Here is a 123754-nt window from a genome sequence, read left to right on the forward strand (position 1 = left end):
GCGCACAGCTGCAGTGCTGTGCGCTACCTTGGTGAAGACAGGATGTCTTCTGCCGCCGATTTTCCGGACCTCTTCTTGCTTCTGGCTCTGTAAGGGGGCCGGCGGCGCGGCTCTGGGACCGAGCTCCGAGGCTGGGCCTGTGTTCGGTCCCTCTGGAGCTAATGGTGTCCAGTAGCCTAAGAAGCCCAATCCACTCTGCACGCAGGTGAGTTCGCTTCTTCTCCCCTTAGTCCCTCGATGCAGTGAGCCTGTTGCCAGCAGGTCTCACTGAAAATAAAAAACCTAAAACTAAACTTTCACTAAGAAGCTCAGGAGAGCCCCTAGTGTGCACCCTTCTCGGCCGGGCACAAAAATCTAACTGAGGCTTGGAGGATTGTCATAGGGGGAGGAGCCAGTGCACACCAGGTAGTCCTAAAGCTTTACTTTTGTGCCCAGTCTCCAGCGGAGCCGCTAATCCCCATGGTCCTTACGGAGTTCCCAGCATCCACTAGGACGTCAGAGAAACACTGATAGAGTACATTATATTTATGAATTAATTGCTTCCAGATTCTGCAGCAGCATCATCAGCACCACCAGTGTTACTCACAGTCACTTCACACTGACTGCTGCACAACACATCACTTAATTTCCGGGCCGCCCGCCACCTGGTGAAGAGACATGGGAGATGAAGGACCAGCAGTGCCACGTTGAGCGGAAGTATTGTGAATTAGTTACCCACACACTCCTTGTGACACCTGCTCCCCGTCTGCCCTCCCACCCGCCGCCTGCCGTCCGGAACCCGCACTGACAAGTAAGTCTCAGCAGAATGTGTCTGCCAGCAGCTCCCAGTCCCTCCTAGAGGAACACTGCCAGTGGTGTGGCGGCCGCGGCACACTAGGACTGAGAGACCGCAGCAGGAGGAAAGCACAGGTGGGCGGGAGGAGAGCATGGGCGGACATCACCATGTCACATTGCAAGGTGACGCCAGTCCCCCCAGTGAGGCCGCCGACGAATGCACTCAGCATAGTATTAGCAGCAGGCAGAGGGGGGTCGGGTGCAGCGGTGGTGGGAGGTACGGAAATGAGCTGCAGGCTAGGCTCCACCGATCACACACTCAGCGATCACTGTGCTACAGCAAGCGTGGCGTGCAGCGGTGCTGGACATGAGGGAGTGCCTGTGCGCACCAGGCACCCCCTGTACGCACGCCTATGCGCTACCACCACCCATATGCCACACTACATCACTATGCTACAGCCCTCCCATATGCTGCACTTCATAATTACACTATACCCCCCATACAACATACTACATCACCACACTACACTACTCACAATAAAATTAAAACATCCCAGTTCCTCATTCTTAATGAGCTCACGTGAGTTCTCTCCCCAACGGAGCTCCAGACCAAGTAACAATGAAGACACCAGCAGCGTGTAGGGGGCAGGCCTGGTCCACTTGTCAGGAGAGAGCAGTCACAGGAGGGTAAGAAGGGGGCGGGGCCTAGTCCTACAGACGGGAGAGAGCACAGACAGGAGAGAGCAAGGTACAGGGGTAGAAGGGGACGGAGCCTATTCTTACAGGCTTTCAAAATTCGACTTTAAAATTCGACATTTGACAAATTCGACTTTTCTGCAATGGTACAAATGCGGCAATTCGACAAAAGTATATTCAATTGAAGTTTGTAAATTCGACAACAGTGCTTTTAAACAGTAAATTCGTCATTTTCAATCCGCCACACTTTGCTGGCGGAATCTAATAAAAAAAATTTAAAAACATGTTTTTTTTTGCAGTTTTTTTTTTTTGGTAATAGCATATCTATTTATATTAGAAGGGATTAGGTACTTGGTTTGTCTTTTTTGGAGGCACAAGTATTATTTATATATTTTTTAAAATATTATTTATTTTTTAAATGGAATGTGAAAAACCCGAAAAAAAAATTGCGTGGGTCCCCCCTCCAAAGCATAACCAGCCTCGGGCTCTTCGAGCCGGTCCTGGTTCTAAAAATCTGGGGGGAAAACGGACAGGGGATCCCCCGTATTTTTAAAACCAGCACCGGGCTCTGTGCCTGGTGCTGGTGCAAAAAATACGGGGAACAAAAAGAGTAGGGGTCCCCCGTATTTTTTACACCAGCATCGGGCTCCACTAGCTGGACAGATAATGCCACAGCCGGGGGTCACTTTTATACAGTGCCCTGCGGCCGTGGCATTAAATATCCAACTAGTCACCCCTGGCCGGGGTACCCTTGGGGAGTGGGGACCCCCAGCCACCCAAGGGCCAGGGGTGAAGCCCGAGGCTGTCCCCCCCATCCAAGGGCTGCGGATGGGAGGCTGATAGCCTTGAGAAAATTTAAATAATATTGTTTTTTCTAGTAGTACTACAAGTCCCAGCAAGCCTCCCCCGCAAGCTGGTACTTGGAGAACCACAAGTACCAGCATGCAGGAGAAAAACGGGCCCGCTGGTACCTGTAGTTCTACTGGGGAAAAAATACCCAAATAAAAACAGGACACAGACACCGTAAAAATATAACTTTATTTCCCACCTGCCGACACACCCATACTTACCTATGTTGACATGAAGCAGTCGGTCCTCTTCTCCAAGTAGAATCCACGGGTACCTGAAAATAAAAGATAATTATACTCACCTGATCCAGGTTCCAGATTAAATCCACATACTTGGCAAAACAACAAACCGAACACCCGGACCAGACGGACTGAAAGGGGTCCCATGTTTACACATGGGATCCCTTTCCACGAATGCAGACATCCGAATCTCGCGAGAATCCGACAGCGGGATGATGACGTTCGTGCGCGCTCGGGCTAGCCGAGCACGGCGGGAAGGTTCGAACCTGCCTCGGACCCGTGTAAAATGGGTGAAGTTCGGGGGGTTCGGATTCCGACGAACCGAACCCACTCATCACTAGTATGTACGTGAGTGTCAGGTGCCGTGCCCGTACATATGTGTCAGTGCCGTGCGTGTACGTACGTGTGTGTCAAGTGTCGTGCGTGTACGTGTGTGTGTGTGTCAGGTGGCGCGTACCTACATGTGTGTATGTCAGGTGCTGTGCATGTGTGTACGTACAGGCGTGTGTCAGGTGCCGCGCGTGTACGTACGTGTGTGTGTGTGCCAGGAGCCGCGCGTGTACATGCGTGTGGGTGTCAGGAGCCGTGCGTATACGTACATACGTGTAAGTGTCAGGTGCCGTGCGTATACGTACATACGTGTGTGTGTCAGGAGCCGCGCGTGTTCGTACATGTGTGTGTGTGTGTGTCAGGAGCCACGCGTGTGTGTGTGTGTGTGTCAGGAGCCGCGCGTGTTCGTACATGTGTGTCAGGTGCCGCACGTGTATGTGTGTGTGTGTGTGTTAAATTCCGCGTGTGTACGCACGTATGTGTGTGCCTGGAGCCGCGCGTGTACATACATGTGTGTGTGTGTCAGGTGCTGTACGTGTATGTGTGTGTCTCAGGTGCTGCACGTGTATATGCGTGTATCTCAGGTGCTGCATTTGTATGCGTCAGCTGCCACGTGGGTGTCAGGTGTTGAGCGTGTATGTGTTTGTGTCGCATCTGTATGTGTGTGACTGTCAGGTGCTGCACGTGTATGTGTGTGTCAGGTGCTGCATGTATATATGTGTGTGTTAGGTGCTGTTCATGTATGTGGGAGTGGCAGGTGCTACATGTGTATATATGTGTGAGTGGCAGGTGCTGCGTGTGTATACGAGTGTGTGTGAGGTGCTGCGAGTGTATGTGTGTGTTAGGTGCTCTGAGTGTATATGATTGTGTGTCAGGTGCTGTGCGTGTGTGCGTTAAATGCCACATGTATGTATGTATGTGTGTCAGGTGCTGCGTGTGTGTGTGGGTGTGTCAGGTGCTGCATGTCTGTGTGTGTGGGTGTGTCAGGTGCTGCATGTGTGTGTGTGTGTCTGTCAGGTGCTGCATGTGTGTGTCAGGTGCTGCATGTCTGCGTGTGTGTCAGGCGCTGCATGTCTGTGTCAGGTGCTGCGTGTGTGTGTGTGTGTGTCAGGTGCTGTGTGTGTGTGTGTGTCAGGTGCTGCGTATGTGTGTGTGTGTCAGGTGCTGCGTGTCTGTGTCAGGTGCTGCGTGTCTGCGTGTGTGTGTCAGGTGCTGCGTGTCTGCGTGTGTGTGTCAGGTGCTGCGTGTCTGCGTGTGTGTGTCAGGTGCTGCGTGTCTGCGTGTGTGTGTCAGGTGCTGCGTGTGTGTGTGTGTGTGTCAGGTGCTGCGTGTCTGCGTGTGTGTGTCAGGCGCTGCATGTCTGTGTGTCAGGTGCTGCGTGTGTGTGTGTCAGGTGCTGTGTGTGTGTGTCAGGTGCTGCGTGCCGTGTGCGTGTGTCAGGTGCGTGAGTGTGCGTGTGTCAGGTGCGTGAGTGTGTGTGTGTCAGGTGCGTGAGTGTGTGTGTGTGTGTCAGGTGCGTGAGTGTGTGTGTCAGGTGCGTGAGTGTGTGTGTGTCAGGCGTTGCGTGTCTGTGTGTGTCAGGCGCTGCGTGTCTGTGTGTGTAAGGCGCTGCGTGTGAGTGTGTGCGTGTGTGTCAGGTCCGTGTGAGTGTCAGGTGCTGCGTCTGTGTGTGTGTGTCAGGTGCTGCGTGTGTGCGTGTGTGTCAGGCGCTGCGTGTGCGTGTGTCAGGCGCTGCAGGGAGGGCGGGGGGGACGGACAGCAGGGAGGGCGGGGGGGGGACGGACACACAGTAGGGAGGGCGGGGGGAGAACGGACACACAGCAGAGAGGAGGAGGGGGGGTGGCCGGACACAGCGGGAGGAGGGGGGGTGGCCGGACACAGCGGGAGGAGGGGGTGGCCGGACACAGTGGGAGGAGGGGGGGTGGCCGGACACAGCGGGAGGAGGGGGGGTGGCCGGACACAGCGGGAGGGGGGGGTGGCCGGACACAGCGGGAGGGGGGGTGGACGGACACAGCGAGAGGGGGGGGTGGCCGGACACAGCGGGAGGGGGGGGGGCCGGACACAGCGGGAGGAGGGGAGGGTGGCCGGACACAGCGGGAGGAGGGGAGGGTGGCCGGACACAGCGGGAGGAGGGGAGGGTGGCCGGACACACAGCAGGGAGGGCGCGGGGGGGAACACACTGCAGGGAGGAGGGGGGGGGACACACAGCAGGGAGGGCAAGGGGGGGGCGACGGACACACAGCAGGGGGGGGGGAGGGAGACGGACACACAGCAGGGAGGGCAAGAGGGGGAGGGGGGGGTGACTGGTGACCATAGAGACCTTGATAAATACCGCATACTGCAGGGAGGGAGGGCCGGACACAGCGGGAGGAGGAGGAGGGAGGAGTGGCCTGACACAGCTGCCCGAGGCGCCTCCTACTGCCAGCCGCACCACTGACGCGGGGAGGAGACGCAGGCAGCCACCAGGGAAGGTCCGGCGGGCGGCCGGGCACACAGCGGGCGAGCGGGCGGGCGAGCGAGCGGGCGGGCGGGCGGGAGGGGAGGGTGGCCGGGCGGGCGGGAGGGGAGGGTGGCCGGACACGCGGGGGAGAAGTGGAAGCTGGGTACACAGCGGTGGGCTGCCTGACAGAACTCACCCAGTGCTACGATCTCCTCCCGCTTCATGGACCTCAATGAACTCACACGCCGGGAACCGCTGGCTGTCCTCCTGCAGCTCCACGTGACTCCTTCCCGCTCTGTCTCCTCGTGCCCAACTGCCAGAGCTACTCTCTGTACACCCCCTGCTGGCGGTCACTGCGCAGGCGCAACAAATTGAAATGCCCTATCTCTATAATGGGGCATATTTCTCTTAATTAAAAAAACCCTATAACTTTCTGAAAAACCACAACCCCAAAAGGCACTACACTGGGGCATACTCTATCTAGTAAAACAAACCCCAAGTCTTAATTCGTCCTCTATCCTGAGTTATGCCTTCCCAAAAAAATCTTCATTCACTCTATGGGAAAACGTTGTCAAAAAGCCACAGAGGGAGTGGCAGAAAAAAACTGACAGTTGGAAATTTAGCTTACTCCCAATTCCTCATTTTTTATTATTTTGCCCTGAAATTTGTCCTGCAGCAGCGGGTGACGATTCTACGCGTCCATGCCAAATTTCAGCTCAGTACGTCCAATCAGTTTTGAGGTGTAGCCCCTCAAACACCATGCCCCCATCTCAGAAGTTCCCTATGGGAGAATTCCGTTTGTTCGATTCAGCCTTAATATAAGGGCACGACCGTGCCCTTATAATTGACAGTATTGTTTTCTTTCAAAAATCCACTTAATTTTCTTTACCCGATTATTAAAATGGTAATTGACAAAAACAAACTACATTGTCACCAGAAGAGCAATACAAAATGTACAAGTGATATATTAAAATCATCTTTCCAGCTTGAATTTCAATGATGCATTGGGGCAACGATTTTGTGAGAAACATCTTCACCCTTAAATAAAGATTTTCTTAATTCCTTACCTGTGTGCTAATTAGATATCACCTTGTTTTCACATTAAACAGACTTCCACATGAGAAAACAGCAAAGATGCAGTGGCGTTAATGTTTCCTGGTGTCAACCTGTATTATTTCCGTAGATATTGAAATGAGGATGCATCTTGCTGCCTTTCCAATGAAGCAAGTTTAATTTAGTAATAGGTGAAAAACCATCCCTACAAAGATGTTAATCAGATACTTGGCTTTGTGGACACTTTTCAGAGAACAAATTAGTTAGCATAAAAATAAAGCCAGAAAATGAAGAGCTGTTTAATCACTCAATTGGATTTTTCTGCCAGCATATTTCTTTTTCTCTGCAACCCACTGCTAAATTGTGCTTCCTAGCTGTTTTTATAAAATCACTGAATCAAATCTAACTCTGATTACATCAGAGAAGGCCAGGTACCCTACACCATAACAGGGGGTTTGAAATTTTGACTTGTCTACTTAAAGATCACCAAAATCTGATAACAAGGTCAATTAAGTCCCTGGGTGGAATTGAACCACCAACCTTTTGGTTAATAGCCTTACACACTAACTGATTGCGCCACAGCGACACTTTGCAAAAGTAGTTACTGACAAAGGCTAATAAGCATTCATCTAGAACGATTCCTAGAAACATTTTAAAAAGTCAATAATGTGGAGAGTTTTTGTAAGATGTTTCTTCCATCAACCAATGAAGAAACACATTGGTACTTTCCCATGATGAGTGAGTGCTTCAGGATCTCTTGCACTTACATGTGCAGCAGAGTACTGTAATGGAAGCATGCTGGGTCCATAACCCAGAGGTAGGCAGATTGAAACTATCCTCTGCTATATGCATTTTTTTTTGTTAATTAAAGTAATCCAAAACTGGGATTGATATTTTTGCTCTTTTATTTTTAATTAAAGTACAATAACTTTTACCATTTTAATTTGTTTTAATAGTATATTGACAGTATTGTTTTCTTTCAAAAATCCAATTAATTTTCTTTACCCGATTATTAAAATGGTAATTGACAAAAGCAAACTACATTGTCACCAGAAGAGCAATACAAAATGTACAAGTGATATATTAAAATCATCTTTCCAGCTTGAATTTCAATGATGCATTGGGGCAACGATTTTGTGAGAAACATCTTCACCCTTAAATAAAGATTTTCTTAATTCCTTACCTGTGTGCTAATTAGATATCTCCTTGATTTCACATTAAACAGACTTCCACATGAGAAAGCAGCAAGGATGCAGTGGCGTTGATGTTTCCTGGTGTCAACCTGTATTATTTCAGTAGATATTGAAATGAGGATGCATCTTGCTGCCTTTCCAATTAAGCAAGTTTAATTTAGTAATAGGTGAAAAACCATCCCTACAAAGATGTTAATCAGATACTTGGCTTTGTGGACACTTTTCAGAGAACAAATTTGTTAGCATAAAAATAAAGCCAGAAAATGAAGAGCTGTTTAATCACTCAATTGGATTTTTTTGCCAGCATATTTCTTTTTCTCTGCAACCCACTGCTAAATTGTGCTTCCTAGCTGTTTTTATAAAATCACTGAATCAAATCTAACTCTGATTACATCAGAGAAGGCCAGGTACCCTACACCATAACAGGGGTTTTTGAAATTTTGACTTGTCTACTTAAAGATCAACAAAATCTGATAACAAGGTCAATTACGTCCCTGGGTGGGATTGAACCACCAACCTTTTGGTTAATTGCCGTACACACTAACTGATTGCGCCACAGCGATACTTTTCAAAAGTACATACTGACAAAGGCTAATAAGCATTCATCTAGAACGTTTCCTATAAAAACTTTAAATAGTCAATAATCTGGAGAGTTTTTGTAAGATGTTTCTTCCATCAACCAATGAAGAAACACATTGGTACTTTCCCATGATGAGTGAGTGCTTCAGGATCTCTTGCACTTACATGTGCAGCAGTGTACTGTAATGGAAGCATGCTGGGTCCATAACCCAGAGGTAGGCAGATTGAAACTATCCTCTGCTATATGCATTTTTTTTGTTAATTAAAGTAATCCAAAACTGGGATTGACATTTTTGCTCTTTTATTTTTACTTAAAGTACAATAACTTTTACCATTTTAATTTGTTTTAATAGTATATTGACAGTATTGTTTTCTTTCAAAAATCCAATTAATTTTCTTTACCCGATTATTAAAATGGTAATTGACAAAAACAAACTACATTGTCACCAGAAGAGCAATACAAAATGTACAAGTGATATATTAAAATCATCTTTCCAGCTTGAATTTCAATGATGCATTGGGGCAACGATTTTGTGAGAAACATCTTCACCCTTAAATAAAGATTTTCTTAATTCCTTACCTGTGTGCTAATTAGATATCACCTTGTTTTCACATTAAACAGACTTCCACATGAGAAAACAGCAAAGATGCAGTGGCGTTAATGTTTCCTGGTGTCAACCTGTATTATTTCCGTAGATATTGAAATGAGGATGCATCTTGCTGCCTTTCCAATGAAGCAAGTTTAATTTAGTAATAGGTGAAAAACCATCCCTACAAAGATGTTAATCAGATACTTGGCTTTGTGGACACTTTTCAGAGAACAAATTTGTTATCATAAAAATAAAGCCAGAAAATGAAGAGCTGTTTAATCACTCAATTGGATTTTTCTGCCAGCATTTTTCTTTTTCTCTGCAACCCACTGCTAAATTGTGCTTCCTAGCTGTTTTTTTATAAAATCACTTAATCAAATCTTACTCTGATTACATCAGAGAAGGCCAGGTACCCTACACCATAAGAGGGGGTTTGCAATTTTGACTTGTCTACTTAAATATCACCAAAATCTGATCACAAGGTCAATTACGTCCCTGGGTGGGATTAAACCACCAACCTTTTGATTAATAGCTGAACACACTAACCGATTGCGCCACAGAGACACTTTGCAAAAAGTACATACTGACAAAGACTAATAAGCATTCATCTAGAACGTTTCCTAGAAAAACTTTAAAAAGTCAATAATCTGGAGAGTTTTTGTAAGATGTTTCTTCCAGCAACCAATGAAGAAACACATTGGTACTTTCGCATGATGAGTGAGTGCTTCAGGATCTCTTGCACTTACATGTGTAGCAGAGTACTGCACTGGAAGCATGCTGGGCCCATAACCCAGAGGTAGGCAGATTGAAACTATCCTTTGCTATATGCATTTTTTTTTGTTCATTAAAGTAATCCAAAACTGGGATTGATATTTTAGCTTTTAGTTTTACTTAAAGTACAATAACTTTTACCATTTTAATTTGTTTTAATAGTATATTGACAGTATTGTTTTCTTTCAAAAATCCAATTAATTTTCTTTACCCGATTATTAAAATGGTAATTGACAAAAACAAACTACATTGTCACCAGAAGAGCAATACAAAATGTACAAGTGATATATTAAAATCATCTTTCCAGCTTGAATTTCAATGACGCATTGGGGCAACGATTTTGTGAGAAACATCTTCACCCTTAAATAAAGATTTTCTTAATTCCTTACCTGTGTGCTAATTAGATATCACCTTGTTTTCACATTAAACAGACTTCCATATGAGAAAACAGCAAAGATGCAGTGGCTTGGATTTTTGAAAGAAAACAATACTGTCAATATACTATTAAAACAAATTAAAATGGTAAAAGTTATTGTACTTTAAGTAAAAATAAAAGCTAAAATATCAATCCCAGTTTTGGATTACTTTAATGAACAAAAAAATAATGCATATAGCAAAGGATAGTTTCAATCTGCCTACCTCTGGGTTATGGGCCCAGCATGCTTCCATTGCAGTACTCTGCTGCACATGTAAGTGCAAGAGATCCTGAAGCACTCACTCATCATGCGAAAGTACCAATGTGTTTCTTCATTGGTTGCTGGAAGAAACATCTTACAAAAACTCTCCAGATTATTGACTTTTTAAAGTTTTTCTAGGAAACGTTCTAGATGAATGCTTATTAGTCTTTGTCAGTATGTACTTTTTGCAAAGTGTCTCTGTGGCGCAATCGGTTAGTGTGTTCAGCTATTTATCAAAAGGTTGGTGGTTCAATCCCACCCAGGGACGTAATTGACCTTGTGATCAGATTTTGGTGATATTTAAGTAGACAAGTCAAAATTGCAAACCCCCTCTTATGGTGTAGGGTACCTGGCCTTCTCTGATGTAATCAGAGTTAGATTTGATTAAGTGATTTTATAAAAAAAAACAGCTAGGAAGCACAATTTAGCAGTGGGTTGCAGAGAAAAAGAAAAATGCTGGCAGAAAAATCCAATTGAGTGATTAAACAGCTCTTCATTTTCTGGCTTTATTTTTATGATAACAAATTTGTTATCTGAAAAGTGTCCACAAAGCCAAGTATCTGATTAACATCTTTGTAGGGATGGTTTTTCACCTATTACTAAATTAAACTTGCTTCATTGGAAAGGCAGCAAGATGCATCCTCATTTCAATATCTACGGAAATAATACAGGTTGACACCAGGAAACATTAACGCCACTGCATCTTTGCTGTTTTCTCATGTGGAAGTCTGTTTAATGTGAAAACAAGGTGATATCTAATTAGCACACAGGTAAGGAATTAAGAAAATCTTTATTTAAGGGTGAAGATGTTTCTCACAAAATCGTTGCCCCAATGCATCATTGAAATTCAAGCTGGAAAGATGATTTTAATATATCACTTGTACATTTTGTATTGCTCTTCTGGTGACAATGTAGTTTGTTTTTGTCAATTACCATTTTAATAATCGGGTAAAGAAAATTAATTGGATTTTTGAAAGAAAACAATACTGTCAATATACTATTAAAACAAATTAAAATGGTAAAAGTTATTGTACTTTAAGTAAAAATAAAAGAGCAAAAATATCAATCCCAGTTTTGGATTACTTTAATTAACAAAAAAAAAATGCATATAGCAGAGGATAGTTTCAATCTGCCTACCTCTGGGTTATGGATTATGGACCCAGCACTTCCATTACAGTACTCTGCTGCACATGTAAGTGCAAAAGATCCTGAAGCACTCACTCATCATGGGAAAGTACCAATGTGTTTCTTCATTGGTTGATGGAAGAAACATCTTACAAAAACTCTCCACATTATTGACTTTTTAAAATGTTTCTAGGAATCGTTCTAGATGAATGCTTATTAGCCTTTGTCAGTATGGACTTTTGCAAAGTGTTGCTGTGGCGCAATCAGTTAGTGTGTAAGGCTATTAACCAAAAGGTTGGTGGTTCAATCCCACCCAGGGACTTAATTGACCTTGTTATCAGATTTTGGTGATCTTTAAGTAGACAAGTCAAAATTTCAAACCCCCTGTTATGGTGTAGGGTACCTGGCCTTCTCTGATGTAATCAGAGTTAGATTTGATTCAGTGAATTTATAAAAACAGCTAGGAAGCACAATTTAGCAGTGGGTTGCAGAGAAAAAGAAATATGCTGGCAGAAAAATCCAATTGAGTGATTAAACAGCTCTTCATTTTCTGGCTTTATTTTATGCTAACAAATTTGTGCTCTGAAAAGTGTCCACAAAGCCAAGTATCTGATTAACACCTTTGTAGGGATGGTTTTTCACCTATTATTAAATTAAACTTGCTTCATTGGAAAGGCAGCAAGTGATGTCATCCAAGCAGTGGGTCAAAGTTGGCTTCAAACCTCGTCTGCTTATGAAAAGAGAAAAGGGGTATGCAGGGCATGGCGGCCTTTTGCGGTGCTTGGATGACCCCTAGTTCGCATTAAATAATGCAGTCGAGTTTCCCACATTTGGGGAAATCACAGGGGTCAGCATACCCAGAATGCAATGAATGAACCGCTCCCTGGGAGAACAGTCTTCATGACCATGGTATCTCCTATGCAAAATAAGTATGATTTGGGATAGGGCTGGGGAGGGCCTCTGCTCAGGCACATCTCTGTCAAGTAAAGGAGATTCAACTGAGGCAGCACAAGGGAACTCTCATCTGGGGACAACAACTGCAGGGAGAACACATATTTTCAGATGAACATGGGAGGGCAGAAGGCTGCCTAATACTGAAGCACCCCCAAACAACAAACCAAATGCAACAACTAGTGCAAGCATTCCTGGGGGAAGGCCTGCAGCAGATGGATTTGCATATGGCGATGTCATCCAAGCAGTGGGTCAAAGTTGGCTTCAACCCTCGTCTGCATATGAAAAGAGAAAAGGGGCGTGCAGGGCATGGCGGCCTTTTGCGGCACTTGGATGACCCCTAGTTCACATTTCTTGCAGCAGCTGGGCACTGTAACAGCTCCAGAGCTGCTCTGTATGGCAAGTAAAAGGGTGTGGGCCCTGCAGCACTACCTGTAGTTCGCATTGTGCGAGACCCCTAGTTCGCATTAAACACCCCCACCCTCCTTCGGTGTGGGGCTCATGTTGGCCATGCCCCAGCCCCTGAAGCATTCACGCTGATTTCTTGCAGCAGCTGGGCACTGTAACAGCTCAAGAGCTGCTCTGTAAGGCAAGTAAAAGGGTGTGGGCCCTGCAGCACTACCTGTAGTTTGCATTGTGCTTTGGAAGGCACAAAGTAAGCAGACGGGAGGAGAAGTCAGGATAGTGCACAAGGGTATAGACGGGAGGGGCTCAAGAAAAAAGAAGTGGAAACAGACAGCAAACTAGGCTTCCAATGCACAATGCAAACTACAGGTAGTGCTGCAGGGCCCACACCCTATTACTTGCCTTACAGAGCAGCTCTGGAGCTGTTTAATCACTCAATTGGATTTTTCTGCCAGCATAATTTTTCTCTTACGTCCTAGAGGATGCTGGGGACTCCGTAAGGACCATGGGGGATAGACGGGCTCCGCAGGAGACATGGGCACTTTAAGAAAGACTTTAGATCTGGGTGTGCACTGGCTCCTCCCTCTATGCCCCTCCTCCAGACCTCAGTTTACTACTGTGCCCAGAGGAGACTGGGTGCTTTTCAGGGAGCTCTCCTGAGTTTCCTGACAGAAAGTATATTTGTTAGATTTTTTTATTTTCAGGGATCCTGCTGGCAACAGACTCTCTGCATCGAGGGGCGGAGGGGAGAGATGCACACCTACTTCTGTGAGTTGATAGGCTCTGCTTCTTAGGCTACTGTACAGCATTAGCTCCAGAGGGATCGGTACGCAGGTCTCACCCTCGCCGTCCGTCCCAGCGCCGCGCCGCCGTCCCCCTCGCAGAGCCGGAAGATAGAAGCCGGGTGAGTATGAGAAGAAAAGAAGACTTCAGAGGCGGCGGAAGACTTCATGATCTTCACTGAGGTAACGCACAGCAGTAAAGCTGTGCTCCATTGCTCCCATACACCTCTCACACGGCAGTCAGTGTAAGGGTGAAGGGCGCAGGGGGGACGCCCTGGGCAGCAATATAGACCTCTCTTTGGCAAATTAAATATATATGCAGCTAGGCACTGTATATATATATATAAGAGCCCCCGCCATTTTTTTACTATATTTGAGCGGGACAGAAGCCCGTCGCTGAGGGGGTGGGGCTTCTCCCTCAGCACTCACCAGCGCCATTTTCTCCACGGCACCGCTGAGGGGAAGCTCCACGGACTCTCCCCTGCTTATACCACGGTAGAAAGAGGGTCTTAAAGAAGAGGGGGGCACATAATTAGGCGCATATATATATGGAAATACAGCGCTACTGGGTAAACATAAAATTATTGTGTTTTTTTCCTGGGTCATATAGCGCTGGGGTGTGTGCTGGCATACTCTCTCTCTCTGTCTCTCCAAAGGGCCTTGTTGGGGAACTGTCCTCAGATAAGAGGATTCCCTGAGTGTATGGTGTGTCGGTACACGTGTGTCGACATGTCTGAGGTAGAAGGCTCTCCTAGAGAGGAGCAGGAGCAAATTAATGTGGTGTCTCCATCGACAACGCCGACACCTGACTGGATGGATATGTGGAATGTTTTAAGTGCTAATGTAAACTTATTACACAAGAGATTAGACAAAGCTGAAGCTAGGGAACAGTCAGGGAGTCAACCCATGCCTGTCCCTATGTCGCAGGGACCTTCGGGTCTCAAAAGCGCCCACTATCCCAAATAGTTGACACAGATACCGACACGGATTCTGACTCCAGTGTCGACTACTATGATGCAAAGTTACAGCGAAAATTGGCTAAATGTATTCGATATATGATTATTGCACTAAAAGATGTTTTGCACATCACAGAGTCCCCTGTCCCTGACACGAGGGTACACATGTATAAGGGAAAGAAACCTGAGATAACCTTTCCCCCCTCACATGAGTTGAACGAATTATGTGAAAAAGCTTGGGAATCTCCAGACAAAAAGCTGCAGATTCCCAAAAGGATTCTTATGGCGTATCCTTTCCCGCCAATGGACAGGATACGGTGGGAATCCTCCCCTAGGGTGGATAAAGCATTGACACGCTTATCCAAAAAGGTAGCGCTGCCATCCCAGGATACGGCTACCATCAGGGACCCTGCTGACCGCAAGCAGGAGGTTACCCTAAAGTCCATTTACACACATTCTGGTACCTTACTCAGACCGGCAATTGCGTCGGCCGGGGTTGTAGCGCGGTGGCAGCATGGACAGATACCTTATCAGCAGAGATTGAGACCCTAGATAAGGATGCTATGTTATTGACCATAGGGCATATAAAAGATGCTGTCCTATATATGAGAGATGCTCAAAGTGACATTAGTCTACTGGGTTCTAGAATAAACGCTATGTCGATTTCTGCTAGATGAGTCCTATGGACCCGGCAATGGACAGGTGATGCCGACTCAAAAAGGCATATGGAGGTTTTACCTTACAGGGGTGAGGAATTGTTTGGGGAAGGTCTCTCGGACCTAGTCTCCACAGCTACAGCTGGTAAATCAAATTTTTTGCCTTATATTCCCTCACAGCCTAAGAAAGCACCACATTATCAAATGCAGTCCTTTCGATCACAGAGAAACAAGAAAGTACGAGGTGCGTCGTTTCTTGCCAGAGGTAAGGGCAGAGGGAAGAAGCTGCACAACACAGCTAGTTCCCAGGAACAGAAGTCCTCCCCGGCCTCTACAAAATCCACTGCATGACGCTGGGGCTCCGCTAAAGGAGTCCGCCCAGTTGGGGGCACGTCTTCGAGTTTTCAGCCACATCTGGGTTCATTCGCAGGTGGATCCCTAGGCAATAGAAATTGTTTCTCAGGGTTACAAGCTGAAATTCGAAGAGGTGCCTCCTCGCCGGTTTTTCAAATCGGCCCTACCATCTTCTCCCCAGGAAAGGGAGATAGTGTTAAATGCAATTCACAAATTGTATCTTCAACAGGTGGTGGTCAAGGTTCCCCTGCTTCAACAAGGAAAGGGAAATTATTCGACCCTGTTTGTAGTCCCAAAACCGGACGGTTTGGTCAGACCCATATTAAATTTAAAATCCCTGAACCTATACTTGAAAAGGTTCAAGTTCAAGATGGAATCGCTAAGAGCGGTCATCGCCAGCCTAGAAGGGGGGGATTTTATGATATCTCTGGACATAAAGGATGCATACCTTCATGTACTCATTTATCCACCTCATCAGGCGTACCTAAGATTTGCGGTACAGTATTGTCATTACCAATTTCAGACGTTGCCGTTTGGTCTCTCCAGAATTTTCTCCAAGAATTTTCACCAAGGTAATGACGGAAATTATGGTGCTCCTGCGAAAGCAAGGTGTCACAATTATCCCGTACTTGAACGATCTCCTCATAAAAGCGAGATCAAGAGAGCAGTTGCTGAACAGCGTATAACTTTCACTGAAGGTGTTACAGCAACACGGCTGGATTCTCAATATCCCGAAGTCGCAGTTGGTTCCTACGACTCGTCTGACTTTGCTTGGGCATTATTCTGGATACGGACCAGAAAAGGGTTTATCTTCCGATAGAAAAGGCCCAGGAACTCATGACTCTGGTCAGGAACCTATTGAAACCAAAACAGGTGTCAGTGCATCACTGCACTCGAGTCCTGGGAATGATGGTGGCATCATACGAGGCCATTCCCTTCGGCAGGTTCTATGTGAGGATCTTGCAATGGGACCTACTGGACAAGTGGTCCGGGTCACATCTACAGATTCATCAGTTGATCACCCTGTCCCCCAGGGCCAGGGTATCTCTCCTGTGGTGGCTGCAGAGTGCTCACCTTCTAGAGGGCCGCAGGTTCGGCATTCAGGACTGGATCCTGGTGACCACGAACGCGAGCCTCCGAGGTTGGGGAGCAGCCACACAGGGAAGAAATTTCCAAGGTCTTTGGTCAAGTCAGGAGACTTGTCTTCACATCAACATCCTGGAGCTAAGGGCCATATACAACGCCCTATGTCAAGCGGAGACCTTACTTCGCGACCAACCAGTTCTGATCCAGTCAGACAACGTCACCGCAGTAGTTCATGTAAACCGCCAAGGCGGCACAAGGAGCAGAGTGGCGATGGCGGAAGCCACCAGAATTCTTCGCTGGGCGGAGAATCATGTAAGCGCACTGTCAGCAGTGTTCATTCCGGGAGTGGACAACTGGGAAGCAGACTTCCTCAGCAGACACAACCTACATCCAGGAGAGTGGGGACTCCATCAGGAAGTCTTCGCACAGATTGCAAGTCGGTGGGGACTGTTCCAGATAGACATGATGGCGTCCCGCCTCAACAAAAAGCTACAGAGGTATTGCACCAGGTCAAGAGACCCTCAGGCAGTAGCTGTAGACGCCCTAGTGACACCGTGGGTGTTCCGGTCGGTCTATGTATTTCCTCCTCTACCTCTCATACCCAAGGTGTTGATAATAGTAAGAAAAAGAGGAGTAAGAACAATTCTCATTGTTTCAGATTGGCCGCGAAGGACCTGGTATCCAGATCTGCAGGAAATGCTCACAGAAGATCCGTGGCCACTTCCTCTAAGACAGGACCTGTTGCAACAGGGGCCCTGTCTGTTCCAAGACTTACCGCGGCTGCGTTTGACGGCATGGCGGTTGAACGCCGGATCCTAGCGGAAAAGGGTATTCCAGATGAGGTCATTCCTACGCTAATAAAGGCTAGGAAGGACGTGACATCTAAACATTATCACTGTATATGGCGAAAATATGTTTCTTGGTGTGAGGCCAGGAATGCTCATACGGAAGAATTCCACCTGGGCCACTTCCTTCACTTCCTACAAACTGGAGTGAATTTGGGCCTAAAATTAGGCTCTATTAAGGTTCAGATTTTGGCCTTATCCATTTTCTTTCAAAAGGAATTGGCCTCTCTTCCTGAAGTAAGTACAAACTTTTGTGAAGGGAGTACTGCATATTCAGCCTCCTTTTGTACCTCCGGTGGTCCCTTGGGACCTTAACGTGGTGTTAAGGTTATGGTTTGAACCACTTAAAATGGTGGAGTTTAAATATCTCACTTGGAAGGTGGTCATGTTATTAGCCTTGGCTTCCGCTAGGCGAGTGTCGGAATTAGCAGCTTTATCACATAAAATCCCCTATCTGGTTTTCCATATGGATAGAGCGGAATTGCAGACCCGTCCTCAATTCCTGCTAAAAGTGGACTCATCCTTTCATATGAACCAACCTATCGTGATGCCTGTGGCTACGCGTGACTTGGAGGATTCCGAGTCCCTTGATGTGGTCAGGGCTTTGAAAATTTACGTGGCCAGAACGGCTAGAGTCAGAAAAACAGAAGCACTGTTTGTCCTGTATGCAGCCAACAAGATTGGCACCCCTGCTTCAAAGCAGACTATTGCTCTCTGGATCTGTAACACGATTCAGCAGGCGCATTCTATGGCGGGATTGCCGTTGCCTAATTCAGTCAAGGCCCATTCCACTAGGAAGGTGGGCTCTTCTTGGGCAGCTGCCCGAGGGGTCTCGGCACTACAGCTGTGCCGAGCTGCTACTTGGTCGGGTTCAAACACCTTTGCAAAGTTCTATAAGTTTGATACCCTGGCTGAGGAGGACCTCCTGTTTGCTCAATCGGTGCTGCAGAGTCATCCGCAGGAGCCCGTTTGGGAGCTTTGGTATAATCCCCATGGTCCTTACGGAGTCCCCAGCATCCTCTAGGACGTAAGAGAAAATAAGATTTTAAACCTACCGGTAAATCTTTTTCTCGTAGTCCGTAGAGGATGCTGGGTGCCCGTCCCAAGTGCGGACTACTTCTGCAAGACTTGTATATAGTTATTGCTTACATAAGGGTTATATGTTAGTTTTCATCGGTCTTGGACTGATGCTATGTTGTTTTCATACTGTTAACTGGGTAGTATATCACAAGTTATACGGTGTGATTGGTGTGGCTGGTATGAATCTTGACCTTGGATTAACAAAAATCCTTTCCTCGTACTGTCCGTCTCCTCTGGGCACAGTTTCTCTAACTGAGGTATGGAGGAGGGGCATAGAGGGAGGAGCCAGTGCACACCCAGATCTAAAGTCTTTCTTAAAGTGCCCATGTCTGCTGCGGAGCCCGTCTATCCCCCATGGTCCTTACGGAGTCCCCATCATCCTCTACGGACTACGAGAAAAATTTTTTACCGGTAGGTTTAAAATGTTATTTTTTTCTCTGCAACCCACTGCTAAATTGTGCTTCCTAGCTGTTTTTTATAAAATCACTTAATTAAATCTAACTCTGATTATGTCAGAGAAGGCCAGGTACCCTACACCATAAGAGGGGGTTTGAAATTTTGACTTGTCTACTTAAAGATCACCAAAATCTGATCACAAGGTCAATTACATCCCTGGGTGGGATTGAACCACCAACCTTTTGGTTAATAGCCCATGTAAGTGAAAGAGATCCTGAAGCACTCACTCATCATGGGAAAGTACCAATGTGTTTCTTACAAAAATTCTCCAGATTATTGACTTTTTAAAGTTTTTCTAGGAAACGTTCTAGATGAATGCTTATTAGCCTTTGTCAGTATCTACTTTTGCAAGGTGTCTATGTGGCGCAATCGGTTAGCATGTTTGGCTTTTAACCAAAAGGTTGGTGGTTCAATCCCACCCAGGGATGTATTTGACCTTGTAATCAGATTTTGGTGATCTTTAAGTAGACAAGTCAAAATTTCAAACCCCCTCTTATGGTGTAGGGTACCTGGCCTTCTCTGATGTAATCAGAGTTAGATTTGATTAAGTGATTTTATAAAAAACAGCTAGGAAGCACAATTTAGCAGTGGGTTGCAGAGAAAAAAAATTATGCTGGCAGAAAAGTCCAATTGAGTGATTAAACAGCTCTTCATTTTCTGATTTTATGTTTATGCTAACAAATTTGCTCTCTGAAAAGTGTCCACAAAGCCAAGTCTCTGATTAACACCTTTGTAGGAATGGTTTTTCACCTATTACTGAATTAAACTTGCTTCATTGGAAAGGCAGCAAGATGCATCCTCATTTCAATGTCTACTGAAATAATACAGGTTGACACCAGGAAACATAAACGTCACTGCATCCTTGCTGCTTCCTCATGGGGAAGTCTGTTTAATGTGAAAACAAGGTGATATCTAATCAGCACACAGGTAAGGAATTAAGAAAATCTTTCTTTATGGGTGAAGATGTTTCTCAAAAAATTGTTGCACCAAAGCATCATTGAAATTCAAGTGGAAAGATGATTTTAATATATCACTTGTACATTTTGTACTGCTCTTCTGGTGACAATGTAGTTTGTTTTTGTCAATTACCATTTTAATAATAGGGTAAAGAAAATTAAGTGGATTTTTGAAAGAAAACAATACTGTCAATATACTATTAAAACAAATTAAAATGGTAAAAGTTATTGTACTTTAAGTAAAAATAAAAGAGCCAAAATATCAATCCCAGTTTTGGATTACTTTAATTAACAAAAAACAATGCATATAGCAGAAGATAGTTTCAATCTGCCTACCTCTGGGTTATGGGCCCAGCATGCTTCCGTTGCAGTACTCTGCTGCTTATGTAAGTGCAAGAGATCCTGAAGCACTCACTCATCATGGGAAAGTAGCAATGTGTTTCTTACAAAAACTCTCCAGATTATTGACTTTTTAAAGTTTTTCTAGGAAACGTTCTAGATTGATGCTTATTAGCCTTTGTCAGAATAAACTTTTACGAGGTGTCTCTGTGGTGCAATCGGTTAGCATGTTTGGCTATTAACCAAAAGGTTGGTGGTTCAATCCCACCCAGGGATGTAATTGACCTTGTGATCAGATTTTGGTGATCTTTAAGTAGACAAGTCAAAATTTCAAACCCCCTCTTATGATGTAGGGTACCTGGCCTTCTCTGATGTAATCAGAGTTAGATTTGATTAAGTGATTTTATAAAAAACAGCTAGGAAGCACAATTTAGCAGTGGGTTGCAGAGAAAAAAAAATTATGCTGGCAGAAAAGTCCAATTGAGTGATTAAACAGCTCTTAATTTTCTGACTTTATTTTTATGCTAACAAATTTGCTCTCTGAAAAGTGTCCACAAAGCCAAGTCTCTGATTAACACCTTTGTAGGAATGTTTTTTCACCTATTACTGAATTAAACTTGCTACATTGGAAAGGCAGCAAGATGCATCCTCATTTCAATGTCTACTGAAATAATACAGGTTGACACCAGGAAACATAAACGTTACTGCATCCTTGCTGCTTTCTCATGTGGAAGTCTGTTTAATGTGAAAACAAGGTAATATCTAATCAGCACACAGGTAAGGAATTAAGAAAATCTTTCTTTATGGGTGAAGATGTTTCTCACAAAATTGTTGTCCCAATGCATCATTGAAATTCAAGATGGAAGATGATTTTAATATATCACTTGTACATTTTGCATTGCTCTTCTGGTGACAATGTAGTTTGTTTTTGTCAATTACCATTTCAGTAATAGGGTAAAGAAAATTAAGTGCATTTTTTAAAGAAAACAATGCTGTCAATATACTATTAAAACAAATTAAAATGATAAAAGTTATTGTACTTTAAGTAAAAATAAAAGAGCCAAAATATCAATCCCAGTTTTTGATTACTTTAATTATAAAAAAAAAATGCACATAGCAGAGGATAGTTTCGATCAATCGACCTCTGGGTTATGGGCCTAGCATCCTTCCATTGCACTACTCTGCTGCTCATGGAAGTCCGAGAGATCCTGAAGACTAAATTGATTAAAGGCCTAAAAGTACTGGACTATAAGGAAAGACTTACTAGGCTGAATATGTATACACTAGAAAAGAGGTGCCTAAGAGGAGATATTATTAATATCTTCAAATATGTAAAGATACATAACAAAGAGTTATCAGAGGAATTATTTATTAAAAGAACACGTGGTCACTCGCTGCGACTGGAGGAAAGTTCAGAACGCAATGGAGGAAAGGGTTCTTAACTGTTAGGGCAATCAGGATGTGGAATTCCCTGCCAGGGAAGGTGGTAATGGCGGACTCTGTAATTGGATTTAAAAAAGGAATGGATACATTTCTGAATGAAAAAGCTATCCAAGGTTATAATACTTAAAATATCAACAAGGTTAATCCGGGGGTAACATGAGTTATAGTAGCTAACTAGTCATAAAACATTATTCAGCAAGTATGTAGAATCATCACAACTTAAAACAGGTTGAACACGATGGGCAATTTGCCTCTATTCAACCTCAAAAACTATGTTACTATATGTTACTATATTACTGTAGTATACAGAACACCACAATGCAATGAGCAGTGATAGTGAGCACTGATGAGGATACAAGAACTGACACTGAGCAGCAAGATGCAGCACTGGACTATTAGTTATGTACTGTAGTATGCTGAGCACCACAATGCAGCACAAGACAATGAGCAGTGATACTGAGCACTGATGAGGATACTACTGAGAACTGACACTGAGCAGGAGAGACACACTACTAGTATTACTGAGCAGCAATAAGTAACCACTGATACTGAGCACTGATATTGAGATTTCCACTGAGAGAACATAGCCACGTCCTCTCCGCTCTCTCTTCAATGCACGAGTAAAAATGGCGGCAACGCGCAGCTCTATATATAATATCCGAATCTCGCGAGAATCCGACAGCGGGATGATGACATTTTCCCTTGTTCAGGTTTTCCGAGTCAGGCGGGAACAACCGAGCCTGCCTCAGACCAGTGTAAACAACGTGGAGTTCGTGGGGAATTCGGTTCTCGGAGAACCGAACCCGCTCCTCTCTACCTTATACCCATCAATTTTTTTTATTTTCAATCTAAGCCCCTGCAGTTTTCTGTAAGCATCTGCTTCGCTATCATGATCAACAAGTCACAAGGGCAAACACTCAGGGCTTGAGGCATAGATCTTTGGACCAGCTGCTACAAGCATGGCAGAGGTGTCACTATCACTGGTGACACCCAGAGAGGTGGCGAGGGAGATTGTAATGCAGTGCGTGCAAATAAGCAGCGCAATGGTAAAAAGGAGGCATGATTTCATAGGTAGGGGCGTGGCCTGGTGGCCTGAATCTACATTTTGTTGCTCCGGGTGTCCCGGGGGTTGGGGGCTGCACCCGGGGACTAGTGTGTAAGCGGTGCTGGCTCCTGCACAGTGACAGGGCATGGCCACCCAGTATGACACCTCCCTTCTTGACCATGCTGTAATTGCAGTCGCACTGCAGTTCAGCGTGATCATAAACAATGGTGTAGCCTCCTGCTGGTGCAGACTGTATGTGCGCGCAGGAAGCCGCCACCATTTTTGTGATCACAGCGGCTGAATGTGATGTCATACAGCCGCTGTGACCACGCCCCCTGTGTCTCCTCCATTGCAGACCCCATTTTGAAGCCTTGCCCCCGCACTGCTCCATCCCTGACTTGGAAATGGAGTGTTGCTGACCCCACTCTCCCCCCCTGCCCCGATTGACAGGCAGAGGCGATCGCATGCAGGCACATGCATATGCTCTTAGCAATTTTTGCAGTTGGATCGCTTATTGTGATTGCAATCCAACCTGAATCAGGCCCTATTACCTATCACAATGCGCTGCGGGCAGTACAAAATTGGGTTAATATAGGAGAAAAACCCCCAGACCTGTGCTCCTTAACTGTACCTGGTGGCTAGTGGAGCGGCTGCCCAGTAATCAGTGTCCACCCCAGTGCGCACACGGCCCACCCCCTACGGCCACGCTCCCCTTTATCAGCGGCCTCGTGATCCGGAAGGGCGGTGTGTGTGTGTGACTGACCTTAGGAAGAAACCGGAGCCTCCGCTGCAGTGACCCAGCAACCAGGGCACGGGAGTATACAGCGCCGCTGGGAGTGATGAAGCTGCAGTAAAGATGTCTATTAGACCTAGCCTGCTGCAGCCCTTGTAGATTATCATAAAACAAGTTCTTCTTTTCTTGTCAAAATTAATAGCTAAGAATAGGCTGCCTGAGGCAGGCCCCTGTTAAGTGGCCTGCTACTGAAGGCACCAACTACAAACTGAGCTCCCTGTTCATGGAAGCGGGGTTATAGAGGAGGATGCGCTGAGCATCTTGGGAACAGTCAAAAGCTTTGAGCCGGTTGGTGCCTCAGATCAAGATCCTACTCTACACCCCAATGTGAATCCTTGTGGAGTCCAGTGTACCCCACAGAAGAAATTAATGTGTCACACCCATTGGCAGCAACCTAAGAATAGCTGCTGACGGGCACAATTGAGAAAGGAAGGGGGGGGGGGCATTTGAATCCAGCACATAGATGCAATTCAAATATGTAATTTGTACCTTCCTATTTTAAAATATAATGGATGAACCTCACCCTGTGAGAACAATCTTCATGATCAAGAGATCTAATATGTAAAATAAGTATGAGTTGGGATAGGGCTGGGGAGGGTGGCAGCTCGGGCAGCCCCTCCCCCGTCAAGTTAAGGAGATTCAACTGAGGAAGCACAAGGGAACTCTCGTCTGGGGACAACAACTGCAGGGAGACCACATCTTTTCAGATGAACATGGGAGGGCGGAAGGCTGCCTAATACTTAAGCACCATCAAATATCAAACCATATCCAACAACTAGTACAAGCATTCCTGGGGGAAGGTCTGCAGCAGACGGATTTGCATACGGTGATGTCATCCAAGCAGTGGGCCAAAGTTGGCTGGAACCCTCATCTGCATATAAAAAGAGAAAAGGGGCATGCAGGGCATGGCGGCCTTTTGCAGTGCTTGGATGACCCCTAGTTCGCATTAAACACCCCCACCCTCCTTTGGTGTGGGGCTCATGTTGGCCATGCCCCATCCCCTGAAGCATTCATGCTGATTTCTTGCAACAGCTGGGCACTGTAACAGCTCCAGAGCTGCTCTGTAAGGCAAGTAAAAGGGTGTGGGCCCTGCAGCACCACCTGTAGTTCGCATTGTGCGTTGGAAGGCACAAAGTAAGCAGACGGGAGGAGAAGTCAGGATAGTACACAAGGGCATCCTTTTTTCTTAGTCCATAGAGGATGCTGGGGTCACATTAAGAACCATGGGGTATAGACGGGATCCGCAAGAGACATGGGCACTTTAAGACTTTCAAAGGGTGTGAACTGGCTCCTCCCTCTTTGCCCCTCCTCCAGAATCCAGTTATAGGAACTGTGCCCAGGGAGACGGACATTTCGAGGAAAGGATTTATTGTTAAACTAAGGTGAGCATCTTACCAGCTCACACCTTAAGCATGCCGCAGAACGTGGCATTCAACAGAACACAAGCCAACGGCATGAACAATTGCAGCAAAAAGCTGACCAGAACCGTAACACAACATGTGTATAACCACAAGTAATAACTGCAGACACAGTATGGACTGGGACGGGTGCCCAGCATCCTCTACGTACTAAGAGAAAAGGATTTACCGGTAGGTATTAAAATCCTATTTTCTCATACGACCTAGAGGATGCTGGGGTCACATTAAGAACCATGGGGTTATACCAAAGCTCTTGAACGGGTGGGAGAGTGCGTACGACTCTGCAGCACCGAATGACCCAACTTGAGGTTATCATCAGCCAAGGTATCAAACTTGTAAAACTTAGCAAAAGTGTTTACTAAATAGCTGCTCTACAAAGTTGCAATGCCGAGACTCCCCGACCAGCTGCCCAGGATGAACCCACCTTTCTAGTAGAATGGGTCTTCACCTAATTCAGTAACGGCAATCCTGCCGTGGAATGAGCATGCTGAATCTTACCACAGATCCAGCGCATAATGGTCTGCATGGAAGCAGGACACCCAATCCTGTTGGGAGCATACAGGACAAACAGAGCCTCTGTTTTCCTAATCTGAACCGTTCTGGTGACATAAATTTTCAAAGTTCTGACCACAGCCAGAGACTTTGACTCAACGAAGGTGTCAGTGGCCAAAGACACCATGTGGAAAGATGAACCACCTTTGGCAGAAATTGTTGACGTGTCCTCAATTCTGCTCTATCTTCATGAAAGATCAAATAAAGGCTCTTGTGATACTGCATGGTTTGTACTGTTTTCCATGTGCTCCCAGATCTTTCAAGCAAGTAGCATGGTCAAGAAAGTTCTGTTTGAAAAGAAACAAACATTTACTGTCATTGTTATGCAAATAAACTTACATTAAAGCTAACAAGAAAGCACACTCGTTCTGTCTTTAAACTGATAAAAGAAACCCCAATAATATGGGGCATGCAAAAATTGAGATAAAACTCAGTTTTGCTCCTCTCCACGGAAATCTTTAATAAAAGGCGAAATATTTGTTAGTTCTGAAGAGAAACCAGAGCATGACCAAGATTCCACCTGTCGCCTGAGTGCCATGCCAGCAGTTCTCATTCAGCTCAAAGTGAGCACCCAATTTGAATGAAAGAAAGCAGATTTCTCACCAGGCTTCCCCTTGCTATAAACATGGTTTGTACTCTTTTCCATGTGCTCCCAGATCTTTCAAACAATTAGTGTGGTCAAGAAAGTTCTGTTTGAAAAGAAACAAACATTTACTGTCATTTCTATGCAAATGAGCTTACATTAAAGCACACTCGTTCTATCTTTAAACCGATAAAATAAAACCCCAATAAGATGGGGCATGCAAAAATTGAGATAAAACTCAGTTTTGCTCCTCTCCACGGAAATCTTTAGTAAAAGGCGAAAGATTTGTTCGTTCTGAAGAGAAACCAGAGCATGACCAAGATTCTACCTGTCGCCTGAGTGCCATGCCAGCAGTCCTCATTCAGCTCAAAGTGAGCACCCAATTTGAAAGAAAGAAAGCAGATTTCTCACCAGGCTTCCCCTTGCTATAAACATGGTTTGTACTCTTTTCCATGTGCTCCCAGATCTTTCAAGCAATTAGTATAGTCAAGAAAGTTCTGTTTGAAAAGAAACAAACATTTACTGTCATTTCTATGCAAATGAGCTTACATTAAAGCACACTCGTTCTATCTTTAAACTGATAAAAGAAACCCCAATAAGATGGGGCATGCAAAAATTGAGATAAAACTCAGTTTTGCTCCTCTCCACGGAAATCTTTAATAAAAGGCGATAGATTTGTTCGTTCTGAAGAGAAACCAGAGCATGACTAAGATTCCACCTGTCGCCTGAGTGCCATGCCAGCAGTCCTCATTCAGCTCAAAATGAGCACCCAATTTGAAAGAAAGAAAGCAGATTTCTCACCAGACTTCCCCTTGCTATAAGCATGGTTTGTACTCTTTTCCATGTGCTCCCAGATCTTTCAAGCAATTAGTATGGTCAAGAAAGTTCTGCTTGAAAAGAAACAGACATTTATTGTCATTGTTATGCAAATAAACTTACATTAAAGCTAACAAGAAAGCACACTCGTTCTGTCTTTAATCTGATAAAAGAAACCCCAATAATATGGGGCATGCAAAAATTGAGATAAAGCTCAGTTTTGCTCCTCTCCACAGAAATCTTTAGTAAAAGGCGAAAGATTTGTTCGTTCTGAAGAGAAACCAGAGCATGACCAAGATTCCACCTGTCGCCTGAGTGCCGTGCCAGCAGTCCTCATTCAGATCAAAGTGAGCGCCCAATTTGAAAGAAAGCAGATTTCTCACCTGTCTTCTCCTTGCTATAAGCATGGTTTGTACTGTATTCCATGTGCTCCCAGATCTTTCAATCAAGTAGCATGGTCAAGAAAGTTCTGTTTGAAAAGAAACAAACATTTACTGTCATTTCTATGCAAATGAGCTTACATTAAAGCACACTCATTCTATCTTTAAACCGATAAAAGAAACCCCAAAAAGATGGGGCATGCAAAAATTGAGATAAAACTCGGTTTTGCTCCTCTCCACGGAAATCTTTAGTAAAAGGCGAAAGATTTGTTCGTTCTGAAGAGAAACCAGAGCATGACCAAGATTTTTATCTGAAAATATGTGTTCTCCCTGCAGTTGTTGTCCCCAGATGAGAGTTCCTTTGTGCTGACTCAGTTGAATCTCCTTTACTTGACAGGGGGATGCTCGAGCAGCGACCCTCCCCAGCTCTAGCCCAACTCCTACTTACCTGCCAGGTGAGATACTATGATCATGAAGGTGCTTCTCCCAGGGCAAGGCTCACCCATTGCACTCTGGGTGTGCTGCTTCTGCGATTTCCCCAAATGTGGGAAACTTGACTGCATAATTTGTGTTTCCCCTGGTCGGCTCTCGTATAATTCAGATCTCTTTGTCTCAGGTCTCTCTCCAGCCTAGTTTGCTGTCTGTTTCCACTTCTCTTTTCTTGAGCCGCTCCCTTCTATGCCCTTGCGCACTATCCTGACTTCTCCCGTCTGCTTACTTCGTGCCTTCCAACGCACAATGCAAACTACAGGTAGTGCTGCAGGGCCCACACCCTTTTACTTGCCTTACAGAGCGTCTCTGGAGCAGTTACAGTGCCCAGCTGCTGCAAGAAATCAGCTTGAATGCTTCAGGGGCTGGGGCATAGCCAACATGAGCCCCACACCGAAGGAGGGTGGAGGTGTGTAATGCGAACTAGGGGTCATCCAAGCGCCGCAAAAGGCCGCCATGCCCTGCACGCCCCTTGTCTCTTTTCATATGCAGACGAGGGTTGAAGCCAACTTTGACCCACTGTTTGGATGACATCACCATATGCAAATCCATCTGCTGCAGGCCTTCCCCCAGGAATGCTTGCACTAGTTGTTGCATTTGGTTTGTTGTTTGGGGGTGCTTCAGTATTAGGCAGCCTTCTGCCCTCCCATGTTCATCTGAAAATATGTGTTCTCCCTGCAGTTGTTGTCCCCAGATGAGAGTTCCCTTGTGCTGCCTCAGTTGAATCTCCTTTACTTGACAGAGATGTGCCTGAGCAGCGGCCCTCCCCAGCCCTATCCCAAATCATACTTATTTTGCATAGGCGATACCATGGTCATGAAGATTGTTCTCCCAGTGTGAGGTTCATTCATTGCATTCTGGGTATACTGACCCCTGTGATTTCCCCAAATGTGGGAAACTCGACTGCATTATTTGTGGTAGTGGGGGACTGTGTTTGTGCTTTCCTCTGGTCAGCTCTGGTAAAAATCAGATTTCTTTATGTCAGATCTTCCTCTAGCCTTGTTCTTCTTTCGAGAGTTCCCTTGTGCTGCCTCAGTTGGATCTCTTTCACTTGACAGGGGGGTACCCGAGCAGCGACCCTCCCCAGCTCTAGCCCAACTCCTACTTACCTGCCAGGTGAGATACTATGATCATGAAGGTGCTTCTCCCAGGGCAAGGCTCACCCATTGCACTCTGGTTGTGCTGCCCCTGCGATTTCCCCAAATGTGGGAAACTTGACTGCATAATTTGTGTTTCCCTTGGTCGGCTCTCGTATAATTCAGATCTCTTTGTCTCAGGTCTCTCTCCAGCCTAGTTTGCTGTCTGTTTCCACTTCTCTTTTCTTGAGCCGCTCCCTTCTATGCCCTTGCGCACTATCCTGACTTCTCCCGTCTGCTTACTTCGTGCCTTCCAACGCACAATGCAAACTACAGGTAGTGCTGCAGGGCCCACACCCTTTTACTTGCCGTACAGAGCAGCTCTGGAGCAGTTACAGTGCCCAGCTGCTGCAAGAAATCAGCTTGAATGCTTCAGGGGCTGGGGCATAGCCAACATGAGCCCCACACCGAAGGAGGGTGGAGGTGTGTAATGCGAACTAGGGGTCAGCCAAGCGCCGCAAAAGGCCGCCATGCCCTGCACGCCCCTTTTCTCTTTTCATATGCAGACGAGGGTTGAAGCCAACTTTGACCCACTGCTTGAATGGCATCACCATATGCAAATCCATCTGCTGCAGGCCTTCCCCCAGGAATGCTTGCACTAGTTGTTGCATTTGGTTTGTTGTTTGGGGGTGCTTCAGTATTAGGCAGCCTTCTGCCCTCCCATGTTCATCTGAAAATATGTGTTCTCCCTGCAGTTGTTGTCCCCAGATGAGAGTTCCCTTGTGCTGCCTCAGTTGAATCTCCTTTACTTGACAGAGATGCGCCTGAGCAGCGGCCCTCCCCAGCCCTATCCCAAATCATACTTATTTTGCATAGGAGAGACCATGGTCTTGAAGATTGTTCTCCCAGGGTGAGGTTCATTCATTGCATTCTGGGTATGCTGACCCCTGTGATTTCCCCAAATGTGGGAAACTCAACTGCATTATTTGTGGTAGTGGGGGACTGTGTTTGTGCTTTCCTCTGGTCAGCTCTGGTAAAAGTCAGATTTATTTGTTTCAGATCTTCCTCTAGCCTTGTTCTTCTTTCGAGAGTTCCCTTGTGCTGCCTCAGTTGGATCTCCTTCACTTGACAGGGGTGTGCCCGAGCAGCGACCCTCCCCAGCTCTAGCCCAACTTCTACTTACCTGCCAGGTGAGATACTATAATCATGAAGGTGCTTCTCCCAGGGCAAGGCTCACCCATTGCACTCTGGATGTGCTGCCCCTGCGATTTCCCCAAATGTGGGAAACTTGACTGCATAATTTGTGTTTCCCCTGGTCGGCTCTCGTATAATTCAGATCTCTTTGTCTCAGGTCTCTCTCCAGCCTAGTTTGCTGTCTGTTTCCACTTCTCTTTTCTTAAGCCGCTCCATTCTATGGCCTTGCGCACTATCCTTACTTCTCCCGTCTGCTTACTTTGTGCCTTCCAATACACAATGCAAACTACAGGTAGTGCTGCAGGGCCCACACCCTTTTACTTGCCGTACAGAGCAGCTCTGGAGCTGTTACAGTGCCCAGCTACTGCAAGAAATCAGCTTGAATGCTTCAGGGGCTGGGGCATAGCCAACATGAGCCCCACACCGAAGGAGAATGGAGGTGTTTAATGCGAACTAGGGGTCATCCAAGCGCCGCAAAAGGCCGCCATGCCCTGCACGCCCCTTTTCTCTTTTCATATGCAGACGAGGGTTGAAGCCAACTTTGACCCACTGCTTGGATGACATCACCATATGCAAATCCATCTGCTGCAGGCCTTCCCCCAGGAATGCTTGCACTAGTTGTTGCATTTGGTTTGTTGTTTGGGGGTGCTTCAGTATTAGGCAGCCTTCTGCCCTCCCATGTTCATCTGAAAATATGTGTTCTCCCTGCAGTTGTTGTCCCCAGATGAGAGTTCCCTTATGCTGCCTCAGTTGAATCTCCTTTACTTGACAGAGATGTGCCTGAGCAGCGGCCCTCCCCAGCCCTATCCCAAATCATACTTATTTTGCATAGGAAATACCATGGTCATGAAGATTATTCTCCCAGTGTGAGGTTCATTCATTGCATTCTGGGTATGCTGACCCCTGTGATTTCCCCAAATGTGGGAAACTCGACAGCATTATTTGTGGTAGTGGGGGACTGTGTTTGTGTTTTCCTCTGGTCAGCTCTGGTAAAAGTCAGATTTCTTTGTCTCAGATCTTCCTCTAGCCTTGTTCTTCTTTCGAGAATTCCCTTGTGCTGCCTCAGTTGGATCTCCTTCACTTGACAGGGGGGTACCCGAGCAGCGACCCTCCCCAGTTCTAGCCCAACTCCTACTTACCTGCCAGGTGAGATACTATGATCACGTAGGTGCTTCTCCCAGGGCAAGGCTCACCCATTGCACTCTGGGTGTGCTGCTCCTGCGATTTCCCCAAATGTGGGAAACTTGACTGCATAATTTGTGTTTCCCCTGGTCGGCTCTCGTATAATTCAGATCTCTTTGTCTCAGGTCTCTCTCCAGCCTAGTTTGCTGTCTGTTTCCACTTCTCTTTTCTTAAGCCGCTCCATTCTATGGCCTTGCGCACTATCCTTACTTCTCCCGTCTGCTTACTTTGTGCCTTCCAATGCACAATGCAAACTACAGGTAGTGCTGCAGGGCCCACACCCTTTTACTTGCCGTACAGAGCAGCTCTGGAGCTGTTACAGTGCCCAGCTACTGCAAGAAATCAGCTTGAATGCTTCAGGGGCTGGGGCATAGCCAACATGAGCCCCACACCGAAGGAGGGTGGAGGTGTTTAATGCGAACTAGGGGTCATCCAAGCGCCGCAAAAGGCCGCCATGCCCTGCACGCCCCTTTTCTCTTTTCATATGCAGACAAGGGTTGAAGCCAACTTTGACCCACTGCTTGGATGACATCACCATATGCAAATCCATCTGCTGCAGGCCTTCCCCCAGGAATGCTTGCACTAGTTGTTGCATTTGGTTTGTTGTTTGGGGGTGCTTCAGTATTAGGCAGCCTTCTGCCCTCCCATGTTCATCTGAAAATATGTGTTCTCCCTGCAGTTGTTGTCCCCAGTGAGAGTTCCCTTATGCTGCCTCAGTTGAATCTCCTTTAATTGACAGAGATGTGCCTGAGCAGCGGCCCTCCCCAGCCCTATCCCAAATCATACTTATTTTGCATAGGAGATACCATGGTCATGAAGATTATTCTCCCAGTGTGAGGTTCATTCATTGCATTCTGGGTATGCTGACCCCTGTGATTTCCCCAAATGTGGGAAACTCGACAGCATTATTTGTGGTAGTGGGGGACTGTGTTTGTGTTTTCCTCTGGTCAGCTCTGGTAAAAGTCAGATTTCTTTGTCTCAGATCTTCCTCTAGCCTTGTTCTTCTTTCGAGAATTCCCTTGTGCTGCCTCAGTTGGATCTCCTTCACTTGACAGGGGGGTACCCGAGCAGCGACCCTCCCCAGTTCTAGCCCAACTCCTACTTACCTGCCAGGTGAGATACTATGATCACGTAGGTGCTTCTCCCAGGGCAAGGCTCACCCATTGCACTCTGGGTGTGCTGCTCCTGCGATTTCCCCAAATGTGGGAAACTTGACTGCATAATTTGTGTTTCCCCTGGTCGGCTCTCGTATACTTCAGATCTCTTTGTCTCAGGTCTCTCTCCAGCCTAGTTTGCTGTCTGTTTCCACTTCTCTTTTCTTAAGTGCCTTCCAATGCACAATGCAAACTACAGATAGTGCTGCAGGGCCCACACCCTTTTACTTGCCGTACAGAGCAGCTCTGGAGCTGTTACAGTGCCAAGCTGCTGCAAGAAATCAGCTTGAATGCTTCAGGGGCTGGGGCATAGCCAACATGAGCCCCACACCGAAGGAGGGTGGGGGTGTTTAATGCGAAATAAGGGTCATCCAACGCCGCAAAAGGCCGCCATGCCCTGCATACCCCTTTTCTCTTTTCATATGCAGATGAGGGTTCCAGCCAACTTTGGCCCACTGCTTGGATGACATCACCGTATGCAAATCCGTCTTCTGCAGAACTTCCCCCAGGAATGCTTGTACTAGTTGTTGCATTTGGTTTGTTGTTTGGGGGTGCTTCAGTATTAGGCAGCCTTCTGCCCTCCCATGTTCATCTGAAAATATGTGTTCTCCCTGCAGTTGTTGTCCCCAGATGGGAGTTCCCTTGTGCTGCCTCAGTTGAATCTCCTTTACTTGACAGAGATGTGCCTGAGCAGCGGCCCTCCCCAGCCCTATCCCAAATCATACTTATTTTGCATAGGAGATACCATGGTCATGAAGATTGTTCTCCGAGGGTGAGGTTCATTCATTGCATTTTGGGTATGCTGACCCCTGTGATTTCCCCAAATGTGGGAAACTCGACTGCATTATTTGTGGTAGTGGGGGACTGTGTTTGTGCTTTCCTCTGGTCAGCTCTGGTAAAAGTCAGATTTCTTTGTCTCAGATTTTCCTCTAGCCTTGTTCTTCTTTCGAGAGTTCCCTTGTGCTGCCTCAGTTGGATCTCCTTCACTTGACAGGGGGGTACCCGAGCAGCAACCCTCCCCAGCTCTAGCCCAACTCCTACTTACCTGCCAGGTGAGATACTATGATCACGTAGGTGCTTCTCCCAGGGCAAGGCTCACCCATTGCACTCTGGGTGTGCTGCTCCTGCGATTTCCCCAAATGTGGGACACTTGACTGCATAATTTGTGTTTCCCCTGGTCGGCTCTCATATAATTTAGATCTCTTTGTCTCAGGTCCCTCTCCAGCCTAGTTTGCTGCCTGTTTCCACTTCTCTTTTCTTGAGCCGCTCCCTTCTATGCCCTTGTGCACTATCCTGACTTCCCCGTCTGCTTACTTTGTGCCTTCCAACGCACAATGCAAAATACAGGTAGTGCTGCAGGGCCCACACCCTTTTACTTGCTTTACAGAGCAGCTCTGGAGCTGTTACAGTGCCCAGCTGCTGCAAGAAATCAGCTTGAATGCTTCAGGGGCTTTGGCATAGCCAACATGAGCCCCACACCGAAGGAGGGTGGAGGTGTTTAATGCGAACTAGGGGTCATCCAAGCGCCGCAAAAGGCCGCCATGCCCTGCACACCCCTTTTTTATTTTCATATGCAGACGAGGGTTGAAGCCAACTTTGACCCACTGCTTGGATGACATCACCATATGCAAATCCATCTGCTGCAGGCCTTCCCCCAGGAATGCTTGCACTAGTAGTTGCATTTGGTTTGTTTTTTGGGGGTGCTTCAGTATTAGGCAGCCTTCTGCCCTCCCATGTTCATCTGAAAATATGTGTTCTCCCTGCAGTTGTTGTCCCCAGATGAGAGTTACATTTCTGAATGAAAAAGCTATCCAAGGTTATAATACTTAAAATATCAACATGGTTAATCCGGGGGTAACATGAGTTATAGTAGCTAACTAGTCATAAAACATTATTCAGCAAGTATGTAGAATCATCACAACTTAAAACAGGTTGAACACGATGGGCAATTTGCCTCTATTCAACCTCAAAAACTATGTTACTATATGTTACTATATTACTATGTTACTGTAGTATACAGAACACCACAATGTAATGAGCAGTGATAGTGAGCACTGATGAGGATACTAAAACTGACACTGAGCAGCAAGATGCAGCACTGGACTATTAGTAATGTACTGTAGTATGCTGAGCACCACAATGCAGCACAAGACAATGAGCAGTGATACTGAGCACTGATGAGGATACTACTGAGAACTGACACTGAGCAGGAGAGACACACTACTAGTATTACTGAGCAGCAATAAGTAACCACTGATACTGAGCACTGATATGGAGATTTCCACTGAGAGAACATAGCCACGTCCTCTCCGCTCTCTCTTCAATGCACGAGTAAAAATGGCGGCAACGCGCAGCTCTTTATATGGAATCCGAATCTCGCGAGAATCCGACAGCGGGATGATGACATTTTCCCTTGTTCAGGTTTTCCGAGTCAGGCGGGAACAACCGAGCCTGCCTCGGACCAGTGTAAACCACGTGGAGTTCGTCGGGAATTCGGTTCTCGGAGAACCGAACCCGCTCCTCTATATATACTATATTACTATGTTACTGTAGTATACAGAACACCACAATGCAATGAGCAGTGATAGTGAGCACTGATGAGGATACTAGAACTGACACTGAGCAGCAAGATGCAGCACTGGACTATTAGTAATGTACTGTAGTATGCTGAGCACCACAATGCAGCACAAGACAATGAGCAGTGATACTGAGCACTGATGAGGATACTACTGAGAACTGACACTGAGCAGGAGAGACACACTACTAGTATTACTGAGCAGCAATAAGTAACCACTGATACTGAGCACTGATATTGAGATTTCCACTGAGAGAACATAGCCACGTCCTCTCCGCTCTCTCTTCAATGCACGAGTAAAAATGGCAGCAACGCGCAGCTCTTTATATGGAATCCGAATCTCGCGAGAATCCGACAGCGGGATGATGACATTTTCCCTTGTTCAGGTTTTCCGAGTCAGGCGGGAACAACCGAGCCTGCCTCGGACCAGTGTTAACCACGTGGAGTTCGTGGGGAATTCGGTTCTCGGAGAACCGAACCCGCTCCTCTCTACCTTATACCCATCAATTTTTTTATTTTCAGTCTAAGCCCCTGCAGTTTTCTGTAAGCATCTGCTTCGCTATGATGATCAACAAGTCACAAGGGCAAACACTCAGGGCTTGAGGCGTAGATCTTAGGACCAGCTGCTACAAGCATGGCAGAGGTGTCACTATCACTGGTGAGACCCAGAGAGGTGGCGAGGGAGATTGTAATGCAGTGCGTGCAGATAAACAGCGCAATGGTAAAAAGGAGGCATGGTTTCATAGGTAGGGGCGTGGCCTGGTGGCCTGAATCTACATTTTGTTGCTCCGGGAGTCCCGGGGGTTGGGGGCTGCACCCGGGGACTAGTGTGTGAGCGGTGCTGGCTCCTGCACAGTGACAGGGCATGGCCACCCAGCATGACGCCTCCCTTCTTGACCATGCTGTAATTGCAGTCGCACTGCAGTTCAGCGTGATCATAAAAAATGGTGTAGGCTCCTGCTGGTGCAGACTGTAGAGAAAAGCTGCTGTGACCACGCCCCCTGTGTCTCCTCCGTTGCAGACCCCATTTTGAAGCCTTGCCCCCGGACTAAGAGAAAAGAATGCCCTTGCGCACTATCCTGACTTCTCCTCCCGTCTGCTTAATTTGTGCCTTCCAACGCACAATGCGAACAACAGGTGGTGCTGCAGGGCCCACACTCTTTTACTTGCCTTACAGAACAGCTCTGGAGCTGTTACAGTGCCCAGCTGCTGCAAGAAATCAGCTTGAATGCTTCAGGGGATGGGGCATGGCCAACATGAGCCCCACACCAAAGGAGGGTGGGGGTGTTTAATGCGAACTAGGGGTCATCCAAGCACTGCAAAAGGCCGCCATGCCCTGCATGCCCCTTTTCTCTTTTCATATGCAGATGAGGGTTCCAGTCAACTTTGGCCCACTGCTTGGATAACATCACCATATGCAAATCTGTCTGCTGCAGACCTTCCCCCAAGAGTGCTTGTACTAGTTGTTGCATATGGTTTGATATTTGATGGTGCTTCAGTATTAGGCAGCCTTCCGCCCTCCCATGTTCATCTGAAAAGATGTGGTCTCCCTGCAGTTGTTGTCCCCAGATGAGAGTTCCCTTGTGCTGCCTCAGTTGAATCTCCTTTACTTGACAGAGATGTGCCTGAGCAGCGGCCCTCACCAGCCCTATCCCAAATCATACTTATTTTGCATAGGAGATACCATGGTCATGAAGATTGTTCTCCCAGGGTGAGGTTCATTCATTGCATTCTGGGTATGCTGACCCCTGTGATTTTCCCAAATGTGGGAAACTCGACTGCATTATTTGTGGTAGTGGGGGACTGTGTTTGTGCTTTCCTCTGGTCAGCTCTGGTAAAAGTCAGATTTCTTTGTCTCAGATCTTCCTCTAGCCTTGTTCTTCTTTCGAGAGTTCCCTGGTGCTGCCTCAGTTGGATCTCCTTCACTTCACAGGGGGGAACCCGAGCAGCGACCCTCCCCAGCTCTAGCCCAACTCCTACTTACCTGCCAGGTGAGATACTATGATCATGAAGGTGTTTCTCCCAGGGCAAGGCTCACCCATTGCACTCTGGGTGTGCTGCCCCTGCGATTTCCCCAAATGTGGGAAACTTGACTGCATAATTTGTGTTTCCCCTGGTCGGCTCTCGTATAATTCAGATCTCTTTGTCTCAGGTCTCTCTCCAGCCTAGTTTGCTGTCTGTTTCCACTTCTCTTTTCTTCAGCCGCTCCCTTCTATACCCTTGTGCACTATCCTGACTTCTCCTCCAGTCTGCTTACTTTGTGCCTTCCAATGCACAATGCAAACTACAGGAAGTGCTGCAGGGCCCACACCCTTTTACTTGCCTTACAGAGCAGCTCTGGAGCTGTTACAGTGCCCAGCTGCTGCAAGAAATCAGCTTCAATGCTTCAGGGGATGGGGCATGGCCAACATGAGCCCCACACCAAAGGAGGGTGGAGGTGTTTAATGCGAACTAGGGGTCATCCAAGCACCGCAAAAGGCCGCCATGCCCTGCACGCCCATTTTCTCTTTTCATATGCAGATGAGGGTTGAAGCCAACTTTGACCCACTGCTTGGATGACATCACCGTATGCAAATCCGTCTTCTGCAGAACTTCCCCCAGGAATGCTTGCACTAGTTGTTGCATTTGGTTTGTTGTTTGGGGGTGCTTCAGTATTAGGCAGCCTTCTGCCCTCCCATGTTCATCTGAAAATATGTGTTCTCCCTGCAGTTGTTGTCCCCAGATGAGAGTTCCCTTGTGCTGCCTCAGTTGAATCTCCTTTACTTGACAGAGATGTGCATGAGCAGCGGCCCTCCCCAGCCCTATTCCAAATCATACTTATTTTGCATAGGAGATACCATGGTCATGAAGATTGTTCACCCAGGGTGAGGTTCATTCATTGCATTTTGGGTATGCTGACCCCTGTGATTTCCCCAAATGTGGGAAACTTGACTGCATTATTTGTGGTAGTGGGGGACTGTGTTTGTGCTTTCCTCTGGTCAGCTCTGGTAAAAGTCAGATTTCTTTGTCTCAGATTTTCCTCTAGCCTTGTTCTTCTTTCGAGAGTTCCCTTGTGCTGCCTCAGTTGGATCTCCTTCACTTTACAGGGGGGTACCCGAGCAGCGACCCTCCCCAGCTCTAGCCCAACTCCTACTTACCTGCCAGGTGAGATACTATGATCATGAAGGTGCTTCTCCCAGGGAAAGGCTCACCCATTGCACTCTGGGTGTGCTGCCCCTGCGATTTCCCCAAATGTGGGAAACTTGACTGCATAATTTGTGTTTCCCTTGGTCGGCTCTCGTATAATTCAGATCTCTTTGTCTCAGGTCTCTCTCCAGCCTAGTTTGCTGTCTGTTTCCACTTCTCTTTTCTTCAGCCGCTCCCTTCTATACCCTTGTGCACTATCCTGACTTCTCCTCCCGTCTGCTTACTTTGTGCCTTCCAATGCACAATGCAAACTACAGGTAGTGCTTCAGGGCCCACACCCTTTTACTTGCCTTACAGAGCAGCTCTGGAGCTGTTACAGTGCCCAGCTGCTGCAAGAAATCAGCTTGAATGCTTCAGGGGATCGGGCATGGCCAACATGAGCCCCACACCAAAGGAGGGTGGGGGTGTTTAATGCGAACTAGGGGTCATCCAAGCACTGCAAAAGGCCGCCATGCCCTGCATGCCCCTTTTCTCTTTTCATATGCAGATGAGGGTTCCAGTCAACTTTGGCCCACTGCTTGGATAACATCACCATATGCAAATCCGTCTGCTGCAGACCTTCCCCCAGGAGTGCTTGTACTAGTTGTTGCATATGGTTTGATATTTGATGGTGCTTCAGTATTAGGCAGCCTTCCGCCCTCCCATGTTCATCTGAAAAGATGTGGTCTCCCTGCAGTTGTTGTCCCCAGATGAGAGTTCCCTTGTGCTGCCTCAGTTGAATCTCCTTTGCTTGACAGAGATGTGCCTGAGCAGCGGCCCTCACCAGCCCTATCCCAAATCATACTTATTTTGCATAGGAGATACCATGGTCATGAAGATTGTTCTCCCAGGGTGAGGTTCATTCATTGCATTCTGGGTATGCTGACCCCTGTGATTTTCCCAAATGTGGGAAACTCGACTGCATTATTTGTGGTAGTGGGGGACTGTGTTTGTGCTTTCCTCTGGTCAGCTCTGGTAAAAGTCAGATTTCTTTGTCTCAGATCTTCCTCTAGCCTTGTTCTTCTTTCGAGAGTTCCCTGGTGCTGCCTCAGTTGGATCTCCTTCACTTCACAGGGGGGAACCCGAGCAGCGACCCTCCCCAGCTCTAGCCCAACTCCTACTTACCTGCCAGGTGAGATACTATGATCATGAAGGTGCTTCTCCCAGGGCAAGGCTCACCCATTGCACTCTGGGTGTGCTGCCCCTGCGATTTCCCCAAATGTGGGAAACTTGACTGCATAATTTGTGTTTCCCCTGGTCGGCTCTCGTATAATTCAGATCTCTTTGTCTCAGGTCTCTCTCCAGCCTAGTTTGCTGTCTGTTTCCACTTCTCTTTTCTTCAGCCGCTCCCTTCTATACCCTTGTGCACTATCCTGACTTCTCCTCCCGTCTGCTTACTTTGTGCCTTCCAATGCAAAATGCGAACTACAGGTAGTGCTGCAGGGCCCACACCCTTTTACTTGCCTTACAGAGCAGCTCTGGAGCTGTTACAGTGCCCAGCTGCTGCAAGAAATCAGCTTGAATGCTTCAGGGGCTGGGGCATAGCCAACATGAGCCCCACACCAAAGGAGGGTGGAGGTGTTTAATGCAAACTAGGGGTCAGCCAAGCGCCGCAAAAGGCCACCATGCCCTGCACGCCCCTTTTCTCTTTTCATATGCAGACGAGGGTTGAAGCCAACTTTGACCCACTGCTTGGATGACATCACCATATGCAAATCCATCTGCGGCAGGCCTTCCCCCAGGAATGCTTGCACTAGCTGTTGCATTTGGTTTGTTGTTTGGGGGTGCTTCAGTATTAGGCAGCCTTCTGCCCTCCCATGTTCATCTGAAAATATATGTTCTCCCTGCAGTTGTTGTCCCAAGATGAGAGTTCCCTTGTGCTGCCTCAGTTGAATCTCCTTTACTTGACAGAGATGTGCATGAGCAGCGGCCCTCCCCAGCCCTATTCCAAATCATACTTATTTTGCATAGGAGATACCATGGTCATGAAGATTTTTCTCCCAGGGTGAGGTTCATTCATTGCATTTTGGGTATGCTGACCCCTGTGATTTCCCCAAATGTCGGAAACTTGACTGCATTATTTGTGGTAGTGGGAGACTGTGTTTGTGCTTTCCTCTGGTCAGCTCTGGTAAAAGTCAGATTTCTTTGTCTCAGATTTTCCTTTAGCCTTGTTCTTCTTTCGAGAGTTCCCTTGTGCTGCCTCAGTTGGATCTCCTTCACTTTACAGGGGGGTACCCGAGCAGCGACCCTCCCCAGCTCTAGCCCAACTCCTACTTACCTGCCAGGTGAGATACTATGATCATGAAGGTGCTTCTCCCAGGGCAAGGCTCACCCATTGTACTCTGGGTGTGATGCTCCTGCGATTTCCCCAAATGTGGGAATCTTGACTGCATAATTTGTGTTTCCCCTGGTCGGCTCACGTATAATTCAGATCTCTTTGTCTCAGGTCTCTCTCCAGCCTAGTTTTCTGTCTGTTTCCACTTCTCTTTTCTTCAGCCGCTCCCTTCTATACCCTTGTGCACTATCCTGACTTCTCCTCCCATCTGCTTACTTTGTGCCTTCCAATGCACAATGCAAACTACAGGTAGTGCTGCAGGGCCCACACCCTTTTACTTGCCTTACAGAGCAGCTCTGGAGCTGTTACAGTGCCCAGCTGCTGCAAGAAATCAGCTTGAATGCTTCAGGGGCTGGGGCATAGCCAACATGAGCCCCACACCGAAGGAGGGTGGAGGTGTTTAATGCGAACTAGGGGTCATCCAAGCACCGCAAAAGGCCGCCATGCCCTGCACGCCCCTTTTCTCTTTTCATATGCAGATGAGGGTTGAAGCCAACTTTGACCCACTGCTTGGATGACATCACCGTATGCAAATCCATCTTCTGCAGAACTTCCCCCAGGAATGCTTGTACTAGTTGTTGCATTTGGTTTGTTGTTTGGGGGTGCTTCAGTATTAGGCAGCCTTCTGCCCTCCCATGTTCATCTGAAAATATGTGTTCTCCCTGCAGTTGTTGTCCCCAGATGAGAGTTCCCTTGTGCTGCCTCAGTTGAATCTCCTTTACTTGACAGAGATGTGCATGAGCAGCGGCCCTTCCCAGCCCTATTCCAAATCATACTTATTTTGCATAGGAGATACCATGGTCATGAAGATTGTTCTCCCAGGGTGAGGTTCATTCATTGCATTTTGGGTATGCTGACCTCTGTGATTTCCCCAAATGTGGGAAACTTGACTGCATTATTTGTGGTAGTGGGGGACTGTGTTTGTGCTTTCCTCTGGTCAGCTCTGGTAAAAGTCAGATTTCTTTGTCTCAGATTTTCCTCTAGCCTTGTTCTTCTTTCGAGAGTTCCCTTGTGCTGCCTCAGTTGGATCTCCTTCACTTTACAGGGGGGTACCCGAGCAGCGACCCTCCCGAGCTCTAGCCCAACTCCTACTTACCTGCCAGGTGAGATACTATGATCATGAAGGTGCTTCTCCCAGGGCAAGGCTCACCCATTGCACTCTGGGTGTGCTGCTCCTGCGATTTCCCCAAATGTGGGAAACTTGACTGCATAATTTGTGTTTCCCCTGGTCGGCTCTCGTATAATTCAGATCTCTTTGTCTCAGGTCTCTCTCCAGCCTAGTTTGCTGTCTGTTTCCACTTCTCTTTTCTTGAGCCGCTCCCTTCTATGCCCTTGCGCACTATCCTGACTTCTCCTCCTGTCTGCTTACTTTGTGCCTTCCAACGCACAATGCGAACTACAGGTAGTGCTGCAGGGCCCACACCCTTTTACTTGCCTTACAGAGCAGCTCTGGAGCTGTTACAGTGCCCAGCTGCTGCAAGAATTCAGCTTGAATGCTTCAGGGGCTGGGGCATAGCCAACATGAGCCCCACACCAAAGGAGGGTGGAGGTGTTTAATGCAAACTAGGGGTCAGCCAAGCGCCGCAAAAGGCCACCATGCCCTGCACGCCCCTTTTCTCTTTTCATATGCAGACGAGGGTTGAAGCCAACTTTGACCAACTGCTTGGATGACATCACCATATGCAAATCCATCTGCGGCAGGCCTTCCCCCAGGAATGCTTGCACTAGTTGTTGCATTTGGTTTGTTGTTTGGGGGTGCTTCAGTATTAGGCAGCCTTCTGCCCTCCCATGTTCATCTGAAAATTTATGTTCTCCCTGCAGTTGTTGTCCCAAGATGAGAGTTCCCTTGTGCTGCCTCAGTTGAATCTCCTTTACTTGACAGAGATGTGCATGAGCAGCGGCCCTCCCCAGCCCTCTTCCAAATCATACTTATTTTGCATAGGAGATACCATGGTCATGAAGATTTTTCTCCCAGGGTGAGGTTCATTCATTGCATTTTGGGTATGCTGACCCCTGTGATTTCCCCAAATGTGGGAAACTCGACTGCATTATTTGTGGTAGTGGGAGGCTGTGTTTGTGATTTCTTCTGGTCAGCTCTAGTAAAAGTCAGATTTCTTTGTTTCAGATTTTCCTTTAGCCTTGTTCTTCTTTCGAGAGTTCCCTTGTGCTGCCTCAGTTGGATCTCCTTCACTTTACAGGGGGGTACCCGAGCAGCGACCCTCCCCAGCTCTAGCCCAACTCCTACTTACCTGCCAGGTGAGATACTATGATCATGAAGGTGCTTCTCCCAGGGCAAGGCTCACCCATTGTACTCTGGGTGTGCTGCTCCTGCGATTTCCCCAAATGTGGGAAACTTGACTGCATAATTTGTGTTTCCCCTGGTCGGCTCTCGTATAATTCAGATCTCTTTGTCTCAGGTCTCTCTCCAGCCTAGTTTGCTGTCTGTTTCCACTTCTCTTTTCTTCAGCCGCTCCCTTCTATACCCTTGTGCACTATCCTGACTTCTCCTCCAGTCTGCTTACTTTGTGCCTTCCAATGCACAATGCAAACTACAGGAAGTGCTGCAGGGCCCACACCCTTTTACTTGCCTTACAGAGCAGCTCTGGAGCTGTTACAGTGCCCAGCTGCTGCAAGAAATCAGCTTGAATGCTTCAGGGGATGGGGCATGGCCAACATGAGCCCCACACCAAAGGAGGGTGGAGGTGTTTAATGCGAACTAGGGGTCATCCAAGCACCGCAAAAGGCCGCCATGCCCTGCACGCCCATTTTCTCTTTTCATATGCAGATGAGGGTTGAAGCCAACTTTGACCCACTGCTTGGATGACATCACCGTATGCAAATCCGTCTTCTGCAGAACTTCCCCCAGGAATGCTTGCACTAGTTGTTGCATTTGGTTTGTTGTTTGGGGGTGCTTCAGTATTAGGCAGCCTTCTGCCCTCCCATGTTCATCTGAAAATATGTGTTCTCCCTGCAGTTGTTGTCCCCAGATGAGAGTTCCCTTGTGCTGCCTCAGTTGAATCTCCTTTACTTGACAGAGATGTGCATGAGCAGCGGCCCTCCCCAGCCCTATTCCAAATCATACTTATTTTGCATAGGAGATACCATGGTCATGAAGATTGTTCTCCCAGGGTGAGGTTCATTCATTGCATTTTGGGTATGCTGACCCCTGTGATTTCCCCAAATGTGGGAAACTTGACTGCATTATTTGTGGTAGTGGGGGACTGTGTTTGTGCTTTCCTCTGGTCAGCTCTGGTAAAAGTCAGATTTCTTTGTCTCAGATTTTCCTCTAGCCTTGTTCTTCTTTCGAGAGTTCCCTTGTGCTGCCTCAGTTGGATCTCCTTCACTTTACAGGGGGGTACCCGAGCAGCGACCCTCCCCAGCTCTAGCCCAACTCCTACTTACCTGCCAGGTGAGATACTATGATCATGAAGGTGCTTCTCCCAGGGAAAGGCTCACCCATTGCACTCTGGGTGTGCTGCCCCTGCGATTTCCCCAAATGTGGGAAACTTGACTGCATAATTTGTGTTTCCCTTGGTCGGCTCTCGTATAATTCAGATCTCTTTGTCTCAGGTCTCTCTCCAGCCTAGTTTGCTGTCTGTTTCCACTTCTCTTTTCTTCAGCCGCTCCCTTCTATACCCTTGTGCACTATCCTGACTTCTCCTCCCGTCTGCTTACTTTGTGCCTTCCAATGCACAATGCAAACTACAGGTAGTGCTTCAGGGCCCACACCCTTTTACTTGCCTTACAGAGCAGCTCTGGAGCTGTTACAGTGCCCAGCTGCTGCAAGAAATCAGCTTGAATGCTTCAGGGGATGGGGCATGGCCAACATGAGCCCCACACCAAAGGAGGGTGGGGGTGTTTAATGCGAACTAGGGGTCATCCAAGCACTGCAAAAGGCCGCCATGCCCTGCATGCCCCTTTTCTTTTTTCATATGCAGATGAGGGTTCCAGTCAACTTTGGCCCACTGCTTGGATAACATCACCATATGCAAATCCGTCTGCTGCAGACCTTCCCCCAGGAGTGCTTGTACTAGTTGTTGCATATGGTTTGATATTTGATGGTGCTTCAGTATTAGGCAGCCTTCCGCCCTCCCATGTTCATCTGAAAAGATGTGGTCTCCCTGCAGTTGTTGTCCCCAGATGAGAGTTCCCTTGTGCTGCCTCAGTTGAATCTCCTTTGCTTGACAGAGATGTGCCTGAGCAGCGGCCCTCACCAGCCCTATCCCAAATCATACTTATTTTGCATAGGAGATACCATGGTCATGAAGATTGTTCTCCCAGGGTGAGGTTCATTCATTGCATTCTGGGTATGCTGACCCCTGTGATTTTCCCAAATGTGGGAAACTCGACTGCATTATTTGTGGTAGTGGGGGACTGTGTTTGTGCTTTCCTCTGGTCAGCTCTGGTAAAAGTCAGATTTCTTTGTCTCAGATCTTCCTCTAGCCTTGTTCTTCTTTCGAGAGTTCCCTGGTGCTGCCTCAGTTGGATCTCCTTCACTTCACAGGGGGGAACCCGAGCAGCGACCCTCCCCAGCTCTAGCCCAACTCCTACTTACCTGCCAGGTGAGATACTATGATCATGAAGGTGCTTCTCCCAGGGCAAGGCTCACCCATTGCACTCTGGGTGTGCTGCCCCTGCGATTTCCCCAAATGTGGGAAACTTGACTGCATAATTTGTGTTTCCCCTGGTCGGCTCTCGTATAATTCAGATCTCTTTGTCTCAGGTCTCTCTCCAGCCTAGTTTGCTGTCTGTTTCCACTTCTCTTTTCTTCAGCCGCTCCCTTCTATACCCTTGTGCACTATCCTGACTTCTCCTCCCCTCTGCTTACTTTGTGCCTTCCAATGCACAATGCGAGCTACAGGTAGTGCTGCAGGGCCCACACCCTTTTACTTGCCTTACAGAGCAGCTCTGGAGCTGTTACAGTGCCCAGCTGCTGCAAGAAATCAGCTTGAATGCTTCAGGGGCTGGGGCATAGCCAACATGAGCCCCACACCAAAGGAGGGTGGAGGTGTTTAATGCAAACTAGGGGTCAGCCAAGCGCCGCAAAAGGCCACCATGCCCTGCACGCCCCTTTTCTCTTTTCATATGCAGACGAGGGTTGAAGCCAACTTTGACCCACTGCTTGGATGACATCACCATATGCAAATCCATCTGCGGCAGGCCTTCCCCCAGGAATGCTTGCACTAGTTGTTGCATTTGGTTTGTTGTTTGGGGGTGCTTCAGTATTAGGCAGCCTTCTGCCCTCCCATGTTCATCTGAAAATATATGTTCTCCCTGCAGTTGTTGTCCCAAGATGAGAGTTCCCTTGTGCTGCCTCAGTTGAATCTCCTTTACTTGACAGAGATGTGCATGAGCAGCGGCCCTCCCCAGCCCTATTCCAAATCATACTTATTTTGCATAGGAGATACCATGGTCATGAAGATTTTTCTCCCAGGGTGAGGTTCATTCATTGCATTTTGGGTATGCTGACCCCTGTGATTTCCCCAAATGTCGGAAACTTGACTGCATTATTTGTGGTAGTGGGAGACTGTGTTTGTGCTTTCCTCTGGTCAGCTCTGGTAAAAGTCAGATTTCTTTGTCTCAGATTTTCCTTTAGCCTTGTTCTTCTTTCGAGAGTTCCCTTGTGCTGCCTCAGTTGGATCTCCTTCACTTTACAGGGGGGTACCCGAGCAGCGACCCTCCCCAGCTCTAGCCCAACTCCTACTTACCTGCCAGGTGAGATACTATGATCATGAAGGTGCTTCTCCCAGGGCAAGGCTCACCCATTGTACTCTGGGTGTGATGCTCCTGCGATTTCCCCAAATGTGGGAATCTTGACTGCATAATTTGTGTTTCCCCTGGTCGGCTCACGTATAATTCAGATCTCTTTGTCTCAGGTCTCTCTCCAGCCTAGTTTTCTGTCTGTTTCCACTTCTCTTTTCTTCAGCCGCTCCCTTCTATACCCTTGTGCACTATCCTGACTTCTCCTCCCATCTGCTTACTTTGTGCCTTCCAATGCACAATGCAAACTACAGGTAGTGCTGCAGGGCCCACACCCTTTTACTTGCCTTACAGAGCAGCTCTGGAGCTGTTACAGTGCCCAGCTGCTGCAAGAAATCAGCTTGAATGCTTCAGGGGCTGGGGCATAGCCAACATGAGCCCCACACCGAAGGAGGGTGGAGGTGTTTAATGCGAACTAGGGGTCATCCAAGCACCGCAAAAGGCCGCCATGCCCTGCACGCCCCTTTTCTCTTTTCATATGCAGATGAGGGTTGAAGCCAACTTTGACCCACTGCTTGGATGACATCACCGTATGCAAATCCATCTTCTGCAGAACTTCCCCAAGGAATGCTTGCACTAGTTGTTGCATTTGGTTTGTTGTTTGGGGGTGCTTCAGTATTAGGCAGCCTTCTGCCCTCCCATGTTCATCTGAAAATATGTGTTCTCCCTGCAGTTGTTGTCCCCAGATGAGAGTTCCCTTGTGCTGCCTCAGTTGAATCTCCTTTACTTGACAGAGATGTGCATGAGCAGCGGCCCTTCCCAGCCCTATTCCAAATCATACTTATTTTGCATAGGAGATACCATGGTCATGAAGATTGTTCTCCCAGGGTGAGGTTCATTCATTGCATTTTGGGTATGCTGACCTCTGTGATTTCCCCAAATGTGGGAAACTTGACTGCATTATTTGTGGTAGTGGGGGACTGTGTTTGTGCTTTCCTCTGGTCAGCTCTGGTAAAAGTCAGATTTCTTTGTCTTAGATTTTCCTCTAGCCTTGTTCTTCTTTCGAGAGTTCCCTTGTGCTGCCTCAGTTGGATCTCCTTCACTTTACAGGGGGGTACCCGAGCAGCGACCCTCCCCAGCTCTAGCCCAACTCCTACTTACCTGCCAGGTGAGATACTATGATCATGAAGGTGCTTCTCCCAGGGCAAGGCTCACCCATTGCACTCTGGGTGTGCTGCTCCTGCGATTTCCCCAAATGTGGGAAACTTGACTGCATAATTTGTGTTTCCCCTGGTCGGCTCTCGTATAATTCAGATCTCTTTGTCTCAGGTCTCTCTCCAGCCTAGTTTGCTGTCTGTTTCCACTTCTCTTTTCTTGAGCCGCTCCCTTCTATGCCCTTGCGCACTATCCTGACTTCTCCTCCTGTCTGCTTACTTTGTGCCTTCCAACGCACAATGCGAACTACAGGTAGTGCTGCAGGGCCCACACCCTTTTACTTGCCTTACAGAGCAGCTCTGGAGCTGTTACAGTGCCCAGCTGCTGCAAGAATTCAGCTTGAATGCTTCAGGGGCTGGGGCATAGCCAACATGAGCCCCACACCAAAGGAGGGTGGAGGTGTTTAATGCAAACTAGGGGTCAGCCAAGCGCCGCAAAAGGCCACCATGCCCTGCACGCCCCTTTTCTCTTTTCATATGCAGACGAGGGTTGAAGCCAACTTTGACCAACTGCTTGGATGACATCACCATATGCAAATCCATCTGCGGCAGGCCTTCCCCCAGGAATGCTTGCACTAGTTGTTGCATTTGGTTTGTTGTTTGGGGGTGCTTCAGTATTAGGCAGCCTTCTGCCCTCCCATGTTCATCTGAAAATATATGTTCTCCCTGCAGTTGTTGTCCCAAGATGAGAGTTCCCTTGTGCTGCCTCAGTTGAATCTCCTTTACTTGACAGAGATGTGCATGAGCAGCGGCCCTCCCCAGCCCTCTTCCAAATCATACTTATTTTGCATAGGAGATACCATGGTCATGAAGATTTTTCTCCCAGGGTGAGGTTCATTCATTGCATTTTGGGTATGCTGACCCCTGTGATTTCCCCAAATGTGGGAAACTCGACTGCATTATTTGTGGTAGTGGGAGGCTGTGTTTGTGATTTCTTCTGGTCAGCTCTAGTAAAAGTCAGATTTCTTTGTTTCAGATTTTCCTTTAGCCTTGTTCTTCTTTCGAGAGTTCCCTTGTGCTGCCTCAGTTGGATCTCCTTCACTTAACAGGGGGGTGTCCAAGCAGCGACCCTCCCTAGCTCTAGCCCAACTCCTACTTACCTGCCAGGTGAGATACTATGATCATGAAGGTGCTTCTCCCAGGGCAAGGCTCACCCATTGCACTCTGGGTGTGCTGCCCCTGCGATTTCCCTAAATGTGGGAAACTTGACTGCATAATTTGTGTTTCCCCTGGTCGGCTCTCGTATAATTCAGATCTCTTTGTCTCAGATCTCTCTCCAGCCTAGTTTGCTGTCTGTTTCCACTTCTCTTTTCTTCAGCCGCTCCCTTCTATACCCTTGTGCACTATCCTGACTTCTCCTCCCGTCTGCTTACTTTGTGCCTTCCAATGCACAATGCAAACTACAGGTAGTGCTGCAGGGCCCACACCCTTTTACTTGCCTTACAGAGCGTCTCTGGAGCTGTTACAGTGCCCAGCTGCTGCAAGAAATCTGCTTGAATGCTTCAGGGGATGGGACATGGCCAACATGAGCCCCACACCAAAGGAGGGTGGAGCAGAAGGCTGCCTAATACTGAAGCACCCCCAAACAACAAACCAAATGCAACAACTAGTGCAAGCATTCCTGGGGGAAGGCCTGCCGCAGATGGATTTGCATATGGTGATGTCATCCAAGCAGTGGGTCAAAGTTGGCTTCAACCCTCGTCTGCATATGAAAAGAGAAAAGGGGCGTGCAGGGCATGGCGGCCTTTTGCGGTGCTTGGATGACCCCTAGTTCGCATTAAACACCTCCACCCTCTTTTGGTGTGGGGCTCATGTTGGCCATGCCCCATCCCCTGAAGCATTCAAGCAGATTTCTTGCACTGTAACAGCTCCAGAGCTGCTCTGTAAGGCAAGTAAAAGGGTGTGGGCCCTGCAGCACTACCTGTAGTTTGCATTGTGCATTGGAAGGCACAAAGTAAGCAGACGGGAGGAGAAGTCAGGATAGTGCACAAGGTTATAGAAGGGAGCGGCTGAAGAAAAGAGAAGTGGAAACAGACAGCAAACTAGGCTGGAGAGAGACCTGAGACAAAGAGATCTGAATTATACGAGAGCCGACCAGGGGAAACACAAATTATGCAGTCAAGTTTCCCACATTTGGGGAAATCGCAGGGGCAGCACACCCAGAGTGCAATGGGTGAGCCTTGCCCTGGGAGAAGCATCATCATGATCATAGTATCTCACCTGGCAGGTAAGTAGGAGTTGGGCTAGAGCTGGGGAGGGTCTCTGCTCGGGCACCCCCCTGTCAAGTGAAGGAGATCCAACTGAGGAAGCACAAGGGAACTCTCAAAAGAAGAACAAGGCTAGAGGAAGATCTGAAACAAAGAAATCTGACTTTTACCAGAGCTGACCAGAGGAAAACACAAACACAGTCCCCCACTACCACAAATAAAGCAGTCGAGTTTCCCACATTTGGGGAAATCACAGGGGTCAGCATACCCAGAATGCAATGAATGAACCTCACCCTGGGAGAATAATCTTCATGACCATGGTATGTCCTATGCAAAATAAGTATGATTTGGGATAGAGCTGGGGTGGGCCGCTGCTCAGGCACATCTCTGTCAAGTTAAGGAGATTCAACTGAGGCAGCACAAGGGAACTCTCATCTGGGGACAACAACTGCAGGGAGAACACATATTTTCAGATGAACATGGGAGGGCAGAAGGCTGCCTAATACTGAAGCACCCCCAAACAACAAACCAAATGCAACAACTAGTGCAAGCATTCCTGGGGGAAGTTCTGCAGAAGACGGATTTGCATACGGTGATGTCATCCAAGCAGTGGGTCAAAGTTGGCTTCAACCCTCATCTGCATATGAAAAGAGAAAAGGGGCGTGCAGGGCATGGCGGCTTTTTGCGGTGCTTGGATGACCCCTAGTTCGCATTAAACACCTCCACCTTCCTTTGGTGTGGGGCTCATGTTGGCCATGCCCCATCCCCTGAAGCATTCAAGCTGATTTCTTGCAGCAGCTGGGCACTGTAACAGCTCCAGAGCTGCTCTGTAAGGCAAGTAAAAGGGTGTGGGCCCTGCAGCACTACCTGTAGTTTGCATTGTGCATTGGAAGGCACAAAGTAAGCAGACGGGAGGAGAAGTCAGGATAGTGCACAAGGGTATAGAAGGGAGCGGCTGAAGAAAAGAGAAGTGGAAACAGACAGCAAACTAGGCTGGAGAGAGACCTGAGACAAAGAGATCTGAATTATACGAGAGCCGACCAGGGGAAACACAAATTATGCAGTCAAGTTTCCCACATTTGGGGAAATCGCAGGAGCAGCACACCCAGAGTACAATGGGTGAGCCTTGCCCTGGGAGAAGCACCTTCATGATCATAGTATCTCACCTGGCAGGTAAGTAGGAGTTGGGCTAGAGCTGGGGAGGGTCGCTGCTCGGGTACCCCCCTGTAAAGTGAAGGAGATCCAACTGAGGCAGCACAAGGGAACTCTCGAAAGAAGAACAAGGCTAAAGGAAAATCTGAGACAAAGAAATCTGACTTTTACCAGAGCTGACCAGAGGAAAGCACAAACACAGTCTCCCACTACCACAAATAATGCAGTCAAGTTTCCCACATTTGGGGAAATCACAGGGGTCAGCATACCCAAAATGCAATGAATGAACCTCACCCTGGGAGAAAAATCTTCATGACCATGGTATCTCCTATGCAAAATAAGTATGATTTGGAATAGGGCTGGGGAGGGCCGCTGCTCATGCACATCTCTGTCAAGTAAAGGAGATTCAACTGAGGCAGCACAAGGGAACTCTCATCTTGGGACAACAACTGCAGGGAGAACACATATTTTCAGATGAACATGGGAGGGCAGAAGGCTGCCTAATACTGAAGCACCCCCAAACAACAAACCAAATGCAACAACTAGTGCAAGCATTCCTGGGGGAAGTTCTGCAGAAGACGGATTTGCATACGGTGATGTCATCCAAGCAGTGGGTCAAAGTTGGCTTCAACCCTCATCTGCATATGAAAAGAGAAAAGGGGCGTGCAGGGCATGGCGGCCTTTTGCGGTGCTTGGATGACCCCTAGTTCGCATTAAACACCTCCACCCTCCTTTGGTGTGGGGCTCATGTTGGCCATGCCCCATCCCCTGAAGCATTCAAGCTGATTTCTTGCAGCAGCTGGGCACTGTAACAGCTCCAGAGCTGCTCTGTAAGGCAAGTAAAAGGGTGTGGGCCCTGCAGCACTACCTGTAGTTTGCATTGTGCATTGGAAGGCACAAAGTAAGCAGACGGGAGGAGAAGTCAGGATAGTGCACAAGGGTATAGAAGGGAGTGGCTGAAGAAAAGAGAAGTGGAAACAGACAGCAAACTAGGCTGGAGAGAGACCTGAGACAAAGAGATCTGAATTATACGAGAGCCGACCAGGGGAAACACAAATTATGCAGTCAAGTTTCCCACATTTGGGGAAATCGCAGGAGCAGCACACCCAGAGTACAATGGGTGAGCCTTGCCCTGGGAGAAGCACCTTCATGATCATAGTATCTCACCTGGCAGGTAAGTAGGAGTTGGGCTAGAGCTGGGGAGGGTCGCTGCTCGGGTACCCCCCTGTAAAGTGAAGGAGATCCAACTGAGGCAGCACAAGGGAACTCTCGAAAGAAGAACAAGGCTAAAGGAAAATCTGAGACAAAGAAATCTGACTTTTACCAGAGCTGACCAGAGGAAAGCACAAACACAGTCTCCCACTACCACAAATAATGCAGTCAAGTTTCCCACATTTGGGGAAATCACAGGGGTCAGCATACCCAAAATGCAATGAATGAACCTCACCCTGGGAGAAAAATCTTCATGACCATGGTATCTCCTATGCAAAATAAGTATGATTTGGAATAGGGCTGGGGAGGGCCGCTGCTCATGCACATCTCTGTCAAGTAAAGGAGATTCAACTGAGGCAGCACAAGGGAACTCTCATCTTGGGACAACAACTGCAGGGAGAACACATATTTTCAGATGAACATGGGAGGGCAGAAGGCTGCCTAATACTGAAGCACCTCCAAACAACAAACCAAATGCAACAACTAGTGCAAGCATTCCTGGGGGAAGGCCTGCCGCAGATGGATTTGCATATGGTGATGTCATCCAAGCAGTGGGTCAAAGTTGGCTTCAACCCTCGTCTGCATATGAAAACAGAAAAGGGGCGTGCAGGGCATGGTGGCCTTTTGCGGCGCTTGTCTGACCCCTAGTTTGCATTAAACACCTCCACCCTCCTTCGGTGTGGGGCTCATGTTGGCTATGCCCCAGCCCCTGAAGCATTCAAGCTGATTTCTTGCAGCAGCTGGGCACTGTAACAGCTCCAGAGCTGCTCTGTAAGGCAAGTAAAAGGGTGTGGGCCCTGCAGCACTACCTGTAGTTTGCATTGTGCATTGGAAGGCACAAAGTAAGCAGACGGGAGGAGAAGTCAGGATAGTGCACAAGGGTATAGAAGGGAGCGGCTGAAGAAAAGAGAAGTGGAAACAGACAGCAAACTAGGCTGGAGAGAGACCTGAGACAAAGAGATCTGAATTATACGAGAGCCGACCAGGGGAAACACAAATTATGCAGTCAAGTTTCCCACATTTGGGGAAATCGCAGGAGCAGCACACCCAGAGTACAATGGGTGAGCCTTGCCCTGGGAGAAGCACCTTCATGATCATAGTATCTCACCTGGCAGGTAAGTAGGAGTTGGGCTAGAGCTGGGGAGGGTCGCTGCTCGGGTACCCCCCTGTAAAGTGAAGGAGATCCAACTGAGGCAGCACAAGGGAACTCTCGAAAGAAGAACAAGGCTAAAGGAAAATCTGAGACAAAGAAATCTGACTTTTACCAGAGCTGACCAGAGGAAAGCACAAACACAGTCTCCCACTACCACAAATAATGCAGTCAAGTTTCCCACATTTGGGGAAATCACAGGGGTCAGCATACCCAAAATGCAATGAATGAACCTCACCCTGGGAGAAAAATCTTCATGACCATGGTATCTCCTATGCAAAATAAGTATGATTTGGAATAGGGCTGGGGAGGGCCGCTGCTCATGCACATCTCTGTCAAGTAAAGGAGATTCAACTGAGGCAGCACAAGGGAACTCTCATCTTGGGACAACAACTGCAGGGAGAACACATATTTTCAGATGAACATGGGAGGGCAGAAGGCTGCCTAATACTGAAGCACCTCCAAACAACAAACCAAATGCAACAACTAGTGCAAGCATTCCTGGGGGAAGGCCTGCCGCAGATGGATTTGCATATGGTGATGTCATCCAAGCAGTGGGTCAAAGTTGGCTTCAACCCTCATCTGCATATGAAAAGAGAAAAGGGGCGTGCAGGGCATGGCGGCCTTTTGCGGTGCTTGGATGACCCCTAGTTCGCATTAAACACCTCCACCCTCCTTTGGTGTGGGGCTCATGTTGGCCATGCCCCATCCCCTGAAGCATTCAAGCTGATTTCTTGCAGCAGCTGGGCACTGTAACAGCTCCAGAGCTGCTCTGTAAGGCAAGTAAAAGGGTGTGGGCCCTGCAGCACTACCTGTAGTTTGCATTGTGCATTGGAAGGCACAAAGTAAGCAGACGGGAGGAGAAGTCAGGATAGTGCACAAGGGTATAGAAGGGAGCGGCTGAAGAAAAGAGAAGTGGAAACAGACAGCAAACTAGGCTGGAGAGAGACCTGAGACAAAGAGATCTGAATTATACGAGAGCCGACCAGGGGAAACACAAATTATGCAGTCAAGTTTCCCACATTTGGGGAAATCGCAGGGGCAGCACACCCAGAGTGCAATGGGTGAGCCTTGCCCTGGGAGAAGCACCTTCATGATCATAGTATCTCACCTGGCAGGTAAGTAGGAGTTGGGCTAGAGCTGGGGAAAGTCGCTGTTCGGGCACCCCCCTGTCAAGTGAAAGAGATCCAACTGAGGCAGCACAAGGGAACTCTCGAAAGAAGAACAAGGCTAGAGGAAGATCTGAGACAAAGAAATCTGACTTTTTCCAGAGCTGACCAGAGGAAAGCACAAACACTGTCCCCACTACCACAAATAATGCAGTCGAGTTTCCCACATTTGGGGAAATCACAGGGGTCAGCATACCCAAAATGCAATGAATGAACCTCACCCTGGGAGAACAATCTTCATGACCATGGTATCTCCTATGCAAAATAAGTATGATTTGGGATAGGGCTGGGGAGGGCCGCTGCTCATGCACATCTCTGTCAAGTAAAGGAGATTCAACTGAGGCAGCACAAGGAAACTCTCATCTGGGGACAACAACTGCAGGGAGAACACATATTTTCAGATGAACATGGGAGGGCAGAAGGCTGCCTAATACTGAAGCACCCCCAAACAACAAACCAAATGCAACAACTAGTACAAGCATTCCTGGGGGAAGTTCTGCAGAAGACGGAATTGCATACGGTGATGTCATCCAAGCAGTGGGCCAAAGTTGGCTGGAACCCTCATCTGCATATGAAAAGAGAAAAGGGGTATGCAGGGCATGGCGGCCTTTTGCGGCGCTTGGATGACCCTTAGTTCGCATTAAACACCTCCACCCTCCTTCGGTGTGGGGCTCATGTTGGCCATGCCCCATCCCCTGAAGCATTCAAGCTGATTTCTTGCAGCAGCTTGGCACTGTAACAGCTCCAGAGCTGTTCAGTAAGGCAAGTAAAAGGGTGTGGGCCCTGCAGCACTACCTGTAGTTTGCATTGCGCATTGGAAGGCACAAAGTAAGCAGACAGGAGGAGAAGTCAGGATAGTGCACAAGGGTATAAAAGGGAGCGGCTCAAGAAAAGAGAAGTTGAAACAGACAGCAAACTAGGCTGGAGAGAGACCTGAGACAAAGAGATCTGAATTATACGAGACCTGACCAGGGGAAACACAAATTATGCAGTCAAGTTTCCCACATTTGGGGAAATCGCAGGGGCAGCACACCCAGAGTGCAATGGGTGAGCCTTGCCCTGGGAGAAGCACCTTCATGATCATAGTATCTCACCTGGCAGGTAAGTAGGAGTTGGGCTAGAGCTGGGGAGGGTCGCTGCTCGGGCACCCCCCTGTCAAGTGAAGGAGATCCAACTGAGGCAGCACAAGGAAACTCTCGAAAGAAGAACAAGGCTAGAGGAAGATCTGAAACAAAGAAATTTGACTTTTACCAGAGCTGACCAGAGGAAAACACAAACACAGTCCCCCACTACCAACAAATAAAGCAGTCGCGTTTCCCACATTTGGGGAAATCACAGGGGTCAGCATACCCAGAATGCAATGAATGAACCTCACCCTGGGAGAGTAATCTTCATGACCATGGTATCTCCTATGCAAAATAAGTATGATTTGGGATAGGGCTGGGGAGGGCCGCTGCTCATGCACATCTCTGTCAAGTAAAGGAGATTCAACTGAGGCAGCACAAGGGAACTCTCATCTGGGGACAACAACTGCAGGGAGAACACATATTTTCAGATGAACATGGGAGGGCAGAAGGCTGCCTAATACTGAAGCACCCCCAAACAACAAACCAAATGCAACAACTAGTGCAAGCATTCCTGGGGGAAGTTCTGCAGAAGACGGATTTGCATACGGTGATGTCATCCAAGCAGTGGGTCAAAGTTGGCTTCAACCCTCATCTGCATATGAAAAGAGAAAAGGGGCGTGCAGGGCATGGCGGCCTTTTGCGGTGCTTGGATGACCCTAGTTCGCATTAAACACCCCCACCCTCCTTTGGTGTGGGGCTCATGTTGGCCATGCCCCATCCCCTGAAGCATTCAAGCTGATTTATTGCAGCAGCTGGGCACTGTAACAGCTCCAGAGCTGCTATGAACGGCAAGTAAAAGAGTGTGGGCCCTGCAGCACTACCTGTAGTTTGCATTGTGCATTGGAAGGCACAAAGTAAGCAGACGGGAGAAGTCAGGATAGTGCGCAAGGGCATAGAAGGGAGCGGCTCAAGAAAAGAGAAGTTGAAACAGACAGCAAACTAGGCTGGAGAGAGACCTGAGACAAAGAGATCTGAATTATACGAGAGCCGACCAGGGGAAACACAAATTATGCAGTCAAGTTTCCCACATTTGGGGAAATCGCAGGAGCAGCACACCCAGAGTGCAATGGGTGAGCCTTGCCCTGGGAGAAGCACCTTCCTGATTATAGTATCTCACCTGGCAGGTAAGTAGGAGTTGGGCTAGAGCTTGGGAGGGTCGCTGCTCGGGCACCCCCCTGTCAAGTGAAGGAGATCCAACTGAGGCAGCACAAGGAAACTCTCGAAAGAAGAACAAGGCTAGAGGAAGATCTGAGACAAAGAAATCTGACTTTTACCAGAGCTGACCAGAGGAAAGCACAAACACAGTCCCCCACTACCACAAATAATGCAGTCGAGTTTCCCAAATTTGGGAAAATCACAGGGGTCAGCATACCCAGAATGCAATGAATGAACCTCACCCTGGGAGAACAATCTTCATGACCATGGTATCTCCTATGCAAAATAAGTATGATTTGGGATAGGGCTGGGGAGGGCCGCTGCTCAGGCACATCTCTGTCAAGTAAAGGAGATTCAACTGAGGCAGCACAAGGGAACTCTCATCTGGGGACAACAACTGCAGGGAGAACACATATTTTCAGATGAACATGGGAGGGCAGAAGGCTGCCTAATACTGAAGCACCCCCAAACAACAAACCAAATGCAACAACTAGTGCAAGCATTCCTGGGGGAAGGCCTGCAGCAGATGGATTTGCATACGGTGATGTCATCCAAGTAGTGGGTCAAAGTTGGCTTCAACCCTCGTCTGCATATGAAAAGAGAAAAGGGGCGTGCAGGGCATGGCGGCCTTTTGCGGCGCTTGGATGACCCCTAGTTCGCATTAAACACCTCCACCCTCCTTCGGTGTGGGGCTCATGTTGGCTATGCCCCAGCCCCTGAAGCATTCAAGCTGATTTCTTGCAGCAGCTGGGCACTGTAACAGCTCCAGAGCTGCTCTGTACGGCAAGTAAAAGGGTGTGGGCCCTGCAGCACTACCTGTAGTTTGCATTGTGCATTGGAAGGCACAAAGTAAGCAGACAGGAGGAGAAGTCAGGATAGTGCACAAGGGTATAAAAGGGAGGGGCTCATGAAAAAAGAAGTGGAAACAGACAGCAAACTAGGCTGGAGAGAGACCTGAGACAAAGAGATCTGAATTATACGAGAGCCGACCAGGGGAAACACAAATTATGCAGTCAAGCTTCCCACATTTGGGGAAATCAGAGTGCAATGGGTGAGCCTTGCCCTGGGAGAAGCACCTTCATGATCATAGTATCTCACCTGGCAGGTAAGTAGGAGTTGGGCTAGAGCTGGGGAGGGTCGCTGCTCGGGCACCCCCCTGTCAAGTGAAAGAGATCCAACTGAGGCAGCACAAGGGAACTCTCGAAAGAAGAACAAGGCTAGAGGAAGATCTGAGACAAATAAATCTGACTTTTACCAGAGCTGACCAGAGGAAAGCACAAACACAGTCCCCCACTACCACAAATAATGCAGTCGAGTTTCCCACATTTGGGGAAATCACAGGGGTCAGCATACCCAGAATACAATGAATGAACCTCACCCTGGGAGAACAATCTTCATGACCATGGTATCTCCTATGCAAAATAAGTATGATTTGGGATAGGGCTGGGGAGGGCCGCTGCTCAGGCACATCTCTGTCAAGTAAAGGAGATTCAACTGAGGCAGCACAAGGGAACTCTCATCTGGGGACAACAACTGCAGGGAGAACACATATTTTCAGATGAACATGGGAGGGCAGAAGGCTGCCTAATACTGAAGCACCCCCAAACAACAAACCAAATGCAACAACTAGTGCAAGCATTCCTGGGGGAAGGCCTGCAGCAGATGGATTTGCATACGGTGATGTCATCCAAGCAGTGGGTCAAAGTTGGCTTCAACCCTCGTCTGCATATGAAAAGAGAAAAGGGGCGTGCAGGGCATGGCGGCCTTTTGCGGCGCTTGGATGACCCCTAGTTCACATTAAACACCTCCACCCTCCTTCGGTGTGGGGCTCATGTTGGCTATGCCCCAGCCCCTGAAGCATTCAAGCTGATTTCTTGCAGCAGCTGGGCACTGTAACAGCTCCAGAGCTGCTCTGTACGGCAAGTAAAAGGGTGTGGGCCCTGCAGCACTACCTGTAGTTTGCATTGTGCATTGGAAGGCACAAAGTAAGCAGACAGGAGGAGAAGTCAGGATAGTGCACAAGGGTATAAAAGGGAGGGGCTCATGAAAAAAGAAGTGGAAACAGACAGCAAACTAGGCTGGAGAGAGACCTGAGACAAAGAGATCTGAATTATACGAGAGCTGACCAGGGGAAACACAAATTATGCAGTCAAGCTTCCCACATTTGGGGAAATCGCAGGGGCACCACACCCAGAGTGCAATGGGTGAGCCTTGCCCTGGGAGAAGCACCTTCATGATCAAAGTGTCTCACCTGGCAGGTAAGTAGGAGTTGGGCTAGAGCTGGGGAGGGTCGCTGCTCTGGCACCCCCCTGTCAAGTGAAAGAGATCCAACTGAGGCAGCACAAGGGAACTCTCGAAAGAAGAACAAGGCTAGAGGAAGATCTGAGACAAATAAATCTGACTTTTACCAGAGCTGTCCAGAGGAAAGCACAAACACAGTCCCCCACTACCACAAATAATGCAGTCGTGTTTCCCACATTTGGGGAAATCACAGGGGTCAGCATACCCAGAATGCAATGAATGAACCTCACCCTGGGAGAACAATCTTCATGACCATGGTATCGCCTATGCAAAATAAGTATGATTTGGGATAGGGCTGGGGAGGGCCGCTGCTCAGGCACATCTCTGTCAAGTAAAGGAGATTCAACTGAGGCAGCACAAGGGAACTCTCATCTGGGGACAACAACTGCAGGGAGAACACATATTTCCAGATAAACATGGGAGGGCAGAAGGCTGCCTAATACTGAAGCACCCCCAAACAACAAACCAAATGCAACAACTAGTACAAGCATTCCTGGGGGAAGGCCAGCAGCAGATGGATTTGCATATGGTGATGTCATCCAAGCAGTGGGTCAAAGTTGGCTTCAACCCTCGTCTGCATATGAAAAGAGAAAAGGGGCGTGCAGGGCATGGCGGCCTTTTGCGGCGCTTGGATGACCCCTAGTTCGCATTAAACACCTCCACCCTCCTTCGGTGTGGGGCTCATGTTGGCTATGCCCCAGCCCCTGAAGCATTCAAGCTGATTTCTTGCAGCAGCTGGGCACTGTAACAGCTCCAGAGCTGCTCTGAACGGCAAGTAAAAGGGTGTGGGCCCTGCAGCACTACCTGTAGTTTGCATTGTGCATTGGAAGGCACAAAGTAAGCAGACGGGAGAAGTCAGGATAGTGCGCAAGGGCATAGAAGGGAGCGGCTCAAGAAAAGAGAAGTTGAAACAGACAGCAAACTAGGCTGGAGAGAGACCTGAGACAAAGAGATCTGAATTATATGAGAGCCGACCAGGGGAAACACAAATTATGCAGTCAAGTTTCCCACATTTGGGGAAATCGCAGGAGCAGCACACCCAGAGTGCAATGGGTGAGCCTTGCCCTGGGAGAAGCACCTACATGATCATAGTATCTCACCTGCCAGGTAAGTAGAAGTTGGGCTAGAGCTGGGGAGGGTCGCTGCTCGGGTACCCCCCTGTCAAGTGAAGGAGATCCAACTGAGGCAGCACAAGGGAACTCTCGAAAGAAGAACAAGGCTAGAGGAAGATCTGAGACAAATAAATCTGACTTTTACCAGAGCTGACCAGAGGAAAGCACAAACACAGTTCCCCACTACCACAAATAATGCAGTCGAGTTTCCCACATTTGGGGAAATCACAGGGGTCAGCATACCCAGAATGCAATGAATGAGCCTCACCCTGGGAGAACAATCTTCATGACCATGGTATCTCCTATGCAAAATAAGTATGATTTGGGATAGGGCTGGGGAGGGCCGCTGCTCAGGCACATCTCTGTCAAGTAAAGGAGATTCAACTGAGGCAGCACAAGGGAACTCTCATCTGGGGACAACAACTGCAGGGAGAACACAAATTTTCAGATGAACATGGGAGGGCAGAAGGCTGCCTAATAATGAAGCACCCCCAAACAACAAACCAAATGCAACAACTAGTGCAAGCATTCCTGGGGGAAGGCCTGCAGCAGATGGATTTGCATACGGTGATGTCATCCAAGCAGTGGGTCAAAGTTGGCTTCAACCCTCGTCTGCATATGAAAAGAGAAAAGGGGCGTGCAGGGCATGGCGGCCTTTTGCGGCGCTTGGATGACCCCTAGTTCGCATTAAACACCTCCACCCTCCTTCGGTGTGGGGCTCATGTTGGCTATGCCCCAGCCCCTGAAGCATTCAAGCTGATTTCTTGCAGCAGCTGGGCACTGTAACAGCTCCAGAGCTGCTCTGTACGGCAAGTAAAAGGGTGTGGGCCCTGCAGCACTACCTGTAGTTTGCATTGTGCATTGGAAGGCACAAAGTAAGCAGGCAAGGTCCAGAGAACAGTTAGAGGTCGGAGTAGCACTATCTCAAGTAGTACTACGACAGCACGGATGGATTCTAAATATTCCAAAATCGCAGCTGATTCCGACGACACGTCTGCTGTTCCTAGGGATGATTCTGGACACAGTACAGAAAAAGGTGTTTCTCCCGGAGGAGAAAGCCAAGGAGTTATCCGACATAGTCAGGAACCTCCTAAGACCAGGCCAAGTGTCAGTACATCAATGCACAATGGTCCTGGGAAAGATGGTGGCTTCTTACGAAGCGATTCCATTCGGCAGATTCCACGCAAGAACTTTTCAGTGGGATCTGCTGGACAAATGGTCCGGATCGCATCTTCAAATGCATCAGCGGATAACCCTGTCTCCAAGGACAAGGGTGTCTCTCCTGTGGTGGTTACAGAGTGCTCATCTCCTAGAGGGCCGCAGATTCGGCATTCAGGATTGGGTCCTGGTGACCACGGATGCCAGCCTGAGAGGCTGGGGAGCAGTCACACAGGGAAGAAATTTCCAGGGCTTGTGGTCAAGCATGGAAACGTCACTTCACATAAATATCCTGGAACTAAGGGCCATTTACAATGCCCTAAGTCAGGCAAGACCTCTGCTTCAGGGTCAGCCGGTGTTGATCCAGTCGGACAACATCACGGCAGTCGCCCACGTAAACAGACAGGGCGGCACAAGAAGCAGGAGGGCAATGATGGAAGTGGCAAGGATTCTTCGCTGGGCGGAGAATCATGTGATAGCACTGTCAGCAGTGTTCATTCCGGGAGTGGACAACTGGGAAGCAGACTTCCTCAGCAGACACGATCTTCACCCGGGGGAGTGGGGACTTCACCCAGAAGTCTTCCACATGATTGTGAACCGTTGGGAAAAACCAAAGGGTGGACATGATGGCGTCCCGCCTCAACAAAAAACTGGACAGATATTGCGCCAGGTCAAGGGACCCTCAGGCAATAGCTGTGGACTCTCTGGTAACACCGTGGGTGTACCAGTCAGTGTATGTGTTCCCTCCTCTTCCTCTCATACCAAAAGTACTGAGAATCATAAGAAGGAGAGGAGTAAAGACTATACTCGTGGCTCCGGATTGGCCAAGAAGGACTTGGTACCCGGAAATTCAAGAGATGCTCACGGAAGACCCGTGGCCTCTACCTCTAAGAAAGGACCTGCTCCAGCAGGGACCATGTCTGTTCCAAGACTTACCGCGGCTGCGTTTGACGGCATGGCGGTTGAACGCCGGATCCTGAAGGAAAAAGGCATTCCGGATGAAGTCATCCCTACCCTGATCAAAGCCAGGAAGGATGTAACCATACAACATTATCACCGTATTTGGCGTAAATATGTTGCGTGGTGCGAGGCCAGGAAGGCCCCTACAGAGGAATTTCAACTGGGTCGTTTCCCGCATTTCCTGCAAACAGGACTGTCTATGGGCTTCAAATTAGGGTCCATTAAGGTTCAAATTTCGGCCCTGTCAATATTCTTCCAAAAAGAACTGGCTTCTGTTCCTGAAGTTCAGACGTTTGTCAAGGGAGTACTGCATATACAGCCTCCTTTTGTGCCTCCAGTGGCACCTTGGGATCTCAATGTAGTTTTGGGATTCCTAAAATCACATTGGTTTGAACCACTCACCACTGTGGACTTAAAATATCTCACATGGAAAGTGGTAATGCTGTTAGCCCTGGCTTCAGCCAGGCGTGTCTCAGAATTGACCAAAACAAAAAACTGCAACAAACGAGTGCCTAATCATCAAAATAAAAAGTGAAAACCAATACGTGTTTCATAGAATTAAATAATCACAATTTTATGTTCCTGATAGTCTGCGCTTGCCGGAATACTATGTGTAGTATTGTGGTGATAGCATAGAAAAAGAACAAACGGCTGCGCTGAATATCAGGAACGAAACATGATGTACAGAGAGCCAACGTAAAAAATAACAATGTTTATTAATAAAACATATAAAAAGATTAATTGTCAAATAACCGGTGAAAAATATATACAAATATATATAAGAACAGTCACTAGACGTGAACTAGTGGTATATTGTAATGACTCAGCTTATTGGGGTGAAAAGTTCCGTGATTCACTTGTTAGATAGTTGATAAATACCAGGTGTGTTGGTAGGATCCTAATGAATAAAAAAGTCCCTCAGTTGAAATTGATATTCAATACCTTTCCAAAATGGGCTGGTAAGAGCCGAGCGTCCTCGGCTTCAATGTCCTGCAATGCCCATATACGCTGTGCAGCGGAAAGGAATGGATCGTCTCTCTCACAACCCGGTCGTGGCGGCGTGTGCGCTGAAGCCGCTGATGTCGGATGCTGTAGAAGGAGGGTGCAGCGGGGACCAAGGAACACCTGGAAGATTTCACCTGAGCTGAGTGTGGATAGGGGCGGGTCCTGACGCGTTTCGTCACGTTCACGTGACTTTCTCAAAGGTAGAATGTTCTTATATATATTTATATATATTTTTCACCGGTTATTTGACAATTAATCTTTTTATATGTTTTATTAATAAACATTGTTATTTTTTACGTTGGCTCTCTGTACATCGTGTCTCAGAATTGGCGGCTTTATCCTATAAAAGCCCTTACCTAATTTTTCATATGTGGTGCCTGCGGCTACTAGGGACTTGGAGGATTCCAAGTTGCTGGACGTAGTCAGGGCCCTGAAAATATATGTTTCCAGGACGGCTGGAGTCAGAAAATCTGATTCGCTGTTTATCCTGTATGCACCCAGCAAGCTGGGTGCTCCTGCTTCTAAGCAGACGATTGCTCGTTGGATTTGTAGTACAATTCAGCTTGCACATTCTGTGGCAGGCCTGCCACAGCCAAAATCTGTAAAAGCCCATTCCACACGGAAAGTGGGCTCATCTTGGGCGGCTGCCCGAGGGGTCTCGGCTTTACAACTTTGCCGAGCAGCTACTTGGTCAGGGGAAAACATGTTTGCTAAATTCTACAAATTTGATACCCTGGCTGAGGAGGACCTGGAGTTCTCTCATTCGGTGCTGCAGAGTCATCCGCACTCTCCCACCCGGTTGGGAGCTTTGGTATAATCCCCATGGTCCTTTCGGAGTCCCCAGCATCCACTAGGACGTTAGAGAAAATAAGAATTTACTTACCGATAATTCTATTTCTCATAGTCTGTAGTGGATGCTGGGCGCCCATCCCAAGTGCGGATTGTCTGCATTACTTGTACATAGTTATTGTTACAAAAATCGGGTTATTGTTGTTGTGAGCCATCTTTTCAGAGGCTCCTTCTGTTATCATGCTGTTAACTGGGTTCAGATCACAAGTTGTACGGTGTGATTGGTGTGGCTGGTATGAGTCTTACCCGGGATTCAAAATCCTTCCTTATTGTGTACGCTCGTCCGGGCACAGTATCCTAACTGAGGCTTGGAGGAGGGTCATAGGGGGAGGAGCCAGTGCACACCAGCTAGTCCTAAAGCTTTTACTTTGTGCCCAGTCTCCTGCGGAGCCGCTATTCCCCATGGTCCTTTCGGAGTCCCCAGCATCCACTACGGACTATGAGAAATAGAATTATCGGTAAGTAAATTCTTATTTTCTGGACTGTGTCCAGGATCATCCTTAGGAATAGAAGACGTGTCGTCGGAATCAGCTGCGATTTTGGAATATTAAGAATCCAACCGTGCTGCCGCAACACTACCTGAGATAGTGCTACCCCGACTACCAACTGTTCCCTGGATCTTGCCCTTATCCGGAGATCGTCCAAGTAAGGGATAATTAAAACTCCCTTCCTTCGAAGGAGTATCATCATTTCGGCCATTACTTTGGTAAAGACCCGGGGTGCCGTGGACAAACCAAACGGCAGCGTCTGAAACTGATAGTGACAGTTCTGTACCACAAACCTGAGGTACCCTTGGTGAGAAGGGTAATTTGGGACATGGAGATAAGCATCCTTGATGTCCAGAGACACCATATAATCCCCTTCTTCCCGGTTTGCCATCACCGCTCTGAGTGACTCCATCTTGAATTTGAACCTTTGTATGTAAGTGTTCAAGGATTTCAGATTTAAATTAGGTCTCACCGAGCCGTCCGGCTTCGGTACCACAAACAGCGTGGAATAATACCCCTTTCCCTGTTGTAGGAGGGGTACCTTGATTATCACCTGCTGGGAATACAGCTTGTGAATGGCTTCCCATACCGCCTCCCTGTCGGAGGGAGACGTCGGTAAAGCAGACTTTAGGAAAACGGCGAAGGGGAGACGTCTCAAATTCCAATTTGTACCCCTGAGATACCACCTGAAGGATCCAGGGGTCCACCTGTGAGTGAGCCCACTGCACGCTGAAATTTATGAGACGGGCCCCCACCGTTTCTGTTCCTGGGAACTGGCTGTTTGCTGCAGCCTTTTTCCTCTCCCTCTGCCACGGGGCAGAAATGAGGAGCCTTTTGCCCGCTTGCCCTTATGGGGCCCAAAGGACTGCGCCTGATAATACGGCGTCTTCTTATGTTGAGAGGCTACCTGGGGTAAAAATGTGGATTTCCCAGCCGTTGCCGTGGCCACCAGGTCTGTTAGACCTACCCCAAATAACTCCTCCCTTTTATAAGGCGATACTTCCATATGCCTTTTGGAATCAGCATCACCTGACCACTGTCTTGTCCATAACCCTCTTCTGGCAGAAATGGACAGCGCACTTACTCTTGATGCCAGTCGGCAAATATCCCTCTGTGCACAACGCATATATAGAAAGCATCTTTTAAATGCTCTATAGTCAGTAATATACTGTCCCTATCTAGGGTATCAATATTGTCAGTCAGGGAATCCGACCAAGCCACCCCAGCACTGCACATCCAGGCTGAGGCGATTGCTGGTCGCAGTATCACACCCGTGTGAGTGTATATACATTTTAGGATATTTTACTGCTTTCTGTCAGCAGGTTCCTTAAGGGCGGCCGTATCCGGGGACGGTAGTGCCACCTGTTTAGACAAGCGTGTGAGCGCTTTATTCACCCTAGGGGGTGTTTCCCAATGTGCCCTATCCTCTGGCGGGAAGGGGTATGATGCTAATAACTTTTTAGGAATTAACAGTTTTTATCGGGGGAAACCCACGCATCATCACACACTTCATTTAATTCCTCAGATGCAGGAAAAACTACAGGCAGTTTTTTCTCACCCAACATAATACCCTTTTTAGTGGTACTGGTATTATCAGAAATGTGTAAAAACATTTTCCATAGCCTCAATCATGTAACGTGTGGCCCTACTGGAAGTCACATTCGTCTCTTAATCGTCGACACTGGAATCAGTATCCGTGTCGGCGTCTGTATCTGCCATCTGCGGTAACGGGCGTTTTAGAGCCCCTGATGGCTTTTGAGACACCTGGACAGGCACAGGCTGAGTAGCCGGCTGTCTCATGTCATCAATCTTTTGTAAAGAGCTGACACTGTCACGTAATTCCTTCCATAAGCTCAGCCACTCAGGTGTCGACTCCCTAGGGGGTGACAACTCCATTACAGGCAATTGCTCCGCCTCCACACCATTTTCCTCCTCATACATGTCGACACAATCGTACCGACACACAGCACACACACAGGGAATGCTCTGATAGAGGACAGGACCCCACTAGCCCTTTGGGGAGACAGAGGGAGAGTATGCCAGCACACACCAGAGCGCTATATATATATATATATATATACAGGGATAACCTTATATAAGTGTTTTTCCCCTTATAGCTGCTGTATTGTTATACTACGCCTAATTAGTGCCCCCCTCTCTTTTTTAACCCCTTTCTGTAGTGTAGTAACTGCAGGGGAGAGCCAGGGAGTTTCCCTCCAACGGCGCTGTGAGAGAAAATGGCGCCAGTGTGCTGAGGAGATAGGCTCCGCCCCCTTCTCGGCGGCCTTTTCTCACGTTTTTCTGTGGAATCTGCCAGGGGTTAAAATTCATCCATATAGCCCTGGGGGCTATATGTGATGTATTTTCGCCAGCCAAGGTGTTTCTATTGCTGCTCAGGGCGCCCCCCCCTAGCGCCCTGCACCCTCAGTGACCGAAGTGTGAAGTGTGCTGAGGAGCAATGGCGCACAGCTGCAGTGCTGTGCGCTACCTTGGTGAAGACAGGATGTCTTCTGCCGCCGATTTTCCGGACCTCTTCTTGCTTCTGGCTCTGTAAGGGGGCCGGCGGCGCGGCTCTGGGACCGAGCTCCGAGGCTGGGCCTGTGTTCGGTCCCTCTGGAGCTAATGGTGTCCAGTAGCCTAAGAAGCCCAATCCACTCTGCACGCAGGTGAGTTCGCTTCTTCTCCCCTTAGTCCCTCGATGCAGTGAGCCTGTTGCCAGCAGGTCTCACTGAAAATAAAAAACCTAAAACAAAACTTTCACTAAGAAGCTCAGGAGAGCCCCTAGTGTGCACCCTTCTCGGCCGGGCACAAAAATCTAACTGAGGCTTGGAGGATTGTCATAGGGGGAGGAGCCAGTGCACACCAGGTAGTCCTAAAGCTTTACTTTTGTGCCCAGTATCCTGCGGAGCCGCTAATCCCCATGGTCCTTACGGAGTTCCCAGCATCCACTAGGACGTCAGAGAAACACTGATAGAGTACATTATATTTATGAATTAATTGCTTCCAGATTCTGCAGCAGCATCATCAGCACCACCAGTGTTACTCACAGTCACTTCACACTGACTGCTGCACAACACATCACTTAATTTCCGGGCCGCCCGCCACCTGGTGAAGAGACATGGGAGATGAAGGACCAGCAGTGCCACGTTGAGCGGAAGTATTGTTAATTAGTTACCCACACACTCCTTGTGACACCTGCTCCCCGTCTGCCCTCCCACCCGCCGCCTGCCGTCCGGAACCCGCACTGACAAGTAAGTCTCAGCAGAATGTGTCTGCCAGCAGCTCCCAGTCCCTCCTAGAGGAACACTGCCAGTGGTGTGGCGGCCGCGGCACACTAGGACTGAGAGACCGCAGCAGGAGGAAAGCACAGGTGGGCGGGAGGAGAGCATGGGCGGACATCACCACGTCACATTGCAAGGTGACGCCAGTCCCCCCAGTGAGGCCGCCGACGAATGCACTCAGCATAGTATTAGCAGCAGGCAGAGGGGGGTCGGGTGCAGCGGTGGTGGGAGGTACGGAAATGAGCTGCAGGCTAGGCTCCACCGATCACACACTCAGCGATCACTGTGCTACTCAAGCGTGGCGTGCAGCGGTGCTGGACATTAGGGAGTGCCTGTGCGCACCAGGCACCCCCTGTACGCACGCCTATGCGCTACCACCCCCCATATGCCACACTACATCACTATGCTACAGCCCTCCCATATGCTGCACTTCATAATTACACTATACCCCCCATACAACATACTACATCACCACACTACACTACTCACAATAAAATTAAAACATCCCAGTTCCTCATTCTTAATGAGCTCACGTGAGTTCTCTCCCCAACGGAGCTCCAGACCAAGTAACAATGAAGACACCAGCAGCGTGTAGGGGGCAGGCCTGGTCCACTTGTCAGGAGAGAGCAGTCACAGGAGGGTAAGAAGGGGGCGGGGCCTAGTCCTACAGACGGGAGAGAGCACAGACAGGAGAGAGCAAGGTACAGGGGTAGAAGGGGACGGAGCCTATTCTTACAGGCTTTCAAAATTCGACTTTAAAATTCGACATTTGACAAATTCGACTTTTCTGCAATGGTACAAATGCGGCAATTCGACAAAAGTATATTCAATTGAAGTTTGTAAATTCGACAACAGTGCTTTTAAACAGTAAATTCGTCATTTTCAATCCGCCACACTTTGCTGGCGGAATCTAATAAAAAAAATTTAAAAACATGTTTTTTTTTATGCAGTTTTTTTTTTTTGGTAATAGCATATCTATTTATATTAGAAGGGATTAGGTACTTGGTTTGTCTTTTTTGGAGGCACAAGTATTATTTATATATTTTTTAAAATATTATTTATTTTTTAAATGGAATGTGAAAAACCCGAAAAAAAAATTGCGTGGGTCCCCCCTCCAAAGCATAACCAGCCTCGGGCTCTTCGAGCCGGTCCTGGTTCTAAAAATCCGGGGGAAAAACGGACAGGGGATCCCCCGTATTTTTAAAACCAGCACCGGGCTCTGCGCCTGGTGCTGGTGCAAAAAATACGGGGGACAAAAAGAGTAGGGGTCCCCCGTATTTTTTACACCAGCATCGGGCTCCACTAGCTGGACAGATAATGCCACAGCCGGGGGTCACTTTTATACAGTGCCCTGCGGCCGTGGCATTAAATATCCAACTAGTCACCCCTGGCCGGGGTACCCTGGGGGAGTGGGGACCCCTTCAATCAAGGGGTCCCCCCCCCAGCCACCTAAGGGCCAGGGGTGAAGCCCGAGGCTGTCCCCCCCATCCAAGGGCTGCGGATGGGAGGCTGATAGCCTTGAGAAAATTTAAAGAATATTGTTTTTTCTAGTAGTACTACAAGTCCCAGCAAGCCTCCCCCGCAAGCTGGTACTTGGAGAACCACAAGTACCAGCATGCAGGAGAAAAACGGGCCCGCTGGTACCTGTAGTTCTACTGGGGGAAAAATACCCAAATAAAAACAGGACACAGACACCGTGAAAGTATAACTTTATTTCCCACCTGCCGACACACACATACTTACCTATGTTGACATGAAGCAGTCGGTCCTCTTCTCCAAGTAGAATCCACGGGTACCTGAAAATAAAAGATAATTATACTCACCTGATCCAGGTTCCAGATTAAATCCACGTACTTGGCAAAACAACAAACCGAACACCCGGACCAGACGGACTGAAAGGGGTCCCATGTTTACACATGGGATCCCTTTCCACGAATGCAGACATCCGAATCTCGCGAGAATCCGACAGCGGGATGATGACGTTCGTGCGCGCTCGGGCTAGCCGAGCAAGGCGGGAAGGTTCGAACCTGCCTCGGACCCGTGTAAAATGGGTGAAGTTCGGGGGGTTCGGATTCCGACGAACCGAACCCACTCATCACTAGTATGTACGTGATTGTCAGGTGCCGTGCGCGTACATACGTGTCAGTGCCGTGCGTGTACGTACGTGTGTGTCAAGTGTCGTGCGTGTACGTGTGTGTGTGTGTGTGTGTGTGTCAGGTGGCGCGTACCTACATGTGTGTATGTCAGGTGCTGTGCATGTGTGTACGTACAGGCGTGTGTCAGGTGCCGCGCGTGTACGTACGTGTGTGTGTGTGTGTGTGTGCCAGGAGCCGCGCGTGTACATGCGTGTGGGTGTCAGGAGCCGTGCGTATACGTACATACGTGTAGGTGTCAGGTGCCGTGCGTATACGTATATACGTGTGTGTGTCAGGAGCCGAGCGTGTTCGTACATGTGTGTGTGTGTGTGTGTGTGTCAGGAGCCACGCGTGTGTGTGTGTCAGGAGCCACGCGTGTTCGTACATGTGTGTCAGGTGCCGCACGTGTAAGTGTGTGTGTGTTTTAAATTCCGCGTGTGTACGTACGTATGTGTGTGCCTGGAGCCGCGCGTGTACATACATGTGTGTGTGTGTCAGGTGCTGTACGTGTATGTGTGTGTCTCAGGTGCTGCACGTGTATATGTGTGTATCTCAGGTGCTGCATTTGTATGTGTCAGCTGCCACGTGGGTGTCAGGTGTTGAGCGTGTATGTGTTTGTGTCGCATCTGTATGTGTGTGACTGTCAGGTGCTGCACGTGTATGTGTGTGTCAGGTGCTGCATGTATATATGTGTGTGTTAGGTGCTGTTCATGTATGTGGGAGTGGCAGGTGCTACATGTGTATATATGTGTGAGTGGCAGGTGCTGCGTGTGTATACGAGTGTGTGTGAGGTGCTGCGAGTGTATGTGTGTGTTAGGTGCTCTGAGTGTATATGATTGTGTGTCAGGTGCTGTGCGTGTGTGCGTTAAATGCCACATGTATGTATGTGTGTCAGGTGCTGCGTGTGTGTGTGGGTGTGTCAGGTGCTGCATGTCTGTGTGTGTGGGTGTGTCAGGTGCTGCATGTGTGTGTGTGTGTGTGTGTGTCTGTCAGGTGCTGCATGTGTGTGTCAGGTGCTGCATGTCTGCGTGTGTGTGTCAGGCGCTGCATGTCTGTGTCAGGTGCTGCGTGTGTGTGTGTCAGGTGCTGTGTGTGTGTGTCAGGTGCTGCGTATGTGTGTGTGTGTGTGTCAGGTGCTGCGTGTCTGTGTCAGGTGCTGCGTGTCTGCGTGTGTGTGTCAGGTGCTGCGTGTCTGCGTGTGTGTGTCAGGTGCTGCATGTCTGCGTGTGTGTGTCAGGTGCTGCGTGTGTGTGTGTGTGTGTGTCAGGTGCTGCGTGTCTGCGTGTGTGTGTCAGGTGCTGCGTGTCTGCGTGTGTGTGTCAGGCGCTGCATGTCTGTGTGTCAGGTGCTGCGTGTGTGTGTGTGTGTCAGGTGCTGTGTGTGTGTCAGGTGCTGCGTGCCGTGTGCGTGTGTCAGGTGCGTGAGTGTGCGTGTGTCAGGTGCGTGAGTGTGTGTGTGTCAGGTGCGTGAGTGTGTGTGTGTGTGTCAGGTGCGTGAGTGTGTGTGTCAGGTGCGTGAGTGTGTGTGTGTCAGGCGCTGCGTGTCTGTGTGTGTCAGGCGCTGCGTGTCTGTGTGTGTCAGGCGCTGCGTGTGAGTGTGTGCGTGTGTGTCAGGTCCGTGTGAGTGTCCGGTGCTGCGTCTGTGTGTGTGTGTCAGGTGCTGCGTGTGTGCGTGTGTGTCAGGCGCTGTGTGTGCGTGTGTCAGGCGCTGCAGGGAGGGCGGGGGGGGGACGGACACACAGCAGGGAGGGCGGGGGGAGAACGGACACACAGCAGAGAGGAGGAGGGGGGGTGGACGGACACAGCGGGAGGAGGGGGGGTGGCCGGACACAGCGGGAGGAGGGGGGGGTGGCCGGACACAGCGGGAGGAGGGGGGGTGGCCGGACACAGCGGGAGGGGGGGGTGGACGGACACAGCGGGAGGGGGGGGTGGACGGACACAGCGGGAGGGGGGGTGGCCGGACACAGCGGGAGGGGGGGGTGGCCGGACACAGCGGAAGGAGGGGAGGGTGGCCGGACACAGCGGGAGGAGGGGAGGGTGGCCGGACACAGCGGGAGGGGGGGGGTGGCCAGACACAGCGGGAGTGGGGGGGGTGGCCGGTCACAGCGGGAGGGGGGGGTGGCCGGACACAGCGGGAGGTAGGGGGTGGACGGACACAGCGAGAGGGGGGGGTGGCCGGACACAGCGGGAGGGGGGGTGGCCGGACACAGCGGGAGGAGGGGAGGGTGGCCGGACACAGCGGGAGGAGGGGAGGGTGGCCGGACACACAGCAGGGAGGGCGCGGGGGGGAACACACTGCAGGGAGGAGGGGGGGACACACAGCAGGGAGGGCAAGGGGGGGGGCGACGGACACACAGCAGGGGGGGGAGACGGACACACAGCAGGGAGGGCGAGAGGGGGAAGGGGGGGTGACTGGTGACCATAGAGACCTTGATAAATACCGCATACTGCAGGGAGGGAGGGCCGGACACAGCGGGAGGAGGAGGAGGGAGGAGTGGCCGGACACAGCTGCCCGAGACGCCTCCTACTGCCAGCCGCACCACAGACGCGGGGAGGAGATGCAGGCAGCCACCAGGGAAGGTCCGGCGGGCGGCCGGGCACACAGCGGGCAAGCGGGCGGGCGAGCGGGCGAGCGGGCGGGCGGGCGGGAGGGGAGGGTGGCCGGGCGGGCGAGAGGGGAGGGTGGCCGGACACGCGGGGGAGAAGTGGAAGCTGGGTACACAGCGGTGGGCTGCCTGACAGAACTCACCCAGTGCTACGCAGCTCCGGCGATCTCCTCCCGCTTCATGGACCTCAATGAACTCACACGCCGGGAACCGCTGGCTGTCCTCCTGCAGCTCCACGTGACTCCTTCCCGCTCTGTCTCCTCGTGCCCAACTGCCAGAGCTACTCTCTGTACACCCCCTGCTGGCGGTCACTGCGCAGGCGCAATAAATTGAAATGCCCTATCTCTATAATGGGGCATATTTCTCTTAATTAAAAAAACCCTATAACTTTCTGAAAAACCACAACCCCAAAAGGCACTACACTGGGGCATACTCTATCTAGTAAAACAAACCCCAAGTCTTAATTCGTCCTCTATATTGAGTTATGCCTTCCCAAAAAAATCTTCATTCACTCTATAGGAAAACGTTGTCAAAAAGCCACAGAGGGAGTGGCAGAAAAAAACTGACAGTTGGAACTTTAGCTTACTCCCAATTCCTCATTTTTTATTATTTTGCCCTGAAATTTGGCCTGCAGCAGCGGGTGACGATTCTACGCGTCCATGCCAAATTTCAGCTCAGTACGTCCTATCAGTTTTGAGGTGTAGCCCCTCAAACACCATGCCCCCATCTCAGAAGTTCCCTATGGGAGAATTCCGTTTGTTCGATTCAGCCTTAATATAAGGGCACGACCGTGCCCTTATAATTGACAGTATTGTTTTCTTTCAAAAATCCACTTAATTTTCTTTACCCGATTATTAAAATGGTAATTGACAAAAAACAAACTACATTGTCACCAGAAGAGCAATACAAAATGTACAAGTGATATATTAAAATCATCTTTCCAGCTTGAATTTCAATGATGCATTGGGGCAACGATTTTGTGAGAAACATCTTCACCCTTAAATAAAGATTTTCTTAATTCCTTACCTGTGTGCTAATTAGATATCACCTTGTTTTCACATTAAACAGACTTCCACATGAGAAAACAGCAAAGATGCAGTGGCGTTAATGTTTCCTGGTGTCAACCTGTATTATTTCCGTAGACATTGAAATGAGGATGCATCTTGCTGCCTTTCCAATGAAGCAAGTTTAATTTAGTAATAGGTGAAAAACCATCCCTACAAAGATGTTAATCAGATACTTGGCTTTGTGGACACTTTTCAGAGAACAAATTTGTTATCATAAAAATAAAGCCAGAAAATGAAGAGCTGTTTAATCACTCAATTGGATTTTTCTGCCAGCATATTTCTTTTTCTCTGCAACCCACTGCTAAATTGTGCTTCCTAGCTGTTTTTATAAAATCACTGAATCAAATCTAACTCTGATTACATCAGAGAAGGCCAGGTACCCTACACCATAACAGGGGTTTTCGAAATTTTGACTTGTCTACTTAAAGATCAAAAAAATCTGATAACAAGGTCAATTACATCCCTGGGTGGGATTGAACCACCAACCTTTTGGTTAATAGCCGTACACACTAAGTGATTGCGCCACAGCGACACTTTGCAAAAGTACATACTGACAAAGGCTAATAAGCATTCATCTAGAACGTTTCCTATAAAAACTTTAAATAGTCAATAATCTGGAGAGTTTTTGTAAGATGTTTCTTCCATCAACCAATGAAGAAACACATTGGTACTTTCCCATGATGAGTGAGTGCTTCAGGATCTCTTGCACTTACATGTGCAGCAGAGTACTGTAATGGAAGCATGCTGGGTCCATAACCCAGAGGTAGGCAGATTGAAACTATCCTCTGCTATATGCATTTTTTTTTGTTAATTCAAGTAATCCAAAACTGGGATTGATATTTTTGCTCTTTTATTTTTACTTAAAGTACAATAACTTTTACCATTTTAATTTGTTTTAATAGTATATTGACAGTATTGTTTTCTTTCAAAAATCCAATTAATTTTCTTTACCCGATTATTAAAATGGTAATTGACAAAAACAAACTACATTGTCACCAGAAGAGCAATACAAAATGTACAAGTGATATATTAAAATCATCTTTCCAGCTTAAATTTCAATGATGCATTGGGGCAACGATTTTGTGAGAAACATCTTCACCCTTAAATAAAGATTTTCTTAATTCCTTACCTGTGTGCTAATTAGATATCACCTTGTTTTCACATTAAACAGACTTCCACATGAGAAAACAGCAAAGATGCAGTGGCGTTAATGTTTCCTGGTGTCAACCTGTATTATTTCCGTAGATATTGAAATGAGGATGCATCTTGCTGCCTTTCCAATGAAGCAAGTTTAATTTAGTAATAGGTGAAAAACCATCCCTACAAAGATGTTAATCAGATACTTGGCTTTGTGGACACTTTTCAGAGAACAAATTTGTTATCATAAAAATAAAGCCAGAAAATGAAGAGCTGTTTAATCACTCAATTGGATTTTTCTGCCAGCATTTTTCTTTTTCTCTGCAACCCACTGCTAAATTGTGCTTCCTAGCTGTTTTTTTTATAAAATCACTTAATCAAATCTAACTCTGATTACATCAGAGAAGGCCAGGTACCCTACACCATAAGAGGGGGTTTGCAGTTTTGACTTGTCTACTTAAATATCACCAAAATCTGATCACAAGGTCAATTACGTCCCTGGGTGGGATTGAACCACCAACCTTTTGATTAATAGCTGAACACACTAACCGATTGCGCCACAGAGACACTTTGCAAAAAGTATATACTGACAAAGACTAATAAGCATTCATCTAGAACGTTTCCTAGAAAAACTTTAAAAAGTCAATAATCTGGAGAGTGTTTGTAAGATGTTTCTTCCAGCAACCAATGAAGAAACACATTGGTACTTTCGCATGATGAGTGAGTGCTTCAGGATCTCTTGCACTTACATGTGCAGCAGAGTACTGCAATGGAAGCATGCTGGGTCCATAACCCAGAGGTAGGCAGATTGAAACTATCCTTTGCTATATGCATTTTTTTTTTGTTCATTAAAGTAATCCAAAACTGGGATTGATATTTTAGCTTTTATTTTTACTTAAAGTACAATAACTTTTACCATTTTAATTTGTTTTAATAGTATATTGACAGTATTGTTTTCTTTCAAAAATCCACTTAATTTTCTTTACCCTATTATTAAAATGGTAATTGACAAAAACAAACTACATTGTCACCAGAAGAGCAATACAAAATGTACAAGTGATATATTAAAATCATCTTTCCAGCTTAAATTTCAATGATGCATTGGGGCAACGATTTTGTGAGAAACATCTTCACCCTTAAATAAAGATTTTCTTAATTCCTTACCTGTGTGCTAATTAGATATCACCTTGTTTTCACATTAAACAGACTTCCACATGAGAAAGCAGCAAGGATGCAGTGGCGTTAATGTTTCCTGGTGTCAACCTGTATTATTTCAGTAGATATTGAAATGAGGATGCATCTTGCTGCCTTTCCAATGAAGCAAGTTTAATTTAGTAATAGGTGAAAAACCATCCCTACAAATATGTTAATCAGATACTTGGCTTTGTGGACACTTTTCAGAGAACAAATTAGTTAGCATAAAAATAAAGCCAGAAAATGAAGAGCTGTTTAATCACTCAATTGGATTTTTCTGCCAGCATATTTCTTTTTCTCTGCAACCCACTGCTAAATTGTGCTTCCTAGCTGTTTTTATAAAATCACTGAATCAAATCTAACTCTGATTACATCAGAGAAGGCCAGGTACCCTACACCATAACAGGGGGTTTGAAATTTTGACTTGTCTACTTAAAGATCACCAAAATCTGATAACAATGTCAATTAAGTCCCTGGGTGGGATTGAACCACCAACCTTTTGGTTAATAGCCTTACACACTAACTGATTGCGCCACAGTGACACTTTGCAAAAGTACATACTGACAAAGGCTAATAAGCATTCATCTAGAACGATTCCTAGAAACATTTTAAAAAGTCAATAATGTGGAGAGTTTTTGTATGATGTTTCTTCCATCAACCAATGAAGAAACACATTGGTACTTTCCCATGATGAGTGAGTGCTTCAGGATCTCTTGCACTTACATGTGCAGCAGAGTACTGTAATGGAAGCATGCTGGGTCCATAACCCAGAGGTAGGCAGATTGAAACTATCCTCTGCTATATGCATTTTTTTTTTGTTAATTAAAGTAATCCAAAACTGGGATTGATATTTTTGCTCTTTTATTTTTACTTAAAGTACAATAACTTTTACCATTTTAATTTGTTTTAATAGTATATTGACAGTATTGTTTTCTTTCAAAAATCCAATTAATTTTCTTTACCCGATTATTAAAATGGTAATTGACAAAAGCAAACTACATTGTCACCAGAAGAGCAATACAAAATGTACAAGTGATATATTAAAATCATCTTTCCAGCTTGAATTTCAATGATGCATTGGGGCAACGATTTTGTGAGAAACATCTTCACCCTTAAATAAAGATTTTCTTAATTCCTTACCTGTGTGCTAATTAGATATCACCTTGTTTTCACATTAAACAGACTTCCACATGAGAAAGCAGCAAGGATGCAGTGGCGTTAATGTTTCCTGGTGTCAACCTGTATTATTTCAGTAGATATTGAAATGAGGATGCATCTTGCTGCCTTTCCAATGAAGCAAGTTTAATTTAGTAATAGGTGAAAAACCATCCCTACAAAGATGTTAATCAGATACTTGGCTTTGTGGACACTTTTCAGAGAACAAATTTGTTAGCATAAAAATAAAGCCAGAAAATGAAGAGCTGTTTAATCAGTCAATTGGATTTTTTTGCCAGCATATTTCTTTTTCTCTGCAACCCACTGCTAAATTGTGCTTCCTAGCTGTTTTTATAAAATCACTGAATCAAATCTAACTCTGATTACATCAGAGAAGGCCAGGTACCCTACACCATAACAGGGGTTTTCGAAATTTTGACTTGTCTACTTAAATATCACCAAAATCTGATCACAAGGTCAATTACGTCCCTGGGTGGGATTGAACCACCAACCTTTTGATTAATAGCTGAACACACTAACCGATTGCGCCACAGAGACACTTTGCAAAAAGTACATACTGACAAAGACTAATAAGCATTCATCTAGAACGTTTCCTAGAAAAACTTTAAATAGTCAATAATCTGGAGAGTTTTTGTAAGATGTTTCTTCCATCAACCAATGAAGAAACACATTGGTACTTTCCCATGATGAGTGAGTGCTTCAGGATCTCTTGCACTTACATGTGCAGCAGAGTACTGTAATGGAAGCATGCTGGGTCCATAACCCAGAGGTAGGCAGATTGAAACTATCCTCTGCTATATGCATTTTTTTTTGTTAATTAAAGTAATCCAAAACTGGGATTGATATTTTTGCTCTTTTATTTTTACTTAAAGTACAATAACTTTTACCATTTTAATTTGTTTTAATAGTATATTGACAGTATTGTTTTCTTTCAAAAATCCAATTAATTTTCTTTACCCGATTATTAAAATGGTAATTGACAAAAACAAACTACATTGTCACCAGAAGAGCAATACAAAATGTACAAGTGATATATTAAAATCATCTTTCCAGCTTGAATTTCAATGATGCATTGGGGCAACGATTTTGTGAGAAACATCTTCACCCTTAAATAAAGATTTTCTTAATTCCTTACCTGTGTGCTAATTAGATATCACCTTGTTTTCACATTAAACAGACTTCCACATGAGAAAGCAGCAAGGATGCAGTGGCGTTAATGTTTCCTGGTGTCAACCTGTATTATTTCAGTAGATATTGAAATGAGGATGCATCTTGCTGCCTTTCCAATGAAGCAAGTTTAATTTAGTAATAGGTGAAAAACCATCCCTACAAATATGTTAATCAGATACTTGGCTTTGTGGACACTTTTCAGAGAACAAATTAGTTAGCATAAAAATAAAGCCAGAAAATGAAGAGCTGTTTAATCACTCAATTGGATTTTTCTGCCAGCATATTTCTTTTTCTCTGCAACCCACTGCTAAATTGTGCTTCCTAGCTGTTTTTATAAAATCACTGAATCAAATCTAACTCTGATTACATCAGAGAAGGCCAGGTACCCTACACCATAACAGGGGGTTTGAAATTTTGACTTGTCTACTTAAAGATCACCAAAATCTGATAACAAGGTCAATTAAGTCCCTGGGTGGGATTGAACCACCAACCTTTTGGTTAATAGCCTTACACACTAACTGATTGCGCCACAGCGACACTTTGCAAAAGTACATACTGACAAAGGCTAATAAGCATTCATCTAGAACGATTCCTAGAAACATTTTAAAAAGTCAATAATGTGGAGAGTTTTTGTATGATGTTTCTTCCATCAACCAATGAAGAAACACATTGGTACTTTCCCATGATGAGTGAGTGCTTCAGGATCTCTTGCACTTACATGTGCAGCAGAGTACTGTAATGGAAGCATGCTGGGTCCATAACCCAGAGGTAGGCAGATTGAAACTATCCTCTGCTATATGCATTTTTTTTTGTTAATTAATGTAATCCAAAACTGGGATTGATATTTTTGCTCTTTTATTTTTACTTAAAGTACAATAACTTTTACCATTTTAATTTGTTTTAATAGTATATTGACAGTATTGTTTTCTTTCAAAAATCCAATTAATTTTCTTTACCCGATTATTAAAATGGTAATTGACAAAAGCAAACTACATTGTCACCAGAAGAGCAATACAAAATGTACAAGTGATATATTAAAATCATCTTTCCAGCTTGAATTTCAATGATGCATTGGGGCAACGATTTTGTGAGAAACATCTTCACCCTTAAATAAAGATTTTCTTAATTCCTTACCTGTGTGCTAATTAGATATCACCTTGTTTTCACATTAAACAGACTTCCACATGAGAAAGCAGCAAGGATGCAGTGGCGTTAATGTTTCCTGGTGTCAACCTGTATTATTTCAGTAGATATTGAAATGAGGATGCATCTTGCTGCCTTTCCAATGAAGCAAGTTTAATTTAGTAATAGGTGAAAAACCATCCCTACAAAGATGTTAATCAGATACTTGGCTTTGTGGACACTTTTCAGAGAACAAATTAGTTAGCATAAAAATAAAGCCAGAAAATGAAGAGCTGTTTAATCACTCAATTGGATTTTTCTGCCAGCATATTTCTTTTTCTCTGCAACCCACTGCTAAATTGTGCTTCCTAGCTGTTTTTATAAAATTACTGAATCAAATCTAACTCTGATTACATCAGAGAAGGCCAGGTACCCTACACCATAACAGGGGGTTTGAAATTTTGACTTGTCTACTTAAAGATCACCAAAATCTGATAACAAGGTCAATTAAGTCCCTGGGTGGGATTGAACCACCAACCTTTTGGTTAATAACCTTACACACTAACTGATTGCGCCACAGCGACACTTTGCAAAAGTACATACTGACAAAGGCTAATAAGCATTCATCTAGAACGATTCCTAGAAACATTTTAAAAAGTCAATAATGTGGAGAGTTTTTGTAAGATGTTTCTTCCATCAACCAATGAAGAAACACATTGGTACTTTCCCATGATGAGTGAGTGCTTCAGGATCTCTTGCACTTACATGTGCAGCAGAGTACTGTAATGGAAGCATGCTGGGTCCATAACCCAGAGGTAGGCAGATTGAAACTATCCTCTGCTATATGCATTTTTTTTTGTTAATTAAAGTAATCCAAAACTGGGATTGATATTTTTGCTCTTTTATTTTTACTTAAAGTACAATAACTTTTACCATTTTAATTTGTTTTAATAGTATATTGACAGTATTGTTTTCTTTCAAAAATCCAATTAATTTTCTTTACCCGATTATTAAAATGGTAATTGACAAAAACAAACTACATTGTCACCAGAAGAGCAATACAAAATGTACAAGTGATATATTAAAATCATCTTTCCAGCTTGAATTTCAATGATGCATTGGGGCAACGATTTTGTGAGAAACATCTTCACCCTTAAATAAAGATTTTCTTAATTCCTTACCTGTGTGCTAATTAGATATCACCTTGTTTTCACATTAAACAGACTTCCACATGAGAAAGCAGCAAGGATGCAGTGGCGTTAATGTTTCCTGGTGTCAACCTGTATTATTTCAGTAGATATTGAAATGAGGATGCATCTTGCTGCCTTTCCAATGAAGCAAGTTTAATTTAGTAATAGGTGAAAAACCATCCCTACAAATATGTTAATCAGATACTTGGCTTTGTGGACACTTTTCAGAGAACAAATTAGTTAGCATAAAAATAAAGCCAGAAAATGAAGAGCTGTTTAATCACTCAATTGGATTTTTCTGCCAGCATATTTCTTTTTCTCTGCAACCCACTGCTAAATTGTGCTTCCTAGCTGTTTTTATAAAATCACTGAATCAAATCTAACTCTGATTACATCAGAGAAGGCCAGGTACCCTACACCATAACAGGGGGTTTGAAATTTTGACTTGTCTACTTAAAGATCACCAAAATCTGATAACAAGGTCAATTAAGTCCCTGGGTGGGATTGAACCACCAACCTTTTGGTTAATAGCCTTACACACTAACTGATTGCGCCACAGCGACACTTTGCAAAAGTACATACTGACAAAGGCTAATAAGCATTCATCTAGAACGATTCCTAGAAACATTTTAAAAAGTCAATAATGTGGAGAGTTTTTGTATGATGTTTCTTCCATCAACCAATGAAGAAACACATTGGTACTTTCCCATGATGAGTGAGTGCTTCAGGATCTCTTGCACTTACATGTGCAGCAGAGTACTGTAATGGAAGCATGCTGGGTCCATAACCCAGAGGTAGGCAGATTGAAACTATCCTCTGCTATATGCATTTTTTTTTGTTAATTAAAGTAATCCAAAACTGGGATTGATATTTTTGCTCTTTTATTTTTACTTAAAGTACAATAACTTTTACCATTTTAATTTGTTTTAATAGTATATTGACAGTATTGTTTTCTTTCAAAAATCCAATTAATTTTCTTTACCCGATTATTAAAATGGTAATTGACAAAAGCAAACTACATTGTCACCAGAAGAGCAATACAAAATGTACAAGTGATATATTAAAATCATCTTTCCAGCTTGAATTTCAATGATGCATTGGGGCAACGATTTTGTGAGAAACATCTTCACCCTTAAATAAAGATTTTCTTAATTCCTTACCTGTGTGCTAATTAGATATCACCTTGTTTTCACATTAAACAGACTTCCACATGAGAAAGCAGCAAGGATGCAGTGGCGTTAATGTTTCCTGGTGTCAACCTGTATTATTTCAGTAGATATTGAAATGAGGATGCATCTTGCTGCCTTTCCAATGAAGCAAGTTTAATTTAGTAATAGGTGAAAAACCATCCCTACAAAGATGTTAATCAGATACTTGGCTTTGTGGACACTTTTCAGAGAACAAATTAGTTAGCATAAAAATAAAGCCAGAAAATGAAGAGCTGTTTAATCACTCAATTGGATTTTTCTGCCAGCATATTTCTTTTTCTCTGCAACCCACTGCTAAATTGTGCTTCCTAGCTGTTTTTATAAAATTACTGAATCAAATCTAACTCTGATTACATCAGAGAAGGCCAGGTACCCTACACCATAACAGGGGGTTTGAAATTTTGACTTGTCTACTTAAAGATCACCAAAATCTGATAACAAGGTCAATTAAGTCCCTGGGTGGGATTGAACCACCAACCTTTTGGTTAATAACCTTACACACTAACTGATTGCGCCACAGCGACACTTTGCAAAAGTACATACTGACAAAGGCTAATAAGCATTCATCTAGAACGATTCCTAGAAACATTTTAAAAAGTCAATAATGTGGAGAGTTTTTGTAAGATGTTTCTTCCATCAACCAATGAAGAAACACATTGGTACTTTCCCATGATGAGTGAGTGCTTCAGGATCTCTTGCACTTACATGTGCAGCAGAGTACTGTAATGGAAGCATGCTGGGTCCATAACCCAGAGGTAGGCAGATTGAAACTATCCTCTGCTATATGCAATTTTTTTTGTTAATTAAAGTAATCCAAAACTGGGATTGATATTTTTGCTCTTTTATTTTTACTTAAAGTACAATAACTTTTACCATTTTAATTTGTTTTAATAGTATATTGACAGTATTGTTTTCTTTCAAAAATCCAATTAATTTTCTTTACCCGATTATTAAAATGGTAATTGACAAAAACAAACTACATTGTCACCAGAAGAGCAATACAAAATGTACAAGTGATATATTAAAATCATCTTTCCAGCTTGAATTTCAATGATGCATTGGGGCAACGATTTTGTGAGAAACATCTTCACCCTTAAATAAAGATTTTCTTAATTCCTTACCTGTGTGCTAATTAGATATCACCTTGTTTTCACATTAAACAGACTTCCACATGAGAAAACAGCAAAGATGCAGTGGCGTTAATGTTTCCTGGTGTCAACCTGTATTATTTCCGTAGATATTGAAATGAGGATGCATCTTGCTGCCTTTCCAATGAAGCAAGTTTAATTTAGTAATAGGTGAAAAACCATCCCTACAAAGATGTTAATCAGATACTTGGCTTTGTGGACACTTTTCAGAGAACAAATTTGTTATCATAAAAATAAAGCCAGAAAATGAAGAGCTGTTTAATCACTCAATTGGATTTTTCTGCCAGCATTTTTCTTTTTCTCTGCAACCCACTGCTAAATTGTGCTTCCTAGCTGATTTTTTATAAAATCACTTAAACAAATCTAACTCTGATTACATCAGAGAAGGCCAGGTACCCTACACCATAAGAGGGGGTTTGCAATTTTGACTTGTCTACTTAAATATCACCAAAATCTGATCACAAGGTCAATTACGTCCCTGGGTGGGATTGAACCACCAACCTTTTGATTAATAGCTGAACACACTAACCGATTGCGCCACAGAGACACTTTGCAAAAAGTACATACTGACAAAGACTAATAAGCATTCATCTAGAACGTTTCCTAGAAAAACTTTAAAAAGTCAATAATCTGGAGAGTTTTTGTAAGATGTTTCTTCCAGCAACCAATGAAGAAACACATTGGTACTTTCGCATGATGAGTGAGTGCTTCAGGATCTCTTGCACTTACATGTGCAGCAGAGTACTGCAATGGAAGCATGCTGGGCCCATAACCCAGAGGTAGGCAGATTGAAACTATCCTTTGCTATATGCATTTTTTTTTTGTTCATTAAAGTAATCCAAAACTGGGATTGATATTTTAGCTTTTATTTTTACTTAAAGTACAATAACTTTTACCATTTTAATTTGTTTTAATAGTATATTGACAGTATTGTTTTCTTTCAAAAATCCACTTAATTTTCTTTACCCTATTATTAAAATGGTAATTGACAAAAACAAACTACATTGTCACCAGAAGAGCAATACAAAATGTACAAGTGATATATTAAAATCATCTTTCCAGCTTGAATTTCAATGATGCATTGGGGCAACGATTTTGTGAGAAACATCTTCACCCTTAAATAAAGATTTTCTTAATTCCTTACCTGTGTGCTAATTAGATATCACCTTGTTTTCACATTAAACAGACTTCCACATGAGAAAACAGCAAAGATGCAGTGGCGTTAATGTTTCCTGGTGTCAACCTGTATTATTTCCGTAGATATTGAAATGAGGATGCATCTTGCTGCCTTTCCAATGAAGCAAGTTTAATTTAGTAATAGGTGAAAAAACATCCCTACAAAGATGTTAATCAGATACTTGGCTTTGTGGACACTTTTCAGAGAACAAATTTGTTATCATAAAAATAAAGCCAGAAAATGAAGAGCTGTTTAATCACTCAATTGGATTTTTCTGCCAGCATTTTTCTTTTTCTCTGCAACCCACTGCTAAATTGTGCTTCCTAGCTGTTTTTTTATAAAATCACTTAATCAAATCTGATTACATCAGAGAAGGCCAGGTACCCTACACCATAAGAGGGGGTTTGCAATTTTGACTTGTCTACTTAAATATCACCAAAATCTGATTACAAGGTCAATTACGTCCCTGGGTGGGATTGAACCACCAACTTTTTGATTCATAGCTGAACACACTATCCGATTGCGCCACAGAGACACTTTGCGAAAAGTACATACTGACAAAGATTAATAAGCATTCATCTAGAACGTTTCCTAGAAAAACTTTAAAAAGTCAATAATCTGGAGAGTTTTTGTAAGATGTTTCTTCCAGCAACCAATGAAGAAACACATTGGTACTTTCGCATGATGAGTGAGTGCTTCAGGATCTCTTGCACTTACATGTGCAGCAGAGTACTGCAATGGAAGCATGCTGGGCCCATAACCCAGAGGTAGGCAGATTGAAACTATCCTTTGCTATATGCATTTTTTTTTTGTTCATTAAAGTAATCCAAAACTGGGGTTGATATTTTAGCTTTTATTTTTACTTAAAGTACAATAACTTTTACCATTTTAATTTGTTTTAGTGCAAATGGCATATCAGCAGTCAGCACTAACTGGTGACATGCCATTTGTACAAGTAAGCCATGTGTGACTAATATATAAACATACTTTATTAAATAACACCTCAAACTATCATACCCAGGATTCAAACCTATAACCTGTTGAATTCTAATCAAACACCCTACCCATGGAGCTACTTGATCCTGCATCTTTTCTAACCTCCAAAAACAGATTCAGTTGCATTTTCCAGCGTGTTTTGTTTGCGCCTTTGCAAATGTCTTACATCGACAAACTTATTTAGTACTATTTTGCAAATAGGGTTACATTGTCGCAACATTGTGTTCCCTAATTGCTTGATTTTTTAAATGCAACAATGCAGACACCTGATAATTGCTCTGTGGAGTCTTATTTTGTGTTTTGTGTTTAGTCTTTAGATCTGAATTTGAATGTACTTGTGAACTAACTTAATTTCCTACTTCTAAATTCATTCCTAAATTCACTACTTACATGAATCCTGTAGTTGGGCATTTTGGGACTTCGATTGTGGGCATTGTTTTGTGTCCAGACCAGCAGCAGGTGGTGTGCATTTGCTGGAAAGGCATCGAAGACCTCCGATATGCTGCATCTCCTGATGTGTGTCTCCCTCAAGTGGCTGTCAGCAAATGCCTGCTAGACACCCCATTCCAAGCTGATTGTGACATCATGGAACATGCATCATAGAACAGGCATGCTAAAACATGGGTCTTCAACCTGCGACCCTCCAGCTGCTGTGGAACTACACATCCCAGCATGCCCTGCCTCAGTTTTAGCATACCTTAATAGCAAAACTGTGGCAGGGCATGCTGGGATGTGTAGTTTCACAGCAGCTGGAGGGCCACAGGATGAAGACCCATGTGCTAGAGCCAAGCCGCAGGTACATTGAATGCTAGCAAGCTGAATATTTAAATCCTTTTTGTTCCGCAGCATTCCAATGCGGAAGATTCCATGGAACCAGAGATCCTTCCATTGAGAAGGACATGCTGCCTGGATGACTACACTGTGCAAATTAAATCACGGAGCCAGTTGGCTTGTGGGTGGCTCTGGTGACTGGGTGGTTGGGTGGGTGGTGTGTCGGAAGTGGAGCGCATGCAAATGATTGTGTATCATCCAGCTAGTGAGAGAGAAAACTCATGCAGGAGTGTGCCTGCTTGTCAGTGGGTTATGCACCTTGCCAGACGTTAAATCTACATAGAGCAGCTGGAGGGGACAAGAGCAGGTTTGCAAAATATAGATAGAAGAGCATATATGCTGGCGCATTCTCCATGATTGTGTCAGCTTATGTTTTGGTGCACTGCACTTTCCTCCACTAAGTTTTAGCCATTTTTGTTAAGCTCAAGTGTAGTTGCTTCTCGGCCTTTTGGCTGTGATCTTGTATCGTGGTTGAAGGGTCTGCTGGAGGGAGGGATTGTTTTCTTCATTGGCGAAAGACCAAAGATATTCCAGGATGGAAGGCTTGGGAACACTATCTGTTTTTCAGTTGTGGAAGAGCACAGAGGTCGGATTGGACTACATTCTATAGTAAAGGATATCTTTCTATTTATTGACCCTCCCCTTATATGTGTCTGTGTTACAATAAAGCTTCGGTTTTGTGAATCCCTCACCCTCTTACACTCCACACCCATAGCCTTATTAACTGTTGTATTATTGTATAGTTTAAATGTATAGTGCAGTTCATGATTTATAGTGTAGACTGGCCTGTGCTGTAGTTCTTGAACTGTACTATACCGTCAGCATTTGTATTGTGTTTTGGCTGTGCTGCAACACTGTATTTATGTGTGCAATGTTTATGTATGTTTTTTTTTATGTCAATAAAGACTGCTTTTTCAAGCCAATATCTGAAAACAATCAATGTTTATCTTTGATGGCAATAAAAGTGGTATGATATTTGATGCTTTTGAAATCCAATATCTGATATGTCCCCTATCTGGGAACCATATATTAAATGGCTTTTCAGAAAAGGGAGATGGGAGAAGAGCTTTCAGTACTTGTAGGACCGATGCACATAAAGAAGCAAAAAAACATACATAAACATTACACACATAAGTACCGCGTTGCGGCACAGCCAAAACACAATAGAAATGCTGATGGTATAGTACAGTTCAAGAACTACAGCACAGGCCAGCCTACACTATAAATCATGAACTGCACTATACATTTAAACTGTACAATAATACAACAGTTAATAAGGCTATGGGTGTGGAGTGTAAGAGGGTGAGGGAATCACAAGCCCGAAGCTTTATTGAAAGACTGACACATATAAGGGGAGGATTAATAAATAGAAAGACATCCTTTACTATAGAATGTAGTCCAATCCGGTCTTTCAACTCTTCCACAATTGAAAAACGGATAGTGTTCCCAAGCCTTCCATCCTGGAATATCTTTGGTCTTTCGCCAATGAAGAAAGCAATCCCTCCCTCCAGCAGACCCTTCAACCACAATACAAGATCACAGCCAAAAGGCCGAGAAGCAACTACACTTGAGCTTAACAAAAATGGCTAAAACTTAGTGGAGGAAAGTGCAGTGCACCAAAACATAAGCTGACACAATCATGGAGAATGCGCCAGCATATATGCTCTTCTATCTATATTTTGCAAACATGCTCTTGTCCCCTCCAGCTGCTCTATGTAGATTTAACGTCTGGCAAGGTGCATAACCCACTGACAAGCAGGCACACTCCTGCATGAGTTTTCACTCTCACTAGCTGGATGATACACAATCATTTGCATGTGCTCCACCTCCGACACACCACCCACCCAACCACCCAGTCACCAGAGCCACCCACAAACCAACTGGCTCCGTGATTTAATTTGCACAGTGTAGTCATCCAGGCAGCATGTCCTTCTCAATGGAAGGATCTCTGGTTCCATGGAATCTTCCGCATTGGAATGCTGCGGAACAAAAAGGATTTAAATATTCAGCTTGCTAGCATTCAATGTACCTGCGGCTTGGCTCTAGCACATGGGTCTTCATCCTGTGGCCCTCCAGCTGCTGTGAAACTACACATCCCAGCATGCCCTGCCACAGTTTTGCTATAAGGTATGCTAAAACTGAGGCAGGGCATGCTGGGATGTGTAGTTCCACAGCAGCTGGAGGGTCGCAGGTTGAAGACCCATGTTTTAGCATGCCTGTTCTATGATGCATGTTCCGTGATGTCACAATCAGCTTGGAATGGGGTGTCTAGCAGGCATTTGCTGACAGCCACTTGAGGGAGACACACATCAGGAGATGCAGCATATCGGAGGTCTTCGATGCCTTTCCAGCAAATGCACACCACCTGCTGCTGGTCTGGACACAAAACAATGCCCACAATCGAAGTCCCAAAATGCCCAACTACAGGATTCATGTAAGTAGTGAATTTAGGAATGAATTTAGAAGTAGGAAATTAAGTTAGTTCACAAGTACATTCAAATTCAGATCTAAAGTCTAGGTAGGCCTCACGTCCTGGCAGCCGCCAGCATTTAAAAATGCCTTGATTAGAGGTACGGAATTAAATGTAGATAAGAAGTAGACACAAAATAAGACTCCGCAGAGCAGTTATCAGGTGTTTTTATCAATTGTTGCATTTAAAAAATCAAGCAATTAGGGAACACAATGTTGCAACAATGTAACCCTATTTGCAAAATAGTACTAAATAAGTTTGTCGATGTAAGACATTTGCAAAGGCGCATCCAAAACACGCTGGAAAATGCTACTGAATCTGTTTTTGGAGGCTAGAATAGGAAATGTGCATCGGTCCTACAAGTACTGAAAGCTCTTCTCCCATCTCCCTTTTCTGAAAAGCCATTTAATATATGGTTCCCAGATAGGGGACATATCAGATATTGCCTTTCAAAAGCAGCAAATATCATACCACTTCTATTGCCATCAAAGATAAACATTGATTGTTTTCAGATATTGGATTGAAAAAGCAGTCTTTATTGACATAAAGAAGCAAAAAAACATACATAAACATTACACACATAAGTACTGTGTTGCAGCACAGCCAAAACACAATACAAATGCTGTCGGTATAGTACAGTTCAAGAACTACAGCACAGGTCAGCCTACACTATAAATCATGAACTGCACTATACATTTAAACAATACAATAGTTAATAAGGCTATGGGTGTGGAGTGTAAGAGGGTGACGGAATCACAAGCCCAAAGCTTTATTGAAAGACAGACACATATAAAGGGAGGATTAATAAATACAAAGATACCCTTTACTATAGAATGTAGTCCAATCCGGTCTTTCAACTCTTCCACAACTGAAAAACGGATAGTGTTCCCAAGCCTTCCATCCTGGAATATCTTCAGTCTCTCGCCAATGAAGAAAACAATCCCTCCAGCAGACTCTTCAACCACAATACAATATCACAGCCAAAAGAGCGAGAAGCAACTACACTTGCGTTTAAACAAAATGGCTAAAACTTAGTGAAAGTGCAGTGCACCAAAACATAAGCTGACACAATCATGGAGAATGCGCCAGCATATATGCTCTTCTGTCTATATTTTTCAAACCTGCTCTTGTCCCCTCCAGTTGCTCCATGTAGATTTGACGTCTGGCAAGGTGCATAACTCACTGACAAGCAGGCACACTCCTGCATGAGTTTTCTCTCTCACTAGCTGGATGATACACATTCATTTGCATGTGCTCCACCTCCGACACACCGCCCACCCAACCACCCAGTCACCAGAGCCACCCACAAGCCAACTGGCTCCGTGATTTAATTTGCACAGTGCAGTCATCCAGGCAGCATGTCCTTCTCAATGGAATAATCTCTGGTTCCATGGAATCTTCCGCATTGGAATGCTGCGGAACAAAAAGGATTTAAACATTCAGCTTGCTAGCATTCAATGTACCTGCGGTTTGGTTCTAGCACATGGGTCTTCATCCTGTTGCCCTCCAGCTGCTGTGAAACTACACATCCCAGCATGCCCTGCTACAGTTTTGCTTTTAAGGTATGCTAAAACTGAGGCAGGGCATGCTGGGATATGTAGTTCCACAGCAGCTGGAGGGTCGCAGGTTTGAAGACCCATGTTCTAGCATGCCTGTTCTATGATGCATGTTCCGTGATGTCACAATCAGCTTGGAATGGGGTGTCTAGCATGCATTTGCTGACAGCCACTTGAGGCAGACACACATCAGGAGATGCAGCATATCGGAGGTCTTCGATGCCTTTCCAGCAAATGCACACCACCAGCTGCTGGTCTGGACACAAAACAATGCCCACAATTGAAGGCTCAAAATGCCCAACTACAGGATTAATGTAAGTAGTGAATTTAGGAATGAATTTAGAAGTAGGAAATTAAGTTAGTTCACAAGTACATTCAAATTCAGATCTAAAGACTAGGTAGGCCTCACGTCCTGGCAGCACCCAGCATTTAAAAATGCCTTGATTATAGGTAGGGAATTAAATGTAGATAAGAAGTAGACACAAAAGAAGACTCCACAGAGCAATTATCAGGTGTCTTTATCAATTTTTGCATTTAAAAAATCAAGCAATTAGGGAACACAATGTTGCGACAATGTAACCCTATTTGCAAAATAGTACTAAATAAGTTTGTCGATGTAAGACATTTGCAAAGGCGCAAACAAAACACGCTGGAAAATGCAACTGAATCTGTTTTTGGAGGTTAGAATAGATGCAGGATCAAGTAGCTCAATGGGTAGGGTGTTTGATTAGAATTTAACAGGTTATAGGTTTGAATCCTGGGTATGATAGTTTGAGGTGTTATTTAATAAAGTATGTTTATATATTAGTCACACATGGCTTACTTGTACAAATGGCATGTCACCAGTTAGTGCTGACTGCTGATATGCCATTTACACAAACATGCCATGTGTGACTGTATATGCATTTAAGGAGGGCACCCCTGCAAAACCACAAACCATTGAGTGTCAAGTATACTAGATATATCTTCATATCTCATGTGCTTTCTCTGAGACCAATCTTGTTATGCCCCTTCCCCACAAGGCATGCGCCTTTTGTCCATATTGCAAAAATGGGGGGGAGGGCATATAATTCTCTGTCACAGGGCACCAAAAAGTCTAGTTATGGCTCTGGTATGCATTATGTAATCTGGCAGACCATCTCTCCAACACTGGCTGGTTGGAATAGAAATCCGGTTATCTATGTGAGCAAATGACCATCAACGATTTACTCTCAAACACTAAAAAATGGACAAAAATGGTCCCCTAAACAAATTGGTTAAATTTTGGGTTTAACCAATTTGTGTAATGACCATTTTTGACCACTTTTCTAGTGTTTGGGAGCAAATGGTTAATTGACATTTGCTCCTATACATTACCAGATTTTCATTCCATCCATCCAGACTGGATAGATAGCCTGACAGATAATTGTGTAGTGTACGCCCAGGATAACTGTTAGTCATGCTTTATTTTATGGCGGCACATAAATGGGTGGACAGATCCAGGGCAAGCACTGCCCACTCATGCATAGTTGTCAACTGATGTGAAGTTCCAGGGGGCAATCTCAGTTATAAAGAGAAGTATCTGGAAATTGTCCCTAGTTAAAAAAAAAAAATTTGATCAACTCCATTTATTTAGTATGATATCCCAGGTGATAGGATGCCGGCAGTCAGAACAACATACTTTATTAAATAACACATCTCAAACTACCATACCCAGGATTCAAACCTATAACCTGTTGAATTCTAATCAAACACCCTACCTATTGAGCTATTTGATCCTGCATAAAAATTGTGAACATTATATGAAGCTATTGGTACTTTGCAAAAAAAAAGAATCAGCATTACAACGCAGCAGATCCATGCAGTTTGCAGCCACACACTACATGTATCTGCTCAGCCACAATGCTGATTATTTCTTCACAAAGTACAAGGTGAGCTCCAAACAGAATTCTCTAGCTTAGAATTATACCTTTCTTTGCCAAACCTAGAAGTCGGGCCCCCCACCCTGGGATCCCCCAGAGGGAGGCCTGCACCGTCATGCGGCAGGCTTGTCCGTTTTGGAAGCAGGCTGATGGGCAGCCCAGGATTGCTTCAGTCTGGGCTTGGCAGGTCTGGAAACATGAGCTTGCTTTGGGTATGCCTGACCTTGGGTACGCTTTACCTGGAGGATGAAAGGGCCAAGAAAAGTACTTTTAGCCTTCTGCGTGGTAGGAGTCATACTAGGTAGGCAAGCTGTTTTAGCAGTAGCCAGATCAGCTACAATCTTATTGAGGTCTTCTCCAAAAGGAGATTCAACTGAGGCAGCACAAGGGAACTCTCATCTGGGGACAACAACTGCAGGGAGAACACATATTTTCAGATGAACATGGTAGGGCAGAAGGCTGCCTAATACTGAAGCACCCCCAAACAACAAATCAAATGCAACTTACTTGACAGAGATGTGCCTGAGCAACGGCCCTCCCCAGCCCTATCCCAAATCATACTTATTTTGCATAGGAGATACCATGGTCATGAAGATTGTTCTCCCAGGGTTAGGTTCATTCATTGCATTCTGGGTATGCTGACCCCTGTGATTTCCCCAAATGTGGGAAACTCGACTGCATTATTTGTGGTAGTGGGGGACTGTGTTTGTGCTTTCCTCTGGTCAGCTCTGGTAAAATTCAGATTTCTTTGTCTCAGATCTTCCTCTAGCCTTGTTCTTCTTTCGAGAGTTCCCTTGTGCTGCCTCAGTTGGATCTCCTTCACTTGACAGGGGGGTGCCCGAGCAGCGACCCTCCCCAGCTCTAGCCCAACTCCTACTTACCTGCCAGGTGAGATACTATGATCATGAAGTTGCTTCTCCCAGGGCAAGGCTCACCCATTGCACTCTGGGTGTGCTGCCCCTGCGATTTCCCCAAATGTGGGAAACTTGACTGCATAATTTGAGTTTTCCCTGGTCGGCTCTCATGTAATTCAGATCTCTTTGTCTCAGGTCTCTCTCCAGCCTAGTTTGCTGTCTGGTTCCACTTCTTTTTTCTTGAGCCCCTCCCTTCTATACCCTTGTGCACTATCCTGACTTCTCCTCCCGTCTGCTTACTTTGTGCCTCCCAATGCACAATGCAAACTACGGGTAGTGCTGCAGGGCCCACACCCTTTTACTTGCTTTACAGAGCAGCTCTGGAGCTGTTACAGTGCCCAGCTGCTGCAAGAAATCAGCTTGAATGCTTCAGGGGCTGGGGAATGGCCAACATGAGCCCCACACCGAAGGAGGGTGGGGGTGCTTAATGCGAACTAGGGGTCATCCAAGCACCACAAAAGGCCTCCATGCCCTGCACGCTCCTTTTCTCTTTTCATATGCAGACGAGGGTTGAAGCCAACTTTGACCCACTGCTTGGATGACATCACCATATTCAAATCCATCTGCTGCAGGCCATCCCCCAGGAATGCTTGCACTAGTTGTTGCATTTGGTTTGTTGTTTGGGGGTGCTTCAGTATTAGGCAGCCTTCTGCCACCCCATGTTCATCTGAAAATATGTGTTCTCCCTGCAGTTGTTGTCCCCAGATGAGAGTTCCCTTGTGCTGCCTCAGTTGAATCTCCTTTACTTGACAGAGATGTGCCTGAGCAGCGGCCCTCCCCAGCCCTATCCCAAATCATACTTATTTTGCATAGGAGATACTATTGTCATGAAGATTGTTTTCCCAGGGTGAGGTTCATTCATTGCATTCTGGGTATGCTGACCCCTGTGATTTCCCCAAATGTGGGAAACTCGACTGCATTATTTGTGGTAGTGGTGGACTGTGTTTGTGCTTTCCTCTGGTCAGCTCTGGTAAAGTCAGATTTCTTTGTCTCAGATCTTCCTCTAGCCTTGTTCTTCTTTTGAGAGTTCCCTTGTGCTGCCTCAGTTGGATCTCCTTCACTTGAAAGGTAGTGCCCGAGCAGCGACCCTCCCCAGCTCTAGCCCAACTCCTACTAACCTGCCAGGTGAGATACTATGATCATGAAGGTGCTTCTCCCAGGGCAAGGCTCACCCATTGCACTCTGGGTGTGCTGCCCCTTGCGATTTCCCCAAATGTGGGAAACTTGACTGCATAATTTGTGTTTCCCCTGGACGGCTCTCGTATAATTCAGATCTCTTTGTCTCAGGTCTCTCTCCAGCCTAGTATGCTGTCTGTTTCCACTTCTCTTTTCTTGAGCCCCTCCCTTCTATAACCTTGTGCACTATCCTGACTTCTCCTCCCGTCTGCTTACTTTGTGCCTTCCAATGCACAATGCAAACTACAGGTAGTGCTGCAGGGCCCACACCCTTTTACTTGCCTTACAGAGCAGCTCTGGAGCTGTTACAGTACCTAGCTGCTGCAAGAAATCAGCTTGAATGCTTCAGGGGCTGGGGCATGGCCAACATGAGCCCCACACCGAAGGAGGGTGGGGGTGTTTAATGCGAACTAGGGGTCATCCAAGCGTCGCAAAAGGCCGCCATGCCCTGCATATCCCTTTTCTCTTTTCATAAGCAGACGAGGGTTGAAGCCAACTTTGACCCACTGCTTGGATGACATCACTTGCTGCCTTTCCAATGAAGCAAGTTTAATTTAGTAATAGGTGAAAAACCATCCCTACAAAGGTGTTAATCAGATACTTGGCTTTGTGGACACTTTTCAGAGAACAAATTAGTTAGCATAAAAATAAAGCCAGAAAATGAAGAGCTGTTTAATCACTCAATTGGATTTTTCTGCAAGCGTATTTCTTTTTCTCTGCAACCCACTGCTAAGTTGTGCTTCCTAGCTGTTCTTTTATAAAATCACTTAATCAAATCTAACTCTGATTACATCAGAGTAGGCCAGGTACCCTACACCATAAGAGGGGGTTTGAAATTTTGACTTGTCTACTTAAAGATCACCAAAATCTGATGACATGGTCAATAACATCCCTGGGTGGGATTGAACCACCAACCCTTTGGTTAATAACCAAACACACTAACCGATTGCACCACCGAGACACTTTGCAAAAGTACATACTGACAAAGGCTAATAAGCATTCATCTAGAACGTTTCCTAGAAAACTTTAAAAAGTCAATAATCTGGAGAGTTTTTGTAAGATGTTTCTTCCATCAACCAATGAAGAAACGCATTGGTACTTTCCCATGATGAGTGAGTGCTTCAGGATCTCTTGCACTTACATGTGCAGCAGAGTACTGCAATGGAAGCATGCTGGGCCCCTTAACCCAGAGGTAGGCAGATTGAAACTATCCTCTGCTATATGCATTTTTTTTTTGTTAATTAAAGTAATCCAAAACTGGGATTGATATTTTTGCTCTTTTATTTTTACTTAAAGTACAATAACTTTTACCATTTTAATTTGTTTTAATAGTATATTGACAGTATTGTTTTCTTTCAAAAATCCACTTAATTTTCTTTACCCGATTATTAAAATGGTAATTGACAAAAACAAACTACATTGTCACCAGAAGAGCAATACAAAATGTACAAGTGATATATTAAAATCATCTTTCCAGCTTGAATTTCAATGATGCATTGGGGCAACGATTTTGTGAGAAACATCTTACCATTAAATAAAGATTTTCTTAATTCCTTACCTGTGTGCTAATTAGATATCACCTTGTTTTCACATTAAACAGACTTCCACATGAGAAAGCACAAAGGATGCAGTGGCGTTAATGTTTCCTGGTGTCAACCTGTATTATTTCAGTAGATATTGAAATGAGGATGCATCTTGCTGCCTTTCCAATGAAGCAAGTTTAATTTAGTAATAGGTTAAAAACCATCCCTACAAAGGTGTTAATCAGAAACTTGGCTTTGTGCTTCCTAGCTGTTGTTATAAAATCACTGAATCAAATCTAACTCTGATTACATCAGAGAAGGCCAGGTACCCTACACCATAAGAGGGGGTTTGAAATTTTGACTTGTCTACATAAAGATCACCAAAATCTGATAACAAGGTCAATTACGTCCCTGGGTGGGATTGAACCACCAACCTTTTGGTTAATAGCCTTACACAGTAACTGATTGCGCCACAGCAACACTTTGTAAAAGTCCATACTGACAAAGGCTAATAAGCATTCATCTAGAACGATTCCTAGAAACATTTTAAAAAGTCAATAATGTGGAGAGTTTTTGTAAGATGTTTCTTCCATCAACCAATGAAGAAACACATTGGTACTTTCCCATGATGAGTGAGTGCTTCAGGATCTCTTGCACTTACATGTGCAGCAGAGTACTGTAATGGAAGCATGCTGGGTCCATAACCCAGAGGTAGGCAGATTGAAACTATCCTTTGCTATATGCATTTTTTTTTTGTTCATTAAAGTAATCCAAAACTGGGATTGATATTTTAGCTTTTATTTTTACTTAAAGTACAATAACTTTTACCATTTTAATTTGTTTTAGTGCAAATGGCATATCAGTAGTCAGCACTAACTGGTGACATGCCATTTGTACAAGTAAGCAATGTGTGACTAATATATAAACATGCTTTATTAAATAACATCTCAAACTATCATACCCAGGATTCAAACCTATAACCTGTTGAATTCTAATCAAACACCCTACCCATGGAGCTACTTGATCCTGCATCTTTTCTAACCTCCAAAAACAGATTCAGTTGCATTTTCCAGCGTGTTTTGTTTGCGCCTTTGCAAATGTCTTACATCGACAAACTTATTTAGTACTATTTTGCAAATAGGGTTACATTGTCGCAACATTGTGTTCCCTAATTGCTTGATTTTTTAAATGCAACAATTGATAAAGACACCTGATAATTGCTCTGTGGAGTCTTATTTTGTGTTTTGTGTTTAGTCTTTAGATCTGAATTTGAATGTACTTGTGAACTAACTTAATTTCCTACTTCTAAATTCATTCCTAAATTCACTACTTACATGAATCCTGTAGTTGGGCATTTTGGGACTTCGATTGTGGGCATTGTTTTGTGTCCAGACCAGCAGCAGGTGGTGTGCATTTGCTGGAAAGGCATCGAAGACCTCCGATATGCTGCATCTCCTGATGTGTGTCTCCCTCAAGTGGCTGTCAGCAAATGCCTGCTAGACACCCCATTCCAAGCTGATTGTGACATCATGGAACATGCATCATAGAACAGGCATGCTAAAACATTGGTCTTCAACCTGCGACCCTCCAGCTGCTGTGGAACTACACATCCCAGCATGCCCTGCCTCAGTTTTAGCATACCTTAATAGCAAAACTGTGGCAGGGCATGCTGGGATGTGTAGTTTCACAGCAGCTGGAGGGCCACAGGATGAAGACCCATGTGCTAGAGCCAAGCCGCAGGTACATTGAATGCTAGCAAGCTGAATATTTAAATCCTTTTTGTTCCGCAGCATTCCAATGCGGAAGATTCCATGGAACCAGAGATCCTTCCATTGAGAAGGACATGCTGCCTGGATGACTACACTGTACAAATTAAATCACGGAGCCAGTTGGCTTGTGGGTGGCTCTGGTGACTGGGTGGTTGGGTGGGTGGTGTGTCGGAAGTGGAGCGCATGCAAATGATTGTGTATCATCCAGCTAGTGAGAGAGAAAACTCATGCAGGAGTGTGCCTGCTTGTCAGTGGGTTATGCACCTTGCCAGACGTTAAATCTACATAGAGCAGCTGGAGGGGACAAGAGCAGGTTTGCAAAATATAGATAGAAGAGCATATATGCTGGCGCATTCTCCATGATTGTGTCAGCTTATGTTTTGGTGCACTGCACTTTCCTCCACTAAGTTTTAGCCATTTTTGTTAAGCTCAAGTGTAGTTTCTTCTCGGCCTTTTGGCTGTGATCTTGTATCGTGGTTGAAGGGTCTGCTGGAGGGAGGGATTGTTTTCTTCATTGGCGAAAGACCAAAGATATTCCAGGATGGAAGGCTTGGGAACACTATCTGTTTTTCAGTTGTGGAAGAGCACAGAGGTCGGATTGGACTACATTCTATAGTAAAGGATATCTTTCTATTTATTGACCCTCCCCTTATATGTGTCTGTGTTACAATAAAGCTTCGGTTTTGTGAATCCCTCACCCTCTTACACTCCACACCCATAGCCTTATTAACTGTTGTATTATTGTATAGTTTAAATGTATAGTGCAGTTCATGATTTATAGTGTAGACTGGCCTGTGCTGTAGTTCTTGAACTGTACTATACCGTCAGCATTTGTATTGTGTTTTGGCTGTGCTGCAACACTGTATTTATGTGTGCAATGTTTATGTATGTTTTTTTTTATGTCAATAAAGACTGCTTTTTCAAGCCAATATCTGAAAACAATCAATGTTTATCTTTGATGGCAATAAAAGTGGTATGATATTTGATGCTTTTGAAATCCAATATCTGATATGTCCCCTATCTGGGAACCATATATTAAATGGCTTTTCAGAAAAGGGAGATGGGAGAAGAGCTTTCAGTACTTGTAGGACCGATGCACATAAAGAAGCAAAAAAACATACATAAACATTACACACATAAGTACCGCGTTGCGGCACAGCCAAAACACAATAGAAATGCTGATGGTATAGTACAGTTCAAGAACTACAGCACAGGCCAGCCTACACTATAAATCATGAACTGCACTATACATTTAAACTGTACAATAATACAACAGTTAATAAGGCTATGGGTGTGGAGTGTAAGAGGGTGAGGGAATCACAAGCCCGAAGCTTTATTGAAAGACTGACACATATAAAGGGAGGATTAATAAATAGAAAGACATCCTTTACTATAGAATGTAGTCCAATCCGGTCTTTCAACTCTTCCACAATTGAAAAACGGATAGTGTTCCCAAGCCTTCCATCCTGGAATATCTTTGGTCTTTCGCCAATGAAGAAAGCAATCCCTCCCTCCAGCAGACCCTTCAACCACAATACAAGATCACAGCCAAAAGGCCGAGAAGCAACTACACTTGAGCTTAACAAAAATGGCTAAAACTTAGTGGAGGAAAGTGCAGTGCACCAAAACATAAGCTGACACAATCATGGAGAATGCGCCAGCATATATGCTCTTCTATCTATATTTTGCAAACATGCTCTTGTCCCCTCCAGCTGCTCTATGTAGATTTAACGTCTGGCAAGGTGCATAACCCACTGACAAGCAGGCACACTCCTGCATGAGTTTTCACTCTCACTAGCTGGATGATACACAATCATTTGCATGTGCTCCACCTCCGACACACCACCCACCCAACCACCCAGTCACCAGAGCCACCCACAAACCAACTGGCTCCGTGATTTAATTTGCACAGTGTAGTCATCCAGGCAGCATGTCCTTCTCAATGGAAGGATCTCTGGTTCCATGGAATCTTCCGCATTGGAATGCTGCGGAACAAAAAGGATTTAAATATTCAGCTTGCTAGCATTCAATGTACCTGCGGCTTGGCTCTAGCACATGGGTCTTCATCCTGTGGCCCTCCAGCTGCTGTGAAACTACACATCCCAGCATGCCCTGCCACAGTTTTGCTATAAGGTATGCTAAAACTGAGGCAGGGCATGCTGGGATGTGTAATTCTACAGCAGCTGGAGGGTCGCAGGTTGAAGACCCATGTTTTAGCATGCCTGTTCTATGATGCATGTTCCGTGATGTCACAATCAGCTTGGAATGGGGTGTCTAGCTGGCATTTGCTGACAGCCACTTGAGGGAGACACACATCAGGAGATGCAGCATATCGGAGGTCTTCGATGCCTTTCCAGCAAATGCACACCACCTGCTGCTGGTCTGGACACAAAACAATGCCCACAATCGAAGTCCCAAAATGCCCAACTACAGGATTCATGTAAGTAGTGAATTTAGGAATGAATTTAGAAGTAGGAAATTAAGTTAGTTCACAAGTACATTCAAATTCAGATCTAAAGTCTAGGTAGGCCTCACGTCCTGGCAGCCGCCAGCATTTAAAAATGCCTTGATTAGAGGTACGGAATTAAATGTAGATAAGAAGTAGACACAAAATAAGTCTCCGCAGAGCAGTTATCAGGTGTTTTTATCAATTGTTGCATTTAAAAAATCAAGCAATTAGGGAACACAATGTTGCAACAATGTAACCCTATTTGCAAAATAGTACTAAATAAGTTTGTCGATGTAAGACATTTGCAAAGGCGCATCCAAAACACGCTGGAAAATGCAACTGAATCTGTTTTTGGAGGCTAGAATAGGAAATGTGCATCGGTCCTACAAGTACTGAAAGCTCTTCTCCCATCTCCCTTTTCTGAAAAGCCATTTAATATATGGTTCCCAGATAGGGGACATATCAGATATTGCCTTTCAAAAGCAGCAAATATCATACCACTTCTATTGCCATCAAAGATAAACATTGATTGTTTTCAGATATTGGATTGAAAAAGCAGTCTTTATTGACATAAAGAAGCAAAAAAACATATATAAACATTACACACATAAGTACTGTGTTGCAGCACAGCCAAATCACAATACAAATGCTGTCGGTATAGTACAGTTCAAAAACTACAGTACAGGTCAGCCTACACTATAAATCATGAACTGCACTATACATTTAAACAATACAATAGTTAATAAGGCTATGGGTGTGGAGTGTAAGAGGGTGACGGAATCACAAGCCCAAAGCTTTATTGAAAGACAGACACATATAAAGGGAGGATTAATAAATACAAAGATACCCTTTACTATAGAATGTAGTCCAATCCGGTCTTTCAACTCTTCCACAACTGAAAAACGGATAGTGTTCCCAAGCCTTCCATCCTGGAATATCTTCAGTCTCTCGCCAATGAAGAAAACAATCCCTCCAGCAGACTCTTCAACCACAATACAATATCACAGCCAAAAGAGCGAGAAGCAACTACACTTGCGTTTAAACAAAATGGCTAAAACTTAGTGGAGGAAAGTGCAGTGCACCAAAACATAAGCTGACACAATCATGGAGAATGCGCCAGCATATATGCTCTTCTGTCTATATTTTCCAAACCTGCTCTTGTCCCCTCCAGTTGCTCCATGTAGATTTGACGTCTGGCAAGGTGCATAACTCACTGACAAACAGGCACACTCCTGCATGAGTTTTCTCTCTCACTAGCTGGATGATACACATTCATTTGCATGTGCTCCACCTCCGACACACCGCCCACCCAACCACCCAGTCACCAGAGCCACCCACAAGCCAACTGGCTCCGTGATTTAATTTGCACAGTGCAGTCATCCAGGCAGCATGTCCTTCTCAATGGAATAATCTCTGGTTCCATGGAATCTTCCGCATTGGAATGCTGCGGAACAAAAAGGATTTAAACATTCAGCTTGCTAGCATTCAATGTACCTGCGGTTTGGTTCTAGCACATGGGTCTTCATCCTGTGGCCCTCCAGCTGCTGTGAAACTACACATCCCAGCATGCCCTGCCACAGTTTTGCTATTAAGGTATGCTAAAACTGAGGCAGGGCATGCTGGGATATGTAGTTCCACAGCAGCTGGAGGGTCGCAGGTTGAAGACCCATGTTCTAGCATGCCTGTTCTATGATGCATGTTCCGTGATGTCACAATCAGCTTGGAATGGGGTGTCTAGCATGCATATGCTGACAGCCACTTGAGGCAGACACACATCAGGAGATGCAGCATATCGGAGGTCTTCGATGCCTTTCCAGCAAATGCACACCACCAGCTGCTGGTCTGGACACAAAACAATGCCCACAATTGAAGGCTCAAAATGCCCAACTACAGGATTAATGTAAGTAGTGAATTTAGGAATGAATTTAGAAGTAGGAAATTAAGTTAGTTCACAAGTACATTCAAATTCAGATCTAAAGACTAGGTAGGCCTCACGTCCTGGCAGCACCCAGCATTTAAAAATGCCTTGATTATAGGTAGGGAATTAAATGTAGATAAGAAGTAGACACAAAAGAAGACTCCACAGAGCAATTATCAGGTGTCTTTATCAATTTTTGCATTTAAAAAATCAAGCAATTAGGGAACACAATGTTGCGACAATGTAACCCTATTTGCAAAATAGTACTAAATTAGTTTGTCGATGTAAGACATTTGCAAAGGCGCAAACAAAACACGCTGGAAAATGCAACTGAATCTGTTATTGGAGGTTAGAATAGATGCAGGATCAAGTAGCTCAATGGGTAGGGTGTTTGATTAGAATTTAACAGGTTATAGGTTTGAATCCTGGGTATGATAGTTTGAGGTGTTATTTAATAAAGTATGTTTATATATTAGTCACACATGGCTTACTTGTACAAATGGCATGTCACCAGTTAGTGCTGACTGCTGATATGCCATTTACACAAACATGCCATGTGTGACTGTATATGCATTTAAGGAGGGCACCCCTGCAATACCACAAACCATTGAGTGTCAAGTATACTAGATATATCTTCATATCTCATGTGCTTTCTCTGAGACCAATCTTGTTATGCCCCTTCCCCACAAGGCATGCGCCTTTTGTCCATATTGCAAAAATGGGGGGGGGAGGGCATATAATTCTCTGTCACAGGGCACCAAAAAGTCTAGTTATGGCTCTGGTATGCATTATGTAATCTGGCAGACCATCTCTCCAACACTGGCTGGTTGGAATAGAAATCCGGTTATCTATGTGAGCAAATGACCATCAACGATTTACTCTCAAACACTAAAAAATGGACAAAAATGGTCCCCTAAACAAATTGGTTAAATTTTGGGTTTAACCAATTTGTGTAATGACCATTTTTGACCACTTTTCTAGTGTTTGGGAGCAAATGGTTAATTGACATTTGCTCCTATACATTACCAGATTTTCATTCCATCCATCCAGACTGGATAGATAGCCTGACAGATAATTGTGTAGTTTACGCCCAGGATAACTGTTAGTCATGCTTTATTTTATGGCGGCACATAAATGGGTGGACAGATCCAGGGCAAGCACTGCCCACTCATGCATAGTTGTCAACTGATGTGAAGTTCCAGGGGGCAATCTCAGTTATAAAGAGAAGTATCTGGAAATTGTCCCTAGTTAAAAAAAAAAAAAATTTTTTTTATCAACTCCATTTATTTAGTATGATATCCCAGGTGATAGGATGCCGGCAGTCAGAACAACATACTTTATTAAATAACACATCTCAAACTACCATACCCAGGATTCAAACCTATAACCTGTTGAATTCTAATCAAACACCCTACCTATTGAGCTATTTGATCCTGCATAAAAATTGTGAACATTATATGAAGCTATTGGTACTTTGCAAAAAAAAAGAATCAGCATTACAACGCAGCAGATCCATGCAGTTTGCAGCCACACACTACATGTATCTGCTCAGCCACAATGCTGATTATTTCTTCACAAAGTACAAGGTGAGCTCCAAACAGAATTCTCTAGCTTAGAATTATACCTTTCTTTGCCAAACCTAGAAGTCGGGCCCCCCACCCTGGGATCCCCCAGAGGGAGGCCTGCACCGTCATGCGGCAGGCTTGTCCGTTTTGGAAGCAGGCTGATGGGCAGCCCAGGATTGCTTCAGTCTGGGCTTGGCAGGTCTGGAAACATGAGCTTGCTTTGGGTATGCCTGACCTTGGGTACGCTTTACCTGGAGGATGAAAGGGCCAAGAAAAGTACTTTTAGCCTTCTGCGTGGTAGGAGTCATACTAGGTAGGCAAGCTGTTTTAGCAGTAGCCAGATCAGCTACAATCTTATTGAGGTCTTCTCCAAAAGGAGATTCAACTGAGGCAGCACAAGGGAACTCTCATCTGGGGACAACAACTGCAGGGAGAACACATATTTTCAGATGAACATGGTAGGGCAGAAGGCTGCCTAATACTGAAGCACCCCCAAACAACAAATCAAATGCAACTTACTTGACAATGATGTGCCTGAGCAACGGCCCTCCCCAGCCCTATCCCAAATCATACTTATTTTGCATAGGAGATACCATGGTCATGAAGATTGTTCTCCCAGGGTGAGGTTCATTCATTGCATTCTGGGTATGCTGACCCCTGTGATTTCCCCAAATGTGGGAAACTCGACTGCATTATTTGTGGTAGTGGGGGACTGTGTTTGTGCTTTCCTCTGGTCAGCTCTGGTAAAAGTCAGATTTCTTTGTCTCAGATCTTCCTCTAGCCTTGTTCTTCTTTCGAGAGTTCCCTTGTGCTGCCTCAGTTGGATCTCCTTCACTTGACAGGGGGGTGCCCGAGCAGCGACCCTCCCCAGCTCTAGCCCAACTCCTACTTACCTGCCAGGTGAGATACTATGATCATGAAGGTGCTTCTCCCAGGGCAAGGCTCACCCATTGCACTCTGGGTGTGCTGCCCCTGCGATTTCCCCAAATGTGGGAAACTTGACTGCATAATTTGAGTTTTCCCTGGTCGGCTCTCATGTAATTCAGATCTCTTTGTCTCAGGTCTCTCTCCAGCCTAGTTTGCTGTCTGGTTCCACTTCTTTTTTCTTGAGCCCCTCCCTTCTATACCCTTGTGCACTATCCTGACTTCTCCTCCCGTCTGCTTACTTTGTGCCTCCCAATGCACAATGCAAACTACGGGTAGTGCTGCAGGGCCCACACCCTTTTACTTGCTTTACAGAGCAGCTCTGGAGCTGTTACAGTGCCCAGCTGCAGCAAGAAATCAGCTTGAATGCTTCAGGGGCTGGGGAATGGCCAACATGAGCCCCACACCGAAGGAGGGTGGGGGTGCTTTATGCGAACTAGGGGTCATCCAAGCACCACAAAAGGCCTCCATGCCCTGCACGCTCCTTTTCTCTTTTCATATGCAGACGAGGGTTGAAGCCAACTTTGACCCACTGCTTGGATGACATCACCATATTCAAATCCATCTGCTGCAGGCCATCCCCCAGGAATGCTTGCACTAGTTGTTGCATTTGGTTTGTTGTTTGGGGGTGCTTCAGTATTAGGCAGCCTTCTGCCACCCCATGTTCATCTGAAAATATGTGTTCTCCCTGCAGTTGTTGTCCCCAGATGAGAGTTCCCTTGTGCTGCCTCAGTTGAATCTCCTTTACTTGACAGAGATGTGCCTGAGCAGCGGCCCTCCCCAGCCCTATCCCAAATCATACTTATTTTGCATAGGAGATACTATTGTCATGAAGATTGTTCTCCCAGGGTGAGGTTCATTCATTGCATTCTGGGTATGCTGACCCCTGTGATTTCCCCAAATGTGGGAAACTCGACTGCATTATTTGTGGTAGTGGTGGACTGTGTTTGTGCTTTCCTCTGGTCAGCTCTGGTAAAAGTCAGATTTCTTTGTCTCAGATCTTCCTCTAGCCTTGTTCTTCTTTTGAGAGTTCCCTTGTGCTGCCTCAGTTGGATCTCCTTCACTTGAAAGGTAGTGCCCGAGCAGCGACCCTCCCCAGCTCTAGCCCAACTCCTACTAACCTGCCAGGTGAGATACTATGATCATGAAGGTGCTTCTCCCAGGGCAAGGCTCACCCATTGCACTCTGGGAGTGCTGTCCCTTGCGATTTCCCCAAATGTGGGAAACTTGACTGCATAATTTGTGTTTCCCCTGGACGGCTCTCGTATAATTCAGATCTCTTTGTCTCAGGTCTCTCTCCAGCCTAGTATGCTGTCTGTTTCCACTTCTCTTTTCTTGAGCCCCTCCCTTCTATAACCTTGTGAACTATCCTGACTTCTCCTCCCGTCTGCTTACTTTGTGCCTTCCAAGGCACAATGCAAACTACAGGTAGTGCTGCAGGGCCCACACCCTTTTACTTGCCTTACAGAGCAGCTCTGGAGCTGTTACAGTACCCAGCTGCTGCAAGAAATCAGCTTGAATGCTTCAGGGGCTGGGGCATGGCCAACATGAGCCCCACACCGAAGGAGGGTGGGGGTGTTTAATGCGAACTAGGGGTCATCCAAGCGTCGCAAAAGGCCGCCATGCCCTGCATATCCCTTTTCTCTTTTCATAAGCAGACGAGGGTTGAAGCCAACTTTGACCCACTGCTTGGATGACATCACTTGCTGCCTTTCCAATGAAGCAAGTTTAATTTAGTAATAGGTGAAAAACCATCCCTACAAAGGTGTTAATCAGATACTTGGCTTTGTGGACACTTTTCAGAGAACAAATTTGTTAGCATAAAAATAAAGCCAGAAAATGAAGAGCTGTTTAATCACTCAATTGGATTTTTCTGCAAGCGTATTTCTTTTTCTCTGCAACCCACTGCTAAGTTGTGCTTCCTAGCTGTTCTTTTATAAAATCACTTAATCAAATCTAACTCTGATTACATCAGAGAAGGCCAGGTACCCTACACCATAAGAGGGGGTTTGAAATTTTGACTTGTCTACTTAAAGATCACCAAAATCTGATAACAAGGTAAATTACGTCCCTGGGTAGGATTGAACCACCAACCTTTTGGTTAATAACCGAACACGCTAACTGATTGCGCCACAGAGACACATTGCAAAAGTATATACTGACAAAGGCTAATAAGCATTCATCTAGAACGTTTCCTAGAAAAACTTTAAAAAGTCAATAATCTGGAGAGTTTTTGTAAGATGTTTCTTCCATCAACCAATGAAGAAACACATTGGTACTTTCCCATGATGAGTGAGTGCTTCAGGATCTCTTGCACTTACATGTGCAGCAGAGTACTGCAATGGAAGCATGCTGGGCCCATAACCCAGAGGTAGGCAGATTGAAACTATCCTCTGCTATATGCATTTTTTTTTGTTAATTAAAGTAATCCAAAACTGGGATTGATATTTTTGCTCTTTTATTTTTACTTAAAGTACAATAACTTTTATTATTTTAATTTGTTTTAATAGTATATTGACAGTATTGTTTTCTTTCAAAAATCCACTTAATTTTCTTTACCCTATTATTCAAATGGTAATTGACAAAAACAAACTACATTGTCACCAGAAGAGCAATAGAAAATGTACAAGTGATATATTAAAATCATCTTTCCAGCTTGAATTTCAATGATGCATTGGGGCAACGATTTTGTGAGAAACCTCTTCACCCTTAAATAAAGATTTTCTTAATTCCTTACCTGTGTGCTAATTAGATATCACCTTGTTTTCACATTAAACAGACTTCCACATGAGAAAGCAGCAAGGATGCAGTGGCGTTAATGTTTCCTGGTGTCAACCTGTATTATTTCAGTAGATATTGAAATGAGGATGCATCTTGCTGCCTTTCCAATGAAGCATGTTTAATTTAGTAATAGGTGAAAAACCATCCCTACAAAGGTGTTAATCAGATACTTGGCTTTGTGGACTCTTTTCAGAGAACAAATTTGTTAGCATAAAAATAAAGCCAGAAAATGAAGAGCTGTTTAATCACTCAATTGGATTTTTCTGCCAGCATATTTCTTTTTCTCTGCAACCCACTGCTAAATTGTGCTTCCTAGCTGTTTTTTTTTATAAAATCACTTAATCAAATCTAACTCTGATTACATCAGAGTAGGCCAGGTACCCTACACCATAAGAGAGGGTTTGAAATTTTGACTTGTCTACTTAAATATCACCAAAATCTGATCACAAGGTCAATTACGTCCCTGGGTGGGATTGAACCACCAACTTTTTGGTTAATAGCCGTACACACTAACTGATTGCGCTACAGCGACACTTTGCAAAAGTACATACTGACAAAGGCTAATAAGCATTCATCTAGAACGTTTCCTAGAAAAACTTTAAATAGTCAATAATCTGGAGAGTTTTTGTAAGATGTCTCTTCCATCAACCAATGAAGAAACACATTGGTACTTTCCCATGATGAGTGAGTGCTTCAGGATCTCTTGCACTTACATGTGCAGCAGAGTACTGTAATGGAAGCATGCTGGGTCCATAACCCAGAGGTAGGCAGATTGAAATTATCCTCTGCTATATGCATTTTTTTTTTGTTAATTAAAGTAATCCAAAACTGGGATTGATATTTTTGCTCTTTTTATTTTACTTAAAGTACAATAACTTTTACCTTTTTAATTTGTTTTAATAGTATATAGACAGTATTGTTTTCTTTCAAAAATCCACTTAATTTTCTTTACCCGATTATTAAAATGGTAATTGACAAAAACAAACTACATTGTCACCAGAAGAGCAATACAAAATGTACAAGTGATATATTAAAATCATCTTTCCAGCTTGAATTTCAATGATGCATTGGGGCAACGATTTTGTGAGAAACATCTTACCATTAAATAAAGAATTTCTTAATTCCTTACCTGTGTGCTAATTAGATATCGCCTTGTTTTCACATTAAACAGACTTCCACATGAGAAAGCAGCAAGGATGCAGTGGCGTTAATGTTTCCTGGTGTCAACCTGTATTATTTCAGTAGATCTTGAAATGAGGATGCATCTTGCTGCCTTTCCAATGAAGCATTTTTAATTTAGTAATAGGTGAAAAACCATCCCTACAAAGGTGTTAATCAGATACTTGTCTTTGTGGACTCTTTTCAGAGAACAAATTTGTTAGCATAAAAATAAAGTCAGAAAATGAAGAGCTGTTTAATCACTCAATTGGATTTTTCTGCCAGCATATTTCTTTTTCTCTGCAACCCACTGCTAAATTGTGCTTCCTAGCTGTTTTTTTTATAAAATCACTTAATCAAATCTAACTCTGATTACATCAGAGTAGGCCAGGTACCCTACACCATAAGAGAGGGTTTGAAATTTTGACTTGTCTACTTAAATATCACCAAAATCTGATCACAAGGTCAATTACGTCCCTGGGTGGGATTGAACCACCAACTTTTTGGTTAATAGCCGTACACACTAACTGATTGCGCTACAGCGACACTTTGCAAAAGTACATACTGACAAAGGCTAATAAGCATTCATCTAGAACGTTTCCTAGAAAAACTTTAAATAGTCAATAATCTGGAGAGTTTTTGTAAGATGTTTCTTCCATCAACCAATGAAGAAACACATTGGTACTTTCCCATGATGAGTGAGTGCTTCAGGATCTCTTGCACTTACATGTGCAGCAGAGTACTGTAATGGAAGCATGCTGGGTCCATAACCCAGAGGTAGGCAGATTGAAATTATCCTCTGCTATATGCATTTTTTTTTGTTAATTAAAGTAATCCAAAACTGGGATTGATATTTTTGCTCTTTTTATTTTACTTAAAGTACAATAACTTTTACCTTTTTAATTTGTTTTAATAGTATATAGACAGTATTGTTTTCTTTCAAAAATCCACTTAATTTTCTTTACCCGATTATTAAAATGGTAATTGACAAAAACAAACTACATTGTCACCAGAAGAGCAATACAAAATGTACAAGTGATATATTAAAATCATCTTTCCAGCTTGAATTTCAATGATGCATTGGGGCAACGATTTTGTGAGAAACATCTTACCCTTAAATAAAGATTTTCTTAATTCCTTACCTGTGTGCTAATTAGATATCACCTTGTTTTCACATTAAACAGACTTCCACATGAGAAAGCAGCAAGGATGCAGTGGCGTTAATGTTTCCTGGTGTCAACCTGTATTATTTCAGTAGATATTGAAATGAGGATGCATCTTGCTGCCTTTCCAATGAAGCAAGTTTAATTTAGTAATAGGTGAAAAACCATCCCTACAAAGATGTTAATCCGATACTTGGCTTTGTGGACACTTTTCAGAGAACAAATTAGTTAGCATAAAAATAAAGCCAGAAAATGAAGAGCTGTTTAATCACTCAATTGGATTTTTCTGCCAGCATATTTCATTTTCTCTGCAACCCACTGCTAAATTGTGCTTCCTAGCTGTTTTTTGATAAAATCACTTAATCAAATCTAACTCTGATTACATCAGAGTAGGCCAGGTACCCTACACCATAAGAGGGGGTTTGAAATTTTGACTTGTCTACTTAAAGATCACCAAAATCTGATGACAAGGTCAATAACATCCCTGGGTGGGATTGAACCACCAACCCTTTGGTTAATAACCAAACACACTAACCGATTGCACCACAGAGACACTTTGCAAAAGTACATACTGACAAAGGCTAATAAGCATTCATCTAGAACGTTTCCTAGAAAACTTTAAAAAGTCAATAATCTGGAGAGTTTTGTAAGATGTTTCTTCCATCAACCAATGAAGAAACGCATTGGTACTTTCCCATGATGAGTGAGTGCTTCAGGATCTCTTGCACTTACATGTGCAGCAGAGTACTGCAATTGAAGCATGCTGGGCCCCTTAACCCAGAGGTAGGCAGATTGAAACTATCCTCTGCTATATGCATTTTTTTTTTGTTAATTAAAGTAATCCAAAACTGGGATTGATATTTTTGCTCTTTTATTTTTACTTAAAGTACAATAACTTTTACCATTTTAATTTGTTTTAATAGTATATTGACAGTATTGTTTTCTTTCAAAAATCCACTTAATTTTCTTTACCCTATTATTAAAATGGTAATTGACAAAAACAAACTACATTGTCACCAGAAGAGCAATACAAAATGTACAAGTGATATATTAAAATCATCTTTCCAGCTTGAATTTCAATGATGCATTGGGGCAACGATTTTGTGAGAAACATCTTCACCCTTAAATAAAGATTTTCTTAATTCCTTACCTGTGTGCTAATTAGATATCACCTTGTTTTCACATTAAACAGACTTCCACATGAGAAAGCAGCAAGGATGCAGTGGCGTTAATGTTTCCTGGTGTCAACCTGTATTATTTCAGTAGATATTGAAATGAGGATGCATCTTGCTGCCTTTCCAATGAAGCAAGTTTAATTTAGTAATAGGTGAAAAACCATCCCTACAAAGATGTTAATCAGATACTTGGCTTTGTGGACACTTTTCAGAGAACAAATTTGTTAGCATAAAAATAAAGTCAGAAAATGAAGAGCTGTTTAATCACTCAATTGGATTTTTTTGCCAGCATATTTCTTTTTCTCTGCAAACCACTGCTAAATTGTGCTTCCTAGCTGTTTTTATAAAATCACTGAATCAAATCTAACTCTGATTACATCAGAGAAGGCCAGGTACCCTACACCATAACAGGGGTTTTTGAAATTTTGACTTGTCTACTTAAAGATCACCAAAATCTGATAACAAGGTCAATTACATCCCTGGGTGGGATTGAACCACCAACCTTTTGGTTAATAGCCGTACACACTAACTGATTGCGCCACAGCGACACTTTGCAAAAGTACATACTGACAAAGGCTAATAAGCATTCATCTAGAACGTTTCCTAGAAAAACTTTAAATAGTCAATAATCTGGAGAGTTTTTGTAAGATGTTTCTTCCATCAACCAATGAAGAAACACATTGGTACTTTCCCATGATGAGTGAGTGCTTCAGGATCTCTTGCAATTACATGTGCAGCAGAGTACTGTAATGGAAGCATGCTGGGTCCATAGCCCAGAGGTAAGCAGATTGAAACTATCCTCTGCTATATGCGTTTTTTTTTGTTAATTCAAGTAATCCAAAACTGGGATTGATATTTTTGCTCTTTTATTTTTACTTAAAGTACAATAACTTTTACCATTTTCATTTGTTTTAGTGCAAATGGCATATCAGCAGTCAGCACTAACTGGTGACATGCCATTTGTACAAGTAAGCCATGTGTGACTAATATATAAACATGCTTTATTAAATAACACCTCAAACTATCATACCCAGGATTCAAACCTATAACCTGTTGAATTTTAATCAAACACCCTACCCATGGAGCTACTTGATCCTACATCTTTTCTAACCTCCAAAAACAGATTCAGTTGCATTTTCCAGCGTGTTTTGTTTGCGCCTTTGCAAATGTCTTACATCGACAAACTTATTTAGTACTATTTTGCAAATAGGGTTACATTGTCGCAACATTGTGTTCCCTAATTGCTTGATTTTTTAAATGCAACAATTGATAAAGACACCTGATAATTGCTCTGTGGAGTCTTATTTTGTGTTTTGTGTTTAGTCTTTAGATCTGAATTTGAATGTACTTGTGAACTAACTTAATTTCCTACTTCTAAATTCATTCCTAAATTCACTACTTACATGAATCCTGTAGTTGGGCATTTTGGGACTTCGATTGTGGGCATTGTTTTGTGTCCAGACCAGCAGCAGGTGGTGTGCATTTGCTGGAAAGGCATCGAAGACCTCCGATATGCTGCATCTCCTGATGTGTGTCTCCCTCAAGTGGCTGTCAGCAAATGCCTGCTAGACACCCCATTCCAAGCTGATTGTGACATCATGGAACATGCATCATAGAACAGGCATGCTAAAACATGGGTCTTCAACCTGCGACCCTCCAGCTGCTGTGGAACTATACATCCCAGCATGCCCTGCCTCAGTTTTAGCATACCTTAATAGCAAAACTGTGGCAGGGCATGCTGGGATGTGTAGTTTCACAGCAGCTGGAGGGCCACAGGATGAAGACCCATGTGCTAGAGCCAAGCCGCAGGTACATTGAATGCTAGCAAGCTGAATATTTAAATCCTTTTTGTTCCGCAGCATTCCAATGCGGAAGATTCCATGGAACCAGAGATCCTTCCATTGAGAAGGACATGCTGCCTGGATGACTACACTGTGCAAATTAAATCACGGAGCCAGTTGGCTTGTGGGTGGCTCTGGTGACTGGGTGGTTGGGTGGGTGGTGTGTCGGAAGTGGAGCGCATGCAAATGATTGTGTATCATCCAGCTAGTGAGAGAGAAAACTCATGCAGGAGTGTGCCTGCTTGTCAGTGGGTTATGCACCTTGCCAGACGTTAAATCTACATAGAGCAGCTGGAGGGGACAAGAGCAGGTTTGCAAAATATAGATAGAAGAGCATATATGCTGGCGCATTCTCCATGATTGTGTCAGCTTATGTTTTGGTGCACTGCACTTTCCTCCACTAAGTTTTAGCCATTTTTGTTAAGCTCAAGTGTAGTTTCTTCTCGGCCTTTTGGCTGTGATCTTGTATCGTGGTTGAAGGGTCTGCTGGAGGGAGGGATTGTTTTCTTCATTGGCGAAAGACCAAAGATATTCCAGGATGGAAGGCTTGGGAACACTATCTGTTTTTCAGTTGTGGAAGAGCACAGAGGTCGGATTGGACTACATTCTATAGTAAAGGATATCTTTCTATTTATTGACCCTCCCCTTATATGTGTCTGTGTTACAATAAAGCTTCGGTTTTGTGAATCCCTCACCCTCTTACACTCCACACCCATAGCCTTATTAACTGTTGTATTATTGTATAGTTTAAATGTATAGTGCAGTTCATGATTTATAGTGTAGACTGGCCTGTGCTGTAGTTCTTGAACTGTACTATACCGTCAGCATTTGTATTGTGTTTTGGCTGTGCTGCAACACTGTATTTATGTGTGCAATGTTTATGTATGTTTTTTTTTATGTCAATAAAGACTGCTTTTTCAAGCCAATATCTGAAAACAATCAATGTTTATCTTTGATGGCAATAAAAGTGGTATGATATTTGATGCTTTTGAAATCCAATATCTGATATGTCCCCTATCTGGGAACCATATATTAAATGGCTTTTCAGAAAAGGGAGATGGGAGAAGAGCTTTCAGTACTTGTAGGACCGATGCACATAAAGAAGCAAAAAAACATACATAAACATTACACACATAAGTACCGCGTTGCGGCACAGCCAAAACACAATAGAAATGCTGACGGTATAGTACAGTTCAAGAACTACAGCACAGGCCAGCCTACACTATAAATCATGAACTGCACTATACATTTAAACTGTACAATAATACAACAGTTAATAAGGCTATGGGTGTGGAGTGTAAGAGGGTGAGGGAATCACAAGCCCGAAGCTTTATTGAAAGACTGACACATATAAGGGGAGGATTAATACATAGAAAGACATCCTTTACTATAGAATGTAGTTCAATCCGGTCTTTCAACTCTTCCACAATTGAAAAACGGATAGTGTTCCCAAGCCTTCCATCCTGGAATATCTTTGGTCTTTCGCCAATGAAGAAAGCAATCCCTCCCTCCAGCAGACCCTTCAACCACAATACAAGATCACAGCCAAAAGGCCGAGAAGCAACTACACTTGAGCTTAACAAAAATGGCTAAAACTTAGTGGAGGAAAGTGCAGTGCACCAAAACATAAGCTGACACAATCATGGAGAATGCGCCAGCATATATGCTCTTCTATCTATATTTTGCAAACCTGCTCTTGTCCCCTCCAGCTGCTCTATGTAGATTTAACGTCTGGCAAGGTGCATAACCCACTGACAAGCAGGCACACTCCTGCATGAGTTTTCACTCTCACTAGCTGGATGATACACAATCATTTGCATGTGCTCCACCTCCGACACACCACCCACCCAACCACCCAGTCACCAGAGCCACCCACAAACCAACTGGCTCCGTGATTTAATTTGCACAGTGTAGTCATCCAGGCAGCATGTCCTTCTCAATGGAAGGATCTCTGGTTCCATGGAATCTTCCGCATTGGAATGCTGCGGAACAAAAAGGATTTAAATATTCAGCTTGCTAGCATTCAATGTACCTGCGGCTTGGCTCTAGCACATGGGTCTTCATCCTGTGGCCCTCCAGCTGCTGTGAAACTACACATCCCAGCATGCCCTGCCACAGTTTTGCTATAAGGTATGCTAAAACTAAGGCAGGGCATGCTGGGATGTGTAGTTCCACAGCAGTTGGAGGGTCGCAGGTTGAAGACCCATGTTTTAGCATGCCTGTTCTATGATGCATGTTCCGTGATGTCACAATCAGCTTGGAATGGGGTGTCTAGCAGGCATTTGCTGACAGCCACTTGAGGGAGACACACATCAGGAGATGCAGCATATCGGAGGTCTTCGATGCCTTTCCAGCAAATGCACACCACCTGCTGCTGGTCTGGACACAAAACAATGCCCACAATCGAAGTCCCAAAATGCCCAACTACAGGATTCATGTAAGTAGTGAATTTAGGAATGAATTTAGAAGTAGGAAATTAAGTTAGTTCACAAGTACATTCAAATTCAGATCTAAAGTCTAGGTAGGCCTCACGTCCTGGCAGCCGCCAGCATTTAAAAATGCCTTGATTAGAGGTACGGAATTAAATGTAGATAAGAAGAAGACACAAAATAAGACTCCGCAGAGCAGTTATCAGGTGTTTTTATCAATTGTTGCATTTAAAAAATCAAGCAATTAGGGAACACAATGTTGCAACAATGTAACCCTATTTGCAAAATAGTACTAAATAAGTTTGTCGATGTAAGACATTTGCAAAGGCGCATCCAAAACACGCTGGAAAATGCAACTGAATCTGTGTTTGGAGGCTAGAATAGGAAATGTGCATCGGTCCTACAAGTACTGAAAGCTCTTCTCCCATCTCCCTTTTCTGAAAAGCCATTTAATATATGGTTCCCAGATAGGGGACATATCAGATATTGCCTTTCAAAAGCAGCAAATATCATACCACTTCTATTGCCATCAAAGATAAACATTGATTGTTTTCAGATATTGGATTGAAAAAGCAGTCTTTATTGACATAAAGAAGCCATAAAACATACATAAACATTACACACATAAGTACTGTGTTGCAGCACAGCCAAAACACAATACAAATGCTGTCGGTATAGTACAGTTCAAGAACTACAGCACAGGTCAGCCTACACTATAAATCATGAACTGCACTATACATTTAAACAATACAATAGTTAATAAGGCTATGGGTGTGGAGTGTAAGAGGGTGACGGAATCACAAGCCCAAAGCTTTATTGAAAGACAGACACATATAAAGGGAGGATTAATAAATACAAAGATACCCTTTACTATAGAATGTAGTCCAATCCGGTCTTTCAACTCTTCCACAACTGAAAAACGGATAGTGTTCCCAAGCCTTCCATCCTGGAATATCTTCAGTCTCTCGCCAATGAAGAAAACAATCCCTCCAGCAGACTCTTCAACCACAATACAATATCACAGCCAAAAGAGCGAGAAGCAACTACACTTGCGTTTAAACAAAATGGCTAAAACTTAGTGGAGGAAAGTGCAGTGCACCAAAACATAAGCTGACACAATCATGGAGAATGCGCCAGCATATATGCTCTTCTGTCTATATTTTCCAAACCTGCTCTTGTCCCCTCCAGTTGCTCCATGTAGATTTGACGTCTGGCAAGGTGCATAACTCACTGACAAGCAGGCACACTCCTGCATGAGTTTTCTCTCTCACTAGCTGGATGATACACATTCATTTGCATGTGCTCCACCTCCGACACACCGCCCACCTAACCACCCAGTAACCAGAGCCACCCACAAGCCAACTGGCTCCGTGATTTAATTTGCACAGTGCAGTCATCCAGGCAGCATGTCCTTCTCAATGGAATAATCTCTGGTTCCATGGAATCTTCCACATTGGAATGCTGCGGAACAAAAAGGATTTAAACGTTCAGCTTGCTAGCATTCAATGTACCTGCGGTTTGGTTCTAGCACATGGGTCTTCATCCTGTGGCCCTCCAGCTGCTGTGAAACTACACATCCCAGCATGCCCTGCCACAGTTTTGCTATTAAGGTATGCTAAAACTGAGGCAGGGCATGCTGGGGTGTCTAGCATGCATTTGCTGACTGCCACTTGAGGCAGACACACATCAGGAGATGCAGCATATCGGAGGTCTTCGATGCCTTTCCAGCAAATGCACACCACCAGCTGCTGGTCTGGACACAAAACAATGCCCACAATTGAAGGCTCAAAATGCCCAACTACAGGATTAATGTAAGTAGTGAATTTAGGAATGAGTTTAGAAGTAGGAAATTAAGTTAGTTCACAAGTACATTCAAATTCAGATCTAAAGACTAGGTAGGCCTCACGTCCTGGCAGCACCCAGCATTTAAAAATGCCTTGATTATAGGTAGGGAATTAAATGTAGATAAGAAGTAGACACAAAAGAAGACTCCACAGAGCAATTATCAGGTGTCTTTATCAATTTTTGCATTTAAAAAATCAAGCAATTAGGGAACACAATGTTGCGACAATGTAACCCTATTTGCAAAATAGTACTAAATAAGTTTGTCGATGTAAGACATTTGCAAAGGCGCAAACAAAACACGCTGGAAAATGCAACTGAATCTGTTTTTGGAGGTTAGAATAGATGCAGGATCAAGTAGCTCAATGGGTAGGGTGTTTGATTAGAATTTAACAGGTTATAGGTTTGAATCCTGGGTATGATAGTTTGAGGTGTTATTTAATAAAGTATGTTTATATATTAGTCACACATGGCTTACTTGTACAAATGGCATGTCACCAGTTAGTGCTGACTGCTGATATGCCATTTACACAAACATGCCATGTGTGACTGTATATGCATTTAAGGAGGGCACCCCTGCAATACCACAAACCATTGAGTGTCAAGTATACTAGATATATCTTCATATCTCATGTGCTTTCTCTGAGATCAATCTTGTTATGCCCCTTCCCCACAAGGCATGCGCCTTTTGTCCATATTGCAAAAATGGGGGGGAGGGCATATAATTCTCTGTCACAGGGCACCAAAAAGTCTAGTTATGGCTCTGGTATGCATTATGTAATCTGGCAGACCATCTCTCCAACACTGGCTGGTTGGAATAGAAATCCGGTTATCTATGTGAGCAAATGACCATCAACGATTTACTCTCAAACACTAAAAAATGGACAAAAATGGTCCCCTAAACAAATTGGTTAAATTTTGGGTTTAACCAATTTGTGTAATGACCATTTTTGACCACTTTTCTAGTGTTTGGGAGCAAATGGTTAATTGACATTTGCTCCTATACATTACCAGATTTTCATTCCATCCATCCAGACTGGATAGATAGCCTGACAGATAATTGTGTAGTGTACGCCCAGGATAACTGTTAGTCATGCTTTATTTTATGGCGGCACATAAATGGGTGGACAGATCCAGGGCAAGCACTGCCCACTCATGCATAGTTGTCAACTGATGTGAAGTTCCAGGGGGCAATCTCAGTTATAAAGAGAAGTATCTGGAAATTGTCCCTAGTTAAAAAAAAATAAATTTGATCAACTCCATTTATTTAGTATGATATCCCAGGTGATAGGATGCCGGCAGTCAGAACAACATACTTTATTAAATAACACATCTCAAACTACCATACCCAGGATTCAAACCTATAACCTGTTGAATTCTAATCAAACACCCTACCTATTGAGCTATTTGATCCTGCATAAAAATTGTGAACATTATATGAAGCTATTGGTACTTTGCAAAAAAAAAGAATCAGCATTACAACGCAGCAGATCCATGCAGTTTGCAGCCACACACTACATGTATCTGCTCAGCCACAATGCTGATTATTTCTTCACAAAGTACAAGGTGAGCTCCAAACAGAATTCTCTAGCTTAGAATTATACCTTTCTTTGCCAAACCTAGAAGTCGGGCCCCCCACCCTGGGATCCCCCAGAGGGAGGCCTGCACCGTCATGCGGCAGGCTTGTCCGTTTTGGAAGCAGGCTGATGGGCAGCCCAGGATTGCTTCAGTCTGGGCTTGGCAGGTCTGGAAACATGAGCTTGCTTTGGGTATGCCTGACCTTGGGTACGCTTTACCTGGAGGATGAAAGGGCCAAGAAAAGTACTTTTAGCCTTCTGCGTGGTAGGAGTCATACTAGGTAGGCAAGCTGTTTTAGCAGTAGCCAGATCAGCTACAATCTTATTGAGGTCTTCTCCAAAAGGAGATTCAACTGAGGCAGCACAAGGGAACTCTCATCTGGGGACAACAACTGCAGGGAGAACACATATTTTCAGATGAACATGGTAGGGCAGAAGGCTGCCTAATACTGAAGCACCCCCAAACAACAAATCAAATGCAACTTACTTGACAGAGATGTGCCTGAGCAACGGCCCTCCCCAGCCCTATCCCAAATCATACTTATTTTGCATAGGAGATACCATGGTCATGAAGATTGTTCTCCCAGGGTTAGGTTCATTCATTGCATTCTGGGTATGCTGACCCCTGTGATTTCCCCAAATGTGGGAAACTCGACTGCATTATTTGTGGTAGTGGGGGACTGTGTTTGTGCTTTCCTCTGGTCAGCTCTGGTAAAAGTCAGATTTCTTTGTCTCAGATCTTCCTCTAGCCTTGTTCTTCTTTCGAGAGTTCCCTTGTGCTGCCTCAGTTGGATCTCCTTCACTTGACAGGGGGGTGCCCGAGCAGCGACCCTCCCCAGCTCTAGCCCAACTCCTACTTAGTTGCCAGGTGAGATACTATGATCATGAAGTTGCTTCTCCCAGGGCAAGGCTCACCCATTGCACTCTGGGTGTGCTGCCCCTGCGATTTCCCCAAATGTGGGAAACTTGACTGCATAATTTGAGTTTTCCCTGGTCGGCTCTCATGTAATTCAGATCTCTTTGTCTCAGGTCTCTCTCCAGCCTAGTTTGCTGTCTGGTTCTACTTCTTTTTTCTTGAGCCCCTCCCTTCTATACCCTTGTGCACTATCCTGACTTCTCCTCCCGTCTGCTTACTTTATGCCTCCCAATGCACAATGCAAACTACGGGTAGTGCTGCAGGGCCCACACCCTTTTACTTGCTTTACAGAGCAGCTCTGGAGCTGTTACAGTGCCCAGCTGCTGCAAGAAATCAGCTTGAATGCTTCAGGGGCTGGGGAATGGCCAACATGAGCCCCACACCGAAGGAGGGTGGGGGTGCTTAATGCGAACTAGGGGTCATCCAAGCACCACAAAAGGCCTCCATGCCCTGCACGCTCCTTTTCTCTTTTCATATGCAGACGAGGGTTGAAGCCAACTTTGACCCACTGCTTGGATGACATCACCATATTCAAATCCATCTGCTGCAGGCCATCCCCCAGGAATGCTTGCACTAGTTGTTGCATTTGGTTTGTTGTTTGGGGGTGCTTCAGTATTAGGCAGCCTTCTGCCACCCCATGTTCATCTGAAAATATGTGTTCTCCCTGCAGTTGTTGTCCCCAGATGAGAGTTCCCTTGTGCTGCCTCAGTTGAATCTCCTTTACTTGACAGAGATGTGCCTGAGCAGCGGCCCTCCCCAGCCCTATCCCAAATCAAAAAAACACAAAAACTACCCACACAGGTGTGACCCTCTGTAGGAAATCAGTAGCGCTGTCCCCACCATTTATCGGAGATAATCAATAAATAATTAAAAAATGGCTAATTACTATTAAATTTTAAAACATATAAATCATATTTTATTAACATATATTGCTGCAGCAAAATTGACATACATAAAAATGCATATTGTGTATAGTGGATGCCTTTAATGTAAATGCTCCACATACACAAATGTATATACTTAATTACGTTTATTCTCTGAGGCTTGGATTTTAATAAGCTGACTTCAAAATGTCCACATAGATTAATGATAGACCAATGAGCTCGGCATTTACGGACACTGCTTGCATGAGTATGTCCTTAATTAATTAATGTCCCGAAAAAGATGTGTGCACACATATATCACTTTGAATGGATAGTTACCATGGGCGATAAGTTTTTCATTCACCTCTTTAGAACAGTCTGTTCAGGACCGTCCCAATTGGAAAGACTCCCTCTGCTGGTGCTTGTCCATTTACTGCAGAATATCTGGAGACAATATCCACGGGAATCCGTCCACAGTGCTCCGGCTCCCTCTGCTGGTGGCTAACCGCAATTGCAGGTGGACTGGCTGTTTTGTCGTAGCCAGAAGCCGGTGATCGTGTAAAACAAGCAGGAGGTGATAGTCACTGCCAGTAGGTCCTTTCGAAAACGCGTTTCTCCGCCTTCCCAGTGCGTTCAGCGGCTTCCTCAGTTCGAATGACCATCATCCCAATGAACACTTTATATAGCCCCACTTATTTGAAATTCCCGCGGCCATTCGCGCATGCGCACTCAAACGTGCGTTCCAAGCCTCAGTCTCATTACAAACTTTAAATAGACTCCAGCGGCCATTTTAGCTGGTTAAAACACACGATCCAAGCCTCATTATCACACCCGGAAGTTGCATCCATCGTTCTTATTAACAATATCAGAATCAAGCCTCGTTTTAAAACATAATTATCTACAACTTCATATTCAATTATACTGAACTCTAATGCAATTTGCTCAACAAGATTACGTCACTTAGTTTAATCATAATTAATTTATCATGATTACAAGTAATCCATGTCTTATTTGACAACATCAGTACAAATATGACCGTATTTAAGAACAATATTAATACTAGTCAACACATCCTATTTTATTAGCACAGGTGATAAATATATTAAATATACTGCTCAACAGTATCATTACTCGGAAATAAAAGGGGACTAATTTTGATTATAATTTGTACTTTATAATTTATAATTTAGATCCCCACACGCCATCTTGTGGTTCAAATACATAATTACATTAAGATCGAAAATGACATCATTATAACAAATACTTTTGTTAAGGAGGTAGCTCAAAACCGATATTTACATTACAAAAGTAGTCATTTACAACGATGGAAGGATAATATACCGAAGGGCCAGTTCCTTCGGATAAAAAGGAATTGTTCCACCAAAGAAGGAGCAAGAGAACAAATGGAATCTCTCTATGGGGCGTTTCTTACGCAGGGGTATCCAATATCTGTTCTTGACCAGGCTTGGAAGGAGGTGGAAAATATGGAAAGAGACCATTTATTGGATACCACCAGCAAAAATACTAGAAAGAAAAATAACAAAATGACGGATAGGACAACAATGTTTGTAACTAAGTATAATACTAGTGCATACAAGATCAAGAGGATAATTAAGAAGAACTTTTCTATTCTCAAGTTGGATGAGATGTTGAACTCCAATGTAGTCCTTAGTGAACAGGTAATATTTCGGAAGTCAGATAGTCTGAAGTCCGCACTAGCTCCAAGTTTTTTTAGGAGACCTGGGGAAAAATCCATGGCTCCAGATGCCCAAGGGGGACAAATAGATACATGGATACCCAAACCGCCATTAGGGTTCCATAAGTGTGGTAGACTAAACTGTACAACATGCAAACACACAAAAAAGAAAACCACACAATTTGTCTCATCTGTATCGGGAGAGAAATTCAATATAAAAAGTTTTCTGAATTGTAGATCCATGTATGTTATCTACGTCTTACAGTGTGGTTGTGGAGCACAGTACGTGGGGCGCACCACTCGGGCACTTCACGTTAGGTTCATGGAGCATAAAAGACAGATAGATAAAAAAGTAGGAAACACCTACCTATACCGCCATATTTTGGAATGCAATGGAGGGAAAAGTGATAATCTACAAATCATGGCAATTGAACAAGTGGCGGTAACCAGTAGAGGAGGTGATAGGTATAAAAGGTTATGTAAGAAAGAGGCTTTCTGGATCTTTAGCCTAAAAACCTTGATCCCGCAGGGTCTGAATGATACGGTTGAGTTAAATAAAATCTAAGTTCAAATGTTTAATATTTATAATATAAATATTTGATTTTTATAAATATCATTCTTGACATATAATATATGGGGGGGTGGGATAGGATATGGTTCCTTATGATGCTGGATTAAGGAGATGGAGATAACAGGATTATGTATAACAATACGAAGGGGTGTAATTATGTATTTGAACCACAAGATGGCGTGTGGGGATCTAAATTATAAATTATAAAGTACAAATTATAATCAAAATTAGTCCCCTTTTATTTCCGAGTAATGATACTGTTGAGCAGTATATTTAATATATTTATCACCTGTGCTAATAAAATAGGATGTGTTGACTAGTATTAATATTGTTCTTAAATACGGTCATATTTGTACTGATGTTGTCAAATAAGACATGGATTACTTGTAATCATGATAAATTAATTATGATTAAACTAAGTGACGTAATCTTGTTGAGCAAATTGCATTAGAGTTCAGTATAATTGAATATGAAGTTGTAGATAATTATGTTTTAAAACGAGGCTTGATTCTGATATTGTTAATAAGAACGATGGATGCAACTTCCGGGTGTGATAATGAGGCTTGGATCGTGTGTTTTAACCAGCTAAAATGGCCGCTGGAGTCTATTTAAAGTTTGTAATGAGACTGAGGCTTGGAACGCACGTTTGAGTGCGCATGCGCGAATGGCCGCGGGAATTTCAAATAAGTGGGGCTATATAAAGTGTTCATTGGGATGATGGTCATTCGAACTGAGGAAGCCGCTGAACGCACTGGGAAGGCGGAGAAACGTGTTTTCGAAGGACCTACTGGCAGTGACTATCACCTCCTGCTTGTTTTACACGATCACCGGCTTCTGGCTACGACAAAACAGCCAGTCCACCTGCAATTGCGGTTAGCCACCAGCAGAGGGAGCCGGAGCACTGTGGACGGATTCCCGTGGATATTGTCTCCAGATATTCTGCAGTAAATGGACAAGCACCAGCAGAGGGAGTCTTTCCAATTGGGACGGTCCTAAACAGACTGTTCTAAAGAGGTGAATGAAAAACTTATCGCCCATGGTAACTATCCATTCAAAGTGATATATGTGTGCACACATCTTTTTCGGGACATTAATTAATTAAGGACATACTCATGCAAGCAGTGTCCGTAAATGCCGAGCTCATTGGTCTATCATTAATCTATGTGGACATTTTGAAGTCAGCTTATTAAAATCCAAGCCTCAGAGAATAAACGTAATTAAGTATATACATTTGTGTATGTGGAGCATTTACATTAAAGGCATCCACTATACACAATATGCATTTTTATGTATGTCAATTTTGCTGCAGCAATATATGTTAATAAAATATGATTTATATGTTTTAAAATTTAATAGTAATTAGCCATTTTTTAATTATTTATTGATTATCTCCGATAAATGGTGGGGACAGCGCTACTGATTTCCTACAGAGGGTCACACCTGTGTGGGTAGTTTTTGTGTTTTTTTGTTCAATATAGGGATTGCAATTATCCCTGTATCAGGAGCAGCAGTCTCCGCCATTGTCTAAAATCTCCTTGATCCAGCGGGTACTGGCGCCGGAGAGTGTATACTTCTGTCCACACAAGGTTGGTGTGTGGGCGGTTGTGTACACATCCAGTATCATTTATTCTTTGATTTGATTGTCTTAGGTAATTGCATCTCGGGCAGCAGGTAACTTGGGGAACCATTGATATGGCAGCGCTTAAGTGCATAGCTGAACGATTGGAAAGACGCAATGTGTATTTAAGAGGGGGGGAAGATATACAAATTATGGAGAGGGATGAGAATTTGGAGGATAT

General features: G+C 45.0%; 64 non-coding genes and 5 pseudogenes across 64 annotated transcripts; 44 read left to right on the forward strand and 25 right to left on the reverse strand.

Annotated features, from left to right (window-relative positions):
- Positions 1-12070: 12070 nt before the first annotated feature.
- Positions 12071-12249, reverse strand: LOC135004984 (U1 spliceosomal RNA; annotated as a pseudogene).
- Positions 12250-20385: 8136 nt separating this feature from the next.
- TRNAN-AUU (transfer RNA asparagine (anticodon AUU)) lies at positions 20386-20459 on the forward strand. The gene has a single exon. It is a non-coding gene; the product is annotated as a tRNA-Asn (tRNA).
- Positions 20460-25823: 5364 nt separating this feature from the next.
- LOC135005042 (U5 spliceosomal RNA) lies at positions 25824-25939 on the reverse strand. Its single transcript, XR_010205734.1, has one exon. It is a non-coding gene; the product is annotated as a U5 spliceosomal RNA (small nuclear RNA).
- A 275-nt stretch (positions 25940-26214) lies between these two features.
- On the reverse strand, positions 26215-26330 carry LOC135004994 (U5 spliceosomal RNA). The gene has a single exon (XR_010205687.1). It is a non-coding gene; the product is annotated as a U5 spliceosomal RNA (small nuclear RNA).
- A 274-nt stretch (positions 26331-26604) lies between these two features.
- On the reverse strand, positions 26605-26720 carry LOC135005035 (U5 spliceosomal RNA). Its single transcript, XR_010205727.1, has one exon. It is a non-coding gene; the product is annotated as a U5 spliceosomal RNA (small nuclear RNA).
- Positions 26721-27006: 286 nt separating this feature from the next.
- LOC135005001 (U5 spliceosomal RNA) lies at positions 27007-27122 on the reverse strand. Its single transcript, XR_010205693.1, has one exon. It is a non-coding gene; the product is annotated as a U5 spliceosomal RNA (small nuclear RNA).
- A 270-nt stretch (positions 27123-27392) lies between these two features.
- LOC135004999 (U5 spliceosomal RNA) lies at positions 27393-27508 on the reverse strand. Its single transcript, XR_010205691.1, has one exon. It is a non-coding gene; the product is annotated as a U5 spliceosomal RNA (small nuclear RNA).
- Positions 27509-27652: 144 nt separating this feature from the next.
- LOC135004893 (U1 spliceosomal RNA) lies at positions 27653-27815 on the forward strand. The gene has a single exon (XR_010205610.1). It is a non-coding gene; the product is annotated as a U1 spliceosomal RNA (small nuclear RNA).
- Positions 27816-28486: 671 nt separating this feature from the next.
- LOC135004719 (U1 spliceosomal RNA) lies at positions 28487-28650 on the forward strand. Its single transcript, XR_010205447.1, has one exon. It is a non-coding gene; the product is annotated as a U1 spliceosomal RNA (small nuclear RNA).
- A 152-nt stretch (positions 28651-28802) lies between these two features.
- Positions 28803-28965, forward strand: LOC135004902 (U1 spliceosomal RNA). Its single transcript, XR_010205619.1, has one exon. It is a non-coding gene; the product is annotated as a U1 spliceosomal RNA (small nuclear RNA).
- Positions 28966-29636: 671 nt separating this feature from the next.
- Positions 29637-29800, forward strand: LOC135005064 (U1 spliceosomal RNA). The gene has a single exon (XR_010205756.1). It is a non-coding gene; the product is annotated as a U1 spliceosomal RNA (small nuclear RNA).
- Positions 29801-29952: 152 nt separating this feature from the next.
- Positions 29953-30115, forward strand: LOC135004936 (U1 spliceosomal RNA). Its single transcript, XR_010205646.1, has one exon. It is a non-coding gene; the product is annotated as a U1 spliceosomal RNA (small nuclear RNA).
- Positions 30116-30786: 671 nt separating this feature from the next.
- Positions 30787-30950, forward strand: LOC135004784 (U1 spliceosomal RNA). Its single transcript, XR_010205510.1, has one exon. It is a non-coding gene; the product is annotated as a U1 spliceosomal RNA (small nuclear RNA).
- Positions 30951-31102: 152 nt separating this feature from the next.
- LOC135004896 (U1 spliceosomal RNA) lies at positions 31103-31265 on the forward strand. The gene has a single exon (XR_010205613.1). It is a non-coding gene; the product is annotated as a U1 spliceosomal RNA (small nuclear RNA).
- Positions 31266-31935: 670 nt separating this feature from the next.
- LOC135004765 (U1 spliceosomal RNA) lies at positions 31936-32099 on the forward strand. Its single transcript, XR_010205492.1, has one exon. It is a non-coding gene; the product is annotated as a U1 spliceosomal RNA (small nuclear RNA).
- A 152-nt stretch (positions 32100-32251) lies between these two features.
- LOC135004897 (U1 spliceosomal RNA) lies at positions 32252-32414 on the forward strand. The gene has a single exon (XR_010205614.1). It is a non-coding gene; the product is annotated as a U1 spliceosomal RNA (small nuclear RNA).
- Positions 32415-33028: 614 nt separating this feature from the next.
- On the forward strand, positions 33029-33192 carry LOC135005060 (U1 spliceosomal RNA). Its single transcript, XR_010205752.1, has one exon. It is a non-coding gene; the product is annotated as a U1 spliceosomal RNA (small nuclear RNA).
- Positions 33193-33344: 152 nt separating this feature from the next.
- LOC135004948 (U1 spliceosomal RNA) lies at positions 33345-33486 on the forward strand (annotated as a pseudogene).
- A 3056-nt stretch (positions 33487-36542) lies between these two features.
- Positions 36543-36706, forward strand: LOC135004899 (U1 spliceosomal RNA). The gene has a single exon (XR_010205616.1). It is a non-coding gene; the product is annotated as a U1 spliceosomal RNA (small nuclear RNA).
- Positions 36707-36858: 152 nt separating this feature from the next.
- LOC135004788 (U1 spliceosomal RNA) lies at positions 36859-37021 on the forward strand. The gene has a single exon (XR_010205512.1). It is a non-coding gene; the product is annotated as a U1 spliceosomal RNA (small nuclear RNA).
- Positions 37022-37695: 674 nt separating this feature from the next.
- On the forward strand, positions 37696-37859 carry LOC135004685 (U1 spliceosomal RNA). The gene has a single exon (XR_010205414.1). It is a non-coding gene; the product is annotated as a U1 spliceosomal RNA (small nuclear RNA).
- A 152-nt stretch (positions 37860-38011) lies between these two features.
- On the forward strand, positions 38012-38174 carry LOC135004848 (U1 spliceosomal RNA). The gene has a single exon (XR_010205571.1). It is a non-coding gene; the product is annotated as a U1 spliceosomal RNA (small nuclear RNA).
- Positions 38175-38848: 674 nt separating this feature from the next.
- LOC135004911 (U1 spliceosomal RNA) lies at positions 38849-39012 on the forward strand. The gene has a single exon (XR_010205627.1). It is a non-coding gene; the product is annotated as a U1 spliceosomal RNA (small nuclear RNA).
- Positions 39013-39164: 152 nt separating this feature from the next.
- LOC135004812 (U1 spliceosomal RNA) lies at positions 39165-39327 on the forward strand. Its single transcript, XR_010205535.1, has one exon. It is a non-coding gene; the product is annotated as a U1 spliceosomal RNA (small nuclear RNA).
- Positions 39328-40001: 674 nt separating this feature from the next.
- Positions 40002-40165, forward strand: LOC135004767 (U1 spliceosomal RNA). The gene has a single exon (XR_010205494.1). It is a non-coding gene; the product is annotated as a U1 spliceosomal RNA (small nuclear RNA).
- A 152-nt stretch (positions 40166-40317) lies between these two features.
- On the forward strand, positions 40318-40469 carry LOC135004970 (U1 spliceosomal RNA; annotated as a pseudogene).
- Positions 40470-41154: 685 nt separating this feature from the next.
- On the forward strand, positions 41155-41318 carry LOC135004676 (U1 spliceosomal RNA). Its single transcript, XR_010205405.1, has one exon. It is a non-coding gene; the product is annotated as a U1 spliceosomal RNA (small nuclear RNA).
- A 152-nt stretch (positions 41319-41470) lies between these two features.
- Positions 41471-41633, forward strand: LOC135004829 (U1 spliceosomal RNA). Its single transcript, XR_010205552.1, has one exon. It is a non-coding gene; the product is annotated as a U1 spliceosomal RNA (small nuclear RNA).
- A 674-nt stretch (positions 41634-42307) lies between these two features.
- LOC135004743 (U1 spliceosomal RNA) lies at positions 42308-42471 on the forward strand. The gene has a single exon (XR_010205471.1). It is a non-coding gene; the product is annotated as a U1 spliceosomal RNA (small nuclear RNA).
- A 152-nt stretch (positions 42472-42623) lies between these two features.
- Positions 42624-42786, forward strand: LOC135004881 (U1 spliceosomal RNA). The gene has a single exon (XR_010205599.1). It is a non-coding gene; the product is annotated as a U1 spliceosomal RNA (small nuclear RNA).
- A 674-nt stretch (positions 42787-43460) lies between these two features.
- On the forward strand, positions 43461-43624 carry LOC135004637 (U1 spliceosomal RNA). The gene has a single exon (XR_010205369.1). It is a non-coding gene; the product is annotated as a U1 spliceosomal RNA (small nuclear RNA).
- Positions 43625-43776: 152 nt separating this feature from the next.
- LOC135004849 (U1 spliceosomal RNA) lies at positions 43777-43939 on the forward strand. Its single transcript, XR_010205572.1, has one exon. It is a non-coding gene; the product is annotated as a U1 spliceosomal RNA (small nuclear RNA).
- Positions 43940-44613: 674 nt separating this feature from the next.
- LOC135004923 (U1 spliceosomal RNA) lies at positions 44614-44777 on the forward strand. Its single transcript, XR_010205638.1, has one exon. It is a non-coding gene; the product is annotated as a U1 spliceosomal RNA (small nuclear RNA).
- Positions 44778-44929: 152 nt separating this feature from the next.
- Positions 44930-45092, forward strand: LOC135004813 (U1 spliceosomal RNA). Its single transcript, XR_010205536.1, has one exon. It is a non-coding gene; the product is annotated as a U1 spliceosomal RNA (small nuclear RNA).
- Positions 45093-45766: 674 nt separating this feature from the next.
- Positions 45767-45930, forward strand: LOC135004768 (U1 spliceosomal RNA). Its single transcript, XR_010205495.1, has one exon. It is a non-coding gene; the product is annotated as a U1 spliceosomal RNA (small nuclear RNA).
- A 152-nt stretch (positions 45931-46082) lies between these two features.
- On the forward strand, positions 46083-46234 carry LOC135004971 (U1 spliceosomal RNA; annotated as a pseudogene).
- Positions 46235-46919: 685 nt separating this feature from the next.
- On the forward strand, positions 46920-47083 carry LOC135004677 (U1 spliceosomal RNA). Its single transcript, XR_010205406.1, has one exon. It is a non-coding gene; the product is annotated as a U1 spliceosomal RNA (small nuclear RNA).
- Positions 47084-47235: 152 nt separating this feature from the next.
- On the forward strand, positions 47236-47398 carry LOC135004831 (U1 spliceosomal RNA). The gene has a single exon (XR_010205554.1). It is a non-coding gene; the product is annotated as a U1 spliceosomal RNA (small nuclear RNA).
- A 674-nt stretch (positions 47399-48072) lies between these two features.
- On the forward strand, positions 48073-48236 carry LOC135004745 (U1 spliceosomal RNA). The gene has a single exon (XR_010205473.1). It is a non-coding gene; the product is annotated as a U1 spliceosomal RNA (small nuclear RNA).
- A 152-nt stretch (positions 48237-48388) lies between these two features.
- On the forward strand, positions 48389-48551 carry LOC135004860 (U1 spliceosomal RNA). Its single transcript, XR_010205582.1, has one exon. It is a non-coding gene; the product is annotated as a U1 spliceosomal RNA (small nuclear RNA).
- Positions 48552-49368: 817 nt separating this feature from the next.
- LOC135004870 (U1 spliceosomal RNA) lies at positions 49369-49531 on the reverse strand. Its single transcript, XR_010205588.1, has one exon. It is a non-coding gene; the product is annotated as a U1 spliceosomal RNA (small nuclear RNA).
- A 152-nt stretch (positions 49532-49683) lies between these two features.
- LOC135004753 (U1 spliceosomal RNA) lies at positions 49684-49847 on the reverse strand. The gene has a single exon (XR_010205481.1). It is a non-coding gene; the product is annotated as a U1 spliceosomal RNA (small nuclear RNA).
- Positions 49848-50521: 674 nt separating this feature from the next.
- Positions 50522-50684, reverse strand: LOC135004882 (U1 spliceosomal RNA). The gene has a single exon (XR_010205600.1). It is a non-coding gene; the product is annotated as a U1 spliceosomal RNA (small nuclear RNA).
- A 152-nt stretch (positions 50685-50836) lies between these two features.
- LOC135004731 (U1 spliceosomal RNA) lies at positions 50837-51000 on the reverse strand. The gene has a single exon (XR_010205459.1). It is a non-coding gene; the product is annotated as a U1 spliceosomal RNA (small nuclear RNA).
- A 674-nt stretch (positions 51001-51674) lies between these two features.
- On the reverse strand, positions 51675-51837 carry LOC135004883 (U1 spliceosomal RNA). The gene has a single exon (XR_010205601.1). It is a non-coding gene; the product is annotated as a U1 spliceosomal RNA (small nuclear RNA).
- Positions 51838-51989: 152 nt separating this feature from the next.
- Positions 51990-52153, reverse strand: LOC135004732 (U1 spliceosomal RNA). Its single transcript, XR_010205460.1, has one exon. It is a non-coding gene; the product is annotated as a U1 spliceosomal RNA (small nuclear RNA).
- A 674-nt stretch (positions 52154-52827) lies between these two features.
- Positions 52828-52990, reverse strand: LOC135004884 (U1 spliceosomal RNA). Its single transcript, XR_010205602.1, has one exon. It is a non-coding gene; the product is annotated as a U1 spliceosomal RNA (small nuclear RNA).
- A 152-nt stretch (positions 52991-53142) lies between these two features.
- Positions 53143-53306, reverse strand: LOC135004733 (U1 spliceosomal RNA). Its single transcript, XR_010205461.1, has one exon. It is a non-coding gene; the product is annotated as a U1 spliceosomal RNA (small nuclear RNA).
- A 674-nt stretch (positions 53307-53980) lies between these two features.
- On the reverse strand, positions 53981-54143 carry LOC135004814 (U1 spliceosomal RNA). Its single transcript, XR_010205537.1, has one exon. It is a non-coding gene; the product is annotated as a U1 spliceosomal RNA (small nuclear RNA).
- A 153-nt stretch (positions 54144-54296) lies between these two features.
- On the reverse strand, positions 54297-54458 carry LOC135005066 (U1 spliceosomal RNA). The gene has a single exon (XR_010205758.1). It is a non-coding gene; the product is annotated as a U1 spliceosomal RNA (small nuclear RNA).
- Positions 54459-55132: 674 nt separating this feature from the next.
- LOC135004822 (U1 spliceosomal RNA) lies at positions 55133-55295 on the reverse strand. The gene has a single exon (XR_010205545.1). It is a non-coding gene; the product is annotated as a U1 spliceosomal RNA (small nuclear RNA).
- A 152-nt stretch (positions 55296-55447) lies between these two features.
- LOC135004842 (U1 spliceosomal RNA) lies at positions 55448-55612 on the reverse strand. The gene has a single exon (XR_010205565.1). It is a non-coding gene; the product is annotated as a U1 spliceosomal RNA (small nuclear RNA).
- A 670-nt stretch (positions 55613-56282) lies between these two features.
- LOC135004905 (U1 spliceosomal RNA) lies at positions 56283-56445 on the reverse strand. Its single transcript, XR_010205622.1, has one exon. It is a non-coding gene; the product is annotated as a U1 spliceosomal RNA (small nuclear RNA).
- Positions 56446-56597: 152 nt separating this feature from the next.
- LOC135004630 (U1 spliceosomal RNA) lies at positions 56598-56761 on the reverse strand. The gene has a single exon (XR_010205360.1). It is a non-coding gene; the product is annotated as a U1 spliceosomal RNA (small nuclear RNA).
- A 972-nt stretch (positions 56762-57733) lies between these two features.
- Positions 57734-57897, reverse strand: LOC135004633 (U1 spliceosomal RNA). The gene has a single exon (XR_010205364.1). It is a non-coding gene; the product is annotated as a U1 spliceosomal RNA (small nuclear RNA).
- A 674-nt stretch (positions 57898-58571) lies between these two features.
- LOC135004966 (U1 spliceosomal RNA) lies at positions 58572-58734 on the reverse strand. The gene has a single exon (XR_010205670.1). It is a non-coding gene; the product is annotated as a U1 spliceosomal RNA (small nuclear RNA).
- A 152-nt stretch (positions 58735-58886) lies between these two features.
- Positions 58887-59050, reverse strand: LOC135004718 (U1 spliceosomal RNA). The gene has a single exon (XR_010205446.1). It is a non-coding gene; the product is annotated as a U1 spliceosomal RNA (small nuclear RNA).
- A 692-nt stretch (positions 59051-59742) lies between these two features.
- LOC135004787 (U1 spliceosomal RNA) lies at positions 59743-59884 on the reverse strand (annotated as a pseudogene).
- A 152-nt stretch (positions 59885-60036) lies between these two features.
- LOC135005062 (U1 spliceosomal RNA) lies at positions 60037-60200 on the reverse strand. Its single transcript, XR_010205754.1, has one exon. It is a non-coding gene; the product is annotated as a U1 spliceosomal RNA (small nuclear RNA).
- Positions 60201-92262: 32062 nt separating this feature from the next.
- Positions 92263-92426, forward strand: LOC135004651 (U1 spliceosomal RNA). The gene has a single exon (XR_010205382.1). It is a non-coding gene; the product is annotated as a U1 spliceosomal RNA (small nuclear RNA).
- Positions 92427-92578: 152 nt separating this feature from the next.
- Positions 92579-92741, forward strand: LOC135004914 (U1 spliceosomal RNA). The gene has a single exon (XR_010205629.1). It is a non-coding gene; the product is annotated as a U1 spliceosomal RNA (small nuclear RNA).
- Positions 92742-93415: 674 nt separating this feature from the next.
- Positions 93416-93579, forward strand: LOC135004692 (U1 spliceosomal RNA). The gene has a single exon (XR_010205420.1). It is a non-coding gene; the product is annotated as a U1 spliceosomal RNA (small nuclear RNA).
- Positions 93580-93729: 150 nt separating this feature from the next.
- Positions 93730-93893, forward strand: LOC135004792 (U1 spliceosomal RNA). Its single transcript, XR_010205516.1, has one exon. It is a non-coding gene; the product is annotated as a U1 spliceosomal RNA (small nuclear RNA).
- Positions 93894-103588: 9695 nt separating this feature from the next.
- On the forward strand, positions 103589-103752 carry LOC135004830 (U1 spliceosomal RNA). Its single transcript, XR_010205553.1, has one exon. It is a non-coding gene; the product is annotated as a U1 spliceosomal RNA (small nuclear RNA).
- Positions 103753-103904: 152 nt separating this feature from the next.
- Positions 103905-104067, forward strand: LOC135004844 (U1 spliceosomal RNA). Its single transcript, XR_010205567.1, has one exon. It is a non-coding gene; the product is annotated as a U1 spliceosomal RNA (small nuclear RNA).
- Positions 104068-104741: 674 nt separating this feature from the next.
- Positions 104742-104905, forward strand: LOC135004683 (U1 spliceosomal RNA). Its single transcript, XR_010205412.1, has one exon. It is a non-coding gene; the product is annotated as a U1 spliceosomal RNA (small nuclear RNA).
- Positions 104906-105056: 151 nt separating this feature from the next.
- Positions 105057-105220, forward strand: LOC135004847 (U1 spliceosomal RNA). The gene has a single exon (XR_010205570.1). It is a non-coding gene; the product is annotated as a U1 spliceosomal RNA (small nuclear RNA).
- Positions 105221-118446: 13226 nt separating this feature from the next.
- Positions 118447-118610, forward strand: LOC135004652 (U1 spliceosomal RNA). The gene has a single exon (XR_010205383.1). It is a non-coding gene; the product is annotated as a U1 spliceosomal RNA (small nuclear RNA).
- A 152-nt stretch (positions 118611-118762) lies between these two features.
- On the forward strand, positions 118763-118925 carry LOC135004964 (U1 spliceosomal RNA). The gene has a single exon (XR_010205669.1). It is a non-coding gene; the product is annotated as a U1 spliceosomal RNA (small nuclear RNA).
- The last annotated feature ends 4829 nt before the right edge of the window (positions 118926-123754 follow it).

This window comes from Pseudophryne corroboree, unplaced genomic scaffold (genome assembly GCF_028390025.1).
Source record: "Pseudophryne corroboree isolate aPseCor3 unplaced genomic scaffold, aPseCor3.hap2 scaffold_195, whole genome shotgun sequence".
NCBI classification, from domain to species: Eukaryota; Metazoa; Chordata; class Amphibia; order Anura; family Myobatrachidae; genus Pseudophryne; species Pseudophryne corroboree.